At 39.1% G+C, this 144,179-nt stretch overlaps 3 protein-coding genes across 5 annotated transcripts in view; 1 reads left to right on the forward strand and 2 right to left on the reverse strand.

The window, feature by feature from the left end:
• The first annotated feature begins 39,891 nt into the window (after positions 1 to 39,891).
• Positions 39,892 to 114,394, forward strand: LOC144057927 (nuclear factor of activated T-cells, cytoplasmic 1-like). Of its 2 annotated transcripts, XM_077575953.1 has the most exons (11): positions 39,892 to 40,025; positions 40,162 to 40,320; positions 43,035 to 44,136; positions 46,755 to 46,914; positions 58,847 to 59,049; positions 59,176 to 59,348; positions 60,077 to 60,217; positions 67,842 to 67,897; positions 70,676 to 70,808; positions 84,273 to 84,920; positions 113,356 to 114,394. In XM_077575953.1, the coding sequence occupies exons 2-11, from the start codon at positions 40,302 to 40,304 to the stop codon at positions 113,409 to 113,411; spliced, it is 2,691 nt and encodes an 896-aa protein (XP_077432079.1). In that variant the 5' UTR covers positions 39,892 to 40,025; positions 40,162 to 40,301; the 3' UTR covers positions 113,412 to 114,394. The 2 variants fall into 2 exon arrangements, with proteins under 2 accessions (XP_077432079.1, XP_077432078.1); XM_077575952.1 differs by lacking the exons at positions 39,892 to 40,025; positions 40,162 to 40,320 and adding an exon at positions 41,931 to 42,044.
• A 16,806-nt stretch (positions 114,395 to 131,200) lies between these two features.
• On the reverse strand, positions 131,201 to 141,949 carry slc52a3-2b (solute carrier family 52 member 3-2b). The gene is made up of 4 exons (XM_077576745.1): positions 141,782 to 141,949; positions 134,980 to 136,057; positions 134,623 to 134,746; positions 131,201 to 131,674 (listed from the first exon to the last, which is right to left on the reverse strand). The coding sequence occupies exons 2-4, from the start codon at positions 136,008 to 136,010 to the stop codon at positions 131,462 to 131,464; spliced, it is 1,368 nt and encodes a 455-aa protein (XP_077432871.1). The 5' UTR covers positions 136,011 to 136,057; positions 141,782 to 141,949; the 3' UTR covers positions 131,201 to 131,461.
• A 1,615-nt stretch (positions 141,950 to 143,564) lies between these two features.
• Positions 143,565 to 144,179, reverse strand: part of macf1b (microtubule actin crosslinking factor 1b) — a 43,212-nt gene continuing 42,597 nt past the window's right edge. For both annotated transcript variants that reach the window (XM_077575824.1, XM_077575821.1), the window contains one exon: positions 143,565 to 144,179. This exon is cut by the window's right edge and continues 1,022 nt beyond it. The gene's annotated coding sequence lies outside the window, so the exon portion shown is untranslated.

Consider the following 144,179-nt stretch of genomic DNA (forward strand, 5'->3'; position numbering starts at 1 on the left):
ATAAACTTGTCATCAATTCTGCACCCGAGTCCTTGCCTCCTGATCACACCACAACAGTCTCTCTGACAGATTGCACTAAATGTTGGCAACATCTGTAAAAGAGTTGACTGTCATATATAAAAGAGGATCTTTCACTTTTGGTAGAGCAAAATAGAATAGAATACAATAGAATAGAAAGAGCATTATTGTTGCTGTCACAGGAAGAATGAAAATCAGTTAGGTATCTCGCTGATGGCTTTCACTGTGGAGCATTTAGGGCACTGCTAGCACAAAGAGAAGTTGAAATAATGTACGGTAATTAGAAGGGTTAGTCACAAACATGTGACTTCTGAATTCCATAGCATAGCTGCTCAACCTCTAAGGAAATTAGATTTTTCATTTCTCTCTTTTTTTTTGTTTTACCAATACTGCCACCCCTGTTTTGTAACGTGTGCATAAAATGGTCATGCTTGTTGATGTTTCTATGTTGAAAACGAAGCACAAAAAAAAACATGAGTTACAGCTGAAATTGCAACAAAAAAATATATATATTATTATTGTTATTAATATGTATTTCATTTATTTTTTAAACAATTGTTTATCCCTATCATTGACCAATGCTTTAAGTACACATTAAAATTTTATTTAGTAGAATGTTGTCTTTGGTTTCTTGTGCTGTATGGTTAAAGATGTTGTTATATCAAAGTTGTTGTTCATGCCAGAGTAACAAAGGACGTCTCTGAGGTGCAGATATCTCATCAGGAAGCCTATAGGAACGTACATCCTATTAATTATTTAAAAGGGTGCGTAGGCACGGAAGCTTTACCAATAAGACCAATCAGAGACAAGGGGAGGTATTATTTCTTCCTTGGAAGAAATGTGATAAAGAAGACCCTGCCTTTTATATATAAGCACCAACCAAGACCTTCCTCATGTTCAGGGTGTGGCTGATGGATGGGTCTGCTTTTCCCGAGCTTGGAAATCACCCCCATAAACACACACACCCTCCCTCCTGCCGCACATCTGTAGCTTGGACAGGTGATACAATTGTATATTTATTTATTTCCTTTAATACTCTTCTTTATCTCCTTTGTTGTTATTTGGCCTGGGAGATTGATCAATATTTAATTTTCTGGGAGAAGGAGTGGGGAGGAATCAAGGCTGCGGTGACACTAAGGACATTTTCCTGTGCATATCAGCTTCAGGCCACCCTCTGCTCCGCTCTCCTTCCTCATGTAGCCCTCAACTGCGGTATCACAATTTCACTTGTTCTAGCCAACATCATTTTTAGTTGGTTTCACCATGCTTCACTAAACTGGCTTTGTGTTGTGTTTGCCGCCAAAGAACATAAAAAAATAAAAAGGTAGCGGATAACCTATAATTCAATGAAAGACCTTAAAGGCACCTACTGTGACCTTTTGCATAAAGTCAGATTGAGGAACAGGGCACTCCAGTGACTTCTGACCCCATATTATCATTGCCCAGTACTTGGATATGCTCTGTAATGACTAAGCAGTCAAATCAATGAAGCATTTTTCACTTTGAAGGATGGGCGGTCTTGCCTTTTGCCATAAGCAACAAGGAAGTGCACAGTATACAAGACACAGATATAAAAGTAAGGCAAATCAATAGGGTCATTTTCTCTTTTCATTTGGAAGTTCTTGACATTTTGATGGTGTTCAAGCTCACTTGAGCAAAACCCAGAAGTTGAATCCCTCATAACTAAAGGATGAGGACTCCACAATGTTACAACATTGCTGTAGTTTGGCAGAAACAAGGAGAAGACAAACAATAAAACCTTGAGACCAATGTTTAGTCAGCATCAACTAATTATGTCTTTTGGTCAATAAATTTGAAGCAAGCAAATAATCATTCATGCCACTAGCTATTATTGTTTTGACCCTAGCCTTCTTCAATTAAGCCATTTTTTTTGCCCAATACTTTTTTTTTTAAATATAGCAGTATACCAGTGGTTCTTAACCTTGTTGAAGGTACTGAATCCCACTAGCATACATCACTTTGAAAATTGTTGTCATTGTCATTTCTATTTTCCAAATTCAAGAGATACTGTAGGTCAAAAATTTACTGGTGAACAAAAAGACCACCTTGAATAGGGTTGATCTCAAATGACGTCACATTTGCTCATCAATGTGTATAATGTCCGAACTTTTAGACAAACATTCGGAGGGATGACACCCGCTATACGCATCATTTTGGAAGAGGACGAAGTCCAAGGCATGAAATTTCAACATGGTTCAATCAACAAACACAGCGTGGAACACTTTAAACATTGGTTGACATGTAAAGACCTCAAAGTGGGTGGACAGAAAGCACCTTAAATAGAAAGGTCAGATTTATTGTATGGTCATAGCGCTCACTCTGGTGCGGTCCAGCTAATCTTGAGTTGCTAATTTTTACGAAAATTAAACATTTTGAACTCACATTTTCATTTGAACATTTAAAGCCTACTTTTGGATTGTTTGTTTCTGTCCAGAATGTATTTCCTTTAACCTATGCTTGTCACGTTGCGGGTGGAGGACCCAAATGCAGGGAGGCAAGAGAACCACAGCAGGTATGCATGTAATACTGAAAACAATTTATTTAACAAAAAACACGAACAGGGGAACTGCGTAAAACTCTAAATGAACAAAACCAACAAAGTTATGAAAAGACCAAAAATCTAAGTAACAACAAAACACAAGAGTGGTGACAGTGACAATGAACCAACACAGACTCAACAAAACCAGGAAACTAAATACAAGCCAACTGACGAGACAACGAGAGACACCTGGACAAGACACAAGAGGCTGGGGGAGATGATTGGATGACACAAGGGAACAGGATGATGAGTTCAGGTACAAACAAAACCTAACAAGGAAGACAGGACACAAAGCCAAAACAACAAAACCAAGCATGATATACCCATATAACAATGCTGGGCTATTGTGATGTCCCAGCATAGCTGAGGAGATGTAAAAATATGAACAATAGATTGGCCGTGCACTTCTTCTTCTACTTAATGTTTTATGAAAACTATTTGTATACTTGAACATACATATAATAAACTCGACGCCCTTTAATAAGGTGTTATATATTTGAAGTTTTTATTTTTGATTAATTTTGTATTCACTCAGCCCAAGTTTTGCTGTGAAATGCATATGTTCTTTCTTACAAATTGTAAAAATACACATTAGGCTCCAATATAATACCGAAGCCAAATAAAGATAATACAAATGGAAACAATTATGAACATGTAGTATTTCCGATGTTAAAAAGATGTGACTTTTTTTTCTGGCTAACAAGACTAAGCTAGAAGCTAACCTATTAAGGATAATGACAATGATCATTTTGATAATGACCCAGAAAATTATGATTCTTTGCCATCCATTCTTTTTGCACAGATACCAGCATGCAGTCAACCAAAAGCTACATATTGCTCCATCTATAGATATATATATAATGTTTAAAAAACAACATTTGGCGTAGTTACTTCTGTTTAAAAATGGCTTGGTGGCACAGTAAACACTGCTCACGTCTCAGTGACACTAACAGACTAGCCAGTTAAATGCAAAGCCGATATTCGAAAGCAAAATGGCTGCCACACATGCGCAGTACGCTGTCCTAAAAATAGAAGTTTGAGCGTAATTGTGACAAGCCCTATTCAGAAAGTAGTATGTTCTTCATCTGCAGCCAATGGTGGCCAAGCAGGGTGTTTCATCATGAATCATATGAGTTGGGTGTGTCTCTTGACCTCCGCCAAATACCTGACTCACAGAACCCCTGGGTTTTAATCCAACCCGGGTTAAGAACTGCATGGTTAAGACCTGATCTTATTTTTAATTTTGGCAAAACAACTTTTCCCTCTTCAAATGCCATTTAACAGAGGAATGATAGATGGCCTCTGTGCAGTTCCATAAATGCCCTTGGACTTACTTAAACAAGATAACACATCCTCGTTTTGCTCCTGACACTATCTGTATTGCTTTACAGTAGATGATCATAAAAGGGGAGCTGATAGTTTTGATAGCCCTCAGCATAGAGGGCAGTGCCACCCTGGCTCTCATTATGTCCGCTTTGCCATGCTTGATAATTGCCACCAGAAGGCTTCAGGAATTTCTATGCACATGTTGGTGGTTTCTTGCTCTTTCAACTTCTGCTTCTTATTGAGCAGCGAGGAATTTACATTTTTTATTCATGAGGAGGAGAAATTACCGTGCCCATAAAGTTGTTGCTGACTCGGAGAGTTTGTGTGGCTTAGAATTGTCCATACTTAGACTTTGAAATCAAATGCTAAAACGACATCTGTAAGACAGAAACAAATAAATAGATATGACAGTATGTTTTTTTTTTCCTGTACAGTTCTCGGTTTTAGTTGTTTAGCATTGAGATGCATGTGGTCTCTGAGGCTTTAAGCCAGGTGTTAATGCTAGAATCCTTACAACACCTGGCCAGCTTCAACATCCATAAACACATCTTCACATCTTCTATGGCCACCTGACTTCACCCACTGACTTTTTTTTTTTAAACTGCTTTGCCAAGTGCAACTATTTCTGCTGAATCTGGTTAGATTTTTATATTTTTATATCATTTGACAACATGAAAATAAATGAATGTAAGAATTAATTATTTATCTAATTGCATTGGTGTTGAAAGATTGTCTGTGTATGTATGTGTGAGCAACCACAGTCAAAAATCACTTTGACTGTGTGTAGTTGCAGCAACATAGTGTAGATCACATCATATCTTGGTGTGGAGATGAGGTAAATAATAAGACGAGGACCTTGTTTGCTGTGTGAACATTGGATTATTTTACCAGTTTTTGTATATATATATATATACATAGACATACGCTATTATGATTTCCTTATAACAGTGACCTGATCAGAAGTGGCGTACCACTGGCGGGGAGAAAATGTTTCTCTTACATTTGGGAGAGACGTCGCATCGCATGTCACGTTTTCTCAGCGGAAGACGCAACGCCGGGTCACATGTCCCAACATGTGTGAGCGCTTGAAATCTGGCCAAAACAATAAACACTACGACATAAACAATGGAAGAAGCATGAGGAGCTCCACAAACGAGTGCATTTGCCATTACTTTGCATTTTTGTCCAGTAAAAATGACAAAAACTCTCAGTGCGTTGCAAACTTTGCACTGGTTCCAAAACGCTGTCAACCGCTAAAAAATCCACATCTAATTTGAGAAAACACTTATTATCACAGCACACCACGATACAACTCGAAGCAAAGCCGACAGGTAAGGAGACAGCCAGCGGTTCTACAGTTACTTCAGCCCCCCCGCCACACAAACAGATTAAGCTGGATTTTAGTCAAAGAGCACCAGTAAATTGGAGTGATCAGAAAAAAGTTGGTCGGATGATATGTTACAGAGGAAATGTGTCCATTGAGTACTGTTGACTCGCCCTCTTTCCGTGCAATAATAGTGTAACGTCTTGCAAGAACGCCACCAGAAAACATTGGTTGGGATGTCACCCTTTTATTTAAATTAACAAACGCTACTGTTGGTCGCAGCCGACACCATAAAATAGAAATACAACTTATGAGGGCTAGCAGAAAAGCCAAGAACAAACACATGCAACGAACCCCGCACGTAACGTCCCTCTTCTCCCGCGATTGTAAAACCAGGGAAACAGGAACAAAGAAATATGTTCATGTTTCAGGTTTATGCACTTTAATAAATATTAACCGGTTGTCATTCTTATGTTGAGGCGGCAAAAGGCGAAAATTGGTCAAAAGTTACTGATTAGTTACTTTTAAGTAACTTAGTTACTGTAACAATAAAGTAATCAGTAAAGTAACTAGATTACTTTTTTGAGGAGTAATCAGTTATCACATTACTTTTTCAAGTAATCTGTGACAACACTGTTAACGATGCCAAAACTGTGACATGAATAGGCCATCAAATAAGAATGAAGAACTGCTGATGGCTGCAAGCGGAGGAAGACCGAGGTTACTGCTATTTGAACGTAGGGTGGAAATATCATGTTTAATATTCTTCTAATCAGAGGTGGGCACTCTATCACTGACGGACACCCATTTTTCTGGCAAATGACAAATCATGAGAAAATAAGAAAGAAAAAAAGACAAACTAAGCAATGACGGAAGTGTGTTTTCTTCCATCACTAAACTGGTCAAGTACATCACTGACGGACACATGACATGCCCATATTTGTCTTTCGGCCCTAAAATAGTGGTGACGAAATGAAGATGGAAGTGTGGTTGAAATAAAATTTAATGGCTGACTAACGATAACGGAAATGTACCCAGGGTGTTGACGAATGACGAACCAGCAAATTTTTGTAAATTGCCCACCTCTGCTTATAATATTAAATATTACCTTAGTAATCTTTTTTTATATTATATATTATTGTTTGATTGTGTTCAATAACAAACCAACATTTTTTAATGTGAATTTTTGGTATCTGAACATGCAAAAATATTTAAGAGTTTCAATAAATGAATACTGTGAAATTGGACATGGGTTACTTGAAAATGTAATGTAAATACTAATGGACTGTAAAAACAAATGTATATGGAATTGGTATCTTAGCTGCAATGTAAATCCAACACAGCTGAGTCAATTTCATAGTGAGAAAGAAGTAGGTCCTTACTGGAAAACACAAATGAGCGTAATAAATCATTGGCCTGGTCATTTGTCTTGCATATTAATGCACAACTCCCAGAATGCAGACCATATAAATTTTATAAATGCTGTGTGACCTTAACAATGACTCTTTGTATTTTTCCCTTTCACAGCCATGGAGGTCAAGGTACTTGCCAGGGATGATCAAAGTTAACAGGTTTTTAATGGGTCCACGGAGACTGGTAAGGAACCTTCTAGGTCCAGGCAGAGTTGTGTGTCATGCTGCCCCTCTCTGGCCAAAAATAGTCTCCCTCTTGTCTACCTACAAGAGGGCCCCAAAATGAGATGGGACATTAAAGAGAAGATCCAATTTACAGGTCAAATGTAATGCTACACCACGAGAGTTCAGATTGAAGATGAACCTTTTGCTTATTGGCGAGATTTTTTGTCATAGCAAGAAAGGTCATATTTGTCAGACAGGATGGTGATGATGCAGTCAGATGTAGCAGTCTGGGGGACTTTTGTCACTTTCTTTCCTCTTTCTGTACTACAGTAGGCGAGGGAATTATGAATGACCTAGAAATGATCAGTTTTGTTGTCAAAGCCAGATTTGATTTGAGGTAAGGAACTGCATGAGTGTTTGCAAAACAAAATGCCACTCATTTCTCATAGAATTATGAAATCCCAAAACAAATGAGTCAAGGTCCACTGTATTTTCCCCTTGGATTAATGTAATGTGGCCTCTTTCGCTGTTCCTGGAACATTAATCCATGCTCTAAACCCCGCTGCAAGAAAAGGCTTATGATGCAAACCTTGTCATATTCAGTGCCTGTCAGCAAAATGACCACTGTACTGGGCCACCCTGGTAAAGTGGCCTATTCATTATCCTAATCTCATTAGTTAAGATCTGTTAAGTAGAGATCAGTTTTAATGCATGCTTTTCCGTTTTAATTATTGACCATAAATACATTGGAGTGCATTAGGGGTCGAGGGAGAAGAGCAGAGTAGCTCCTAATAGATTAGGGGGCAAGCACATGATCTAAATGTACATACATATCCAACTGATTATGCATCAGCAATAGCCATGTAAGGATTGTGACATCTATAGCGGTTTGACATTCGACCCTTGGCTTGGCCTCTCAGAGGCTTAGCCCAATAAATGTCTCAACTCATGCGCTCCAAATTTTAGAAAAGAGGCGAGGCAGAATTACGTCAGTGGAACGATGGCTTAAGAAAATAGTGAAGATTAACAATGTTTCTGGATGCTGACACCTTCTTTTCTAAATTGTTCCATTGTTGTAATTATTTTGTGCTGCTGTACTATTTACAAGTCACATTGCAAGACAAACTTGTACAATCTAAATAGATTTAATATCAGATATGTTTAAATTTGTTTACCTTGACAATGACAATTGGGATAACAACTATTATCAATTTTCCAAAATATGTGTCTTTTAAATAATAAGTTAAAGGATGTATTTTGGAAAGCTGACCTATTTAATGTGAAATTATACACCCATTGCAAGATATTTGCAAGCAACCAAATTCACAACGTGGGTGTGAGTGAGCCGTTCTAGATTTTGCCGGATTGTTGTGTTTTTACTAGTGTTAATTTCGTCAACAAAAACTAAAGAAAAATAATTTTATCAACACACATTTTTCACCAGACTAAAACTAGACTAAAATGGACTAAAACCCTCATTAATAAACAATAACTGGGACTACCAGTATGCATTTTCGTCAACGAATGAAGACGAGACGAAAATGTACTTCACTTAACAAAAACTGGACTAAAATCTATAGACATTTTAGTAGATTTCGTAAAATCTTGTCTTTGCTTATTTGTCAGTGTGACACTGTCATGTGACACATTCACTCCATTTCAAATATGCAGCTAGCGAGTGCAACATGCACAAACACATAGGACAGTTAGGAGGTGGATTCAAAAAGAGTAAATTATAGTTATAATGTAACATTAATCCAACGGCTATAACGTTCCAACAATAATGTTAATCCGACCGCTAACTACAGATGGCTAATTTACTAGCTTGTAGCATGGAGCCATAGTAATCACTTGTTGATATACTGGAATTGTGTTTTTCATCAAAAAAGATGAGAGAAAATTTATGAGAAATCATTTTAGATTCAAAATGTTCAACATTATTTGCTGACAAAAATATATATACTGGGGTAAAATGATTGTCCTGTCTAAAACTAGACTAAAACGTTGACAGTTTTTGTTGACGAAAAATAGACGAATAAATGTATGTTTTCTTTGACTAAAATAAAGACTAAAATGCTAGATTTATAGTCGACTAAAAATTGACTAAATAAAAATGGAATAAAGTTGACTAACTATGTTAAAAACTAACAAGCGTGATTGAAACTGGACTAATACTGACACTAAATTTTAAAATGGCGGATAAAATTAACACTAGTTCTTACTAGCAAGGCGACATGTACTTATGCCATTCTTTTTGCTCCCTGCCGAGCATAAGACAGTGACTATCTGCTTCTATCTTCTCTTACCTTGTGCAAAATACTTTATTGTGCCTTGCCCCATTAGGTTTGCTATCTTCAGAGCTGAGCTAACAGTTCCCCACCAAATTGTTTTTGTCTTCCTTGTTTTCCCTTTGCAGGTGGGGTCCATCTCAAGCCTACTATAGGAATGTCATCCTTGTCCATTCTAAAGACATGTCCAAGCCATTCAAGTTGTCAGTGTTTAATTTCTAGCATACCATTGCGAGAGTTTGGGTTTATGCATAGGTCTTTATTGGAATTATCCTCTAAAGTGGCATGATCTATACAGCATCAATAATTTAACATTACTGTTATAGATTTGGACCTCAGATTTTAGGCTGCATGCTTTGATTTCCAGATTGTCTGGAGGCTTGTGAATGTGCTGCGAGCTCTCACGACTCTCTTACTGAGTTCCTTGATATCTTGGCTTGCATAGTGAGCGAACATCCATCTATCCATTTCCTGTACCACTTATCCTATTCTGACTGGCCAGTCATTTTTCACAGAGCCATCGAGTTGATACAGTCAATCACAAGGCACAAATTCACATACCCAACCATTAAACTACACAACATTCATGTTTTGGGGGCTATAGTAGGGATGAAGCCACAGCAATCATCACGGGGAGATTCGATGAGCAGATGTTGTGTTTTGCAATCTGCATTGTATGTTGAATATGGATAACTGTAACATTAATTTAATTGATTGACCTAGATTTACTTACAATGCATTTAAAATATTTAAGTATGTATTTTATATATCATAATGATAACTATTGCCAGGGGCGTAACTACCTACTTTCTGAGGGAGTATGCAGATAAATGACAGCCCCCTCTTAAAAAAATGATGTTCATAAAAAATGAGGTTGTCAGGCAATTACTAAATAATTAATTAAATATTTTTTAATCGTAATAGCGTGACTTCAATAGTAAACTCACGATTAATCGCAAATTTTATATATAAATATACAATCAAATGTACAATAAAATATTTGTTTACGTTGCATACTCTTGCTAACATAAAAGTGGAAAAAATGTTCAACTAATAGAAATATGGCTGCATCTTTTAGTCATTGATACAGTAATTTCATAATCATAAAATTGAGTTAAATTAAAAAGATATACTGTACTGTAAAAAACTAGTGTGATATTGATTTGTGTTGGTCATTTTTCTGCTACTAGATGGGATAATTGCATTTGTAAGACGTTGGTGACAGCTCAGTGCATTTATCTTTTCATATTAAGAGCTATCTAATGCTTAACATGAAGTAACTTGTGAAATTCTGCACATGTTTAAATTTAAATACAACTTGACCCCAGTCCCTACAAATATATGCATTATTATTAAATTAATTACTGCTAAATTTTGACGTGGGTGTGTCTGCTGCGTTGCGACTGGAATTCCCCGAGTACAGGCTTCCCAAGCAAGGGTCACTCATTAATCGTGCGTTAAAATAATTAGTGGCGTTAAAGGAACTCCGCCTTCGGGTGGAGGGACAGGTCCTGACTGCAGTTCAGAGTACCCACCCTTTCTGGAGTCCTTGGAGGGTGTGCTGGAGAGCACTCCCCTGGGGACTCCCTCGTTCTGCTGGGGGACTTCAACACTCACAATGCCATCAAGCTGAATAAGGAGTCCTATTGGGCCTTTTTGGCCTGTGGGACTCCGGAGGTTGCTGACAAGTACCGGCTGGCCAAGCGGAATGCAGCTTCGGCGGTCGCTGAGGCAAAAACTCAGACATGGAAGGAGTTTGGTGAGGCCATGGAAAACGACTTCCAGATGGCTTCGAATAAATTCTGGTCCACCAGCCGGCGTCTCAGGAGAAGAAAGCAGTGCGCCATTAACACTGTGTATAGTGGAGATGGGGTGCTGCTGACCTTGACTTGAGTATGTTGTGAATCGTTAGGGAGAATACTTCAAAGACCTCCTCAATTTCACCGACACGTGTTCCTTGAAGAAGCAGGTTCTGGGGACTCTGAGGTGGGCTCCCCTATCTCTGGGGTCAAAGTCACTGAGGTGGGTTGGAAATCTCCTCGGTGGCAGGTCCCGGGGGTGGATGAGATCCGCCCGGAGTTCCAATGGGTTCTGGATGTTGTGGGGCTGTCGTGGTTGACACGCCTCTACAACATCGCATGGACATCGGAGACAGTGCTTCTGGATTGGCAGACCGGGGTGGTGGTCCCCCTTTGGAGGGTGTGTTCCAACTATAGAGGGATCACACTCCTCAGCCTCCCTGGTAAAGTCTATTCAGGGGTGCTGGAGAGGAGGGTCTGTCGGGAAGTCCAATCTCAGATTCAGGAGGAGCAGTGTGGTTTTCGTCCCGGCCGTGGAACAATGGACCAGTTCTACACCCTCGGCAGGGTACTCGAGGGTGTATGGGAGTTCGCCCAACCAGTCCACACGTGCTTTGTGGCCTTGGAGAAGGCGTTTCCCTCGGGGAGTCCTGTGGGGGGTGCTTCAGGAGTACGGGGTACCGAGCCTCCTGATACGGGCTTTTCAGTCCCTGTACGACCGATTTCAGAGTTTGGTCCGCATTGCCAGCAGTAAGTCAAATTCATTTCCAGTGAGGGTTGGACTCCGCCAAGGTTGCCCTTTGTCACCGATTCTGTTCTTAACTTTTGGACAGAATTTCTAGGTGCAGCCGAGGCATTGAGGGAGTCCGGTTTAGTGGCCTCAACATTGCATCTCTGCTTTTTGCACGCAGGCGAGTGTGAAGCGGTTGCGATGAAAATCAGCACCTCCAAATCCGAGATTATGGTCCTCAGTCAGAAAAAGGTGAAGTGCCCTCTCCGGGTCGGGGATGAGATCCTGCCCCAAGTGGAGTTCAAGTATCTTGGGGTTTTGTTCACGAGTGAGGGTAGGTTGGAGCGGGAGATCGACAGGTGAATCATTGCAGCGTCTGCAGTGATGCAGACTCTGTATCGGTCCGTTGTAGTAAAGAAGGATCTGAGCCGAAAGGCAAAGCTCTCGATTTACCCGTCGATCTACGTTCCTACCCTCACCTATGGTCACGAGCTGTGGGTCGTGAGTTTCCTACGCAGGGTATCTGGGCTCTCCTTTAGAGATAGTGTGAGAAGCCAAAGTCATCCGGGTGGGACTCAGTGTCGAGCCGCTACTCCTCCACATTGAGAGGAACCTGTTGAGGTGGCCCAGGCATGTAGTTCGGATGCCTCCTGGACGCCTCCCTGGAGAGGTGTTCCGGACATGTCCCACTGGCGGGAGGCCCCGGGGACGACCCAGGACACGCTGGAGAGACTATGTCTCTCGGCTGGCATGGGAACACCTTGGGATCCCGTTGGAAGAGCTGGTTGAAGTGGCTGCGAAGAGGGAAGTCTGGGCTTCCCTGCTAAAGCTGCTGCCTCCGTGACCCGACCCCGGATAAGCGGTAGATGATGGATGGATAGATGGATGGATGTATAATTTGGATACCCCTAATACAAACATATTAAACATGTTGCAATATGTTTTTGTGAGGCACATTGATGTTATGTGTCTAGTTTAAGAATTTCAGCGAGATCTTCGATTGAAACAACATCTTTTAGACAGCCATCAATTTTCTATTTGGGTTGTGGGAGAGCTACAGTCTATCCAAAGTGACTTTGGTCAGGAGGCATGGCATGCAGGGTAAACCTTTCTAGCCAATCATAGTCCTTCAGACTTAATACCAAAACAACTTGCTATTTGCTATTTACTATTAAGATGTCAACATGTGGATATGTGCGAAGAACTGAATTTCATCTGTTGCTTCATTATCGACAGGCTGCTCCATACATTGTGCTCTAATTCAACCGAGTCAATCGTTAGCTGCCCGCTAACATGAATGGATGGATGTCTTGGAGCATCAGGTCATAACAGTCATATTGAATCGGCCATATTAGCGAGTCAATAAGGGCTCTAGGCAGGTTTATTTAATTACAGTAGGAGACTGATTAGAATGCGTTCCCTGGAGTAAGTATAGACTATATCTCATAATCATAACAATGGTGCAAATAATGAACAGGTCAAAGTAATATCCCTTTGTGGTTTGTCACTGGTAATCATCCTGTTAAATTATTGCCGCGTGTTGTGGATTTGTGTTGTGCCTGCAGTGCTGATTTGAAAAACTGCAAATAAACCACAACAAATAAATGCACCATCCTAAGAACACGGGTGCAGCAAAAAATTGAATTCTGATGAAACCCTGGAGGTTAAATATTCCTATTACCTGTGAATGAATACTCAGAGACGTGCAAAATGATGTTTTGTATGTTATGTTCTCAGACATGTATTCACACTAAAGCAAACAATATAAATGAGTGACTGTGACCATGCATGCACAAGTTGCCTTTTTGTAAATTACAGCCTAAACCTATTTGCACAATCAATATAATTAATTTGGGAATTTTATTCAAATATAATTTACATATAAATATGTGTTCTATTCAATTAAAAACAACTATAAAACACAAATTTAGATAAATGACACCCTCAAGGCCGCAATTTTCTTTCCAATTGTTTTAAATGGAAAATGATTATTTCCATGAACTTTCTTTATTTTGTTCTAAACTAATTCAAAGTTTTTTGTTTTGTTTTTCTTTATTTATGAGTGCCAGAACTTTGACTGTGCTATGTCGTCATACACCCAACAAAGACTTGCAGTCAGGGCAAGCAGACGAGGCAGAGCCATCCTGTCCACTTTCCTGCATGCTAAGACTAAAAACAAACAAACTAAACTAATAATGATTGCATTACATTGTTTTCCATTTTATCTCTCTGGACCGTGCTTTATATTGATCTTTGTTTTCGATCCAATAATGCCAATGATTTCATCATTAAAATGAATAAAATAGCTGAATTTGCATACTTCCTCTTCAAATTCAAGGGAGAGAAGGGAAGAGCGGCTGCGATGACTCATAGTGTCTTTCATGCCTCATGCGATTACGCGAACACGCACACAGGCAGTTCAGTATTTAGTCTTTCTAATCGTTAGAGCCAAGACAGTACCTTCACGCTGCCAGCAGGTGGAAGTGCTGGGCTCCATTGCCATAATGCATAGAAGAAGTGTGGCACTTTTCCCATAGATACATAACCACTAGGGGTGTTAGAAAAAATCGATTCGGCAATATATTGCGATATTACAGCACGCAATTCTCGAATCGATTCAATATGCGGCCGAATCGATTTTTAAACATCAATTTTTTATGGGAATATTCAACAAAATGTCTTACTTAGGGTTAGGATTCACACATTAAGCATGGAAGAATGCTGTATTAATGGAACATTGAGCCTTAATATTTTATTTCAGTGCTGTTCAAACATGAAACAGAACGCAACCTGTTTGTTAAATGCAGCGGCTCAGTTATAAGCCTGAATTTTCAGATAAACAAATACATTTCCATACAAATCTTACAGTGTACATGTAGAAGTTTACTGATTAGTATTTTCTAAATTTGAGTTTAAAAAATCGCAATAATCAATTTATAGATTCGTATTGGGATTAATCGGTATCAAATTGAATCATGACCTACGAATCGAATTGCCAGGTACTAGGCAATTCACATCCCTAACAACCACGTGATTCTCAAATGGTGGTATATGAAGGTACCTTAGGGGGCATGAGAGATTTTAAAATATATTTAAAAAGTAGCATCCATGCAAAAAAATTAAAAATGCTATATTACAGCAGTTGCCTCCCTGCCAGCAAAGATGACAAAGATCCCTGGTCAAGCACAAGCATCTCAGGATGAAATGTCTCACTAAGTTAGTGCTTCTGAATTATTTTTTGTTACGTTAATTTTTAAAGATGTTATTTTTTAAGATGTTTTTTATTTATTTTCTATTGTTATTTTACAAGTCTCTGCTTTTGTTTAAAAAATGAATTAATGTTTTCTTTTTGAGAAGAGATCTGTACAACTATGATCCCAAAAGAGGACATTTTATGTTGATAGCTATTTTTATATGGACAAATCTTTATTTATGCCTAAGTAAATTTTTTTTCTTCTTTGTTAGGCTACTTGGCTGAAAAAAATGTTTCACAGTAGGTACGTCATTGAAAAAAGGTTGAAAACCACAGCTCCAATAAATTAATGTTTGTTACGCATGTTTTTTCTCTCTCCCTTTTTCTCTTTTTCTTATTTTTTACTGTGTTTGTGAGTCTGTTGATCTAAGCCTTCTCTGAAACAAAAACAAAAAAAAGGAATTACCGGGACCCGGCAACGATCACCACCCCATCTAATTCTGCCAGGGCCCCTATAATTAATATGATGTGACATGGTGGTTCTCTTCCACATGGTGGCAGCAAAGTAATGTCCATGAGTGAATTTGCTGCTGATGCCAGCGCTATGTGTGCCATGATGTGTACGCATGTGCATTCCATCACGTTTGACAGCCCAGATTGGATCCATGCTAATGATACTTGCAGACTTGGCTGACAGGACAAGAAAAAGACCTCCCATTTCTCCTTCGCCTCCATTTACGGTTCTTTAAATAGCCCAAACACAGAGTGCTGCATGTTTATTAGTCGTGTATCAAAGCAGCAGCTGATAGACATGGATGCTCATTATCAGTTAGTGTTGCTTCAGAAGGCACCAATCTGGGTTGTCATGCAAAGCAAACAACTCCAAAAGAAACTGTACTTTATATTTAAAAGCAGACTGCGAGAAGAGGAACAAAAATCACAAAGGAGATTCAGGAAAACATATTGTTTTGATTTTAATAAATTTTCCCACAACTTTTTCAGATGTTGAAGGTGAGTTTATGTTACACCTGCAAGTACAATTTGTGTTCCACATCTAGATTTGTGATATGTAGCTTAAACTTACTAGCCTGAACATTTTGTACGGTGGGTTGAGGGGTAGTCAGTACTAATCTGCATTATTGTAAATGACAACCACAACAACTGGTAAACTAAAACCTCTTTGGTGTCACTCAAATTAAGCATTATTCTTTGTAAAGGAGAATCTTGGAAAATTTCACATTTCACGTGGTCCACATCTGCTTTTTATTAACACCCAATAAATATGAGTACAATATTTACAATTCAGTCACTATAACAGTCCCTTTTCAAGGACTGCTACCGTGAAATGTGACATCATAAGTCTGGAAAGGTGGAGGGAGTGAATTAATTAATATATTGTCTCTGGCAGCAGGTGCTCTATGTAAGGTAGCTTAATAGGAAGGATGTCATTTGAGCTACATGGACACTATTATGCTGGGGGGATGGGCGGGGGGGGGGGGTGAATAAATCATGGAAAATAACTTAATTTAAAACCAATAGGAAAAGTGAACGCCAATTACCACTTTTTTGTTGCTGGACCAAGACTTTATGTCCAAAAATTGGCTCCATCCACCAGATGGTGCCAGATTTCACAAGTCAGACAGAAAATCCTGTGTGACACATCCAACCGACTAACGTCAGACAAATAAATATTCACAATTAGATACATATTTTTTTCTTTCTTTCAATAAACATATCATGCATAATTTTTGAATGTGAGATGACATGTACCTTACGCACAGAAGTGCCTGAGCGGAGATTTAAAACCAGAACATTTCAAGTCAAGTCATCTTAATTTAAGCTGTGAACCCCCACGTTTGCCATCCTGCATAATATAATCAATCATAACATTATAAAAATGGGTAGTATATTTACATCGCAAATGAAAATAGTGATTAACATATTTTGCTGAAAATAGCTACAACTTAACGGATATGGACTTACAGTAGCTACATGTCTTGTAGTCTCAAATGGAAATATAAAATTACATTATAATAATAACAATAAAATCGATTTATAAAGCCCACACAAATCACGTTTTAAATGTATATTTTACATAGATGATTTGACTTCCTTAAACTTTAAACACTATGATGCAATATATCTGTGATACAGCAGATAGCAGCATTACTACATTTACCAGTAGCAACCCGTCAACGTGTACACATTATTTCACCAAAGAGTGAACTGGGTTCTTTGCATGGTCAAACTCTTCTCCCAACTTAAAACTCATTTTGATTTGCAGTACTTAAAAGAATAATATGGAAATGCGCTTTTATATGTATACAGCTCTTTTTTCTGCAGGTTCTCCAGCTCCGTCCTACATTCCTAAAGCAGACGTTACAGTTATTAAGACGTGTGTTAAGTTAACACTGTTAACACTTGTTAGTTTATGTGCTTCTTGAAATTTTGGTGTTTTGAAACACGCACATTATCCTCCAAAATGATTTTAACAATGAGAGGCCAATTCCTTCATTTTTGGGTTCAACATTAAACAATGAATATGAATAAGATTGGGAGATCATTTAATATTCTTCTCGTTTCGGTTTGTCCTGTTAGGTGTTGCCAGAGTGTATCATCTAAGCCCATTTTCTGCATTCTCCTCTCTAATACCATTTGGCCTTATGTCTTCCCTCACTACATCTAACAACTTTCTCTTAGGTCTCATTCTCTTTCCTGGTAGCTCCCTCTTCATCACCCTTTAACCAATATAATTGGAAGTTAATCAAAATAATGACCCAGTCTCCAGCAAAAATAGAGGATTTGGCCTTATGGTTCCAATAATTTTGGAAGGTAGTGTACATCTGTGTATATCTAGTTATATTAAAGCCTTACTTTAGTCATTGAAGCAACCCAAAGGCACTTTATTCCTTTGTTAGTATAGTGATTCATAATATTGTTCGTGGAATATGGGTGACCTACATAAATGACAACAGATTTTTGTTTTTTTGTCAAAAATGTACCTTCATAGCAGACTGTCTTAACACGCGGCTGTACTGAAATGTTTCAATAAATTCAATGTACATTAATGTCACTTTGACTGACTCATTGTTGACTATCTTTTCCAAACATGTCACAATGGGACTGAATCATGATACCGTATCTCTTTTTCCTGATCACTTGTTTGCACAAAATGCTGTGATTAGCACAAAATGTCCCAATTTATAACTATGATTATTTTGATTCATCATGCAATTAAGAAACATTAGTTAGCCTCAAAACAGTAGATTGAAGTTGCCTTTAAAATCAGGCCCCATCCACATTGGACTGAACTCAGAAAATAAAGCCTATTTGATAAGTCCAAGCCTCTGAATGTTTATACAAAGCAGCATGACAGCCAGACAAATTGTGCTGATGTGGAACTTTGACACGTGCACGTAATGTCATATGTATGAATACTTTCAGGACAATTTTCCAGTTTAGCAATCCTGGATCTCTGCAAAAACCCACAAAGGAGACACGGGGAGACACAACAGTAATGTGTTCCGACTGGAGGCAGACCCTGACCAGTGCCAAAGTGGGAAATCTCCTTCATCTGGAGGTCTCCTCAATCCTGGCCTGGCCAGGCTTTCTGGGAAGTGAGGAAAGCCGAGGTATTGAGTCACACTGGTTGTTGGGTCAGGGTGGTTTCAGACTATTGGAAAAGAATGATCTTGGAGGGGCCAGTAAGGAGTGCGTATTCTCATAGGGGCAAACAGGGATTCCCTTTGACAAGACCCACGCTTTATTTTCTTATGGAGAAAAGAGGGGGGGTAGTAGGCAGCGGGAATGTTGCAGGGTGGGGGTGAGGAGGTGACGATGTGTGAAATTATATTGTCCAGATGTATTTACACGCACAACCACAATCGCTTGAGAATAGAGAGCCATTCTATTTGGCAACAGATCTTGGTGCACAGATGTGTGGAGCCAGCATAGCTTTCTGTATGTTCATACATTTATTGGAACATATGTGCATTTCTCGGTGAGCTTGTGTATTTTCTTTATTTTTTTGGCAGTGCCATTGGTACTGATCTCCTTTTACTGGAGAATGATTAGGGGCCCAGACAGTTTCCCAGAAGCCATAGCAGTTATATTTGTGACACATGGGAGCTACTGAGTAACGCTGCCTCCTGCTGCTATAGCTGACGAGCCAACAAGCCACGGAGGCATCTTCCATGGCGGGAGTGTGTCATAATCATAAACCCATCATACATGTAGGTTCAGTAGATAGTAAATCGAGACAATATGCCACACGTGTGATGATGACACAGGCGTCATCTATTTACTCCAAAAGTACCAGGAGCTAAAACGTTCCGTGGCCTAGCCGGGAGAACCTGGAGACACTGCAGAAGAAACTACACTATAGTAAAGGTGGTGGTAGACAGAAACGACCTACCTATCCAAAGGGGGCTTTTATGCAGAGGTGGCAAATCCAGGTCCACAAAGTGAAAACCCTGCCACAGTTTGGCTTTAGCCCCTGATGCTAGCTAGCTAGCTAACTCCCTAGCAGGTAAACGAGCACCAAAGGAGCTAGCTAGGGAGCTAGCTAGGTAGCACCTGGGGCTAAAGCAAAACTGTGGCAGGGTTTTTACTTTCTGGACCTGGATTTGTCACCTCTGTTTTTATGTCATTACAAAAACAAGGCAGATACTATGAAGTTAATTACGTTGAATTAATTACACACATTTTCTTCAGGCATGAAAAAAAAATTTTTTTGGAAGACTACATACAGTTCAATGGTGCAGAAAGGAAAGATAAATCATGCTTGGGCGTTTTCAGTAAATCACCTGCCATTCATTGTATACAGTAGTACTCACATTAAAGTAACAGTGTCTAGAATTGTTTTCCATTTTGTGGTGAACTAATAGAATGCAACAACCTAAGTTCGAACCAATTGCATTTTGAAGCACGCGCCCTATATGGTGCCTGAATGAGACCACACTTTGCAAGCATATCACCTAAGTTCGTCTCCTGTGCGTATCCGTAGCAGAAAGATGGCTATTATGAGATGGATATTATTTATTTATTTATTTTTATTTACGTTGATGTGGTAGAACATATATTTTTGAAGATTATTGAAATTAATAGTGGGCTTTTAAAATGAAAAAAAGACTTACAAATCAAAGTATTTTTTTTAAAATAAAACTTCATACAATATTCAACAACTTATACAGTACTATTAATGATTAATACATGCTATACCATGGTATAGCATGTATTATACCATGGTATAGCATGTATTAATGCTATACCATGCTGTATAAGTTGTTGAATATTGTATGAAGTTTTATTTTAAAAAAAATACTTTGATTTGTAAGTCTTTTTTTCATTTTAAAAGCCCACTATTAATTTCAATAATCTTCAAAAATATATGTTCTACCACATCAACGTAAATAAAAATAAATAAATAAATAAAATATATATATATATATATATATATATATATATATATATATATATATATATATATATATATATATATATATATATATATATTCTAGGAAAAATCTGAGATGCAGCTTCCCTTTTTTTATGTAACTTTTGTTTTGGAAAGAGATCTTTGTATCTATAAAGCCTGACCCTGCTAAGTGGTAGAGAGGGAAGAATCCAGAGAAGGTGAAAATTGCCACAACTGTGTGTTCTATTACACAGAACAATACATAGTCATTAAGATAGCCGTTGTGTTATGTGTGTGTGTTAATATTAAAGCAAAGGTGTTATTGACAAGTTAACTGGCCGATGGCCATGCAGATTAATTCCTATCAGGACACATATAGAGGGAGGAGCAAAGAGAGTATACAGATTAGTATTAGTATTCGCAAAAGTAAATTCCTGTAAATGTGTTTCATGCTGCACACTAGATCTCATGTAAAAGTCGTAAAAAATATGTCCATTGTCCATTTATAATATTTTTGTTTTATTTTGTACTTGTTTATTTATTGTTTAACCAGGTAAGGCAAACGAGAAGCGTTTGTCATTTACAGTGCTGACCTGTTGACAATTTAAGATTCAATATTATGTCCACAGACACTTTGACAGTAGACAATTGGAGTGATCATTCAAACCACAGATGCTTCGTTCCCTGGACAACCTGCTCTACTAAATAAGCCACAAGTATGCAACCCTTTTCAAGCAGGATATTGCATTCATAATTTTTGTATTTCATTTCCTTTAATCATTTTTGAGTCACACTCAAGCCATCGATTCAGACATTAGGATATCACTAATCATTGGCACACAGTACCGCTTGTCCTAATTAACCCAACGTATCATCAATGTACTGAACAAACCACTCCCTAAGAATAAATAATAGTGGTTGCATCGCACCCATTGCTCTTATATAAATAACAATCTCTATGTACACAGCATGAAATGTGCTACAGCCATGCCCAGTTAGAAAACACTGACGTGTATATACTGTATATTGTTACAAGGGATGGCATGTCTGGCAGTAGAAATATGGGTACACACTTCAGTTATACCCATGTCTATCTATCTATCTATCTATCTATCTATCTATTGTGCTTCCTTGTATTGTGAATCATATTTGGAGTAAACCTCAAAACGTAAATTATCATTAAAAAAAATTATCATAAAAAAAAGAAGCTGATTTTTACTGTGGGTAGCCATTATGGTGGTAACATTGGCAGCAACTACTGTGAAACAACAAGGGGAAAAAATCCCAGATCCCAAACGTTGTTGAAAAGAAATGGCAATTTGACAATTGAGACTGCTTACTTACTCCAAATGTGCTTTTATAACAAACCATGTAAGTGATCAGCAAGAGAAGATGCCAGTTTTCCTATGTTTTATGATGAGGGATCCCTTATTACATGATTATGCTATTTGGTTTCAATGCAGAGGGTCCAAACTGCAGCATCAGGGTATTCCTCCTTATTGGGATCACTGTCTGAGGTCAGAAGCACTACTGTAGGATTCAAGTGAAACATATACCACTGGATCAGCTTTCCAGAAACTAGGGATTTGCTTAAGGATGCTCGGTGAACGCAGAGGGCGTCAGAGCCATGCTGCATGGCAGCACAATCTCTCCCTGGGGAGCACCACTTAATTGTGTCAGGTTTCATCTCAGCACACATTCATTGGCATAAAAAGTCAAAGAGAGAAAAAGAAAACCCGCTGGTGTTAATATGTGTGTGAAAATGCGAGGGCATATTTGAATCCAGCAACTTGTGACTCATTTTGACCAGATGTTTTTTGTTTTTTCATGTGGACACTCATTCTGGACTGTGTGCCCTGTCAAGCACATGCCTGGAAATGTGAGTGCTTGTTAAAGACATTAAGAAGCAGAACATAACCTGATGGAAGCCCGACTTCCATCCTATCAGTACACAAGTGATATGAAGGACGTGAAGGTCAAGCCTTGGCCTCACATGTCTTCCAAACCTTGAGCGTCACACTATATGGCGTACTCCTCATGTGATACATTCTCATACCGCTTGTATCAGAGCCAGATGGGGGTGAATCAAAAGATGGGGGCTGACTAACAAAATGGTGTGAATCACATTGCTTTAACAATGCGTTGTTCTGTTGCTGTGAGTGTAATTGAAACAAAGTATATTGCTCATGGAATTTAGTTCTATTTTATTTTGGTTATATTTTAGTCTTGTTCAGGGTTGCAAAGATCTGAAGCCTATGCCAGCTGACTTTGGACAAAACGCGAACAGCACCTGGACTGATTAAACCAGCTCATAGCGGGACAACACCACAAACAACAACAAAAAATTATGTGTAAATGTAGCCTCAGTGATAAAAGTTAGACATATGAATGAGGATGTTCATCAACTTTAGGATTGTTCGACCATTTTGGCAAGAAACATTCTAGGTAACTTTTGTAATCATGGCCTGCGCATCGTGATGTAACAACTTTCAAACCTGTATTGAAATATGTACACAAAATGTGTTTCCTCTATGGGGTCTTGTTTTGTGCCCTTGTGGGAGTGAACACAGTCAACTTGATTCACAGCCAATCGAAGTGGCTCTTCTCATTCCCTGTAAAATTGTTCAGTTCTTGACATCTCCTGACATCTTGGAAACAGAAACAGATTTGCCAGAGTTTATGCATGAGGTCAAAGTGTATTTATAAGGAACTGCAGGCAGACCCCCATGGGTGGACGATATAAATTTGGTCAGGGAGATTAGTTGCACTTATGTCACCCCTGGCAACGCACCCATGTTGGGCCCATGCGAGTTGGATATGGGCTGGTGAATGGGTCCCATCTGGACTGCCCAGCTGGGTCCCAGTCGATTTTGGCCAGGGATTTCATGGTGGCTCTATGTGGGCAAGCCCAGATGGGCTCAAGGCGAGTTTCATATGGGCCCTAGCTAGAAACCCACATGGGCATGGAATGGACTGGTAAATGGGCCCATTTGGGCTGCCCAGCCAGGACCCAGTTAAATGTTGACTCCTAAAAAAATTACTTCCAGGATGACAGGGATTCAAACCAGGGTACTATGGACCCAAAGTCAGACACCCTAACCACTGAGCTATACAGCCAAATGATAAAGTAGCCATTATGAATACATTTAACATAATAATGCATCGGCCTTATATAGCACTTTTCTAGACACTCAAAGATGCTTTACAATGAAATGGATACATTATTTATGCACTCACACATTCTGGTGGCAGTAAACTACTTTAGTAGCCACAACTGCTTCTGTCAGCCTGCCGTACACAAACGGCAGGCTGACAGAAGCGTGGCTGTCAGTGTGCCGCTCCGACCACCACCAAACATTTGGATCATTTATACACCAGTGTGAGTAGCACTGGAGGCAATGTGTGTGAAGTGTCTTGCCCAAGGACACAACACATGACTTGGGCAGAGCGTGGATTGAACAGTCGACCTTCTGGTTACTGAACAACCGTCTCTACACCCTGAGCCACGGCCGCCACAACATCATGACATCAGCCCATCACTAATCTCAAGTTCCAAATTTTAACAGTCCAGTTCTTGCTGGTAAGGTTCTCCTGTAAGTGAAAATGACTTCCAGTGCCCAAATTCCTTTACATGTGACAAGCAAAGAAAAGGGAAATGGCGCCAACTCGTCTCTAAAACTGAGAAGTGCCGGTGCAAAGGTGGAGCTTAATTACATCTCTAATCTGCAACTCCCTAAAATAACACCTAGTTTGGGCACTATTTAACTCTGGAAAATATTAAAATTACTCTTCAGGAGTTAAAATCTGCGTCCAAAAATTTCACCCTGAAATTTTAACTTGCAGGGTAATTCTAAAAGAATACGCCAAAATCATCATGCAATATTTCAAAAATTAAAAACAATAGAAAACTTTTGGACATGTGTTGTACGTACCTTCAAGTTTTTATTTCACGTTTTACAAGTGCCCGATGTGGCTACCACCCGCAGCACGAAGAACATCAAGCTGATATGACAATTCCTCCCAAACGTGACTCAGGACGTCACTCTCCACCACGTTGATTGCATCTGTTATTCGATTATTCATTTTTTAACAAGTTGGAGCACTCGCCCATTGACATCTCGGGGTTCAAATTTATCTGAATAAAAACCTGCCTCAGCGCTGAATTTGTAGGAGAGGTGCTATAGACCTCTTGGCCTGCCAGAGCCCCGGACCTCACTGGTATGTTAAAGACAAAATTGATGTTCCAACAACTTCCAGCAAATATCGATGACATGAAAGATCAAATAACAGCTGCAATCAACAACACGGTGGACTGCGACATCCTGAGGTTTGGGAGGAATTCTCATATCGGCAGGGGTGAAAGTGGCTAGAGTTTTTTGGCGGAACTCCCTGACATAAAGGTCGCCATGCTTCAGAGCCACCTCCGGGATCGTTCTGAAAAGTGGTTCCACTCTGCCCCCCAAAAGTCTAATGAAAAGGCCCCAAAAAATGCAGTTTCAGTGTGGAACTGCTAGTTGATTTTAAAGTAAGTTAAAACCCAAGAATGGAGACATGTTCTTTCAGATTATATATTGAGTTCTAATAGTGACAGTTTTTCACAATTTTTGTTCATTGTTCAGTAAATATTGTTTTACAACATTATTTATAGGCCTACTGTATGTTTGTCTCATGACAAACTCATTTCACACTATTTCAGGCCGCTTGTGTTACCAGTGATAGCCTACCAACTGCTGAAGTCAATCAAGTCATGATAATTTTATTATTGTGAGCAAGTAAAAATTATGGACTTTTCTTACATGTCATTGCATCTTAAACAGGACAGTTTTCTGGACTACTTAAAAGAGTATACAAACTTCTTCAAGGACCACTATACCACTGATTATTTAAAAAAAAAAAATGGTGTGGGGGCACATATAGCAAAATGCAAGCATAAAAAGGATATGCTTCTAAACATGCACAAACCTCATAACTCCCTGACCCTCAACCTCACCAGTAAAACCACCCGCACATAAAAAAAAAAAAAACAGCTGGACAGCTGCCACAGTTTCCAAGCAACTCACACAAACGGCAGGAAACACAAGAGGGGTCCCATCACAGTCTGCATAAAAAAGGAAGGTACTGAATAGAGAAATTATTGAAAAGAGAGGAAGCAGACTTGAGTTGATCCCATCTGACCCCATCCACCCTCACCCCCAGTCCTGCAATAAAGATATTTTTGCTCTACTGTCCCATTAGAAAAACAGCCAGACAATGTCAGGCTTCTGTGTTACTTGGTAGGCTAGATAATAATTGAGTCTCTTGATCCATGTCAATACCAACACAAGAGAAAGGACAATAGGTTGGCTTCAAACTCAGCTGAGAATGGCTTTGTAAATCTTCAGAAGAAATAAACTTCTATGGTGTTTTTCTGCTGCCATTCTCTTGTCATACACTTATGGTGGCCATGTTCAACTTTGAAAGAATGCAGTTTAAAGACCCAATGGCCAGGATCATGTTTCAACATGTCTTGTAAGATATTGAGGTGTTTGAGAGTCACAGTACAATACAAGTAGGTATTGAGTGGCCAAAACCATAACTGCTACTTTGAAATGGTTCAACACATTTGAAAAGCAATATTCCTCTTGTATGTTACAGTTTTGCGTAAATGGTGAAGTCCATCTGTTTATCAGTTAAATGGACCTACTGTTCAGACTCGCAAGTTGTACAATTTGGAATTTGGCCCAAATGTCATCAAAAAGTATGGCTCAAGCCAAAACTTCCTCTAACATGGAATTCAAGCTGATGTCACGAGACATCTAGTCAGCAAGGTTTAATACTAATGGGGTGATTTTTTCCTTTTTTTTTTTAGTTATTTTATTTATCTATTTGGTGGCTCTTTTTTCTCTTCTGTTATAGAGTATTGTGTACAGTAGTACACAGCATAAGTTTTAGGGTAGGGCTGTGCAAAATTCAGAATTCAATTCAATTCAATGGATGAATTTGAATTGACTGACAAGACACAATGTTTAATTGTATTTGAATTTCAATAACATTAAGTTGAATCCAATGCAATTAAAAAAATTAACTAATTCTCATAACATATCAGTCAGCCTGAGTGTATTTACTACACAGGGAACAATTTGAAAATAATAATAATCTGTTAGATTTTTAGGACGCTTACACCTAAAATTGGCATCTTCATTCCAAAATTGCAGTATTTTTTTTCTCCACAACTAAGCCTCCAGATACGAAAAATTCCACTGATTAGCTGTAGTAAGAAGAGCTGATTAGGATTTTACTTTTCTACAGCTACTTGGCAACTTGTTGTGCAACTTGTACAATTGAGGTTAGTACTCTGCAAACAGATCAGAGGATTAGTGTTGGCTTTTCTCTTAAGATTGTAACCATGGGCATAGCATCTTGAGGTGTAGACATTTGGCGATCATTTTCATGTGACAGATGCATTAACACTCCGTTATGCTTCTACACGTCAACCTTTGAAAATATAAAAAAACTGATCGCACCAATAATTTGGTTATTTTTATGGACATTGAATAAATGAACGAATGACGTCGTTGTCCTATCCGCTCACTACAGCTTAATGGCGCTAAATGAGGAAAGCGCTTTTGGACCTCTAACCTCGCTTTGTGATAATGTCACCTTTATTGCAGCTGTTACTAAACTGCCACGTTATTGGCGCAAATCCATTGCCATGTGTGGTAAGTCAGGCGCAAATTTGCTCCCAGCTGTCAGGGAACAAGCTGCGGGTACAGATGTGGCGCAATTTTCAGCGCTCTTAGTGGGCGCAGCGCATTCTTAGTGGATTTGGCCCTTAGTGTTTTATTTGCACACATACACATTTATGTCATTTTTCTTATTAAGAAAATGGGGATCCTCAGCTATAGCTCAAAAATTTGACGTGACAGAGAAAGACTGAAACCAGTTTTGGATTCCACACCCAAAAATGTGTTAAAAACTGTAAAACTTAAGAAAAAATGTCCCCTGTTGTTATCAGTATATTTTATTTTTAGTGCTCTAAAAAAGGACCCAGTCGCAGGGAAGCAGGGCAAGGAGGCGAAGATGAAGCACAAAAAGGGACTTTAATTTCTACAAAACAAAAAGCGAAGTCCAAATTGCAAGGTAAAACCAAACATGGGGCGGACAACAAGGCAGAAACTGGCAGCATGACATGAGGAAAAGACAATGAACCAACACAGACAGAGGGGAGACAGGAGACTAAATACACAGACGCTAATGACACAACAAGACACACCTGGGGCAAGACACAAGTGGCTGAGGGCACTGATTGGTTCACACGAGGAAGGGCAGGATTACACTTAACAAGACCAAGGGAGACACACAAGGAAAAACAGAACCCAAACATGACAGCGGCCATTTCAAAGACTTAAAGAAAGAAAGATGCTGTGCTCAAAGTAAAATTTTTTTATCGGTGTAGGCTTTTAATGTAAATAATAATAATAATAATAATAATAATAATAATAATAATAATAATAATAATAATAAATGTCCACACATTACTACTTGCTATTATTAAGTATTGTGTACAGTAAGCTCTTACAATATTTTTTTGTAAAAAATTCCTGTTTTAAATAGTCCAACAAGTAGGCTACTTAAAGCTTCATTGTTAAATACATTTTAATTTTGCATCGTGAATTTCTTTCAATTTCATAAAATTTCAAAAATGCTTCTTGCAATCTGAATTTCAATTGAAATCCTGTTTCCTTTTTGCTACCTCAATTCAAATTCAAGAAGTGAATTGGAATTTAGGGCTTATTCTCAATTAATGTGTGCATTTGGTACAGCTCTGACTCAAATGCATGTATAAAAGGTCAAGCAAAACCAAAAAAAATGCATACTGTATTTTTTCTTCCAGTGCAAAGGGCTCTCGTACTAAAAATTACCATTCATAGATGGCACAAACCAAAATTAAGTGGAACAATCAATTTTATTTTTTTAAACAAAAAATCAACTCACTCAAAGATTTTAATGTTATACGATAATTGTCCTGCATGTCATTCCCCAAATTAATAGGCGACTTACTTACCTGCATTAAAGTCTGTAAAGAAACAACACTCTGCTTTGCTCTCGCCTTCCATTAATACCATCTGCTAGCCCAGGCCAGCCACCATACGTGGTTTAAACAGTGTGGTATTAATTGGGGCCATGTTTTTGGAAGAGACAAATTTTAGTAACTCCAACAAACTATCAACAGTTCTTGTTTTGTCTTTATTGTATCAACACCCCCCCCCCCACACACACCCCCTCCGCCCTCAATAAATTAATGTATAATATAGAATATATATACAATACTGTATGTATGTAAAGATTATCCAACTTCCTGGTTGGAAAATGCATATTACCATAGTATCAGAATGACAATACAAACCTTTTTAGAGATCTTGCTTGAGTAATCATTTGTGTTGAAGTCGAAAAATTGTCTCACAGGTCAAATATCTTTGACCTATAGAAAGTATTATTGGCCACAGGCTTTGAATTAGCTGCACATGTGGGTAAGATAAGAGCAGTCATGATGGAGCTCTTATCACAACCCACACTGTCAGCAAAACCAGTAGTAAAGGGGGGAAAAAAAACAACACCAAGTGCAGTGATAGGTCATTAGTTAAAAATGCGCAAACATTCCGACCCCACAGAACCATTCTTTGTCTAGACATTAACAAATAATGAGCAGCCTCAATAGACCTTTATAATTTTGTTTTCTTTAATGCTGAGACGATAACACATTAAGATGCACTCATTTACCAGCTTAACTAATCCGTTTTAACTGAAGAGGGCAACATCTTCTAAATTGTTTCAAAATGCCACACAAATGATACAATCTTACAAACACACTTCACCCCAAGTTTTGTTAATCATTTTTATTTTATTTTGTTTTGAGTGAATGCTAAGTGCACTGTAACAAAATTTGAAAATGGAAAGCTTAACTCAAAAATGTTGCATTGCTATAACTACATTAGGTTATATTAATTAGTTAATATTTCTTAAGGATTCCATGTCAAGATGCGTAATATCCTATTTCCTCCCTATTCTCCCATCAACAGCCATGAGATGATGATGATGATGACGGCCCTGCTTCTTTAGTTTACAAGCCAGACACGTATGTTACTTCCTGTTCATAAGAGGAATCTCTGAAAAACCCAGTAGCTAAACATACAGCAGAGTCCAGACATGCCTAAGATAGCTCCTAGCGGTAAATTCTGAGAGGGGCGAAAAAGGGAAGTAAAGTGAACTCACCGAAACTATTCACAACTTGCCTAAAATCCTATTCCAACAATATCGCCATTCATGCTTTAAAAAGAAAAGAAAAAAGAAAAAGATGATGAATAATCATGTCTGTGGTCACAGTTGCCATTGACGCTGAGGATAAACAAATGGGATGGCTGAGTAATAAACTTATATCAACATGATGAACACAATTGAGCATTAAAAGGTATTAAAAGCTGTCTGATTCAGGTTGTGGTTAATAAAAAACAACAACAGATAATAATAGTGCAAGGAACTCAAGATGACATGTCAATGAGCACATTTTTCCACATATGTCAAACAAAGATTATATATGCATGTAAGGGAGCGACTCATCAGGAGAGGTGAAAGATAGGATTTACTGCCTTCATTTTAGAAGGAATTTCCAAACATCATTTTATCATCCATGTCCAAACCCAGTGGTCTCCAACCAGGCCACCTTGGACCGGGCCACACATTTGACAGAATTACAAAAATTACAGTACTTCCGGTTTATCCAAGGCTAAAAATATTTTATTTTGAAAAGCGACCAGGTTCTCTCTGTCTCAACCATTTATGACGGACGCTTGACCAGAGGTGGGTAGTAACGAGTTACATTTATTCCATTACATTTACTTGAGTAACTTTTTGGAAAAAAAATACTTCTAAGAGTAGTTTTACCACACAATACTTTTTACTTTTAGTTGAGTAGAATTGTGAAGAAGTAACGCTACTCTTACTCCGCTATATTGGGCTACACTAGAGTCGTCTCCCGTCGTCTCCCTTCGCCTCCCATCGCCCCATTCATACATTAGATTTACCTTATTTTCACGTAAGCGCTCCCCTTGACCGACTGTGTGGGAGCATTTCCGCAGACACTAGTGATGTGACCTTCACGAACGAATCAAGTCTTTTGAATGGCTCTTCAATGTGACGATCGGAACCGAGTCTTTATAGAGACCCGTTCAATCCCGTTTTTATGATTTGACGATGCCAGCATTTGCACATTATTTTATGTTTTTGTCTGTCTGATGACATTGTTTTTGTTTTGTTTTGTTTTTTGAATCAGACTTCATGTTTAAGCAGTTACTCACAGTACTTGAATATTATTTTCTGCCAATACTTTTTTACTTGTACATGAGTAATTTATTTGATGACTACTTTTTACTTTTACTTGAGTAATATTATTTTGAAGCACTTACTCTTACATAGGCCTAATGTATTTGGAAAGGGGAACTGAAAATACTCCTCATTCATGATAAGCACAGTAACCATATTAAAGATGTTGTTGTGGTTCCTTGTTGGTATTTGGGCTGCTAATGCAGCTACATAAAAATCTACAGTTGATTCACCCACCAAAGAGGGATGGTTAATAATCAGCAATGGATGTGTATGGACCAGTCTGCGGCAGAAACAAACTGGAGGACTACTGACCAAACCAAAAACCAAGAGACAAATTTAGCCTAAATTCTGAATATTAATGCTTCGTGGTCCGTGCGAATGGCGCAAATCTTCCCTGGTGAGGTCAAGTTGTAGTCTGCTTCCTGGGCCAAACCACACGTAGTAAACATTAGAGAGGCTGCCAACTACACTGCTATTAAAGCCAAATCCACTCTTGTCATTTATTATATTGCCAGGGCAACTGATAATGATTCCGAGTCCCTGTACTGCAATGTAGCTAACAGAGACCATTAAGGCCATAAACGGAAATCAAATATTTGATTTCTCACTGCGTGACAGACAATTCATTCATGCAACTAAATAAAGAAGCAAAAGAAAAGAAAAATGCCAGCGCAACATCTCAATTGGCCGCATGTTTCTATTTACACACCAAGAGCAGTGAACACTTTGTGTGAAACAAGAGCAAGGAGCAGGCTGTTCATAAATCTCAACATGTCGCTCATGCTCTCCACAGACATGTTGCGGCTTCTCTCTACGTGTGTTGTCACAAGGCCAGATGCAGCAGCACTGTAAATTAAAATCTTACATTTCTTCACAGTATGTCAAACGCTTCCAGACCAGGCTTGGTAACTCAAAAGCATCCAAAGTAGAGAAAGTAAATAAATAAATAAATAAATAAAAACAACAAGGCAGTTACATCCAGACATATTTGGGTAGAGTTTTTATAATGTTTCCTTTTGTACATCCCCATAATACATCACCATTGTACATCGCCAGCAATAATAACAGAATAACAACAATTAAATGCAGAGGGCCTCAATGTTCAGGGGCTTAAAAATATTTGGATATTTGACGTTAAGCATTATTTTAATACATAAAGTCTTCATAAAATTGAATCTTTAGGCACTCGTTGGCTTCAGAAATCCAAGTAGTCAATTATTTTCCATTTTGACACAAAGTTATACTTGCATTTTAAGTTCAACACTCTGCTGAAAAAAAGAAGAAAAAGTAATTCCATTCATTATTCAAACAGTAAATGTCCAATTTTCGCCAAAACTCTTAAATTCAGTTATGACTCTGTCATTATTATTATTTTTTTAATAAAGTGAGGAGTCTGGACTTTTGACCTGCTCTATGTTTAAAGTGCCCAGAGACCACTTCTATTGTGATTTGACGCTATACTGTATAAAAAAAAAAGATCTGAATTGAACTCATCTGACGGTCGTCGGTTCCATCCACCAATCCACTATGACAATGGTAGTCCCATTAGCAAGAAATTCACCGCCCATTTGCTCCTAACACTGGTTCATCATCATCAGTAGATGAATGACGGAAATGTGTTAAATTAAATACTGTTGTTTACAGTTGTTTACCTTGAAGGTAGAAGAGTTATACTGAGCAAATGAAAAGTTTTACAGGCAAATGAAAGGTTTTACACCATAAAAAACAAAACAATAATAAGTATAATTATTATTATTATTTATGTATTTTTTCCTTAACACCACCCCCACCCAAAAAAAAAAAAAAAAAAGGTAATTTGAGGAGGGAAAACCGGTCAATCTAGAAACAGAATAATTCAGAATAATAGCTACAAAATACAAAGTAGTAACTGGAGTTGTATCTGAGTTGGAAATTTTGGAAGCGAGTTCATGACAATCAAAAGTGTCATGTCACTGCTGTTAAAAGCACATTTTATAATCAGTAGACTCAAGTTCTTCCAAAGAGCACGTTGTCCAACGCTTAAAAGTTTGTACTGGCACAATAACAGTCTCAGTATGGATATTTTTTCATTTAAAAGCTTGCCTCATGTAGAATTAAATTTTAGTACGGGATTTGAACATAAAACTGAGTCCAAATTCTACAATGGTACAGCCAAATTTTTGACACAATCCATATAAAAAGCTTTTGAAACAAACTGGTTGAAAAGGGAACAACACCAATGTCATTTGACTCATTTTCAAAATAGTTGAATCAATTAATATTTTCTAAGCCTTTTTGTTATTATTATTATTATTAATCATTAATAATAATTATTATTATTACTATTAATATTATTAATTAATAATTATTAAATACCATGTTTTATTTTTAAATAAATTATTATACATATTTTATTTTTGTTATTATTATTTATTAAAATTATAAAATATTGATTTGATTTGAGAAGTATGAATATTATAAAATATATAAACATACATTTATTTATTTTTTATAATTAACAATTTAGGACTATAAGTGATTTAATGATGTTAATTAAATAATACAATTAAAGGAATTGGTAATATAATACATGTTCACTTAACACACGGCTGTATATGTTATGACAAGCATGATATCAGGTTATGAGAATATTCACATTTTAATGAAATATAGGCTGCTGAATAGTTTGATGAGTTGCTGCTTGAGAGAAGATCTTAAGTGCTCTATTGTTGACGGACAGTGAAGCTAATGATACTTTGCTCGGTAGCACGGAATCCATCAAGATAAGACAAGAGACTGCTACTGAAGCGTGCCACACCACAAGGTTTTAAAACTGCTTGCCAACAAGTGAAAGCCCATCCTGCTGACGGTGCCAATCAGTTGCGCTGCTCCTTGTTTTTTTCCTACCGCAGGTTCGTATCATAATTCACGTCGACTATATGATGCTGCTTTTTCATCTTGGAGCTCACACGTGCACATCGGCCAAGCCACAGCTGACGCCAGAGATGGAGCTACTGCAGGCAAAGAAAACACAACACACTCACTTTCTCCCCATGCTGTCTGCTTGTGCCTACCTCCAAACTTTAGTCTGTTTCTGATTATGTGATCATCCTTTGGGTTTGCCATCAGTCTTTCAGACCCGCAAGAGTTTTTTTTTTTTTTAATCTGGCCCCTAACCAAAATGTATTACATAGGAGCTTGTCTAAACTGTGGTTAATTGTCGTTGTGGCCAGCGATAATCCAACTCATCTTGATGTATGGCTTTTTCTTGAAAGTTATACATATTTCCACACTATTTGTTACCCACATAATGGTGACTGTATTATGCCATATACATTCATAGTGCCAGTCATTACTATGTAGAATCTGCGCTCCAAATATCATTATAATTCACATCATTAAAAATGTGTAATTTGAATTATTTATGTGAGCTGACAGCTATATTTTGCTGAATACTCAACTCTGTTAATCCTTGCAACACTGTATTCCAATGTCCTCAGGGAACTAATAGAATTACGTTTTCAGTAAACAAGTCCTACATGTGGTATTACTTAACTGTATTACCTAGCAATCACAAATGATATCAGTGTTGCCTGATGGAGTATATTATTGTCTTTAGGTGGTTGTAGTTTAGCAATATGTGATATATACAGACACCCATACAGATAGACCTAAAACATTATGTGTTTGTTTCATGTGAATATTTGTTTTATTCTGTGAAACTATGTTTCCAATACAGTAAACATAAGCATAAGAATATCTTTAACTCATTTGCTCCCCCCCTCCAATTTTTATTTTATTTTAACTATTGACATGGTCCCAAAAACGTATTTATATGTTTTTCAATGTTTTTATTTTTATGCCAGAACATACAGAAGGCTTTGATGCAGCCTCTGGCCTGATGAGGACACTTAAAGCAATGGTAGTTATGACAAAAAAAAAAGGCTAGCAGGTGGCAGCAGAGTATAAGAGATTTTTAAACAGATTTGTGATTAATGATGAAACTTAGCTATATTCTAATGCTAATTGCTGCAAAACGGAAACAGATAGAAATGTATATATTTTTTCCTGATGAGAGAAGAGACTCTAATCTTTCTTTTTCTTTTGTGTTTTTATAGCAATAAAACAGAATCTTCTGTGGGCCTTGCAAAACCAGTCAAAATCCAGTAAAACAGCCGTGAGTGAAGGGGGTTGCTTCAGTGAAAATGATTGGGAGTGAATGAGTATTTTTTAACATTATGATTGTTTATTCTTTATAGTGGGGTAGTTGCCCGATTTCGGCACAGACAGTGTGGGTTTAGTGACAGTGCGAATGTCAATATGTCTCAATATGTACCCAGTGACATACTGGTGACACGGCCAAATTGTAGTCCACCTTTTGCTCAAAGACTTCTAAAATGGACTCCAAATCCCCGTGAAGCCGAACAGAATAAGTAGTAAAGGAAATGGACAGATGGATTGGATTATAATTCTTCTGCAGGACTTTTTTTTTTTTTAATACATTTTGTGACATAAAAATTGTGACTGCAACTTAGGGTTAGGGTTGTCACTACATCATTAGATACATTTCAGGCCTCCTACAGCCTCCAATTCTGATCATCAAAATATGCCCACAAGCATGGTCAGTGACCAATAGTTTAGCTAACCCATTGAAGAAATCAGATTGTTTATTATACAATAAACATGAGTTTAAGTTGTCTGGGGCAAGCTGAGAGAAGAGGACAATTTGATCAGAGCTACTGCACAAGCATTGGGCATAGTCAATAATACAACAATTTGGAATGTCCTGAAAAAGAAAAAACTATTGGTGTACTGAGCAACAGACATCGAACGGGTCGGCCAAGAGAATCAACAGTAGTTGATGACAGAAATATTGTGAGAGCTATGAAAAATCACCCCAACACATCAGTCAGGTACATGACTGCCAACCTCCTGAAGGTATCACAATCCACTGTTTGAAGAAGACCTTGAAAGAAAAAATACCGCAAACCACTCATCAGCAAAAAGGATCGGACAGTCTGCACAGAAGTACAGAGATGAGCCACAAACGTTTTGGAACAAAGTTTTATGGATTTAGGAGACCAAGATCAACTTGTATCAAAGTGATGTAAAAGCCAAAGTACAGAGATAGAAAGGAGCTGCTTATGATTAAAAAAAAAAAAGAAGGAAAAAAGACATATCTGTGAAGCATGGTGGAGGTAATGTCATCGCTTGGGCTCGCACAGCTGCTTGTGAAATGGTTTGACTATTGAAGTAAGTCATGATGGTGGAAGCAGAATGAATTCTGAAGTCTACAAAACTATTTTGTCTGGCAATTAAAAGACATACACATCCAAACCAATCAGGAGAAGCTTCATCATACAACAAGATAATGACCTTAAAAAAAAAAAACACTTCAAACACAACAAAGAACTTCATCAGGGGGTAAAGTGGAAGGTCTTAGACTGGCTAACCCACTTGAGTTGTTCACCTACATTCACCACTCAACATGACAGAATTGGACAGGATCTGTAAGGAGGAATGGCTATAAGATCCCATATTGAAAAGGTTGTTCCATCATTCCCAAGAAAGACCCGTGGTTGTCAAAAAACGGGCTTCTTGCTCAATTCTGAGCAAAGGGTCTGAACACTTAATAGCCATCTCATAGTTCAGTTTTTCATTTTAATAGGCTAAATCTGCAAAGAAGTTCTATAATTCAGTTTTTCAACTATCAATAGGGTGCTGTACGTACGTTTATGTGGGAGGAAATAACTTTGCTGATTATTCAAAATGGTTGCAATATAATGGAATGAAGAATTCAATGGGATATGTATACTTTGTGTACCCACTATATCTACTAAATTATAATTAAACATGAGTGCAGCTTGCATGAATAGCACACCAATTTGGTGCAGAATGCAGATGTAGATCCACAGACCGCTTTCCTTGTACATAATTCACTGGGGAAAAAGGGAAGTTATATTTACTTAGTAAAGTTTTTTTCCCCACTCAGAAATTCTAAGAAAACTTTTCAGAGAGAGTTTTTGAGTACATTATGCTTGCATCGTAGTTTATTAAGAAAGAAAGAAAGAAAGAAAGAAAGAAAGAAAGAAAAAAAGAAAGAAAGAAAAAGATGAAAAATGAAAAAAATACTCAAGGGTTTAAGTTTATACCCACAGACTTCAGATTGGGAAACAGCCACTCTAACGCCTGAGCCATGCCACGCTTACCGTCTGTTGTTGCTAGTGTCTCCTAAAGTTGACCAAAAAAAACTCGACTTATTTTGTTTTTATAATAAACTAATAATACACAGCAAACCGGTCAATGTTAAATTCCCAATGTTGGATCAAATATGCAGTAAGCAGTGTTATTTTAACACTGTTAGGATAAAAACTTACACTGTCAGAGAACATTTCCGTGAGTATTGAGGTGGATGTTGGGTGTAACCTGAATAGCACTACCTTGAGTGTTAAATTGACCACATCCTCATTTCCGTTGAATGAGAAACTTTCCAATTTTCCAGTGCTGTGTCGACATTTCAATAGCAATATACATCCAGTTGTTGTTGTTGGAGAGGTGGATCAGTGATAGTCTCGCAACCCTGAGAACGTGGGTTTGATCCCAAGTCAGCGTGACTATGTCAATCAAAAAAACACTTTGAGGGCCTTGTGAAGAGGAAAAATGCCATACAAATATAAAGGTACCATTTACAAGAGTTTTGTGTATTTTGTAGCTAGTGAGTTAAATTTGAACTTTTTAACACTGACACTTGTGCAATACACTCGTGTTTAAACACCAGAGTAAAGTGTAGTTTGGCAGGATTAAATGTTTATAACACTGTCATTCGTGTACAGTACTTTCAACACTACCAAGTGTTTACCAGTGTAGATTTTTAACACTATACAGTGTTGGATTAACACTGGTTAAGTGTGAAAAAATAACAATTTAAAAAGTTTAAGATTTACACTCATTGGTGTGGACACATAAACACTTTTCTAGTGTTATATTTAACACTCTCAGCGTTAATCTAACACTGGTAATTTTTCTGTGTAAACTACTATGCAACTATTTATTCCCAAACTCTCCTTGTAAAATTTACTAAGAATTTCCAAGTGAACAAACTTTACTAGGTTTTTATTTTTCAAGTAAATATCACTTTCATTAATTTATTTTGCTGTAGCTGATTTGTTTTTAAATATGCAGCCAATTGTGTGATTAAAAAGTGGCTTTGTGTCCTGTCTTGCTTAGTTTTGCTCGTTAGGTTTTGTTTGCACCTGTACTCGTCATCTTGTTCCCTTGTGTCATCCAATCATCTCCCCCAGCCACTTGTGTCTTGTCCAGGTATCGTTCGGTGTCTTGTCCGTTGGCTTGCATTTAGGCCTCGTCCACACAAAAGGCAGTTTCAATGTATACTCACAAGTTTCTTACCGCTTAGGCAGTTCGTCCACACGATGGCGCGGTTTCGGAGCTTGAAACCGATCACTTTTGAAACAAGGCTCCAAAGTGGAAAGATTTCAAAACGCGCCCCGTACGCGTCCATCTGGACACCATATGCAGGATGCTCCTCCAGTGATGACGTAATGGTCGCAGCTCGATGACGACGCATTGTCGCAGATTGATGACGTATGTGCCAATTCTCGCATGACTGCGCGCAAACCATCAGTCTGTCAACAACAATGGCGGATAGCCGTGTCGTAGTCGTTTTGCGCAACCTCCTTAGCTTGCTTATGCTTTTGCACCAAAATATTTTGCTTCTTTATGGGGTAGATGCCACGGACTTCCGACTTCCGGATTCTGCACATCAGCGCCATTTCCGGCCACTGCTGGCCGCGTTCCAACACTGGCGCTCCCACCCCTGCGCCCCCAAACCGGCTCATCGGCGGGAGAGCGTCTCGGGTATCTGAAATACTTCGGACACTGAAACAAACACTACACACTCGCAGCCTCGCACCTGTCGATGGGAACGGGCAACCAAGGGGCACAAAGGCGGAAGCGCAAGTACTGGGACGTGGCCCACGCGTCGCAAACCGAAAACGGAAACAAAGTTGATGGGTGAAAACCTGGAAGTCGGAAGTCCCACCTCCTCTGTGGCATATAGTCCATTCCCACATTCAACAAGCGGTGTTGTACTTGAATCACCCGCCTTTGTCACTTCTCCTGTGTTCGTCTTCTTCATGTTGTTTCGATACATGCAAAGCCATGTTTGTTCTGTAGATTGCAATAAAGTTAGAAAAAAACCGTGTTCGTCTTCTTCGCTGATTTTTCTTCTGCGCTTTCCGTTAACTCCCTGTGGCTGCGCTACAGCGCCACTCCAGACTTAGCATATATATTAGAGCTGCTAAACGTCCTCCGCGTCTTCTTTTGGACCATGCAAGTCTTGAAATGCTTCTGTGTGTACGAGATTTGTTTGAGGAACGAAGCTGGCTTTGCTTCCGTCTGGACAGGGCCTTAGTTTCCTGGTTTCGTTCAGTCTTTGTTGGATCATTGTCGTTGTTACCACTCTTGTGTTTTGTTGTTACTTTTTGTTTTTGGTCTTTTCAGAACTTTGTTGGTTTTGTTTATTTAGAGTTTTACCCAGCACCCCTGTTAGTGTTTTTGTTAAATAAATTGTGATCAGTATTCCATGCATCCCTGCCGTGGTTCTCCTGCCTCCCTGCATTTGGATCCTTCCCCACCAACTCTCCGTGACAAATTTACTGACAGTAAATTCCTGTAAATTAGAAAACAAGAAACTAGATTACATATAAAGTGAATTGCTGTTTTCTTAAAAAAACACAATACTAAACACATACTAAACACAATTAGTAACTGTAATTTATTTACAGTAAATACTTGTAAAAATAAAATAAAAATACAGTTACCTACTGTAATCGATTTTCACAGTAATTAAATGGGATTTTACAAGAATTAGCTGGAAACTTTTTTGCCAGTTATTTCTTGTAAATTCTAGAGCCAATTCGTTACAGTGTCCATATACATCAGTATTGTATTGTATTGCCTTTGAAGTTATAACAAAACGTCCGTGGGTTAAAAAAAAAAAGGTGAAAAATATCACTTTCTGCCTTTTTCATTGTGTTGTTGTTGGTGTTTTAACTACAACGTATTTCAATGTGAGGGATATAAATACTACTAACTTCATCTTATCTCTGTATAGGGGGGATAAGGTAAAGCAAAACAGTAAACTGTTTACTGTATGACGCGCTGATGGTTGTACAGAAGTGCGCGAAGGCAAATACTCACACCTTGGGATCTTACGGGGCGAGCCGGGTCGCTGGCGTCATGGATGGGCGGCGCGCTGACGGAGAGCGGAGGGTGTTTTCCAGCTTTAAAAGAACCAGAGACTGCCCCTTTGACAAAGCCGCGCTGCGTCATCGACCTGGGGAGACTCTTGGAGATCTTCAATGGGCACACGGCAGAATAACTCACCTCAGCCGCACTAGTTTCTTGAGCAGCGCTGACAGCCTCATTCACTCGGTGTGCAATACTCATCAAGTTAATAATTCATTCATTGTCGTATAATCCAAATAGCTATTTTACCCGTGACTTTATTATTTATATAGCGTGCACTATTTTATTTTATTTCTGTTTTATTACTTCGTTGCTCATGCAGAATCTTATCCGGAGAAAGTTGCTCACCGCTTGTTGAATGCAGCAGGATACTCAGCCAGAGCGTCTCTTGCAAGTTCAGCTTTGAAGCTCCAGCCAGCGCGGAGTGGGGACTCCACTCGTTCAATCACCTAACTCGCCGCGATGAAATCTGCAGAAGAAGGTACCACCTTCCTCAATATCTCAGCTTGCAATATGTTATTGCAAAGCTTTTCATGCACCGTACGCAAACTTATAGTGAAAAGGATCCCTTCAATATAATTTGTAGAAATTGACACGCAATTGAATAGGCTACTGTGGCATTAAGTACACCAATAATAAGCCTTTATTGTGCAAGGCAGCACTGTATTGTGTAAATGTTAACTCGAACGTGGATTTATTGTGACATGCTAGTCAAACGAATTAAGCAGCATGGGCATCCTCTACCCCATTTGGTCTCTCCAGCAGGTGTTTCACATCTTCCTGTACAGTTTTTAGCAGGCTACATTGCACTTAACCTCAAAGTACCTCAAATAATCATCATATAAAAATACAAAATATTATTGATTATCTGCACAGGGAGGTCTGAGGTCATGCATCAAGCTACAAACTTTGTGCTTTGCTTCTGTTTGTGTATGCTTCAGCCTGGTTTGAAAATGTGAATTACGTTGCCTCTTCTTCATGATTAATGTTGCAAAATTTCATTGGGTACACCAAAAGTCGTTGATAGTCTGCCTTGTGTGGTTTTCAGTGCTGATGTCACTGGCTTTGCGGATTTGGGATTTCATTTCGTCTTTGATATTTCAGATGAACGGGTGCGGGTTTTATTATTATTCATTTTGGCCTAGAGTCTTATAATTGGCAACAGATGTTAGTGTGTGTACGTGTGTGTGTGTACGTGTGAGCGAGAGAGGCATAGAATTGTGATGTGTCCGTTTAGGGATGCCGAGTAGCTTGCTTGGCAGGGAGTCATGCTTAACCACTCACAGCCTCAGCAGTATGCCGAAGTCTGCTTTATTATCACACAACTTCACAATTCTGACACACAGAGCTAAAATCACACATCCTCTTGGGGTCTTGCCATAGACTGCACTCAGTCCGGGTAATGAATGTGGGCCAAGGACCCTTTTGCTCCAGAAGATACAGATGGCTTCTGTGGGCAACCACCTATCTGTCCCTGAGGTCCCGTCAGTCTTACCCCACTGTAGACCACAATCCCTGTGGATAAATATATTCATTCTTTAGGCATGCGTGCTTGGTTGTGCTAAGAGTGCTTTAAGACCAATGGCATAATTGATAACATTTGTGGAGCGAAGATAGATATGAGTAAGGTTACAATGTGTAAGATAGTATTGTTTATTATTATTATTATTTTAACTATTTAATAATAATACACATATTTAATAATTATTATTTATATAGTAATAATAATAATAATAATGATAAATATTATTATTTTTATTTATTTTTTCTTAATGAATCTCAAATGTGTGACTCATATGATTTTAAATGAGCAAATGCTGATTTAGTTTTGTTAATCTAGGAGAGGAAACCTTTCAAATGAGACATAATCAAATAAAATAGGAAGAGCAAAAAACCCCATTAGGTAAAGTACGGTGTGACAAATGCAGCTGATGTGTACATAAACAGAAGGGGGAAAAATGTAACGGCTGCAACTCTTTGCAAAGTAAGTCAGGCTTGAAGTAAGGAGGTGTGTCACACTGGGTGGAGCGGGTATGTCATCTGGTGGGCTCGAGAAGAGCATAAACCAGAAAAGAAAAGCATCAGAGGAGATTAAGCTGGGACACACGTTTAGGGAAGTAGAGATGAGTTTTCAACAAGAAGAGCAAGAATTTGATTTTAGTTATATGTTTGAGCACAGCCAGTGTGTTTATCAGCCTCAGAGAGGTGAGTAATGAAAATATTTTTTTATTTATATATTTTTTTATCATTGTGTAAAATGACCATTCTATATTTTCACGTTTTGAATTCCAAGTTTATGGTTATCATTGCTTATGAGAGAAAGTGCACATTTTCAAATGAACAACTGAAATGATATGTATATATCATCTATATCATGCATGGCATTGCACTTGTGCCATAGTAACCTTGTGCAATACACTGCACATTTTCAACTCGCACAAACAAAAATTTTTGATGACCAACCTATAGAGGATGTGGTTTGTGACAAATCTCATGTACTGCGGTGAGCAAATATAGCAAGGGGAATGCCCTTGATTGGCACTGTATACTCGTTGAGTATTCACCCTCATTGGCTATGTTAATAAAAGGGACATGAAGTTTACAACTGTTGATACAACAGCAGCTGGTTGGCAGAGGAGGCAAACCTACAAGGATTTCGCGTCTTAGTGTGTTGTCTGTTGTTGTTTATCTTGCACGCTCTCTTGTGCTTGCACCGAGTACGAGTGTGTGTTATGCTGCAACGGCCTCGCTTTGACTTAATCACAAGCTCAGAGCGAAGCGAGAGTGCTGTCAGATTTCCACAGGGGAGGGCCTAATTCACTCAGTGAGTGATGCAATCAATCAAATAAAGCATCCATCAGTCTGCTGCTGGATGGATTCCTGTAGTGTACATTTGACGGCAAGGAGTGCCAAAGAGAGTCTTAAATGAACGTATCCAGCAAACAGGCTGGCTGTGCAACTTGGGACCATACGGATGAACCACATATACAGTAAATGCTTTGAAATGATTGCTAAGCTTCTCCAGATGTTCATAGAATAAAGAAAGGAGTCAGTCTGTCGCTGGTAAGATTTGTATAAGGGTATTGTTTGCACATGTAATCACAGTTAATTATTGCTACAGTATAATGACTCGGGGTAGGTTAATCTGTTGGGCACACATGGTTCTATGTTGAAAATGTGCTTGTTTATTTTCAGATGCATTCAGCTACACACCAAATGTCACCCTTTCCCTTCCACTTGGGATGGGCAACCCATGTCTGGCCAATCAGTACCACACCTTACAGTCCAGCCCAGTTATCTCTGTGACGTCATGCCACCAGACAGGCTACAACTTCCAAAATGAGAACCATGTAGCATCAGGTTATTACCTGCCCCATGGCCTGAGACCAAACGGGGCTCCAGCCCTGGAAAGTCCTCGCATTGAAATCACTGCCTACAGCCAGTGTCCTGAGGACCAAGTCGAAGAAAGGAACTGTGACGAACACATCATCAAACGAGGTGTTAACTCCATTGTGACACTAACGCTGCCCAATGCAGACGGCTACCGTGATCCCAGCTGCCTCAGTCCTGCGAGCAGCATTTCTTCACGCAGCTGTAACTCTGAAGCATCATCCTACGAGTCCGGTTTCTACAACTATGACAACTCCCTACAGAATTCCCCCTGGCAGTCTCCCTGCGTATCTCCCAGAGGGTCATCACTTTTGTCCTGCCCGCACGCCAGCGGCCCTGCGGCCTCCCCTCACAATTCGCCTTCCACATCCCCTCAGATCGGAGCAGTGGCTGAGGAAGGCTGGCCGGCTCAGCCGCGTGACTCCAGGCCTAACTCTCCTTCTCTTAGTGGAGGTGGTGGATGCAACAATATCAGCACAGCTGGAGTAGGGAAGAGGAAGTACAGCTTCAACGATACTCCTTACCACCAGACATCCTGTTCACCCCGCCAATCTGCTACCCCTTCCCCGCATGGCTCCCCTCGAGTCAGCGTCACAGATGAGAACTGGCTTGCCAATGCCAACCAGTACACAAACTCCGCAATCGTGGCTGCTATCAACGCTCTGACCACAGATGGAGTGGTGGACATGGTAGAAGGGATCCCGATCAAGACACGCAAGATGGTGGACCATTCGCCTTCCATGAGCCTCAAGGTGGAGCCTAGTGGTGAGGAGCTCAGGCGTGACGGGGAGATTATCCCCGAGGACTATCCTTCTCGCCTCGTTTTAAAGAAGGAGAACTACTGTGGAGGGTTCCTGGAGGTGCCCCAGAATCCCTACTCTTGGTCTAAACCCAAGCATTACCTCAGGTAGGTACCTCATGATTCTCTTATGGTCAGAGTCAAAGTCAGTCAAACTCAAATGGACAATTGATTTTTGGCATTAATAACAAAAGACAGAGAAATGTAAGATGATTATTATTTGTTAATGTATCTTTAGTTTTCTGTTCTAAATTAAATTTGTTTCCCTCTTCCAACACAAGCTGATTCAAATCAACACGATCGTTATCAGGCTTATGCAGAGATTGCTGATGCGCTGATGATATATCAGTTATGTTGGAGAAGGGAAACATCCGAAACCTCCAGGACTCCGGCCCTCGAAGACCGAGTTTGCCAACCACTGTTTTCGATGTTTCTGTACCTGATTCTAAAGAACAGAATCATCATCAGGCTTCTGCTTCTGCAGAGCTTGCTGATCAACTGATTGTAGGAATCAGGTGTGTTGGAGTATGGAAACATCTAATACCTGCAGGACTGATTGGGCAAGCCTGCACTAGAGCCATCATCAAAAAATCTGTTTTGAGATCCAATATTTACAAGGAGATTGCATCTCATAAAAGACAATTTGATACAGTTTTCGATGTACGGGATGCGAACCGATTCAACGACATTTCGATTTGAAATTGATTCAATTTGGTTTGATTGAGTGTGTTTGCAATTTGATTCAATATGGTACGGCTTAGTTCAAGAGGGCATGATGCAATTACTTTTTTGTTATCATTTTACATAAATTTTAATGAACTTGTCAGTACTGTAAAAGTGTAATTTCCTTCTCAGATGTATTTCTTCAATATAAGCCGATTCAAGACATATCTTGATGTATTTCAAAGTGTAACAATACAATTTGGTTCAGTTCATGCACGTGCATTTTTTAAATCAAAAAATGATTTTCTGGTTTAAACATTTTTTGTTACAACCATATTTGCCCTTTTGAAGTTGAATAAATTAAAGTACAGTGTACACAGTAAATTTTGTAGAGTAAATTTTACTCAATTTAGAGTGTGACCAAATATACTCATTTCTAGAGTAATATTTACACTAGAAAGAGAGTGAAATAAAGAATTGGGGGGGTCACTCAATGGTTGAGGAACAAAATCACGACCTTCAGCTTGGAAAACAGCTGATCTACTCCCTGCGCCACGCAGCTCCTGCTGTGTGTTAGTATATCACTCGTGTCAGCTCCAAGAGACCAAAAACATTGTTTTTGGTCGTCTCTTGGAGATTAGCAAACGGTAGGAATAGCATAGCTCATGTGGTAGTGTAACAGTCGCTCAAACTGAAGGTCGGGACTTTGTTCCTCAACCCTTGAGTGACTTTAGTTTATTTTTTCAATTCTTTATTTTACTCTCTTCCATGTGTAAATATTACTCTAAAACGGAGTCTATTTGTTCCCACTCTAAATAGAGTCAAATTTACAGAATTTACTATGTAGTAGAGTACTGTACAGTAAAGCCCCATGCACCAATCATACCTTATTTTACATCCTTTTTTCAGCAAGGTACGAGTTTAAATTTAAATTGTGCCCCTCAAGACATCGTTTTCAATGCCAATAGCACACCTTCCCACCGGAAATAACGTGTTTGATTAAGATAGTGAGCAACAGGAAGTAACAGTGACAGGCCTGGCTGAAGTGGAAACAGTCTGTGGGTTAATCAGTCGTCTTTCTGCTACGGTCTGTCGCGCCATCAGACCATCTCGTTTTGTAGCCACGATGATGTCATGCACCAACCGGACAGATAAAGTCTTGTGGTGGGAAATCAGTTCGTTTTGGGTCAACAAACAGTATGCAAGCTCCACAAGTATGCCAGCGATTGGTTTCAGTTGAGCCACCCTTCAGGTCAGGGATTCTGCATTTACCATTGTCTTCTACATGTTTGTTTTGGTTAAGATATCGCCGCGGTGATCACATGGGAAGCGCTTCACTCTCCATGTTGAGAACAATGATGTTGAGGGAGGTCAGTCATAGCTTCAAGTGGCAGCTATCATGATCCAATGCAGGGTGTGATGCTGTCTTACTCCATAGACTTGATATTTTTCTTGTTATCATATTTAAATCAATCAACAACCGTATCAATGGGGCTGAGTGACTGTGTGTACTGTACGTGTGATATTTCTTTTTGTAGCCCGGAAATGTCGTCCCTCTCACCTTGCAAGCTCACAGTGCTTGCTACCACTTGGGACAATATAGTATTAACACACTGAACTTGTAGCCTAAGTAGATTGGTCTCTTTGTCTTTTTTTTTTTCATAAAAAAGAATCAACACATATCATTATCCAGGCTCGGGGATTACACATGATTATATTACAGACCATGATGAATTGGAGAAGGATTAAGACAGTTTGAATTTTTCAAAGTGTCTACAATTAAGGCCAATTTAAAACAAGGTCAGACGATTCTGACTTATTTGACAGAACTGGGGCCTGTGGAAAAATATCAAACCTCAAACAGTTTCAATGAATATAATGGAGGGTAACGAAAAGACAAATGTAAAGACCTGCAGACATCTGTCACATATGTGTTCAAAGTAGGCTGGTAATGTTAAACAGAGCAGCCTTGTCCCAATGTTGGATTTTCTTCAATACTTTTGCATTAAGACTGTTTCAGAATTCACACCAATATTAATCCATAATGTGAAATGTCGTTGCAGCCCATCCATGCCAGCGCTTGACTGGCAACTTCCATCCTGCTCCGGTCCATACAGTTTACAGATCGAGTTACAGCCAAAGTCCCACCACAGGGCCCACTATGAGACTGAAGGCAGCCGTGGGGCAGTCAAGGCTCTTTCTGGAGGCCACCCAGTTGTCCAGGTATGCTGACTGTACTGAATTCTAACATGTTAACTGGTTCTGATCTGAATGTCATGGCTGCATTAGCAGCGACAAAACCCTTTTTCTGATCAAAAGTATAAGTTTGGAGACATAATGTAATGTGACAATGTTCTTCTTCATGGATAGTATAAATCCATTTTGGGTGGGCACATTTTTGGGTCAAAACCTGTTAAAATTGTCATGTTAATGAATGAGATCAACGCAGTAAACAAAGACAATGCATGTGTCATTACCGCTTTATTCATTCAAATAAGAATATTTCTTTCAAGTCACTGTTAACTGATGACTCCACATTCAACTCCAGCTGACTGGACATCAAAATAACAATCACAATCATTTTTAGTGTTTATTAAGTTGACTACTTTTTTACTTATACAAAACTAACAAAAACTAGAATTATAATAAAAATGTTTAGTTAGCTTTAATTTTCATCTTTGCCAATTACTTTAATACAGTACAATACAACAATTTACAGTATTGCATTGCTTTTTAATTGACTTTCCAAAAGATTCAATCTACTTCTGAAAATGTTAGTCTTAGCGTCGAGCGGCTCATGCTGACTCGATTAGTATAGATCGCGAGCATCAACGATGTGCTTGTCAAACACTTATAGAGCACGTTAATATCGCCAACAGCACAGCACAGAGCTTCTTTCATTCTCATCGCTCTGTGTGGACATCTTGGTTTACACAAGGTGATGATCTAGCGGAGCAACTATGCCATGAAGAAAGAAGAACACTTGGACTCTATCTTCTGTACACAACAGTTTAAAAGAATTATCAGATCCATTCTATCACTTATATGAGTGGTTTCAAATGTTTAAAATTGCTATTTATTATGAAAAAAGGATAAAACAAAACACAAAATTTGTGGGTTACCTTAAACTATATACTGTAAAGATGACTTGACTTGACTAACCCTCCCCCCTCCTTTAAAATAAATAAATAAATACACACTATTTTATACTCAGCAGACACTTTATTGGGTACGCTGGCACAATCCAAAAAGATACTAAAACAAATCTCATTTAAAAAAAGCCACACTCATTTTTTTGTTTTTTACAGTCGTGTATACACTAAAAGGAAAATTTCCACACAATTGCTGATTTTGCTGACACAAGAAGAAAAAGCACAGACTCAGCCTCACACTTTTTGCAAAACATTACACACAGTGATTTGCACATGCATACTACACCCCTCTACACACATTTTCATACTTTAGACACAGATAAGGATTGTGAGGTTACTTCCTAGTCATTACAAAGCACTGGCTCGGCAATGACCACATCAATGAACACGTTGATAATCACATCCAGTAAGTGTGGAAGCACGCATGTGCTTAATTGGAAATACGTGGTGCAGTCATTTTTATTTGTCTACATATTTTAATTTGTCTAACAGTAGTAAGGAACACTATTTTGTTCAGATTTTTATTTTGTGTTATGTTACTGGAGCTGAGTATGGTAAGAAATACATATTTTCAGTCTGCAATTTGTGTAGTTTGCAACAGGTTCCATGTGAAAGGGTCAGAGAAGACAAAAGCTTTTTTTCCCCTCCAAACTCAGTGCGGGCAAATGGAACGGTTAGCTACAAAATGTCATTTGAACGCAAACTGTAAGAACTCTGTGTGATGAAGTTGCAAATGTAAAAAGGCAGTAGTCGCTTGAAGATAAAGATGTACCAGTGAGCTAACCTCTTGGTAGCCAATGGAGGCCATCCCACCCAAGAGTACAGTTCCCAATGATGGGTCAAGGCCCTACATTTACTAATAAATCTCAGAAGCACAGAACAACAAATCAATCTTTATCAAACATTGTGCTGAAATATTCATATAAAACAAGTCTACATAATCTAAGATGGATACAAAAAAAGTTGCTGTGTGACAAGTATTTTTTTTAACCTTACAAGAAAGACAACATTTTTTTCTGAAGAAAATGAAAGTTTGTGGGTTTGTCAATATCTTAATTACCCCTTACATTTAAAAAAAACTGTCACAAATGTCTAGCACATGCTAGTCCCTAAAATAGTTTTTTTTTTACAAATGTGTTTTATGTTGGTCACAGTAGTGTTTAACTGACTGCAATAGTGTCTCATCATTTCAGACTGTGTTCATGAGATGACACTAAAACAGCATTTTTGTAAATATGTGTATGTTTTTAATATAAGTGTGTATGTTGTGACTGAAGTGTGTTATTTTGCAAACAGTGTAGGAGTTCTACAAATTTAGTGTGGTGTTTGGATAATTGTGGCAATATTTTGAAAAAAGGAGCCCTGTTTTCAAAATTGTGGGTAAACAGTTGAGAAAAAAAAACTGTAAACATCATAGTTATTCATTGAATGTGTTTAGCATTGTGCTTGGAGTTTGTTGTGTAGAATTGTTTAGTGGAGTTTTTTACTATTCATCGCCTCTCATGTAACTAAATAAGCATCTGATATATTATAAATATTTACCTTTTTAAATTATGAAAATTATATTTATAGAGTCAGAAGTAACAGCACTTGCGAGTTGCTACCCAAAAATGTTCCACATCCAAAGTTCATACTTTATTTTAACACTCGAGTGAGAGCTGATGTATGCCTCGGATAATGTGTGCACAGTCAATTGGGATGTCACATGGGAATCGTGGCAACGACTACTAGTGTGTCAGTTGCCAGGAACATACAAGGATTCATGAGTACGTGCTAGAACAGACAAAGTATGGCCTGCGGGCCACATTTGGTCCACCAACAGTTTCTGACCAGAACTCACAGTGACCATGAAGTCAAAATTATATGTAAAATATGTTTTATTTTGGAAGTAGTGCTTTTGTTTTAGTGTGCACGCATGTGGACTGTACAAGCTAGCAAGCGCTATAACTACAGTGCTACAGTGTTGCCATCTTTTTATGCAACAATATTTGGTGACCCCTCAGCAACTACTTTTGAAAAAGGCGCAATGGATCTAATGTTAGCAACATTCTTATTTCCTGCACAAATTCTGCTTGATAATATGCCTATCATCAGTTCCATAGATTGAACGTATTGAATGGGCAAGTAACTGTTACCAGGTATCGGTATCAGTCCATTAAACCAGGCCTATTTCAAGGTATCAGTACTTGTGATGACAGCCACCTTTTTTGGGCTGTTTTACAATGAGGAACTATAAATGAGAAGAATAGAAAAATGCTAGAAATGCTATATTTAGATATCCGGGTCTTTCTTTAAAATGCTCTGTCGTCACTTTTTTTTGTGGAAATTATATTTGATCAAAAGTACGAGTGGTATCATTTCTTGGTATTGGTAACTACTCAAGAGTTGAGTATCGTACTGGCATTGCCGTGGAAAAAAAGTGGTATTGAACATCCAGTATGAGTTGAGATTAGCATGTTGGCATGGCACTAGTCAAGCGTTCCAGTTTCTCAATTGGCCCCTTTGGAAAATGTATTGCTCACCCCCGTACTGGAGGCTCTGATATAGAAAGAGTATGCACTTTATATTCAGGGAATACTGTGAGGTACCAAGTCCTATTCTTCATTCTTCCTATTTAATTTAATGTGTCTTCAATTGTGTTGTTGTAATCATGAAGGCTGGGACATGTCATATTCCCCCGTGCCCTGTAGTAATGAGTGGCAGGCGGTGGATGGGTGAGGTGCAGTCAAGGAGAATAAGTCAATAATGACACAGGGGCACGGGTGTAGGAAGCAGCCAAGGAAGTGTGTGTGCAAAATACGGCGTTGAAAGAATGAGAAGGGGCAGAGGGAATCAGCGCAGCTGGGGCTCGCTTGGGCTGCCTCTGGAGATGCTCTGTATCCTGCTGATTAGGGCCTTGGTTGCCCTGAGGTTGGCTGAGCATGGTGCTGGTGGTGGAGGCAGCGGGGATGTTTGCGCTCAACAGTCACAATCGCAGCGCCCTTCGGACTGCCCCTCCCCTCTCCGCACTTGAGTGCCCTCCTCTCAGAGGGAGTTGAGAATGTCACTCCTTTTGAACTGCTCATCCGTCAACCATTTCCCAAGCCGGACGCCCTGCACTGAAGCTCAGTCATGCTCATGGCACACACACTGTGAGTGTCCATGTGTGTTGGAAAGCAATGAAAGATGAAAAAACACCTCGATTAAAAACATCGAGGGATACAGAGTTTGTACGGTGCCCGAGAGACAGCGACACACATTCAAGTGGAAATACTGAACTGCTCATTTATTGTAGTTGTCATGTCACAAAACAAGCAGGTCTGTTTTGCATGACTCTAAAGTGTGGTCATAAGTCCGGACATTCAGCGCAGCATATGCGAGTAATTGCAAAATTTGTATTATTTTTTTTTTAGAACTTCATCATCAGTTTGGTACGACGGCGTACTAGGGCAACGTATAAATATATATATTTTTAGAGGGCGGGGGCAATATTACGAGAAATTTGTCACTTTATAAACTCGCAAATTTACGAGTTTTTTTCTCGCAAATTTGCGACTTCATATAGTGGCAGATTTGTGAGAAAAAAAAATCAAAAACTTACGAGAAATACACGTAGCCATAGTCTACTGTAATCATATGAGGATTCTTTGGTGTTTAATGGGACACAATGAAAAAGTAGGATGGAGACAGATTCATTCTCGCAAAAAGTAGGATGGAGACAGATTCATTCTCGCAAATCTGCCACTTTATAAACTCGCAAATCTGCCACTTTATAAACTCGCAAATTTGCCACTTTATTAACTCGCAAATTTGTGAATCTTTTTTATTTTTATATTGCCCCCGCCCCTAAAAAATATATATTTATACGTGGCACTAATACGCCGTCGTAGTTTGGCACAGTCCAGTTCAGATTTTAAAAAGTCTGGGTATTAAAGTGTTTCGTTGGACTAAACTAAAAAAAAAAAATGCTGTAATTTGTTACAGCTAAATTGTTTAGTTTTTCTTGTAATATTTATGATCTGCTTGAAAGAATAATTTTCAATATATTATAAATAAAATACCTTTATTTTTGCCCAGCCAAATAAAAAAGTTACATCCAAGTAACTTTTTACTTAGGAATAAACTAATTAAAGTCAACTTTATAACTTTACCCCAAATCAAATTTCTGATTCAGTATGAGCAAAATGTGCAGCGTACAACTTGAGCTGGTTGCCAGACAATTGTAGGGCACACATAGATAAACAAACATATACAATCACATTAAGGGTCAATTTATTATTCAATTAATGTATATTCTAGGCACAGGGAGAAGATGCAAGCTCCACGCTGGAGGCTGTATTTGAACCCTGGACTACTGAATTGTGAAGCAGATGTGCTTAGCAGTAGGCCACCAAGCCTCTTAAGTTAATGGTATTAAAACAGAAACATATTTGCAGTCAAATAACAAACTGCCATAAAAAGAAAGCTAGAACTGTCAAAATGTATGAAAGATTTTTTCATAAATTCTCATATGTACTAGTTTAAATTTTTACATTTTACACACATAGGGGAGCTAAATGAAAAAAAAGATTAGTTGTATGTGCCCTCGCAAGTTAGACAAAAAAAAACAAAAAACAAAAACACGGATTGTAAGTTAAGAGTCATGTAATTCTACAAAAGATTGCACAAGTTTGCAAAATACTCTAAAGATCTTTTAGGGACAGTTTTCCTGTTTTTACTGGCTTTTTGTTATTTAATTGCAAATATGTTTTTGCTTTAAACATAAATTTAGCCAACTATGGTGGCCCACTAGTAAGCATGCCTGCCTTACAATTCAGCAATGCAGGGTTCAAATCTAGCCTCCAGCCTTCCGTGTGGAGCTTCCATGTTCTTCAGGTACTGCAGTTTGCTCCCACATCTCAAAAACATGCATGCTTGGTTAGTAGGACACTAAATTGTCCTTTGATATGTAAGTTTGTTCACCTATGTGTGCCATACAACTAACTTAGGTTCAACCCCACAAATTGTGTTCATACTGAATCAGAAATTCAATTTGGGGTAAAGTAATAAAATTGGCTGTAGTTAGTTTATTCCAAAATTAAAAGTTTCTTGGATGTAACTTTTTTTTATTTGGCTTGGGGAAAATACATGTATTTTATTTATAATAAATTGAAAATTATGCATTTGACCAAATCATGAATATAACAAGAAAAACTAAAAAATGTAGCTGTAACAAATTACAGCATTTTTATTTTATTTTTTTAGTTTAGTCCAATAAAACACTTTTTTTGAGTGCACGCATGTTTACACACTCATTTATGGGGGCATGGTGGGGTGACTAAACTGATTCTTTCAACTATGCTGTCACAATTTGATTACAATTCCAAAATTTGGAAATGTATTCTGGACTCACACTCTATCCTTCTGACTCCAATTTGACATTCATAGCCTCATGATTGGCACTCTTAGCGACACCCACGGCTGCTTTTTCACTTGATTTACAGCAGCCGACCATTGCCGCATTGAAAGGATCTACGGTAATCTATTGGCTTCTATCATAGTTTTCCAACCAATCTGTTCTTTTACCACAAATATGCCAAAAGTCCACAAAATGATTTTCAAAGCTGTGCTTTGGGAAACCAACAACCTGGTGTACCTATATCGCTCTGACATTGAATGATGTATTTTTGTCCAGACGGAAACAATTGGGGGGAAGTAATGCAATATGTATTGTTTTCATTGTGATAGTTCGGATGAAGATGATGCAACAGCTTTTGTCAGGAAACACACAGACATTCAACAGGCCTTTAGTAACAAAAGACAATAACACCTGTGGAGTATTAACCCGAACATACGGGACAATCCTGCATATGGCTGCTTCATATAGGATAATGACAGGCCTATAGGGGTTTCTGCCTTCCTCAGTCACACATACACAACCTCAGTCACTCTCTCATTAAGTCTAAAGCAGCAACAGACATGGTGTAATTTCAACAGGATGTGACCATCATCCCTATTAACATGTGCGTGACTTAATACCCATCTCCTTTCCTCTGAACGTGTATGTAATACACATCACATTTGCAGTATGTTTTCCACCAATACGACATGAAAGACTTCAGGAAAACATGCTCAGTCCTTTGCACATGCAATTTACTTTCTGTGTCATCTACCAAAGAAATACTCTTCACAATATACAATGTCTCGTTTCTTATTAAATGTAATGCCGCCACTTGTTTGATATTAACAAGGCGTTGGTGCCATACCAGAGCGTTGTTAGAGTGCCAAGTCGTCACGTGATTTAATATCCAAAAAGGTTTTTTATGCAACTGATGGTGTTTCCACTTGGAAAACTCACATCATAATACTGGTTTTTCTTTAGTTGTTCAATAAAATTAATGTTAACTACCCATTTGGGCTTTAAAAGTTGAACATCCCAATATATATATATATATATATATATATATATATATTGGGATGTTCAACTTTTTTTTTCAGACCGATTCCAGCAGTAAGAGTACTCAACTCTTGTGTAGTTACTGATATTGATACCAAGTGCTCATACCAATAGTATGTTTGATGCATAACATGCAGCCATCCATTATCTGTACAGCTTTTCCTCATTTCCCCCCAAAAAACAATGACAGATCATTTCAAAGAAAGACCTATGCATCCCAATATATCATTTTTTTCCTTAAAATTGCATGAAATTATTGGCAATTTTATTTTCTTCTAATCTCTAATTTGTAGTTCCTGATTGTAAAACAGTCACAAGGGGGCCATTGCGAGTATCACCAATACCTTGGAATAAGGTACTACTGGATACTTATACTTGGTAGTGGTATATATATTCAATTTACTAGTTTGGCATGGATGATTAGTTGTGTTTTTTTCTTGTTCTGCATAACCATCAACCATCATTGGTTCTGTTTGTGCATTGCTAGTACTATACTGTATCTGCTTCTTTTTGTTTTAATGTTATTAGACCTCAAAGAAGAAATGAATAAAAACCTGCTATTAGGAAGCCAATTACTATCATTTAAAAAGGACATTTTTGTGCAACGGACGGACAAAGTTTGGTCTTGCTAATCAATTATTAGAATAACAAATCCAATTTGTATAGTACTCTTCTTAATAATCAAATACGCTTAACATGTTCACACAAACTAATAGAAAAACAAAACAAGCCTTTGTCCCCAGTGGATGCAGGTGTGGACAGCGGGAAGTCCACAATTCTCCCTCCGATGGCAAGTCGCTAGTGACAGCTAGTTGGCAGGCTGTGTTGTTTGCATTCACCCTAGAAACCAGTAGCCCACAAAATGCAACGCAACGTTCCCACAATGAAAAGCAAATGTGTTGGAACAGGTGACTGACCTGTATGGCCGGTATGTTTGGTTGCCCAGGTGTCCTATTACTTATTTTTTTTAATTGTCTATTTAGTTACACTGGTGTGAAATCTGTGTGGAGTTTGCATTTTCTCCAGGTATTCTGGCTTCAGTTCCTTGTAAATGTCTAATGAATGGTACTGGCGTCTTATTTTTGCCTCAAGACAGCTTTGATATGATCTAGTGATGTATGATGCACATCCCTTAACAGGAAAATGGTTGCAAATAACTATTGTTATAATATCACAAGCAATGTTCATCATGGCACCATATTTAAGCATATTATGCAAATCAAGTCGTTAATCAGTAGAGCATTGTGATGGTGGCATAATTTGGGATTGAAGTGATAGCTGTGATGAGAGCGAGTTGGACACAGCAAAGGCATGCTGCACGACTGTCAGCATATGGCAGAAAGGCAGATGTGATATTGATGAAGAGGCTCAATCCAGTCTTCTGTTTCTCCTCCCCTTTCCCCTTCCAACTATTTTGCTGTTGCTACTGATTTGCTTTTCTCTTTCCCAAATCTCTGCGCCACGTGTACTTCTTCAAGTCATGACTGTTCTCCAGGCAGTGATGAAATCAGGAAGAAAAGTCCGCCTCTGCAGGCCTGCATAGTGTATTCACACTCAATCAGGCTGGAAATGTTTAAGTCTCTCGAAATTAATTTTAAAACTACACAAATATTGAACAATTGAAACTGAAAATGTGTGGAACTTTTACGAATAATTTGCAGCTTGACACCCCTCCACATCACCACAACTGATCCAGACAATACAGCTGCATCTAGTTACTCAATGAATGCATCACCTGCCATATTCATAATGTTTCTAGTTGACAAATCGCTCAGCCGCACTCACTTGCAGTGGGGGTTGTACTAGCTGACACAAAGGCAGAGGTTGGAAATCTGAAAATCAAGCCTCTGTTCAGAATTATAAAATACATATAAAGTATAAGCGACAGGGGGGGGGGGGGGGTGTGGGGGGAATTGGACCACTCATCTGATCAAACTATGTGGTCCAACCTCCACATTTTTGAGGGAAGCCACTGTGATAGACCACACTCAAAGTTTAAAGCACCATCTTGGAGTCCCCCCTTTGGGAATACTGTAACATGTAGAGGTTGAACTTCACTCCAGTATTTGAATGAGCATCAGTGAGGTGTAGCAAGAAGGGGCAGCTTGGTGGCATGGGGAGAAGGTCAGAGGAGCACATATGTTAAAGAAATAGTTGGAAGTCGGATTGAGGGGGCTGCTGAGAAATCACAAGAAGGACTACCTGACCTCATGAACCATTTCCTACACTCCATGAGCTCACAAGGATTCAAGTGGGGACGCCACCATCATTGTGTGCTACCACAAGATGAGTGAGGGGATAAAGAACCACCCTCCAATCTAATACCCTGTCCCCCCCTACTGCCTTTCTCCATATAGCCACGTGGCAGCTGAGGTAATAGCTGGAGGTCACCAAACTATTGAAAAACAGCTGTGCTGTGATTGTCTGGGTTATATTAAATCATAAAGTCAATGCTGCCATCTGTCATACTCGTACCATCAGCCATTGTGCTCTCAAGAGTCAATACAAGTAACTAGTAGCATGTGCGGCTATGGCTAATTACTCCTGGTGGCAACGTAAGTAAAGTATAACAAGTGGGGGTGGGGTTCTGGTGGTGAGATCACCACATAAATGAAGTGGTCCCTTGGGATGGCAAGACTTCAAGAAGCTCCTGACCTCGGCCTAACTCACTGATGACTTTCATGTGTGACTTGCTCACAGGTTGAGGCTGTGAGAGACCCTCTGTGAGAGGGGAAAAAGGGGGGACACAAATACAGTAGAAATGGGACTCGTTTGTCAGTCCCTTTGTTTGTCAGTTCCTCTTCTTATCTGAAAAAAAAACAATATCAGGTTTTGTGTAGATGTAGAGCTGCTTTTCAACCTGTTTAATTCTTTCAAAACCTAAAATGTGTAAATACATTTTTTAATACTTTGTCCTGCACTCCCAAAAACTGACTTTTTTTTAATGTTTTTTTTATTTATGCTAAAGCATACAGAAGGCTTTGATACAGCTTCTGATATGAAGAGGTCGCTTAAAGCAATTGTGATTATTACAAAAAAACGGCCAGAATGTGGCAGCAGAGTATAAGAGATCAGCAAGGCCCATGTTGCAACAAGCTCTTTTTGCCATTTTTTTTCAACAGGTTTGTGAACAATGATTAAACTTAGCTATATTCTAATGCTAATTGCTGCAATGGAAACCGATGCAAATATACTTTTTTCCTGATTAAATAAGAGACTCTAATCTTTCTTTTGGTAGGTTCCATGTTTTTACAGCAATAGAACAGAATGTTCTGTGGACCTTGCAAAATCAGTGAAAATCCAGTAAGACAGCCAGGAGCGAAGGGGGTTGCTTCAGTGAAAATGGCTAGGAGTGAATGAGTTAATAATTAATCAACTCTTCAACACATGCAATAAGTCCAAATGTGAACTAAAACAGCTGCCTTGAGATCTGCCTTGTCAAAGTGCCATACCAATTAAGTGTATTATTCTAAATTACAGACTAAATTTAGTCAACCTCTAATTGACTGATATTTATTTTACATAGGTAGAATTTCCTTTTAAACAAGCCAACAATTTAGTCAGGAATACACATTACATATTGGAATCGAATTTTGAAAGTTTGCTACCAAAGTGAATGTGCTGAATACATGCAATATACAGTAGGTTGCCAATGAAGCACCAATTTCCACAAATGTCAAGTGACATACTGTACCTCTTTGGTCCTCTGCCCGCTTTCCTTATCCTCAGACCTTATCCATGCCCTTTCAAAACTAATTATAAACCCATTAATCTGATCATGTCATAGGTTACACGTGGTATTTATTTTGTTAGGTGACTCAGTCTATTAGACAAACAGCCGGGGTCTCTTATTCCTTTCGACAGTACTGCTGTTTTCACTCGGACTGAGCTCAAAGAAAATTGGTCTGAGGTGATGTGCTGGTGTTTGCTGGGGTAATTGACCAATTAGTGTGATTTTGTCAGATGGCCATGGCTTGCTGAGCCTTGGTTTTGACTATGTGATCATTCACAGTAGAAGCCATACAGTCAAGTAGCCAACTTAATAAACACAACACCACTTTGATGTATCAAATAGACTTTTCTGAAATCTTAAGGAAACATATATTGTTTATCTCCCCCAACCCCCAACATCTGCTTATAACGCTGCATAAACACTGAGCTGTAAAGACTGAGCATAGCCTGGGAGGTCTGCAGAAGACAGCTGGATTCCAGCACAAATCCAGATTTTGGTCTGGACAGAAAGCCTTCATAAAGTATCAGTTGTCTTCTAGAATTTGCAGCCCAGCATATCTCCTCAGATTTCTGTGCCATTATACACTTGGCTAAATTATATAATTGTGTTACCGTAGACAGTCAGAAAATGATCCTTGCTGCAGAAATTAAATTGGCGGCCGTTACAGTTATCTGCTATTGACCAGAAAGTCAACAATAAGCTATATTGCGTATATGTGTGTGTGTCTGTGTATATGTCACAAAAATGTCCTCATTCTGTTAGTTAAAAACGTATTTTGTTACTCACGCAATTGCTTATAAGTAGGTCTTAAAATCTGGTGTTGACTCTTACCTGACTCCTTTGTTTTCCCGGCAGCTTTATGGCTACATGGAAAGTGAGCCGCTCACCCTACAGCTGTTTATAGGAACGGCAGACGACCGCCTCCTACGACCACATGCCTTCTACCAGGTCCATCGCATCACTGGCAAAACCGTCTCCACTGCCAGTCATGAAGTCCTGCAATCCAACACCAAAATTCTGGAGATCCCTCTGCTTCCTGAAAACAACATGAGGGCTATGTAAGTTAACTTAAAATCCTTTTACATTGAACCGGTTCCACACCTTGCTTGGCGCCGACCCATTGACTGCCAGTCAGCTTTAAATGGTACTAGATTATTCTATTTTGTATTTTTTATTTGCCCCAGAATCGATTGTGCAGGCATCCTAAAGCTGCGCAACTCAGACATTGAGCTTCGCAAAGGGGAAACAGACATTGGACGTAAAAACACCCGAGTGAGGTTGGTGTTCCGAGTACACATCAACCAGCCCAATGGCAGGACCGTGTCGTTACAAGCTTCCTCTAACCCCATCGAGTGTTGTAAGTATTACAATCCAAGTCCCTCCCACACATGCAATGACAAGCTTTCCTCCTGGCTTTGTGGCATCAAATGGTTACAATAAACTAAGCGTCTAATTCCTAGAGCAGTGGTTCTTAACCCCGGTCCTCGAGTAACCATATCCAGCCTGTTTTCTATGTCTTCAACAGCCAACACAAGTGTTTCAAACGATCAGCTAATCAGCAAGTTCTGCATGAAGCCTGATAACGATCCTCAGCTTTGTTGGCTGAGAGAGACATGTAAAACAGGCTGGTACAGGTACTAGAGGATCAGAGTTGAGAACCACTGTCTTTCACAAAGAACCAGTTCTGGCAGGGCTGAATATGAGTACAATGAAGCACATTTCCTTTCCTCGGTCAGCCATGTTCCACATAAGCTATTTTATTAGCATACAGGGAGGACAGTTAAATTTAGACAGTGAAAATAGAAATGAAATGTAGGATTATTGTTCCCAGATACTGTATATTACTATTTAGTCTTGATGATTAATGTCCTGCAAACAATTAAGGTTGGGATTAAGCCGGATATCGATTCATAAAACCATGAATCTATATATCTCTTTTTCCCCCAAATTCTTAAGAAAATCTTTTTTGTATCTCTAGATTTGCACTGGACATGAAGATAGTACACCAAATGTTCGGCTTTATTTTCTGGTTAAATCTGATTTTTTTACATTTTAATACTGTATGTGGCTGTTTTCCACCTACAGCCCAGCGCTCAGCGCAGGAGCTTCCCTTGGTGGAGAAGCAGAGTATGGACAGCTACCCTGCAACTGGCGGCAAAATGATGGTCCTGAGTGGTCTCAACTTCCTTCCTGACTCAAAGGTGGTGTTTGTGGAGAAGGCCCAGGGTGAGTCACAGTGACCAGTACATATTTACCAAATCTCCAGTAAATATCCAATCTCACTCTTGTACAAGTAGTATCTCTTTCAGAGGTGACAAATCCAGGTCCAGAAAGTAAAAACCCTGCCACAGTTTGGCTTTAGCCGCTGATGCTAGCTATACAGTATGGCTAGCTCCCTAGCAGGTTAACGAGCACCATGGGAGCTTAGCTAGCACCTGAAGGTAAAAACCCTGCCACAGTTAACCCTTGATGGTATCTAGCTAGCTAGCTTCCTAGCAGGTAAACGAGCACCATGGGAGCTAGCTAGGGCCCTAGCTAGCTAGCACCTGGGGTTAAAGCCAAACTGTGGCAGGGTTTTTACTTTCTGGACTTGGATTTGCCACCACTGATCTCTTTTAAATGTGCTCCAGCTTCTCCTCTCCCTTCACAATTCTTCCTCATTCAAGTCCCTTCATCAAAATACAGCAGGACTTGCCATCAAGCCACATGTGGTGTGCATTAGACCACTATATTTTTAACCAAAGCATATTTACATTTGCTGAAGTTTCCATACCCAGTCACTGACGCTTGCTACAAGTTTAGGGAATGAATCACAACCATGGCATCTTAGACGACTTTCTTTGTCTCTGTACGTCTGATGCCACAATTTGTGACAGACACTGTTCACTTGTTTTCACCTACGGCTTCCTCAACCTAGTCAACTTACCCCAATCTGTGTAGCAGTACTCATGCAGAATATGCAATTTTTAGTTAATTTTGATCACAAATATTTTTCTCTTAATGTGGGAGGCAGAAATATTAAACAATACTGACCGTGAATGTCCTTGATTGGGCACTCATCTAAAGCAATTTTCTATTTTGTTAATTTTCTCAACTACGTAGCTTACTGCATCCAGTTTAAAATACTGTCAAAGTTTTTCAGCAACTGAAAAGCTGAGACAAAGGTGGAGGAAGAGGAAGTGGATGAACTTGGTCAAATGGGGCTGTTCCTTTTTCTGCCTTTAACTTAGTCACAGAGGGGGTTCCCCCAGACCACCTTTGTCTAACCCCTCATGCCATATGAGATGTATGACCTCGTGTAGGATGTATTTTCCTTCCTTCAACCACAATTTCTCTTCCTCTCTCGCTGCACTGTTTCCTTTCTGTCTCTCTTTTCACAAACAACCCTGCACTTTATCCTCATATTTTTCTTCCCCCTGTCCTTAATATCGGGTAAAGGCATTAACAATTTTGGAGCTCGGCACGGCTGGGATCTAAGCACCCTAGCTTGCCATCAAGGTTTGACTTGCATGGTTTCAATGGTTGTGGTGACCTGCAGTAAGATGAGTGAGGGTGCCTGACTAGCACTTAGTCTGCGTTTATGTAAACTTTTATGACCCACCACTTCCAGGGTCCCCCAAGTCAAAAGCCCATTACAAACACATTTTCACACATGGGCAAAGTTTTTGGAATCCTGCCTTTACAGAAAGAAAAACTTTGAACTGTAAAAAGTAATAATAATAATAATAATAATAATAATAATAATAATAATAATAATAATAATAATAATGAAAACCTGCTAATTGTTGAAAATGTGCTAATGAAAACCAAGGATTGCTTTTTTTGTGCTCCCATATTATTTTACATTTTGTTATTCAACACACACTAATGAAACTAACCTTGACAAAAATGATGCGCTATCATATATTGATATAATGCGACTTCTTCACCTCTTGTAATTGTACAGTATGAGTGGCCCCACTTAAGTAAACAATACCCTTTCATCATCCAAGTTCAGTCAGAAGTGTCGCACATTGCATGCACAGTCCATTAAGCCTGTCCCTGGTCATGCTCACACACTTGTTCTTTTTGTTTGTCTTCTTTCCTGTAATGTAATGATAATATAACCAAACACATTCCATTAAAAGAAAGCCAACAGTGATTCCTAGACCATGGCAGGTCATCCATAAAAGTTATAACTGTATTTTAGATTTGATTTAATAATCAGAGGCAACTGAGGAGACAGGAAAAACTGTTCATTGGGAAAGCTTCAAGTAGCTTCTAAGGCAGAGGTGGGCAATCTCGGTCCTCGAGGGCCGGAGTCCTGCAGGTTTTGGAGGTTTCTCACTTCCAACACAAGCTGATTCCAATCAGCAGGATCGTTATCAGGCTTATGCAGAGCTTGCTGATGAGCTGATCATATATCAGCTGTGTTGGAGAAGGGCAACATGCAAAACCTGCAGGACTCCGGCCCTCGATGCTCACCTCTGTTCTAAGGGGTGTCTCTTTGACATGTAAATGTATATTCAGATTGCCTTCATGACAAATGCCAGCTGTGGTATTTCAACATGTGAATAAAAATTTAACTTGAAACCATTAGAAATTTAATACATTTTCTGAGATAAAATAAATTAATTAAGTAAATAAATAAATAACCCTTCTTATGCAATTGTATTACCAAGGTCAATGCTCAAAAGAATGAGGCACAATTTGCTGTATTATTACATAATGGTACTCAACTGTTCTTCTTTTCACATAATTTTGATTTATTTCTGTCAGCTCGGGAGACATATTCAATATCCACTTAGCATAGTATATATACTAGATCTCTCTCTATTAAGTGAAACCTTAATGTGTCTAGAAAAATAATGACATTTACTTTTCAATCACTTGACCAACAGGATAACTGATGCAAACTCCACTAATACTACAAGTTAATTTTGTGTGCTCACTTTTGTTAGAAGTGTTCATCATCTCCAAAGGATTCCCTAGCTTGGCAAAACAGAAAGAACAAAAATATTGGAGGGAAGAGTGAGGAAGAAGAAAAGCAGACAATGACAAGGCTTCCTTAGAAGTTGTGCACTTGACTGTTGCACTGAAACAAGTCAGTGAGGAGATTATCTGGTTTGTGTGTTGACTTCAGTTTTTAACCTGGATTTGATGAACTCACTTCTGTTTATAGCTTATTCCATTTGCTTGCAGCATAACAGCTAAATTCAGTTTCACTATGTTTGCTTTGAAATCTGGGCTCCACTAATTGACCCATGTCTGCAGCCCTCCTGGGTTTATAGTATATTTGATCAGCATTTAGTTAATGTATTCAGGACCCATATCAGTGATTTGTAGACGTCTTAATTAGCTGCAGCTTAATATTCATATTTAAATTTCCTATTTCTTTCAGGTTCAAATGAAATTGATACAAAATTGTTGTAGTTTGATTTTTACTCTTCAGCAGTTTTGTGTTTCACATAGAGTAGCTTACATCCATGTAGCATTGGATCAATTCTTATTCAGTGCTGCATTTGCAGTACCCTGCGATTGACTGACGTCCGGGGCCCGCCTGCTCCCTAAATGGTAAATGCCAGCCCTTTTGACTAAATGGCCTGCACAAGGTTTCTTCCTTACAGAGACTTTTTTTTTCATCTGTCCATTGCCGAGTGTTTGCTCATGTGGGGTTTAGTTGGTCTTTTATAAGACCTCCTCCATATGTAAAGTGCCCCGAGACAACATCTGTTGTAATTTGATGCTAAACAGTACTGTATAGACAAACATTTCAATTGAACTGAATTAAATCAGCAGGGATAGCCATGATCCCAGGGTAGGCAATGTAGAAAATAGATTTTTGATTTTCCTTTTTTTTGTTTTGCCATAAAATTTAATGTAAAATTATATTTTAAATAACAATACAAAGCAATTCCTCCTCAATACTGTGCACTATGCATGCACATGAAAAGTTGAACACTGAGATTTATTTTAAATGCTGATATATGAAGGTATACAGTACCTGTCACACCTCATTCAGTGTGTGTTGTGGCTTGCCCTGCTTTTCCTGGATGGAATGATTGTTAGCAGCAGGTAAAACAGACAGACAGACAAACAGGCATGATAGAGGGATTGGATAATCCTACACTCTGACTTGGAGGGGTGTGGGGGAGTAGTAAGGGAATTCCCTCGTGAGTTGGATAGTTTTTACATCTGGTTAGACTGGAGCATTGCCCGGAGTTCAGCAGCCTCACACAGGCTGGGCCGCAGCAGACAAAAGTCTGCGCCTATCCACGTCTGGGACAGGCTGAATTCTGAGATGCAGCAACATATTATAGTACACAACAAAACCTGTACAAAACAGAAATTAATTGTGTCCCACATCTTTTAATAGAACTTAGACGATGACTGGCACAGTCAGGTTTCATTCAAACTCAGCTTAGTTGAGTCTGGCTATCTGGGGCAAGTCTGAACATCAGACAGATTGCTCCACATATTGTACTTTTAGCAGTGTCTAGACTGCCATTTGTCTCAAGCTTGCCTTGAATACTGCTGGCACCCATTTTTGGCACTGTATCACAATAAGGTCAGCCACCACCCTTGCTTCAGGATAAAGATGAAAAGAAGTGAAAGCAATTGTTCATGACTCAAACCCTGTCACGTTTCTTCTGTCAAGTCAGAATTTAGAACTTATCATCTGAAATAGATGCAACTTTTCCATGTTCACCGGTTATCTGAGTGTCAGACACCAGGTGTTTCAGAGTAAATAGCAGATGTATTGCCATGTATGATGTACAGATCGATCGATCGATCGATCTATCTATCTATCTATCTATCTATCCATCATCCATCTATCTATCTATCTATCTATCTATCTATCTATCTATCTATCTATCTATCTATCTATCTATCTATCTATCTATCTATCTATCTATCTATCTATCTATCCATATCAGCTGTCTCCCAAGCTGAAGGTCATAAGTTCGTTCCTCAGCCCTTGAGTGACTTTTATTTATTTATTTTACTCTCTTCCAAGAGTAAATGTTACGCTAAAACTGAGTCTGTTTGGTCACACTCTAAATAGAGTCAAACTTACTCGACAGAATTTAAGGTGTAGTGAAAGTGTTACAGTAGTTTGTTCTTCATTTACGCTGTGCACTAGATATAATTTTAGTCATTGTTTTTTAGTTTTTTATGAATATACACAATTCAGCTTACACTTTCTTTAGTTGCACTCTAATGTGTAAGTAACTTTGCTTGAATAAAAACTGTTGCAATTTCCTTGACTGTGAGTGGAGTATGTCAAACCGCAAACTTTGAAAACTGCTCTTGTAAAAATCCTTTTATTCCCTCAGTTTTATGTTTAATTGTATATTTTTTTCCGTGGTGCCTCTGCTGTTGTGACAAAACATCTAATGATTTTGACTTGCAGTGCTCACACAATGCCAAGGGACCATGCTTTGTGGGGGCACTAACTACTTGTAAGACATAGAAATTGGATTTTGACACATAAGTGAGCTGTTTTGAGAGAGATATGAGCTTTTGCAGATGATCCATGGTGTTGTGCAAAATCATCCAAGTTAATTTGGGCAAAAGCACTAAGTGAATGCAAATAAGCGAAAGCAATTGAGAAAGATCTTTGCAGTTGTGACAGTACCGACTCTTTGTTTGGGAAAGGAACTTGGAGTGGAGCATGTGTGACCAGTTTTGGGATAGATATGTCAGGTCAGGTCAGGCCCGCAAGTTTCATACCCATAAAGTTTGCGTACCACTGATGTTTCAAGGCACTCCCCTTGTGCCACTGAACTTCTGTTGAGATTTTGCCCTGGCGATGGACCAGTTTTCCATTTTCAAACCTTTAATCAACTGTCTATTCAGGGACATGAAGTAAGATGATGATATTGAAATCTTATTGAACAAGACTGAGTAAGTGGCAGCACAAAGAAGCCAATCCCTGCATGTGGTCTAATTATATGACTGTCTGTCTATGTTGCCTTTGTCAAGCTCTTATACACCTTTAAGTGACTCATGGGAAAGTTTCTAAGTTTACATTGAAGGATGTGTTCATCCATTTCTCATCTTAATCGGGACCGGATTTTAGTCAAAACTTCCTAGATCTGACTCTAACAAGGGTTGCTCCTACAATGTGTGCTCATGTCTCATACACAGTTAAAAGATGGAGCAAAAGCTGATGATGCTGTGGCTGCATCATGCATGGGTGGGTGAAGGCAGCATAAAGGAGAAGTAACAGAAGTATTTTGCAAATGTGGTAGGGGAAAAAAGGTGAACGGAAATGTCTGTGGTTATCAGTCGAATGACACTCTTGGTTTGCAAAGCAATGCCATTTCTGGTCTCAGCCAAGGTCAGTATTCAACTAATTATCAAAGGATGATTGTGACTTGGGAAATATAGGAGTAAAGGCAGTTACAGAGGAATACATTTTTTTTTTTTTTTTTTTTTTTTTTTTTTATGAGAGTATGTGGACGTTGGAGGTAATGTAATCTAAGATTGCCCTCTCATAGCTGAGTCTGGCCGGATACGTTTTAAGTCCCCCCTGATGTAGCCTAATGAAAGTCTCCTTCCCTTTCTTTGACTAACATTGACTAATCCTGATGGCCCAGAACATCTCCCAAAATCCTATTCTTTAGCCATTGTGGAGGCACTTCTGACACTTTCTACAGCTCACTATATTTCAACCAATCATGATGCCTCATTCTTTCACTTCCCATGTAATGTGAAAAACACATTTAACAATATGTTTTGACATTTTCCAGAGGTGCTCAAATATCGCAAATGGGACACACCTCAGCACAGCAGCAGCAGCTACTATATTGCTTTTTAAGCCTGGAAGTCACACCTACCACGTAGTCTAATAAAGTATAATAGTGGCGCAGTACCACATTACACATCCTGCCGCTTTGTATGACGTCGCGAAAATGCTGCTCTGTGATCCTTGGAATTCTAGCTGCCCTAATGAGTCATTGCTCATGTAAAAAATGGATACAAATGACACTATGGTCAGTGCTAATTGCCTATACAGTCTTTACCGATTGTTGTTTAAGGTGTGGCATGAAATAACAGCTGAAATTCTACGAAATGTGTGCAGCGCTTCAGTAGACACACGCATTTGTTTGAGTGCATGCCTTTTATTGCATACAGTATCAGATCCCAAAAAAAAAACTAGGGCACACTCGATGGAAAAAGTTAATAACTGAAATGTTTAATGAAGTATATAGCTATAAAAATAAACTAAGGGAGCTGAGACAGGCTCCAGGTCACCCATGACCCTATTGAGGACAAGCGGTACAAAAAATTGACTTTATCATATAGAGCGTTATTCTGTCATATAGAATTGTGAGTTGCCCTAGCAAGAGTTACTGAATGACACTTTTGACAGTATGTCGAGGTTTATTAGCGAATTTTCTCTCAGCACATTGAGGTTTCTAATCCCGATCATGCCATGCAAGCTTTCTTCCATGCAAACTGTTCTTCTGAGTTCGAGGTTGCTTGCATGCATCCAGCCCTGCAAATCGACGTTTCTCAGTCAAGGTTTCTCCGTCAAGTTTTTTCTTCGAAGCACTCTGAATCCAGCCCTGTGTTGTAAAGACTTTCCCAACTCCTGTGTCTTCTTGTCTGTGTTTGGGTCTTAAACCTGCACCTTACATAACAGTTTGTCCCTTCCCCTAACCTTTCAAGAGATTTCCATTGAACAAATTGATGAATTAATTACAGTTAATTCTATTGAGTCATAACACAATCACACTTATTTTAAAACAATCTACTATTCTGGGAATGTCTGTTATCTAATTGCAAATATGTGCATACATTATTGACAAAGTCCACAGTGATTTTAATGATATCCTAATGATGTCATTTTGTTGTTGCGTAGATGGTCATCATTTGTGGGAGACGGAAGCCAAAGTTGACAAGGACTCTGTCAAAGCTGTAAGTACTCTCATGATTTCACTGTTCAAGCTCTCCATATCCTCCACGGACACTCGCTACTTATCTAACTGTCTCCTTCTCATCTGTCCCCCCTTTATGATGTAACTTTTGCTAAGGCATTGCTGCATAGACACTGATGATTAGCACATGCAATCTTGAATGGAATTTTCAATCTCTGCAACACATGGTAAACACAAGCAAGCATATTGCTTGCGCATGAATGATTCACAAACATTCACATTGATAACAAACAAGCACACGCACGAACACACTCACACTATGACACTCCCAACATAGCCAGATGTTTAGTTCAAAGTGAAAGGTTCCTTTCAAAGGTTCCTTAGATGCTAAATTCATCTTTGCTGGGGCTGTGGAGCTTTTTATGAGATATAAGTTCAATATTCAATATAAGTGAAGTACAAAATACCCATCTCTGAGACAATCGTAATAACCTGTTTTCATGCGTGAGTGAACTGAGTTACTACTGCATAGATCTTAACCACATGGTTCTGTCCTGCGTCATCATGTTTCACCATTTTAATTCACCTGTGCTTGTGTACTTCTGGTGGGGCAGATGCACAGACTTGTACAGTATACATCAGAGATGTCCAAACTTTTTCCTCTGAGGGCCACATCCAGAAAATCTAAGGATGCAAGGGCCACTAATTTTCAAGTTTAATTTATTAATTAAATGCGCCAAAATCAGTCAAGCAATTTTATATGGTATATATTACAGTTACTTTGAAAAAATATATCGTAAAATGAGATGAGGCAAATAGATTTTTTATATTAGGGTGGCCCGGCCCTTTATTCTATTAGATTAGAGTCACACCTCTACTAAACAGCAGTTGAATCCCATCTTCAACAAGAGCAATTTGTAATAATCTGACCATTTTTAAAGCAGTTCATTAATTAATTTAATAGGTTCACAATTCGGAGGAACAATATTTGCTTCTAAAAATGAAATACCAATTACTTTTGAACATATAAACTCTTTTCTTTCTTCCTATTCTTGTTTTTCATTTTACTTCAACTTATATTTTATACTTGTTATGTGTTTTGTGTTTTCTTTATGTTTAATAAAACCAAAAACCAAAACATATACACCACAGCGTTAGGAAGATAAATGTTCCCATTTTACTTGTAAATAGTTAAATTGTATCTTCATATCTAGAAAAGTTCTACAGAATATGAAATGAATTAAATACTAGTAGGGGTAGACTCCATCAACTGTAGGCTAAAAATATAGTTTTTAGTATGTGCCACGGGCCGCTGAAAAATGGTTGACGGGCCAAGAATGGCCCCCGGGCCATAGTTTGGACACCTCTAGTGTACATACACACGCAAATATTTGTGTAGCTTTATACACTGTGGCATTTCCGCCGTAGAGACAGAATATAATGAAAATATGCCATAGAGATATCAATGTATCTAAGTTAGGCTCATTAGTGAGTGGCAACACAAGATGGCCACCGCACATACAAATAGTTCAGACTAAGATTCCTTGCGAATAGAGCATGCACAGAACACAAATGCTGTCCTCCCATACGTGTGTATTCGATCAAATATTGGGGTTAGACAAGGCGTCACCAGTCTTATTCGGGTCTATAAAAAACTTTTGGGGGGAGGGTTTGTAATAACCTGAATAAGAGCATATTGGGGGGGTTTCGCATCATGGCCTTTTAGGGTTATTGGCCGCATGTAAACGTAGTCACTTTCACACACTGTTTCATCAAATAATAAAAAAGACAATCACCAAAGGGAAGGAAAGGCTACAATTATTATGTTGTTTTTGTTTTGTTTGTTTTCCAAGCTGCTTCAGTCAATAAACCACAAAGTGGTGGCAGTGTGCTTTGAACCGGTAATGCCTATCTCCATCAGTGTGTCAATTTGTCAAACTGCACAGGGTCTGAGATCAAGAATGGACACCTAAATACAGCAAATTAACCCTGTTTTTCAATTAAATTAGTTGCATCATGAGCTATGGACTCTGAAAATTGGCCATCATGCCCTTGACCTGATTTAGTATTTGGCTGAAGTCTAGTTTATAGACCTGAGGTTGATGAAATGCAAATACCACAGTAGGAAGAGAAAACAGGAGAGCACTGGAATTCTTTTCTTATGTCACTAGACTGCCTTAACTCACTCCAGACTGCCGACCTGCATTTACTTTTATTGGCGTTGGAAGTGTGCTAAATTTCACTGCAAGGGAAGGTGAGGGAAAGCCTAGCAAACACACACACACACACACACACACACACACACACACACACTTTTACACTCACTCAACCACCTGCATATTTTTCTTGTAATCATCTGGACGGCAGACCCCTGTCCCACCCACCGTTTTTGTTCAGAGCTATGACCAATGTAAACCTGCTCTCTGTCACCGTGGATTTTTTTGGTCCTGTTTAGAGCTCAACCAGATCGGCAGCCAAGAAATTAGAAACAATTAGACACAAATACTTGAACAAATTAGCTCCTTGTTCCGGTGTCAAAATGAAAGTTAAAAAATATTCACATTTGTCCAGACTTGCAGAGTTGGGGGTAAAGCAAAAAAAAAAAAAAAGAACCCCGGCAACAAATAAGCCAGCTACTTCTCTTTGCTGATGCTGTACAGGGATAAAGCTAAAGCCCTGGGGTTTCCTTAGACAAAAACATGGGCACTGGTCCAACCTCATGGGTTCTACCGTCCAGATGGGCTCATTTAAACCATTTATACTGTATGTTTGTCTGGCTATGCGTCTCAGAAGGTTGAAAATATTATTTCTGTTTCAGAATGCACTTTTTATTGAGATCCCACCATACCGAAACCAGAGAATATCGAGCCCGCTGCAGGTCAACTTCTACGTGTGCAATGGCAAGAGGAAGAGGAGCCAGTACCAGAATTTTACCTATCTTCCTCCCAGTGGTAATCATCATCATTATTATATTCACACCAGACAAAGTGCAATTTCTGCAGAAATTGCAAGGGAATGCTGAAAGCTGAATGCTAATAGCTGAATGCTAAGCTGAATAATTATAAAGTAAATTGAAAGATAAATTAAGTGAAAATTAGAGGTGTCAGTCGATTAATTTTTTTTAAGCGTAGTTAATCGCATGACTTCAATAATTAACTCACGATTAATCACAAATTAATTGGAGATCTGATATCTCAATTTATATCTAAATTTATAAAAAAGTGTACACTCTTGGTAACATAAAAGTGGGAAGAAATGTTAACCTAATAGAAATTTGGTTGCATTTTTTTGTCATTGATTCAGTAATTTCATAACAATTCAAAAACAATAATAAATAATTGAAATAGGTACTGCACTGTAAAAAAAAAAAAACATCGTGTGACTGTCACAACATGGCATAATTGCATTTGTAAGACAATGGTTATTTTTCTTTTCATATTAAGAGCTAACAAATTTTTAACAAGAAGTAACTGGAATTCTGCACATTTGAAAAACTGTAAGCATAACTTGACCCCAGTCCCGCAAATATATGCATTTAATTTATTACTGCTAAATTGTGTTACAGTGACTCCTTTGCACAACGTTGAATGCTTTTATTTTTGTTAAGTTCAATACGGATGCGCATTGTAAAATGACGTAACTTTACTGGAAATGAACCCTAATCGTGTTCTTTTCATACAAGCTATCTAATTTTTAACATGAAGTAACTTGCGAACTTCTGCACATTTTTAAAAACTTGATGGCAGTCCCCACAAATATATGCATAATTATTTAATTTATTACTGCTAAATTGTGTTACAGTGACTCCTTTTCACGATGTTGATTGCATTTTTTTTGTTACGTTCTCGGATGCGCATTGATATTAAGTGACGCCGCTTTACTGCAAGCCACAGACGCTGGCGCTCTGCTGCAAGCGAGACAAGAGCACAGTAAGAGCTATTTTCTGGAGTTGCTGAATAAAATACCCCTCACATCTAAAGATCAAGTGGCTTGGAGTCACCCCAATTGACAAGACAACGTCCATTCAGCTCTCACAGGAGTTTGAGAGTGCTAATGCCATGGACACCTTATGGAGAGCTGGAGCAACCTAGCTTGTTGCTAACGGCTAATCGAGTGCTTTCTTTCAAAGCAGAGAACCGGCGGCCGTGCTACACAGTCCAAATGGCTCCACCACTCAAACATTCTGCCCCTTAAACATTGCGTATTGTAGTTGCAGTGCAGTACAGTGCATTTTTAATGGGTAGTTTTGCCGTGGACGTTTCTGCTGCGTCGCAACTGGAATTCACTTCAGTAGAGGCTTTCCAAATAAGGGGCGGTCATTAATCGAGCAATAAAAAAAATTGTGCCATGAAAGGCACTCCAAGTTAATGAGATATTAATGCAATAATTCTGACACCTTTAGTGAAAATATAAAAGTATTAATTGTAGTGGAAAGATAAATTAATAAAATGAAAACTTGAACTGCGATCTGGTGAAGGGGGGATTCAAACCCTCACCTCCTGTTTACCGGTCAAAGCTCCGCTGAACTAGCCACTGGGCCATTGCTGCCATAGAATAATCTGTGACATTTTATGTAATTGTAGTGAATATTGAGGTATGAAGCTGAAAACCTTGCGTTGAATTTGCATGACAATGATTGGTATTCAATATTGCATTTGTACTTAAGAGTTGCCTAAGCAGGATATGAACCCAGGTCCTCCTTGGTTGCAGGCAATTACTCTAACCACTGTCCTAACTTGTCTTGTTCAAAATCATGGCTTATGGCGTATTTATATTGAAACGTGTCATCTGATGCTGAAAGCTATCAATGCTGAATGGGGACACATGCGTAGTGATATGAATGCGCTCAGCATTCCCACAATTATAGCGTTTTGTCAACACCATTTCTGTGTGCATTTTTTACACTAATGCCAAGCAGTGCACTGTAGCCTGTGAGTGTGTGAGGTGTGTTTATTCTACAGTGAGCGTTCCCCAGCGATGAGGTGTACTTGCTGATTGACAGGGCCTTGGAGCAGTGTTGATGTAGACGAGTCAATCCCCATGCGACCTCATTCTCGCACCCCGGCATCACACAATACCTGCCTGGTTCACCGACACACCCACCAATGCGCAGGGTTGTGGATGTGTGCACGTATGCACTCACGTGTGCAGTGCTTTACTCTGTCGTTCGTGTAGCAACCTGAAAACTCAGGTTTACATCTCTCGGTGTTCATAGATGGCTCTCACATTGGAATTTAAAAAATGGATTGGTGAGAGTGTAGAACGGTGTCATGCTGTTATAATCAAGATGGGACAAAAAAAAAACACAGCTTATTACATACATAATACTGTGTTATTACATTGCTGACAAGCGTTGTTGCTCTTTTATTTAGAAAAGTACAGTTTCCCACTCTATTCCATCAAAATATAAATTGTCCACTCATTTTTGCATAAGAATTGTTCAAAATGGATTTGTGACATTATGACATCTATGCAGTTTGTCGATTGTTTAGAAAAGGAGATCAAAAGTGTAAGGCTTTCAAGGCTTTTTTGTGTCATTATTGGAAAGACATTATTCAAGTACCAGCCCACTTTGTGATTGCTGCATACCCTCGCTACTCAGGAAAAATGGTTGATTGACAATGTACCTGTGTCTTGCACTAAGGTAAAATGTTGCATCACCTGCCCACTTCAGAGGAGTTGAGGAAAAAACGGATTCAGTTTATTTTTAAAGACACTCCTAGGTATTCCGTAACCCAAATTGTGCTGTGTTACGGCATGTTTAGTGCACTCTAAAAACAGTTGGGTCAAAAGTAACCCATTTATGGATAGAAAACTTTATGGGTCAATTTGACCTGGTTTTTGGGGTTGTTTTATACAAAATGGCCCCAATTTTTGGGTCAAATTAACCCAAGTAGAGGATCTGACCCAACTTCATGGGTTGTTTTAATGACCTAATTTTAGACCCAAAGTTGGGTCAAATAGACCCAATAGATGATCTGACCCAACTTTCGGGGCTGTTTTATACAAAATTATTTTATTTTATTCATTTTTTCAAAACAACTCAGAAAGTTGGTCGAATTGACCCAAGTAGATGATCTGACCCAACTTTCTCAAATGTTTCATACAAATTGACCCAATTTTTGACCAAAAATCGCGCCAAATTAACCCAAATAGAGGATCTGATCCAACTTTCTGGGTTGTTGAATACAATATAACCCAATTTTTGACCCACATTTGGGTAAAAATGATCCAAGTAGATAATTTGACCCAGTTTTGTTTTATTCAAAATGACCTCTTTTTTTTGCAAAACAACCCGGAAAGGTGAGTCAAATTGACCAAATGTATGATCCAACCCAATTTTCTGGGTTGTTTTATACAAAATTATTATTATTATTTTTGCAAAACAACCCAGAAAGTTAGGTCACATTGACCCAAGTAGAAGATCGGTTCATTTTTTACCCATACTTGGGTTATTTTTGACCCAACTGTTTTTAGAGTGTGAAAGATATCTTAAGCTTGCACACACCCAAAGAATAAAATTCCGGGTTTAAGCGACAGCCACACATAAACACACATTGGTCATTCCGCCTTGCAGTGTTCGTTGACGTCGCCGGCCGCCACCATGGAAGTGAACTTGGGGGGAGGAAATGTTTTCCCCCGGGGTGAGATGGCCGTTGTACTACCGTGGCCACCTGAGAGGCCACAAGACACTGACATACTGTAACTACCAATCAGAGGAAGCTGTTTTCCATATCATATTAAGGAAAACAGCAACCTAATCAAAGCAAAGCGTATTTGCATATTGACAATTAATCAGAAACTCTTACTGTACTGCACTTGTACTTGGAGCTCTGTCTTAGACATCAGTATGTTTTCATTGATCAGCATCTAATGGGTCTACTGTACTGTTGCCGGGGTATCATGCACTGTGTTATAAGTATACAGCTCTTAATAAGATGTGTTGTCTGGAATTATCAGCAGATGTATTTATGTCCACAAGAGATAAGACACATTTTGGAAAAGGCTCTGAGAGAAATGCAGAGGAGAGCCCTATTTGGAGATCACTGATTGCTTTGATTTATAAGTGCATAGTGGGTAATTTGGCCAGTTCAAGACAGACTAACTGTGGCCATATTTAGTATATTAATTTTATATACTGTACTGCCGCAAAGAAAGCAAGTCTTATCGCTCGCCATTACGCATCCTCAATCTTTTCGCTGAGCATAAATACAAGTCTAATTAAAAGGTTTTGAATTTGCTGCCAAGTCAACCACAAGTGCAGGGTAGACCACACAGACAGCATGATTAGCTCTCTGGTGTTAAAGCCAAGGTGCCCGCCAACAACAAGCAATTTGGTGGGACTAGATGAGCTAGTCATTCAAAACCACTTATTAATATATTAGGGGGGACTATCAAATAGTATCACCATGCCCTTGAGAGGTTGCAGTTGAAGAATTCTTGCAAAACCATTCACAATAAAAGCTGCATTAAACTTATCATAACTGTGAGTACACCCACAGTTGTCAGGTTATCTGAAATACAATCATATTTTCAATATAAGCTACAAAGAATGAGGAAATCCTGTCTAAGTCTAAGCTTTTTGCCGTTGCTTATTGCGGGCTGTTCAGCGCTTTGGTGTGTCAGCTATTAAGGAAACAACTAATGCTGTGACCACGTTCTAGGCTGAGCTTCAGAGGACACCCGCAGACTTTCACACACATACACTGTTGTCAACACTTTCTTGCTTTTTCTTTGTAAAAGGGAGTCTTCCGGCCCGCTGTCCCGCTTGAAGCACATTTGTGGTCACTGACGTTATTAACGAAGAACATTTCTTTCACACTCTGGTGTCTGCTCATCTATAAAAAGACAAAAACCCACTCTTAAAATAGACTTGTTTGAAAGAGCGGAAGGACGAAGCAAAACACCTCTGCGCCACAGATGCGAGCGAAACTACCTTTATTTTCCATTCTGGTTGTGCTGTCTTGTTATTCTTCATTGCTTACGCAAATGTAACTGATGATCACCCACATGTAGCTGGCTACATTAGAGAGCTCATAAATTCTCTATTTTTCCATAACACATTTTTATTTAAAGATGAGACTCAAGGACGCTGTACAATTGATTAAATTACATAAAGAAAATGACAATAAAATGTCATGCAATAAAAAAATGAAATATAAACAACGGTAAGTTGTGATTTGAAAGAAATCAAAGAAAAAAAAAGAAAAAGAAAGAAATCAAATAAAAACAGAAGAAGTTGTGAATTGAAGTGGGTGCAAAAAATAGCTGTTTCTGAGTTGGAGCGAAAGTGACTTCCAGAAATGGTGAGCAGAGTGGCTGAATGCCAGAAGAAGAGGAGCTGAGGGTGTAGGAGGGAATGGGGACATGGAGATGTGGATGCGAGGTTTTGGATACCCTTGAATACAAAGATGAGAGTTTTGAAGTGGATGCAGAACTGAATCAGGAGCCGGTGGAGCTGCTGGAGGATTGGCGGCGATGAGGAAAACCTCAGTTTTGCTACTCTTTATGTTCAGGAAGATTTGGGTAGTTTTTTATTTCAGAGATGCAATCGGGAAACAAGATGGGTGTTTAAAGTGGACAAGGGTAGATGAAGAGCAGAGTCCCCAGGACAGATCTCTGTGGCACACCTGAAGTGACAGAGGAGGGAAGGGGATAGATTTGAAGGACTTGAGTTGGATGAACTGAGTGCAACAAGAGAGGTAAGATGAGAACCATCACCAATCTGCGGCTAATTAGGTTATGAAGTCCAGTGGTGTAATGAGAGACCATCATCAGGGTTGGAAAAAGCAAGAAGAGTCGATCCTTCGTGTGAAATTGGCAGGGTTAACATTCTTTATATTCTGAAATGAAATGATGGTGTTTTGGTGATGGAGAGAGTGAGTTTGACTGGCATTGAGAGAAAAATGTGGTCGATTATAGGGGGTTTATCATGTGTAAGGTCAGAGGGTATGAAATCTGAACAGCAGATTAAGTTCAAGATGTGTCATTTAGAGCAGTGGTTCTGAAATGGGGGTATGCGTACCCCTGGCAGTACGTGAAAGCACTTCAGGGGGTTTGTGAGATTTTAAACTATACACACATGCACATGCATCTCACTGAAATGTCTCAATAAATGCAAAAATGTTGATAGTTGTCTTCTTTTTAATTATTTGATAGTGTAAGATAATTTTATAGCATCATATTTTATTTAAAATTAAGTTAATGACTTCGTTTGATAACAGATCTGTACTATGATCCCAAAAAGGACATTTTATGTTAACAATTAATTTATGTGCACAAATATTTATTTATAAGTTAATTAATTATTTCCCCCTAAACACTTCATGAGATACCATTACAAATAGAGTTCCAAAGTTTAATAAACCAGACACCGATTGCAAAGCACTCTGGTTAGTGGGTACTTGACTAAAAAAATATCATTGTAAAAAGGTTGAGAACCACTGCTTTAACGCGTACAGGAGAAGGATTATGTAGGATTATATTAGGAGAGAAAGAGGACATACTGTACGGATAAGAAAGTCAGCTAAAGTTTTGTTTTTTTAAATCACTGTTAAAGGAGGAGTCAAAAAGGAGCAATGATGGTTGGAGTGGGACCCGACAGCGTGTAGACAGCAGATTCAAACGTGCTAGAGAAATCACGGCTACCGGAAAAAACTTTTGCGGTCAATTATTGCGAGTCAGTGTACAGTAGACTCACACAAACTGTAGTGCAGTTTATGAACGTATTCCAGGATCAGAATGTCAGAAAAACCTCAACCCAGAAGTGATTTCAAACTTCATAAGCAGCATTTACCTCTGAAATAGCAGCATGGATGGAAATGTTTACCTTAGAGTTTTAGCCACAACATTTGCTAGACCTACATAATCTAAAGAAACCCATATGCAAGACTTACAAATGCAAAATAAATAAATAAATAAGAAGTTGATAATAATAATAATAATAATAATAATAATAATAATAATAATGCACGGTGGTTGACTGGTTAGCACGTCCGGCTCACAGTGCTGAGGGCGTTAGATCGAGTCCGGGCTTCGGCCTTCCTGGGTGTTGTTTGCATGTTCTCCCCATGCCTAGATGGGACTTCTCCGGGTACTCCAGTCTCCTCCCACATTCCAAAGACATGCACGGCAGGTTAATTGGGTGCTCTAAATTGTCCCTAGGTGTGCTTGTGAGTGTGGATGGTTGTTCATCTCTGTATGCCCTGTGATAAGCTGCCAACCAGTTCAGGGTGTACCCCGCCTACTGCCCGAAGCAGGCTGTGATTTTTCCGAAAGCTTTTCCAATCATTCTTGCGTGACTAGAGACGTGACGTGTTGATCCTCAAATAAGAGCCAGATTTACCAACCACACTGGAAAAAAGATGCCAAAAATGGCTGACAGTGACCAAAGCATGAGCTTCTCGGAACCCCTTTTATTTTTACAGTCGGGTAGGAAGTGCCTTTGTAATATTAAACATTTCTTAACCAAAACTTGTGTCCTTAGTGTAGTGGTTAGGGCTAAAAGGTGGAGAGACAGAAACATGTTTGATACATGAAAATTAATTCATGAAAATAAATCTAAATTATGGCAATTCTCGACTAAATCATTCGCCACTTTTAAAGCACAGTAGACCAGGAAACAAGTCAAAAATGAGCAGTGCCGTGTTACAGCACGCATATTTTCATACGTCATTGGCTTAAACCTTTTTTTAAGGAATTAGATGACATTGATATTTGCACTACTAATGTGTATACACACTTCCTAAAGAAGGAAAATGAATTTTCAGTGGTGTGTTGCTTTAACCCCTTATCGTTCCAAGGAGCTACTGAACCCCGCAAGTTTCATATGTGCATTCACCAAAAACTTTGTAATTGGAAAAATGTAAAAGATTTTTTTTTGTGACGTCACAAATCATACGAGTTAAGTGAACGTAATAGACATCCACAGTGTCTAGAACTCTGCTGAACCACAGCGATTCGGAAGAGGAACCAATGCGTAGCCAATGGTTCACTTTGTATATGGTGGCTGAATCAGCAGATGCTAACTGTTACCACATGCAAAATGTGGGGGAAATAATCAGTTATGTTCACTTGTGCTGTTACAGTTTATTAGAACTTAAACAGTTGAATTTAATAACTGACTTTCTACGTCACAAATGACGGCAGCCGCGGTTGAATTAGCAGCTGCTAAATTGCTAACGTACCTCAACAACACTGCAAGGCTTGCGCGAAACTGTTAACTTCCATTGCATTTTGACTACACATGAAGGGGAAATAAATCCAGATTGTACAAACTTGTAAACCCTTTGTATGATCAGATTTGAAAGCACTCACCGGCAAGGGAGGAGATAATTCGCCGAGTTTAAAAAAAGCTCTCCTGACACTTCATCGGCAATCCAACATGTCCACCTCGCACATGTACATCATGTCCTTTTTATCAAAGTGACTGTCAATGCTCTTCGGCAGAAAGTTGACAGATAAATGCTAGTTTTATCCCTCCTCGCCATTGTAGTTCATTAACGCTGCGCCGCTACTTTCCTGCCGCAGGGGGGCGTGTTCAGAGAAATAGCCACGTGACGACCGGATTGAGACTAACTCACAAACCCTTGTCAAGGCGCGATCTTTGACGCGGATGTGCAGATGATTGGCCATCTTGGATCGCTAACTACGGCAACCACATAGGTCAAAACACGTTCATACACGCAAAATGAAACAGACATTGCGAAAGGTACAGGACAGTTGCATGTTTTTTGTGTGTTTTTTTATTTGTTTTTTATGTAAGCAAAGCAGTTCTGTACCCAAGCATATCTTGTACGAACAGAAAAGATTTTGACACATACTGTAATTATAGTTTGCTGTGAGAGTGGGTACGGTTTATTTTTATTGTCTTTAAAACAATGTGTGGCCATTATCATAGTGTAACACGTTTGCAAATGTATTTTTTTATTTACTTGCAATTGACTTATATTTGTTTTGTGAATTATTACTTTTTGTTTTGTATTTATTTTAGTTTTATATGCTGAAGTGTTTTGTGTACTGCACATGTCATGAGCGCAGAAAGAGGAGATAGAGGTGTAACCGAGCGAGCCTCGTTCGAGAAGAGAGTTAAATAAGAGAGATGTGCTTGAATCCTGTCCTGCCGTGTCTGGTTAATTTAGCAGGAAGACGCCAGAAAACATCAACTCGAAACTATTTGTAGCCCGCTTTTTACCCAGCCTCCGGAAACAACAACAATATCTTAGGGTTACAGTAGCATAAGGGGATGAGACTGGGTGAGGGGTAGGGGTCATTTAAAACGCACACACCGCAGACCTACTGTAAAGTATAACAATGCAGACTCACTGGAAATATAATGGAAGTCAAAAGTAAAATGTTCATCTTTAAACGTATAGGATCAAAAGTTACTTAGTTACTTTAAAATTAATCAAGTATCTAAGATTTTTGTTCATGTATCATTTTACAAACGCGCAATATCGCGCAGGCATATGAAGGTATTTTGTTTTAGTGTTGTTACCGTAGTTAGCGATCCAAGATGGCCGATCTTCCGCGCATGCGCGTCACAGATCGTGCAGGGGTCACAGATAGCGCCTTGACAACCCCTCGAGTTAGATTGAACCATAGTGCATAATTCTTACATAATTGCGATCTTAGTAACCCAACAGTGTGTCCAATCTGTTAGAGTGAACACACAATTTAGCAGCCGCTATTTATTATATTAGTAAATCAGGCCCATAGACACGACTAGAAATGGGGGTGGGGGGTGGTCACATGTGCAAAGCATCAGCTGTCTTTGGGCCATAACCCACAGGTTGGGGGTGGGAATAAAAGCCAGATGAAGTTGGACTTTACTGAGGAATCTGTTTTCTGAAGTCTGATGTGAAGTGAAAAGAGACCTACACAAGGATTAAGCTTTAGAGAGATCTGTTGGATTTACATCGGATGTGACACGTTGCATGAGACAGTCGCATAGGCCTCAGTGATGCCTCATTATTTCATTTATATAAACTTAGAACAATATTGTGTCATTGAGGCAATACCACCTTACTGTTGCATTTGAACAAAACTATTGATTCCATGGACCTTTGCCATCCGTTGAAATGAGAGCGAAGGGAGGCAGAGGAAAAAGGAAAATGACGGTGTAACAGCAGAGTGGACCATGTGAGGTTTGTTATTCCCCAGGCAAGAGAGAGGAGGCCCTCGAATCATGGGACTTGCCTTACGATGCTCTCCAGACAACCTGTTCCCTGGGCTCCAAAAGCAGACAGGACTGACGTAAATGGTCTCCCTGCTTTGTTATCACTGCACCACAGCTCAGGACCCCAGAGGCAGACAGGAGCGCTTACTGTCTTTTAAACTCTCCTCCCACAAAAATACAAAACACATCGAAAAACAGATTGTGTGTCACTTGACTCTTGATATATTGTAATTTCAATTTGTAGACAAAAAACAATGTTATTTTAAATTGGATTTACATTGAAATATTTCTACTTTTAATCAAACATTACTCCTGTTTTAACAGAATATTACTAATAGTTGGCATCAACTGCTCACTGTAACTAAAACCAGAATTTAAAAACGTTTCTTTTACATTTGGGTCTTCATTCTACCATATTCATTTTTGTGAGTGGTGTGTACATGTTAGTAACCCCAGACAGGTTTTTTTTCTAATGAGGAGACTTCTCCATGGTTGGTCAGTTGGGCTTCCCTTCTCTCTTTCTCTTGTTCTCAGCGGAGATGTACAGTTGGAGCCCATATGAGCACCACTTGGTCTAGTTGGGGGCTTTGGCTGGGCATAGGCTTAGAGTGGGTTTCGTTGTTGGGCCCCTTGGGCAGTAGATGGGCAAAACAAAGTATGGGCAATAAGTGTGCTCTGGCTGGGCTTCACTCCAAAATATTTAAATTATGTACGGTAACACCATGCATGATAACGCTTACTACCTGGCCTATATTTCTTTACAATTAAGAAAGATTTTCTTAAAAAATTTAAAAATTCACACAAAAAAATCTATTTCAACGTATTATTGATACCTTCTTAAAATAAACGCCTCTGTCATTTTGTTCAGATGTTTCAGGAAACAAAAAATTTAACCATTTGCATCATAAATAGATGATTTAGAGAAGAAAAAGTATTTTGGGATAAAAATGACTTAGGCAATTGTTTTAAGAGAGTGACGATATATATTATTTGGACTATTAATGGGCCATTTCATACAAGTTTGATAGCACAAGATTAATACTCAAACCTAGAAAAAAAACGCTGCACAACATTCCACAAAGATATGGGAAAACTCCTCCCCCTTCGAGCCAATTAAAGGATGTCTGCCAACTAGCAACATTTTGCCACCTCAACAAGTACTTTAGGCTTGAGGGTTCATTTGAGTTGAAAATTGAATAATTCTGTTTGACAGTGATGGAACATTGACCATTTGTTGTTCTTTGGCGTTAGATAATAATACAAAGGTAATTGATCATATAATTGGTCTCCTGTTATTAAAGCTTGTAAGAAAATAACTGTGGCATGAGTGTGAAAGGAGCCCTTATGGGTACAATCAGTAACACCATAATCAGCCCAGTGGGCCCCAGATGGGAGATGACTAGGTTGCCCATGTGGGTTTTAGCTAGGGCCCATATGAGGCCCAACTTGAGCCCATCTGCACAGCAAAAAATGGTTAAAAGTACAGTGTGATTCAAAAAGAATACACCAAAATCATTACACGATATTTCAAAACCTGAAACACAATAGAAAACTAGCTTGGACACACATGTTGAACATACGGTACCTTCAAGTTTTTATGTCATGTTTTACAAGTGCTCTATAAGTCCAGCACCAGCAGCACAGACAACATCAAGCCGATGTGAGAATTCTTCCCAAACCTCAGGATGTCACAGTCCACCGTATTGTTGATTGCAGCTGATCTGATTTGATCATTCATTTCATCGATATTTGCTGGAAGTGTTGGAACATCAACTTTTCTTTACCATAACCAGCACCCCACCCCCTGGCCGACACCTCCAACAACATGAAATAAAAACTTGAAGGTATATACAACACGTGTCCAAGCTAGAGTTTTATATTGTTTTTAGTATTTGAGATAGAAGTGCGTCAATTTTCATATATTTTTTAAAGTTTATAAAGTTAAAATTTCAGGATGAAATTTTTGGGAGCAGATTTCAACTCCTGAAGTATCATTTTAATATTTTCAGAGTTACATGGTGCACAAACTAGGTGTTAGTTTCAGATTATAGATGTAATTAATTAAGCTCCACCTTCGCACTGGCACTGTTTAGTTTGAGACGAATTGGCACCATTTTCCTTTTCCTCACGTGTCACAGGAAACACTGACATTCGAACAAATGGAATCTGGGCACTAGATTTAATTTTCACTTACAGAAGAGACTTCCCCAAAAACTGGACTGTTAAAATTTGGGTCTAAGATCAGTGATAGGCCGATGTTACATTAAATGTATGGAAAACATCCAATTTGCCTGTGACTGTATACATCAGTGGTTAGGTTAGGTTAGGTCTGAATTAGGTTTCGTGGTACCCAGGTTCAAATCCCTGTTAAGACAACCATTTTTAGGAGCCAACTTTTTGCTTTATTGATTGTTTGTTATAATGTATTGCTATGTTTGGCTTTTTGGAACATGTCATGGTTGTTTGATCTGCTAAAAAACAAATCAAATCACTTTTTAACTGGGACCCAGTTGGGCAGCCCAGATGGGACCCATTCACCAGACCATATCCAACCCACATGGGTCTCACATGGGTGTGTTGAGAAGCATGTGATACCTGTCAGTCAGAAAACATCAGGAAACTTTTCAGACGGCCTGTGCTGGAATGGAAGTTCCAGAGACAGGATGACCAAGTGGGGGTCACTGCACTCTCTTGCATTAGTCGAGGCTGAAGCTCCTGAAACGTGAGGCACAACTCATTGACCACTTAAGAAACCCAAGCAGCCAAATCAAAATCCAGTCATCTACTTATTTGTCCAATCATTCGGTCCTAAGAGAAACAATTGATTGTAGAGTGCAAGGGACCTGCGGTTCGTTTTCATGCAGCAGCAGCAACAGCAGCAACCTTCTGCCTTAAAGTAGTGTTTTATTGGATATCAGAGCTGGAGAAGAGTCCAAAGAAAATAGGTCTATTCATTATTAGAAACAGCTGTGGTTTTCCACTCTGATGACTCATCCATTTTTCTTTTCCCCCTATTCTTTGGCTTTTTTTTTCATGATCGAGGACTGAGGGTTTCTTGGTCAAACACTGAGCCATATTCACTGGTTATTTGTTTGGATTATCAGAGGCATAGCCGTCACAAGTGTGCATGTTCATTGATTTACTCATTCTCCCTCATGCAAACATTGTGCCACATGGATGCCTCTGCACATTTTTGTAATATGTCCATCTTTTTTTTTTTCTACTTTCCACCCTTCAGTGCCGATGATAAAGACAGAACCCAGTGATGAATATGATTCTTTGGGAACTTCAGTGCTGCCAATGCATTCAAAACCCTACTTCAGTCATCCCAGACTTAATCCCATCATGCCCATTGCCGATCATGACGCTTGTCTGGCTGGTGGCTACCCTCCCTGCCCTTCTCTTAATGCTGCCATACCGTCATCGTCCCCCAATTCCAGCCCGACTCTGCATGATCTCTCCCCTGTGGCATTCAGCAAGTGCCTCCCAAATAGTCCCACCCATGCATCACCTTCAGGTCAGATGGTGACGACCTTCCAGGAGAATGGCAGGCCAATCATGACCCATCCGGCATCTCCTGACCATGGCTCTTCCCTAGGTATGCTCCAAACTCAGGGAAGTCCCAGTCACCTCAACAGCCCAGGAACCCATGGATTCCACCCTGTCTATGCCAACAGTAGCCCTTCATCTTCCCCAGCCTCCCATGCTTCTACTCCCAGTGGGCCCGCAGAGAGTCCATTTATCCAGGCCTACAGTCCCAGCCAGACTCAGGCAGGAGCCCAGGCTGGAGGGAACTCACCCAGCCTGCTTCATGAGGAATCAAGTCCACCTGCCATCACCGTCAAACAGGAACCCCAAGAACTGGACCAGATGTACCTAGATGATGGTGAGTTTCAATACCATAATAGTAAAAATTAAATGTCAAACTGCATACAGAGCAAAAAGCCAAGTGATAAATTGACTCTCACAGAGTAGATTTCAGCACTTTTTCAGAGTTTAAATAGCTCTACACTTCAAACCAACACTTTTAAAATCGTGAAAATATTTAATACTTGGAGCGAGTACATTTTAACTCACTAAGCAGAGTTATGTAACACTACAGGAGTAGACAATTAACTCTTCTGAGAGACTCCTTCTAAAATATCTACCACGACAGGGATCAAACCGGTGCACTCTGATACCATGTAGCCACATAGTGTTTAGGGCATAACCTGTAACTTTGGCCCGTCACTTTTTTTGTTTAGTTTTTTTAACGCATTCAATACCAAAACGTATTAAAAAAAAAGTTTTTTATTAATTTGTCCTTCACTCCCAAAAACGTATTCATACGTTTTACATGTTTGTTTTTGCTAGAGCATACAGAAGGCTTTGATGCAGCCTCTGACCTGAAGAGTACGCTTAAAGCAATGGTAGTTATTACAAAAAAACGGCCAGCAGGTGGCAACAGAGTATAAGAGATCAACCAGGGCCATGTTGCAACAAGCTCTTTTTCCCAGTGTTTTTAAAAGGTTTGTGAATAATGGTGAAACTTAGCTATATTCTAATGCTAATTGCTGCAAAACAGAAACAGATACAAAGACTCTAATCTTTCTTTTGGTAGGTTCCATGTTTTTATAGCAATAGAACAGAATATTTTGTGGGCCTTGCAAAATCAGTCAAAATCCAGTAAAACAGCGGGGAGCGAAGGGGGTTGCTTCACTGAAAATGGCTGGGAGTGAATGAGTAGCAAACCCTCGGAAAAAATACACTGACATTTTTTTAGGCTTCGTCTCATGAAGTACTCGCTATATGGTTTTGTCAACATTGGCCCGTCACGAGCGAAAGCTTCTGCGTTGTGAGGCTTTTTATTTTTTAGCGAAGCCTCGGGAAATGTATACAGACAGATTTTTTTATAGGCTTCAGCTCATAAAGTATTCGCCGAAAATAAGGATCCACACTCGCCGAAAGTTATGTGTCAATGAGGCCACTGTAACGACGGTTTTCAACTTTAACCCAACACCTCTTTTGAAGAGACTATGTTAATGTTGACCACAATCAGACTGAAAATGAATTAATGGCCCTAATCTCCTTTTGTCTGTCAAGACTTCAGTATTTCACACTGATAAGCAAGGAAGAAAAACGGTCGAGGAAAATGGCGCTGACAAATTTAACTCTGCAATTTTAATTCTCCAATTTTTGCTGTGTATGAGAGTGATTGGTTGTCTTTATTATATGAACAATATAGATTCATTACTCAAAAAAGTTATCCAATTTAACATTAACACTCAGCCTACTTTACCTCTCTCTAGAATTTCATTACATAATACAGGTTGCAGATTTACGTCACATGTTTTTTTTTAAAGCAGAAATCTAAATAAACAGAAACAAATTCAATTGTTAAATTTTAGTCCCAGAAAATTGATTTGCTTTTCTTATAGCATGTGGTCCTATTTGTATTGTCCAAGTAGCTGCTTTAGATTGTAGCACAACATTGCCTTGATGGGATTTTGAAACAATCTGTCAAAACATCACAGAGAGTCTGGGGTCAGCCAGGTTCCAGCAGAACAAAAACAGTGGCACACGCGAAGCAACCCAAACTGTTGACATATCGACTAATGAAGGAAGCAAAACAATAGGTAGGGGTTTCCTAATCCCCGCCTGACTTTTTGGGAGGGATTCCAGCGGCATTCTTTTCCCGTCTTTTCCCTCCGGAGTACAGGCCATGCAGCTGTCGTCATCAAGGGAGACGAAAGGGTCATGGGTCTACCCTGGCAATGAGATCAGACACACCCAAGGGAGCATATGGACGAGTTTATTGCCTCCTGTGTCCATTCCACAGCTTGTCTCTAGGGTCACCAACCTGTTATCTGTGTTAGCAGAGCCACCGCTTGTTGTTATGATATGTATTCATAGCATAGCAGTTTGAAATTGTAACAACCCCCTGCATCGTAATACAGGTGGGGAACCACTGACCCCCATTGAACTCCTGCCTCGTCACCCATCCTGTTCACATTAGTGCGTGCGTGTGTGTGCTTGCGTCTACAACACACAGAGTTAGGCATGGGGGGAACAGGGGAGTAGGGAGTTGCTGCTGCTCAACTGTAATTGTGTTGTCAGCATATCTGCCAGTTTTGATGAGTCCCATTTGTCGTCATAAATAGGCAATGCAGACAAAGAAGGATGTTGTTATCAGCTATATTAAGTTAATACACACTTTACACACACGTTTGTGAACGTGTAAAGCATGGTAGTGCTGCAAAATTATATTAGAAAGATAAATTATATATAAAATATATATAAAATATATATAAAATATATATAAAATATATATTTAAAAATATATAAAAATATATGAAAATATAAAATATAAAATATAAAAATATATATAAAATGTACCATCGGCCGTTCAACCAAAACATATGCCAATGTCTTGTAGGTTAAACAATCATGCATTACGTAAGATGTAAGCACATTGCACACTTCAATTCATCAGTCCATCAATCCATTTTCGGTACTGTCTCCTTATTAGGGTTAACAGCAGCATTAAAGAATTAACATCTATAAGCTAAAGTTTTGAGCTTTTGTGGCATCACTGTGGCACTGTTACAGTAAAAGACTCAACAATAAGTGTACTCCTTTTCAAAGCAGCATTCCAATTGAGTGTCTATCCATGCCAACCTGAGACATATGACGTTAATTCATGAATTGATCGCCATTAGCCACAGGGATTAGTGAGTGAAAATTATAGGCTGAGCTGTCCAGATAGTGGGTTCAACTGCTGCGTTAGATGCTAATGCTAGCTGGCAATTGGATTCTTGCTATGATATGAATTGGTCCTCAGTCCTTATCAGAGATAGTGTTTTGTTGATTTTATTTCATTTAACATTTTTTCATTTGTGTATCAAAAGTGCAAGTGTTATCTGTACTTGGTATCGGTGACTATTCAAAGTTGAGCACTCGTACTGGTACTGGTCTGAAAAAAAGTGGTATTGAACATTCCTAATTGTACTGATTATCGTAGGACCTATGATCAATTCCAAATTACTTTTCACAAGTGCGACTCTTCAGTAAAGCTATTTGTCTGTTACTTGTCTGGAGTTTACCATGGATCGTTTAGTGTTGCTCTGCGTAGCAAAGAGAGTGACACTGAGACAGGTCTCAAAGACTTTTCCAATCACTGTGATGGCTTTCTATCAATTGTAATAATGAGGGAAAGGTTGTTGTTCTTCTACCAGGTAGCCTTAAAGTAGTGCATTAGTACTTAATTGCTGTGTTGCAAAAATGATCTCCGGACAGAGATCGTTTACATAAATTATATTTCACAAACAAGCAATATTAAACAAGCATCTACACAACAAAGTTTGCAAGATGGATTTGAAATGCCATTCACTGACATCACTCAACAATTCAGCGAGGGTTGTCATTATTACATATTTTCCCATCAAGTAATCAAATAATTGCATTAAAAATGCTTTAATTGCAGCATCTTCTTTCAGATGACAGTTTATTAACCCATTGTTTTTATTTAGTATTGTTTAATGATTAATTAAACATAGGCAAATAAGCAACAATTAAAAAATATCACAGGGGAGGGAGTGGCGTACTCACCAACCTTGTGGAAAGTGAGAATTACTTTTTGGGTACTGATTAATGCCATGGGCTACTAATTTGATATGCACTTCTGAGGCTGATTAATTCGTACTCTGGCTGAAAGTAATTATTTTTTTAATAAAGTCAAGTGACTTGTTTTTTTCCATAAATTGATTCTGATTCAGGAACATGTCAGAAACTAGGGACAAATGTCAATAATTGTTTTCCAAAGTAAAAGCAGATGTTTGCAAATTTAAACACAAAATACAATCAGTCTGCTTTAATGAAGAACTACTGAAATGAAAGAATAATTATTGTTGATAGGCTGAAATTAGAGGATTTGGACAATTTTAAGTTACACAATAACTCAAAATTGTTGTTGATTACCTTGATAATTGATTAGTTGTCGATTAATCAAATAATTGTTGCACCTATAAATTCAGCCAGACCAGACTGTTGCAAAGCGGAGACAGATTTTAGACAAAGCTGCGTCCATAGTGGTTTTCTTTTCCTTTTTTATATTTGCATTCATGCAACACACCCAAAGCCATGTAAAACGAATTTTGTTCTTACTGTTACCAACATGACAGACTGAAGCTCTCATTTCATCTTGAATGATCAAATTAAGGTGAAATTGCAGCTTTATTTTTTATTTGGCTTTGGTGTCCTTTTACACAGATGTCCAGTAATTAAGGCGTGCCAGAAGTCTATTGAAATGCCAGGTTAAAATCATGTAACCTAGTTTCCCTTCCCCACTACTCTATCCATTGTCACTTAGTGGGCGCAATCCTTCTTCACCCAACGGCCAAATGTATTCTATCCGTGATTACAGTTGCATTAAGGACGCACAGGAATGCGTATTGATTGACTCAGGACAGTGTAGAAGCGCCATGAAAAACCTCAGTATACTACCGTTTTGCATCACCTGTCATCTGCTCATGCATTCTGCGGTGAGCTCCTGGAGTCCTGGTAAGTATGCGGTGGTAACAGCATACTCCAAAGGCATCTGCCACTCCCACTTCTCTCTCAAACTCCTCAAATGAGTCCTAAGTTAAAATAAATAAGATTGGAAGGTAGCTCACAGTGCCTCCTGCTTCCCTTCTCCATGCATTACCGCTGTGCGTTAGTGAGCTGAGCTCTCCATTAGAGACCAAGACAAGCGGATGACCTCACCTCAGCAGCAGTGATTTAACGCCAGGGATGCAGCATTGTGTTGCTCCTCAGCAATCGGGGGCTGGTGATTTGGAATCCATGGGCGCACACTTGATCTTCCCCAAGAGTGCAGCGCCTCCCACGCTCCAATGCTTAGGCCTCTAGCTCTCATCAGGCAAAGGAAATGTGCCTCTCTGGCCAGGACTAGATTTTATATAGCCCTTGAGAAATCATTCAACTTATCAACAGTGAGCTACTGTACCACAAGGAACACTGTTAGCATGGTGGGAGTCTGAGCTTTAAACCCCTTGACTGCAATACACAATCTCCAAAGTAGATTTTGTTTACCTCTTGTACTTGTTGCGAGAACGGCAGAATGCAATACTCCCGCTGCCGGTTTCCGTATCACTGCTCCTACCTAAGAATGGCCTTCAAGACAACAGCATGTCAAATGTGGCTTGAAGACTACATGCATCAGGTGCAATGTGAATCTCATACAACTGAACATACAAGTTATCCATTGTGGAACGTTTAAGGTCACGTACATTCTGTTTCAAGGATGATGGTAGAACTTTTTCATGTAATTTAAAATAGGGATGTTCTATACCACTTTTTTTCAGATGGACAACAGCACGAGTACTCAACACTTGAGTAGTTAAAGATACGGATGACAAGTACCGATACCATTAGTAATTTTGATCCATAAAACTTCCAAAAAAAACAATGACAGCAATATTATTTTTTCATTAATATTGCAGGTAATTAGTGGAAATTTTCTGTGATCTTTTTTCCATCTGTACATAAAATACATATTTTTATAAAACACACAATAAAATTAATTTAAATAAATAAATACATTATTAACCGACTTCAAATGAGGTAAGAAAAACTCCGCTCCTCCCCTCCCCAAAGAAACTGTGGAGTATGCAGGGTCCGCACACTCAGGCTTCTTCGTACTTATCTGGGCATTGGTGGAGCATGCATGATGTAGAAAAAGCTTTATTATCACCTTTTTAAATGGCACGATGTACCTTTAAATATCCACAAGAAAGTGGTATCGAAAGTGGCACCGTCGCGAGTACTGATAAGGTGATAGTGCTACCTAGTATCGGTACTTGTGCATCCCAAATTTAAAATAACTTTTTCCCATATAGAGCAATGGATGTTAGATGAACAGATTCACTATTAGCAGCGTAGAGACTTGATTGATGGAAAACACAGGTGGAGATGTAACAGCAAGGATGCCATTTGTGGCCCACCAGCCATCTTTGAGCGGTCCTCAGCATATCCAAAAAAATAATAATTTTTGACAATTGGTACTGTTCTTTTGTGTATGTCACTCTGATGCGCTGGACTGCTGCAACTAATAAATATGACTTATAGAGATAATTATTTACAAGTAAAAGTCACAATATTTCTCGCCACGCAAAAATGTTATCCTCCACTTTCTGCTGTCTGCATCACGATCTGACAAAGATCTTCATATAAACACTCCTTGAAAAATTGTCATCTTATTACTGATGAGTATTATCGGTTCTGAATGTGGAAATATGCTCATGGCAGGGGCGGAGCTATTCTAGTGGGATATAGGGTTGCAGGCCACCCCAAATTATGGAAAATCCCAAACTGTTTGCCTTCACCTATAACAACGTCCTTCAAGTTTTATGCATGTGGCCCACGAAGGAAAAAGTTTGGACACTCCTGCTTTATATGCTCACTGAGCTGAAGTCTCACAAAATAAGATGTGGTCTAGTGTGATATCAAGCACAGTGGTGGTTTGCCCTCTTAACATCTCAAAAAATTCTCAAAATGTTTTTGGTAAAAATCTCAATTGTGTGGAGACCAGGGTTATAATAGTTTTGGAATTTTCATTTTAGTTTGTTTTTATTTTGTTTAGAGTTTTGTTAGTTTGAATTAGTTTTCAGGGTGGTTCTGTTAGTTTTTAATGGTTAGATTTATTTTTTTAAATGCTTAATTTTAGTTTAGTTTTAGTTAGTTTCAATATTAGTTTTCATTTTGTTTTGTTTTTAAGTTTATTACTTGTGCACAATATTTAATAAACACTATGGTAAAAGAATAATGCATTTAATAGTGTTGCATTTCGGGTGAGTTAAATGAAGAAGCAGGCGAGCCGAAGCTTTTGGAGCCAAAAGTAAAAAATTGTTGCCTAGGAGTGACGTCATCTGAAGGTGCTTTTCTATTGGCTACTGCTAGATGACGTCACTTCAGTGTGACACACTTTTCAAACGTCCTTATTCCGAATAATATTGAAATAAATATATTTAAAATCACATATACAATCATCCCCAAAGGCTCATGCATTAAATTAATTACCAACAACTAAAACAAAGGACATTATCGCTGTAATTATTGTTAGTTTTAGTTAGTTTTGTAAACGTTAAATGTAGTTTCAGTTAGTTTTCGTTTTTTTAAAAAGCATTTTTTTAAAAATTTTATTTCATTAAGGAAATTGTTTTTTGAATTTTAGTTTGAGTGTTTTTGTTAGTTTTTGTTAACTAAAAAAAACCTTGGTGGAGACCAAAGTTAAATGACATCAGCAGCTATAGCAATATAATTTTCCAAAATACATTTTTCATTAATTTGAGCAAAATGGGAACAATTGTTTTATTATTATTATTATTATTATTATTATTATTATTATTATTATTATAACACTCTTAAAACTGCTAGTTTAAAAATAAGGGATGGATAGATATTTTTAAAACCATATTGGGCTATTTTCACCTTGTAATTCACCATGAATTGTATATATTTCAAGAAATATTTCTATTTGACATAATTTTGCAACATATGCACAGTATGCATATATGTGTTTTGAGATGCGTGTGTGTGAGCAAGAGAAAAATGCTGACTGGGCCAGGCATTTGGTCCTGTGAGGCTCCTTGCAGTGTGTCCTGTCTTATTAGCTGCTGTAGTGATTGGTGATATCATGAAATGCAGCTGAATGCAGCACAGTAGTGCTAATCAGGGGGTCCGATTTGTACCAGCTGCCTCTCTGGGACACAGAGGACCCTTATTCTCCAAAACAAAACAACACATAGCAGCCTCAGTCAATTTCTGACAGTTAACATATGTGCTCTGATTGCTTTGCATTTCAGGCTGGTTTTACTTGTGATTGTTTCCTCTTCCATTCATGGTTCCTGCATTTGCAACTCCACTAGGCTTGTTTTCTCTACGAGAAAATCAAAATGTTGTCAAATCCCCTGCCCTTTGGGAACAAAAAGGGGCATTCTATTCTTGTTGAGGATCTCCGTCTACCGCTGATGATTCTGAAAGCAACTGAGGTTTCCTCATGGAAACTTTTACACATTCTGGAACGTTTCCCAGACCCCAGGACTCTCCAAAACCCTTAATGATGATTGAGAGTGCGTCCACACCACGCTGAAAACATGCTGAGTCGATAACATTGGAGTGTGCCGCAAGGCTGGCTTTAGGATCAGAGGGGACGACTGAAAAGATGGAGTTAGGAGGAAGGGTGTATATTAAATTCAAAGTTGGAAGTGTCTAATGGGACTAACTAAAGCGGAGTTGCTTAAATACTGCATGATTTTTATACTTCCTGTCTGTCTTTAAGTAGTAGTGTCAGCAAGATATCTAAGTATTCACCGGGCAAGTGACCCCCAACCTTTTAACCTATGTCTGCTTTTATGAAGGTCAAGACTGGATAAATGTCTGTCGAAAAAAAAAAAGGGAAAAAAGGCTGTGGTTAAGTGCAATGCCAAGAACACAGCCCTCTAGACAAAGTGATATTGACAGGTACCAGAGAAATGGTGATGGTTTATTTATTATTAATGACCGCAAACAGGATGTAGGTATTTTACTATTGTTGTTATTGATGCCTTCTCATTAGAATACTGTTTTCCTGGCAGACTTAAACATGACAAGCCATAAGTAGAAGACTTGGGAGAAACTCTAACCCCCAAAATAATGGTATTTTTTGTTTCCAACAAACTTGTAGCTTTTTTAATGCTACATAACAGCAATGTATACAGACTGTATTTCTTCATACACCGTATTTTACGTGCACTGCACCATATTACAGCCAGTGTTAGTTCAGTTCCAACTCAGTGACAGTCTCTGTATGTGCCCTGTGATAGACTGTCCAACTGACTGACCAGTCCAAGGTGTAGTCTGCTTTTTACCTGAACTAAGAAGTAGGCCAAATTGGGTGTCAATATTGTGTGTAGCATGACATACAGTAGAGGGACACAGATAACATTGTGGAGCAAACGCATGAGGGCGGACTGGCGGTTTAACTTGTGATTCTGTTTACAATCAAATAGTTGTGTCCTTTGCTACTTTTAAAAGGAAAATGAAGAAATTATGTGCTGGAGAGTTGAGCCACCATGTCACTTCAGTTTAGTAGAAGACCTTTGGATTACCCTCTGTCTCCCCTTACATCATTTATCACCATTGGCCGAACATAAGAGCCTTTAGATTCCTGGTAGTGATCAGCTTGCTTTTTTGTAAGACATATTTGACACTACTGTCAGGATTGTGTGCACGTTGAACAAATAACTGAATCTAAGTGGTTACATATGAAAGCGGCAATGGGGTCACGTCGTGCGTATTACATATTTTTCAAACTATCTGGAACATAATTAGTCCTGATCAGATGCATAAAGATTAATGTGTAAAATCAATCCATTCATTGCCCAAATGTGCTGGCTTGCTTTTGCCTGCGTGCGCACCACAGCCCTGGCAGAAGAGGCAAAGGATCTGGTCTGGTTTCAATTGCTCTGTCATAATATCCACAGTCACGAACAAAGAATGTGTCTGCTAAAAAAAACTACACCTAAATTATCCAAATAAATTGATTTTCCCATTAATCTGGGATGTGACACTCATAAATTGTCGATGTGATTCTTAGGTTCGGATTTTCAATTACTAGTGTTTATTCTGTGAAAACACCATCAATTTGTCAGATTTGCTACTGGAGGAAGGTGTAACTTATTTTCTATAATTCACCCAAGCTGTGTAGAAAAGGAACAACACACTTTGCATAGAGTATGAAATACTGCTTGAAAAGTACAATTGGAATTGACTCAAGAACGCTGTTGATTCAAGCAGCACGAGATATTTGAAGCTCTGTTTCTTAAGTTAATCACGCATGACGTATCTCATACACTTTCTCCTGACACAGCCGTTTAGAGGGTCGGTTTACGTGGCTCACATTCTGAGGTTTGGGGAACACAAGTCGAAAAGCCGCAGAGACACACAGATCGTAACGGGTCACGACTCAGACAGGGCCTGCGGCTTGGCTGGGATATGAATCTGTGTACACAGTATCTGTGATCATGCAGCTACCACCTCGGAATATGACAAATGTCAGTGTGGTTGATTGCAACGGCAGGATGATCATGGAGGGAGTCTATTTTCCCAAGAAAGCTTTATCTTCCTTATCTGCGCTCAAGTTGAGATTTTGTGGGGTTTTTTTTGTAGTTAGGTCCACTGCTGCTAGTGGTGTGCGGTACTGCAAATTTTGGTATCAATCTGATACCAAGTAAGTACGGGACCAGTATCGTCGATACCAATATCAATGCTTTTTGAAAATGATGGTATATCTTTTTATTTCATTTTTACTTAAGGTAGCTCATGTATCATCGAATTGCTTATTCACAATCAATTTTCAGCCTTTAAGTGTTTTTGTGTTGGTTCCTTTTTTAAACAAAGAACAACATTAGGACAAAGTTTATTGATAAATAGAAAAATAATAAAACCTATTTTTATTACTTTAACAATGGTTTTTCCCTCTGCCCCAAAGACATTACAACCATAACAACATATTTGTTTTTTTCTATCTTGATGTGCACAAAGTGATCATAGGAAAATAAATTTAAACAAATACTTTATCATACAAAAAATAACAAAAAATTCTGCCTTCATCACTTCTTTTTTAACCTAAATAAACAAGATGTTAAAAGATTATCACACACCAACAAACATAAAACAACATACCCCAAAAAATATTTTTCAAGTACAATACTGTATGTGTTCACTGCAAAGATGAGATGCTAAGTCACGTGACGGCACACGATCGAAACACAGGAGTAAAGGAGAGAGTGCGGGAGCAAGTCTGCCTGTGGCTACTGTGATATGCCTGTTATATAGTGCATAAAAGAGCCAAACTGAAACTAAACTACAGGATTAATATTATAGTGACAGTATCAATCCGATATCAATACTGACTTGGTATCGATAGTATCTATATTTGGATCGATCCGCCCACCACTAACTGCTACCATTAGTCTGAATGGACTGAATGGCCGTGACTAAGATGCTTTATATGTTGTTCTAGCACTACTGTTCAACCACTGTTTATCTTTGATCTTGTTGAAAATGCCACAAATGCTGCAGACACAGAAACCATACATTAGCCTTTAATGGAGGATATTTCCAGTTGGCAATGAGAGTGGAAAAATCATAGCAAATCTTAACACATTTGGGTGGATCCACAGATCCGCAAGAAAGTCACCCTTATAGTAGTGAAAGTGCAAATTGCCCACTTTTAAATCAATTGAATTCAAGTGGAACTTCTCTAAAGCTGGAATTAACATTCACATTTTGCCACGGGAAAAACAGAAGAAAGTGAATTGCTGAATGAATTGGATTGTTTTTAATGTTAAGTTATAGCATCAGTAAACAGAAACAGGTCTCCATTCCAGACCACTTAATAACAGCTCTTCTCTGTCTGAAATTTGTTCGCTCAGTGAAAAAGCATCCTGCTGCGCAGATGCCAGGACAAAGTTGGGATCCAGTTGTGGGAGATAGGGAAAGCCCTTGGGTTTGCAACACTTGGCACAATTAGTAGCGCCCTGAAAGAAACAGGTGGAAATCTGGAAGATGTAGTCGTAACCCTGAAGCAAAAAATATACACGTGGGGAGGTAGTCTTGATGACTTTGAATTTTAAAAAGTACAGGTACTATCTGCAATACTTTGCAGAAGTGTGAAACAAATTTACGGGCGCACTATCAATGTTACAGTGCATTAAGGAACCCACTACATTCATGTTGACAGGTAAACACAAAGTGCAACTGTCAAAATATTGAAGCTGTCAGATCATGCAAACTTGCCAAAAAGTCTTCAAATGTTGAAACTCAGTGTGCTGATAGGCCTAAATTAGAGATAGGAATCTGGAAAATTTGGGGTCAGAGGAATTTCATCATATCCTCCCATCCAGGAATATTCAAAGAGCATGAGAAGAAGCAGGTCAGCCATATGAAGACTTGAGACGTAGACACAGACAGGCAGACTGAGAAGAAGAGAGGAAAAAGTGAGGTGGAAGAAAGTTGCTTGAGATCGTGGTGATTTTTCCCTGGCAGCGTCTCCCATTGCCTGACACATGCACATGTGCGCACACCCAAAAACACACACACACACACACACACAAACTCAATGTGCCCCCTTTGTGCTTGAAGAAATATAATAGCGATAAACAGCAGCAAAGTTAAAGATCGCAACTAATTTCTTTGCACCGTAGGGACCTACAAAGCAGTGGGTGAACATATTTATTTTTGAGGAGGGAATGATCATAACAACTGAAATGCAATTGTCTTAATGTTGGCATGTGACCCACTGCAGCTATTAATTGCAACAGGCCCCCGGACTCTACTGATTGTATTTGACCAAGCTCAACTGCTTTCAAAGCAACATTCTAACAAAGAGGGAAATCATTTTATGCTCACGAACCTTTTTTAGTCAGGAAAAGGGATTCATTTTTAAAGTGCACAAACTGTATTTAACACTGAAGTACAAGAATGTTTTCCCAGTTACTGAGTGTAAACTGCACCCACACTGCCCGCATCAAAGTCAGGTGAATGAAACATGACAACATTAGTAACTGGGAATGAATTTAACTCACTGAAAAATGGAATCATTGTCTTCTGGCTTCATGTATCCAGTATTAGGCGAGTTAGGCAAATGCTAAGGGCGCCGTGGACTCTAGGGGGCGCTGAACTCAATATAAACAAATAAGTGAAGAAGAGCAAGATGAATTAATTTTAAATCAGTATTCTTGCCCAGGCAGAACGGCAGCTTATGCACTGTGCGTCACATGCATTGAATTAACTCTTAATTGCTCATCTTAGTTGCTTCTAAATTGCTTTAAATTTATTATAGCGGCGATTGCACTTTGAATTGTATATGAAAGTAAAAGGATTATAAAGCAAAATTGAAATACTTCAAAGTAAAGGGCAATAAGAAAATGTATATAAATTAACTTAGTACCTACGCTTATTTACAATAACACATTTATCTTGTTATTTTTGAAAGTGTTTTCTCAAAGTCCTAAATCTAATTGCCAGTGACTAATATCAGAAATGAAGCTTCTTGATGAACTGTTAAAGTACTAAATAGTGAAATAAATAGAAACTAAAGAAAAAAACATTGCTTTATCATTGAATTCAATCCAAATCAAAACCTGTGGATGAATAAATCTCTTTCAAGTGGGGAAGCTGCACATACTTACAATAACCTGACAACCAGGGCTGGACTGGCACAAAAAAATTGGCCCTGGCATTTTAACTCAGGCTGGCCCGGCCAGATGGCCAGTCCAGCCCTGTTGACAACTAACCCAAAACAATGCATACGTAATATTACTGCAAATGGATAATAATACTGTTTACTGTATAATTGTTTATCTTTATTTTTGCTTTTCCCTCCCATGATGATGCACCCCTGATAGCTTTAAACAAAATAATGTCACCATATCCTCAACTTACATTCAAAAACAAAACTGTTTTGATGAGAAAATGGCTAGAATATTTGAACATAAAACAAAAAAAGTCTGAGTCTTGAACAAGTTCCGATTGTACACCAAGTAAACACCCCACTCTGTGTCTTGTGCAATTTAGGCTTCAAGGTCAGAGGGCAGCTTGCACAGAGCATTAATCAGACAACAGTTCAGCACATCCAACCGCATCCCAAGAGCTGTTTAAAAATTGAAGCCATGTTCGCACGCCCAGCAGGAGCTTTGTAAGATTTAAGTACCCTCAGAGTAATAATGAGTGTCTTTTCTGTGACTTTTGACTGCTTGCGTGTGGAGGAGAATGTTCTAGTTTTGCCAGAATCGTTTGAAATCCTTGTGAAAGGTGGTGTTACAAATCAGAACAAACTTGACCTAAAACCAACCAATGCAAGTAGGAGGAAAAAAATGCTCTTGTCACAGAGGGGCTTTATATATTTAAGAAATGTTAACCAAAGGTCACACTTTTGTTACACACACACACACAAAAAAAGTTACAGGAGGGAGTCAGTCTAAGCCATCTGTCTATGATGGATAGTAAACAATAAAGCGTGCACTGAGGTTAACCTTGTTGGACAGGGAGAACACTGTTTCTCTGTGTATAAATAAAAGAAAACAACTTGAAAATCCCACCTTACAACTAACATGCGACAGGTGATTTAAAGAAGCTCAAGCAAATGTACAAATGCAGTTATAAATCATCATCTTTTCCGTCGCACAGCCAACTTCTCACTCAGTTGAGGGAAACTGGCTGAAGTATGATTGTTTCAGTATGCTCATATTCGGCGTCAGCCTCCACAGGAGCATACGTTTCTAATTCTGAATCCGGCATTGTGAGTTTATAAAATGGTTGAGTGATTTTGATCATAAACCTGTTCATAATCTGCCCTACAAAAACCGTCTCTTTTCATTCCCCAATCTTGCAGTTATGTGCATCTCTCTGCATAGTGGATATAACAAGCATTCACACACACACACACACACACACACACACACACACACACACACACACACACATATATACATATATATATATATATATATATATATATATATATATGTATATATATATATATATATATATATATATATATATATATATATACAGAGCTGAGCATATATCAGTACACCTATTTTGAAAAATATAAAGATTTTATTCAAAATCTCAATGAACATAAGAACAATTCCCAAAATTTGGACAAAATGTTTTCTGTAGAATATGCACTTAACTCACAACATGAAAGTAAAGTTGTAATAGAATGCATAGATTACAAAATCTTCAGTTTAATCAAATTAACTAATGCTAAAAATAATGTAACCCACAACAACGACTACTTATAGTACTTTCTATGACCTCCATGACTGTTATAGATAGCAACATGACTCCTAGACCTGGAATTAACAAGTTGTCAGTCTTTTTCTCGGGGTCTACTTATTTGTGCAAAGTGTACTTTAATATATTTAATTTAAAAAATACTTTTTTGTAAGTACTAATAAACAAATCTTGTTTGCAATCAATGGCACACATTTGTGGGAGTGTTTTGTAATATAGTATCCCATAGTCTGCAATTGGCTGGCAACCAGTCCAGGGTGTACCCCGCCTACTGCCCGAAGCCAGTTGGGACCCTTGTGAGGACAAGCGGTTACGAAGATGGATGGATGGATGGTATCTCATAGTAAATTTTAAATCTGAATGGAAACTAAAGGTGTTCTTACAAACCTGTTGGGGTGTATATATATATATATGTTAGGGGTGTGAATCACGATTCGATTAGGTGCCGATTAATCCCGATACGAATCTATAAATTGATTATTGCTATTTTTTTCTTTTACTCTAATTTAGAAAATACTAATGAGTAAACTTGTAAATGTACAATGTAAGATTTGTATGAAAATTATTTATAATATATAATATTATTTATAATTTATTTATCTGAAACTTCAGGCTTATAAGTGAGCCACTGTATTTAACAAACTGGTTGCAGTCTGTTTCATGTTTGAACAGCACTGAAATAAAATATTAAGGCTTAATGTTCCATTAATATAACAAATTTATTCCATGCTTAAAGTAAGACATTATTGTTGAATATTTCCATCGAAAAGTGATAAAAATCGATTCGGCCGCACTGTAACATCGCAATATATTGCCAAATCGATTTTTTCTAACACCTTACAATATATACGTATATATATGATAATGTTTAGGCTGTTCCTCTGAATAAACCCTTAATAAAGAGCCGCGCTGGTCAGTGGGTTGATAGCCTTAGATTTTTGTAAAAATAACACCATTTGGTTCTCGCTTTACAATGCATCATATACAGACATAAGGGTCGGCTACTGCCATGCAAGGTGCTACCAGCTCTCACTGGGAGCAAGTGAGGATTCAGAGTCTTGCTTACATGATCACCAGTGGTGAGGATCGATCCCACAACATTTGTGTTGTGAGACAGCCACTCTACCATTCAGCCATGCCATTTTAGCTTACTTGGCTAGCACGCTCAAATTAATCATTGGGAGTGTGTGTGTGTGCGTGTGCGTGTCTATGTGCGGTATCATTACATTTGACCAGTTAGGCTGATACATATCCATTACAGAACCAAACAATAAAAACAAACCATGAAAAGTGTTGTTATCCAGCCTCACATTCCGTAATATTGATATTGGTCAATTTTATGACATGATTTATACATTTTTATTGAGGCATCTTTCCATGCCCAAACTATATTTTGCCGAGAAGCCTAACACTAACTGCTCTGTGATTTCATGGTGAGCATAGAAAGCAGCCTCCATGTATTGTAAACACCTCCTCCTCATCCTCCTTGGGGACCACCCTCTCACGGGGCACACCCGCAGCCTCCTGGGGCTTGGAGGAAATGAGAAGTTGAGGAAAAGGAGGAGAGGGAAGTGATGCTATGAGACACAGAGGGAGGCGAGATAGGGAGAGGCACAGCAATTGAGTGCATGATCAAAGACAAAAGGTTACGCACCACTGCAGCCAAAACAAGCACACCAGAGGTGGAAATTTCACTGAAGCTCTTTAGATAATCTAATTTGGGATATTGCTCAGCTCAGATCACATTATTATTATTATTTTTTAAATTATTATTTTTAAAATTTTAAGTGAACAACTATGCACATTTTCCAAGGTCAGATTTTATTAGGCTTGGCTCCACCCTGAATTTGTGGCCAATCAATCACAGGGCACATTACACAAACAACCATTTGGACTCACATTCAACCCTCTGCACAATTTAGGCTACGTCCGCAATGGAATGCATAAGAGTGCACCCACAAAGGCTTTTTACTGTAAACTTTAGAATTTTCATCGTTTTAGTAGCCTGAAAAATATATATATTTTCAATTGGGACCCGTGTTTCAGTGTACAACACATACAAATCTTTCCTGAAATGATGAGCTGGTTGTCTCAGTTCTCATGTCACCATGCGCGAACACTGCCAGCATTTAAAACACAAATGCATGATTATCGTGTCGGATGTTCTCTGGTTGGCGTTGATTTGGCTTCAGTTCCAAAGCACGAGTTCTAGCCCGTCGTCAGTCCACACTCATTTCACGCTCACGTCTCTTTCCCCGCCAATGATGCGAGAATGGCTGTGTCCGAATGTACACACTACTCCCTTTACAGGGCACCACTCAGGGCTCACGCCATTTTGTAGGAGTGTCCGAATGTCCAAAGAGCGAAAATGTAGTGCACTCAAAATTACCCACACTACACTTTGAAAAGTAGTGAACATGGATGCTCACTCAAACCGTCGATATAGAACACAATAGGACAAAAACATGGCAGCGCAAGCATGAGAATCAAAGTGCTACATTAACTATCCATCCATCCATTTTCTTAAGCTCTTGTCCTCACAAGGGTCACGGGGAGTGCTGGAGCCTATCCCAGCTAGCCTCGGGCAGTAGGCAGGGTACACCCTGAACTGGTTGCCAATCAATCGCAGTACATTAACTATATACTATGGAAATAATTAATTTGTTTTACTTGAAAATATGTCCAACAAAAGAAATAAAATACAATTTTAAAACATTTAATTCACAATAAATAGTTGAAGAGTTATGTGCCGGTGCGTCATGACATGTACGGTGGTCACACGAGAAGAAAGTAGTGGGCCGGCTGTCCGAATCACCAAACCAAATGGGGGCCCTATATATTAGGCCACTATATAGTGTGGGACTATATAGTGCTGGGGTCCCCAACTAAATTGGCAAGAGGTCCACTAACCCGATCAGCCCAATTGACCGTGGTCCAGACATGAAAAACACCCAACCGCAATAATTTCATTTTCTGCTCTTTTATTCAATTGTAAACATGTCAATAACAAAAACTAAATCTTTGAAGGAAGGGTCCCCTTCATTAGTTATGGATACAACAATTGTCACATTATTTCTTTTCTCTTTCAGCATTTCCTTTATGGCCAAATATATGTCCTTTCCTCTCGTATGTGTTTTCTAAGCTGATACCCAAAATGTCCTCTAGAAATGTTTTGGTCTCCTCGTGATAGAACCGGACATACACTCAAAGCTGAGTATTGTTACTTACATCAGTTTATTTCATTCATCAGCAGCTAGCGAAAAACACCGGGCACTTTGGATGGCGCTGTCCATCTGGGGCTGTGCATCCTCCGATAGCTGCTTTGTTCAGTGTTGTTGTAGATGACAAGGGAATTTGATGTTTGAGTCGCTCTCCTTCCTTCCTTCTCTTCAAACATTCCTCGACCATTCCGGAGTCAGTAAAATGATTTTTTTTGTGTTGTGCCCAAAATCCCCTGCACGCGCAATGAGCACTCGAAGGCAGATTCACGGGGCTTGTAGCCCTCGATGCCGGTAAAATTAAAGCGTATGCCTCAGTCCGTTCACTTTTCAGGGTTTACTTTTCAGATTTTTGACAACGCCATACTTCATCACGTTTGTCGTGAGAAAGCGTGTACCCCAAGAAACAAACAAAAGTTTGCGAGCTTACCGGACCCCGGCTCAGGCATAGCTGCCCTCGCGCCCCAGCACGCTCCTATTCAAAAATTTTACATATTCTTGGAGGTCCAAATGAAAGGGTCTCGGGGTCCAGAGCTGGACCGCGGTTCGCCAGTTGGACACCCCTGATATAGTGAATGAGGGGTTATAGATTAATTAAGGGTGGACATTCGGACACAGCCTTCGTCTACATCACACAGGCTTTTTATTCTCAGTTTTGAGTGACTTCCTGTTAGGCGTGACAGCGCCACTTCAGGCCTGGCATATGTACTACAAGGCTCTGTTTCTGTGTAGCCAAATTAAGAGTCTGCAATTAACCAACCATGCACATTTTTGCAATGTAAGAGAAAACCAGAATACCCAGAACAAACAAAAAGACCCAGGTTAAGGTTAAAACCCAAACCTCCGACTAAGTCTGAGGCTGATGTGCTTGCCATGTTCTGTACTTTTATTTTTTTATCTATTTGTTTATGTATTTATTTTTGCTTGTCATTAGCTATTTTGTTTCTGATTGGTTGAATTTGGCCCCACAATTAGGAGTCATAGCATATATTGGTGCGTAAAGGGACATATAAATGTAATGACAGGTTTACTTTAAAAAACAAAATACACAATTGATTTTCGGGGAGGGGGGGTGATTCTGATCTGAAGACATGCTTGTCCCCAAAGTGTCACATGGCTTGAGATTTAGGACTTTTTTTTTTTTAATGCCTCCGTCTTCTGTGCCAGTAGTCAACGGTTTTCTCAAGAAAGTCCAGAATTTAACACTTAAACTTGGTTGTGGAAATGAACTTCCTCTATATTAGACCCGAAGGGATTACAGTGATAGATTAGAGGTCTACTGGCAAAACCTCAATTGATTTTTATTGACAAAAGTGTTTGTCTCTTTCAATGAGTCTTTTTATATCTACTCATCATATATATGCCTGTCTGAGGTCATTTAAAAAAATTTTTTATCTTTTTAATTTCTACTTTATTTTCATTTTTTTTTAACTTAACCCCTTTTCGTTTTTCATGCTGCTCTTATCGGCATAGGATAAGTGACGTTTTCAGAGGCTCTCCGCCCAGCCATTTGAGTCGTGTGTGTGTGTTTGTGCGTGTGCGTGCGTGCGTGTGTGTGGGAGGCAGCAAATTGTCCATTAAGTTTTTCTGCTGAGGCCAAGAGAAGATTTGATATAGTGGGGAAACAAAAGTAATATGTAGCAGGAAATTCAATTGTCTCTCTCCAGCAAGTTGGATCTTTAGTTTGGCTTCCCCACCAAATCAATTCCACATGAAGTTCAAATGAGGTTTAACTTGCTCTTACCAGTCTCTTTCGAGTCTTGTGAGTAGTGTTTATACTGTATTACCCATATTGTATGACAGACACACTTCCTCACATGCAGCGAGAGCTGGATGCCACAATAGAAGGAAGCGAGCTCCTCTTTCTCACAAGGCTGATGTGCTAATACGCGAGTGTTGAGAAAGCAGAGGAAACATCAGCCTTCACGATACAGCATGAAGGTCCGTGACCCCAGCAGCTGAAACTTTATTCGTGCAGTGAAAGTGATTAAAGTTCAGGAAGGTGCCCCGCTCTCCTTTGCTATCCTGAGACTAAATGTGAGAACAGAAGTCCCTGGCAGGAAACCTCTGTTACAGCCTTTAGGTCAGAGGTCCCGCTTTCTTAAGTCAGTTCAGAAGCTGCTGGAGGGTGGCGTCACTCTCCGCCAGCTCATTGCCAGTCACAACTGATTTAGCTGAAGATCGGGTTTCACCTGCTGAAACTCAGAGCGGCTATGGGGCCTCCAGACCACAAGGTTTCCAATGATTTCTACCTACGTTATTGAACCCAAGTGCACAACACTCTTCACTAACAGTTTTGATAAAGACGCTGTAACAGGTCAACTTTAAGAAAAGTATTTTATTGTACATTTTATTTTACATTTAGAACAGATACAAAAAATTGCAATTAATCGTGAGTTAACTATTGAAGCCATGCAAGTGATTACGATAAACAAAAAATTTATCGCCTCGCACCCCTAATTTTAATTAGTAGAGATGCGCCAGTACCGATTACAGATATTGGTATCGGGCCAATGCCTTATTTCAAGGTTTCGGTACTTGCGACAGCGTCCAATACCAATATCGGCTGACCTCTTGTGGCCATTTTACGATCAGGAAATAGTCATTAGAAATGGGAAGAATAGAAAATTTCCATTAATTGCATGCAATTTTAAGGAAAAATGCTATAGTTGTGCTTGAAAGATTACTTAACTTAGGGGTATGTAGATGGTGAGAAAAATGTTTAATGCCCATAAAATCCAAAATACTGTGGCAATTATTTTGATATTTTTCAAGGTTTACGTTGACATGCGTAGACGTGCACGTGAATTTTGGTGACGATTCATAGCCTTTATGTGTCATTAAGCGGCATTTAGCTTTTGTACATTTGCAGTTATGCTAATAAACATGTAGACTTTCAAGCGCAACTGTATATCAGGGGTGCCCAAGTCTGGTCCTCAAAAGCCCCTATCCTGCCTGGTTTTCATGTTGCCCTTCTCCAACACACCTGGATCAAATAATCAGCTAATCGGCAGGATCTGCAGAAGCCTGATAACGATCCTGATTATTTAATTCAGATGTGTTGAAGGAGGGAGAAATTGAAAACAGGCTGGATAGGGGCTCTTGAGGACCGGACTTGGACACCCCTGTGCAGTATTGTAATAAATTGGTCTTTCTTAAAATTATCTCTAAAAATTATCTGTCATAGTTTTTTTTTTTTTGTCAAGTGTTATGTATGAAAAGTACTAGGAGTACATATGTTGCATTCGAGGACGGTGGGAAGTCGATATTCTACTAGGATTGTCACAGTTCTGACCTCAAAGCATTCGAGATGATGACTGATTCCGATAAATTGTTTGTTGTTCTGGTTAACACAGTCAGTCAAAATCACATTTGGTTACATAAAGTAACTAAATTAATGTTATAAAAAATAAATAGCTAAATGTGTTTATAATTATGTTTTGCCATTCAGGGTCTTTGTCTCTGTGAGGTTCGCCATTGTCGAGATTTAAACTAGTCGGTGAATTTGAATCCTTTTTTTCCCGACTTTGCAACTCGGATATCTGAGTTCAAAGGGGCGTTCTTGTGCGTACTTCCTAGTATGAAGTCAGAAAAGTGCGACTTCCCACCTTCCTCGAAGGCAGCATTAGTATCTGTATCGCTGACTACTTCAGAGTTAAGTACTCGTACTAGTATCGGTCTGAAAAAAAAGTGGCATTGAACATCCCCAAAAAATTCGGATCACTGCTTTGGATCCATCTATTAGCTAAGTGCCGTGGTATCTGGCACTAAATTGGGCAAAACTAAAATGATCATTCTGACAGAAGCATCGGCCATCTTTCTATTTCATTGGATTTTAGGCTGAATTACAGAAGAGCAGTCAGATCACACTTGAACCTCACATTCGAGTGCTTTTGTGTTTGGATCTTGGCTGATCTGGGATGGATGAACTTTCAGAAGTAACAACTCAGTCAATCAACATAAGACATTTATGAAAATCACAGCTATTATAGCTGTGCTCAATGAAAATGACAAATTGGATGAACGTGTCAGGGATTGCATCAGTCTGGACACCATTTTGACACAAATGTGGTTCAGTGATAAATAAAACCTGTAGCCAGTGTCCATTCTGTTTCTATTCAATTTCAACTTGCTCAACTTTTGTTTTTCTGGGCAGTGGCATAAAATAAAATGTCTATTGCCGCAATTGTCAAGTTGAGGTGTCTGATAGATGTTCTAATTTATTGACCCTTCTAGATTATATTATCCTATTAGAACCTGAACCAACAAGCTGCCACCTACGCAGTCTCATGTAGTCTACACTCTAAAAACAGTTCGGTCAAAAGTAATCCAATTATGGATCAAAAAAGAGTTGTTTTATACAATTTTTTGACCCAAGTAAAGGATCTGACCAGTATTTATGAGTTGTTTTACACTAAAAGACTAATTTCTTGACCCAAAGTTGGGTCAAATTGACCCAAGTAGAGGATCGGTCCATTTTTGACACATAATTGAGTTATTTTCGACCCAACTGTTTTTAGAGTGTACTCTTTTTTTGTCTTTTGGGAAGACCGATTTTTGTTCAGCATGCCTAAATCTACATATTGGTTCACATACTGGGTTAGGGTTAGGGTGCCAAGCTACAATGTGTTTTACATGTATTTGAATATGTGCCAAGTTCATTTATCCATTCAATCATTCAGTCGATTTGACATGTCTGTAAAGAGCATTCATATTTTGGTGTCTCACATATTATTAAATAGATCTCCCAGCTGCCCAAGCAGTGTCAATTTCAGTCATGCCAGGTTGTCCTTACGCTCCACCGATTGCAAAAGCGCTGCACCTAATGAACAATGTCACTAATAATTGAGTCAGTTTAATGCGACATGTTTTTCTTTTTTCACCAGGGGAATAACGCCGTTCATTTTTCCACTGTTTTTGTTTATTCATGAGAGTGTATCCTCTCAGTTACAGCTTTCCATGATTAGACTGAGCTACTGAACTAAGTCAGAAAAAACAACCAAGCCAAATATGTTTGTCCAGCTGTCCACTGAGATGACAAGATTAATTAGTTCAAACATAAAATAGTGTAATGGTGTAAAATAGCCCTCATTTTAAAGCGGTCCACCTGTCCTTGCTCATTATGAAACAGAATGAGATTTTGCAGGCAGACTCCATGTTGAACAAAATGTTCCCAAGCATGTCTGCGTTCCTTAATGCTGCATATTTGAGGTTATCAAGTCACTTCAGAGAAAGTGAGATTGATTCCAAAATGAAATTCTCTCATGTCTGCCGTGACACATACCGGACTTTTTCGTGTTTTGTTTGACTGATGCCAATTTTTTTTAAGCTTTTTTTGGTTTTTGTTCAAGGCTTTACAAGATCTTTGTCATAAAAAAATAGGAAGAGGCTACCACATACATGCAATCAACCACATTAAAGCGCAAACGATTTTTGTGTTTTTGTGACCACATCCTGCTTCTGCGGGCCTCACTGACGCTGTGTACGTAAAACCAAAACAAATTGGAAAACTTGTACGTTTTGTGTCACTTTAGCACCCGTTTTCTCAGAATGGAACATGATCAACGATGCCGGTGGAAAGTATGACTTGATAAAGGAAGATACATCACTGCTGTTATAGTATGGAACAAAGAAAGGATGTGACGGTATTGTTTTTTAAAATCAACAGCAATATAAAAGCTATTTGTGGCTTTGATGTTTTTGTTACCAAACTTTTGTATTTTCCCGTCACTCTTCAGGAGAGCTCCAGACACCTGGAGCTGTTACTCACCTTGGCTCCAGAGATGAGCAGTAATATAAAAATTAGATGTTTTCATTGTTAAACGTGTGCGCACATCCTTCATGCCCTGCAATGGCAGAGCTAAAAATAACCTTGAGCGTGTAAATGCCTGTTGAGCCAAATAGAGTTCAAAACAGCCTGCAGTGTTGGCACAGGTTGTGTTTTTCCAGTGGGAGTTCCTCCTGTATCAGGAGGTGAGTCCCGTACAACACGTGTGTGTGTGTGTGTGTGTGTGTGTGTGTGTGTGTGTGTGCGTGTGCGTGTGTGTGTGTGTGTGTGTGTGTGTGTGTGTGCGTGTGTGTGCGTGTGTGTGTGTGTATGTGCGTGTTCATGTGTGTTTATGTGTGTGTTTGGCCTGTTTTATTATTATTATTATTATTATTATTATTATTATTATTATTATTATACAGTATACTGTATATTAAACCCAGTTATACTCTCTCAATACTAGGGATGGGTACCTTTCACGTTTGAACCGGTACTGTTCCAATTCTCGGTACCTGAGAATCGATACCGGTACTCAACAGTACCAATTTTCTTTTGCAATTTTCACACACACACACACACACTTTTAGTTTTTTAAATTTAATTTATTCATTTATTTGGCTGGTAAAAATGTTCATCATTGTTTATTTAACAGTACAATCTTTTAAAAAATCAATATAACAATTACTTTTCAAAATATAAAATTTGACAAATAATGACAAATAACGATGATTTAAATTTTAAAACAAATGAGACAGAGTGGAATAGTAAAAATAAAGGTATAACATTTTACTATTACTGAAATAGGCTATAATTAATACACATAATTAATTTTAATTAAAAATATTTTTTTATTGTGTAGTTGTTTTTCAGGAATGTAAAGCCTGCCACACGCTGAGTTCGAAGTTCAAAACCACAATAGACTTATATAGCCCCCCAAAAAAAGATTTGACCTCTTAGTTTCGGCGACGTGCGTGGGTGCAGCGAGGGAGGACGCCGCCGACATCTCCCTCTCGGTCTCAGTCATGCACTCATTTTGCGGAACCAGGCATTGCCAGCCTACCCCCAGTGCGTAGGCTGTCATACTTTATAAACTGTTTGGCTTGGTGCCCAAAAATCTCGCTCGTTTGAAAACCCGTAAATGTAATTTTAGCGTGTAAAATCACGCGCGAATGCGTGACGTTAGTACGCTGGTGTAAACATGTTGTGTTCAAGTGCGCTTTGGAATATCGTCAACTGTTTTACTCCCGCACAATCACCATTTAGAAAGACGTGCTTCAGAACCGAAACATGGTACCGTTTGTTTTTACGTCAATCGGTGCTCATCAGTACCGACCCAAATCAGTTCATACCACAAAAAGTACCGTCTTTGGTACCCATCCCTACTCAATATGATATTATCAAATTCACCTGATTTATTGATCTCCCTAGATCAGAGGTGGGCATCGAGGGCTGGAGTCCTGCAGGTTTTGCATGTTGCCCTTCTCCAACACAGCTGATACTGTATATGATCAGCTCATCAGCAAGCTCTGCATAAGCCTGATAACGATACTGTTGATTGGAATCAGCTTGTGTTGAAAGTGAGAAACCTCCAAAACCTGCAGGACTCCGGCCCTCGAGGACCGAGATTGCCCACCTCTGCCCTAGATGAATTGGTCTTAACCTGGGTTTGATCAGTCTTAGTCAGTCTCAGGGGTTTGGCGGAGGTCAAGGCACACCTGTCTCAAATGATTCATGATGATACGCCCCACTTGGCTATCATTGGCTGCAGGTGATCATGCCATAATCCTAGGGTAGGCCCATCTGTGCTGCAAAGAATTTACTGTGTTCAGTAGTCGACTTGTGGCCGTTGTGATGGTACGTCGTGAATTTCTTTATTACTGTAATCCCTTCATACTGATTATGTAGAGCAAAAAGAAAGTGGTCGGACAAATATGCGCAATATGTATAACATAACTTTTGATGTTCCACAGGGTTTAATTCTGGGGCTTCTGCTGTTTTCCTTGTATCTGTTGCTTAAGAAAACAGTGTTGTTGTTGTTTTTTTGTTGAGTTGAGTGATGGGAGTCAGCATCCTAACTGCATGATTTGCAATGCCAAGTTGAGCATTTCCAGTTCAGCACAAAAAGCTATTTAGCAAAACTAACGGAACGCTATGTCTTGAATTTGGTTTGGTTGGGAACCTATTTTATTTTCCAGTAACGAATGGTTCAGTGAACGCAGATAGGAAACTGGTGGGGTTCAATACCTCCAACAAGTTTCAGAACCACTGCACTAAATCATGCACTTGTGCCTCTTGAATTGTCCAGTGAGTGTTACTTGCATTTCTTATTCAGGAGATGCCTTGAGTGAATCAGCATGTCACCAAACAGTATCTTGTAATAACACACTGCCTTAAGGTGGGTAGACTTCCTGTCTTGACTCCTCACCGTTAGACTCCGTCTGCCTCTGTCTACATCAGTTGGCTTTATCACAAACAGCTTTATAGGTGGGGAGCTTCTTGTTTGCATTGAGCTGTAGGACTCGAGGTCCTCGCCATCTTCTCGGTCACTTCCCTCTGTTTTGCCAAAGAATACAAAGCAGATAAAAGCAGCAGGCTGATCTGCGCCTGCCTGACTGTGGGAAAGGCGCGGGCACAGGAAAGACATGAGGATGACTTGTGTAAAGAGATGTGTGTATGGGGCCGATATGACTTTTCAAGGACAATAGATTGTTTGGATTCCTGGTCAACGGTATTTCCGAATAGCACTAATTTGATGTCATTTTTGCCCAAAGTGATCTCAGGCTTCGTGCATGTACAGCACAGCAACAGCCTGTTGCGTGAGTTGTGTTCTACAACTTGGTCTTTTAATGAGGTGTCATCTTGTTTCAATGAAATGGTTTGGCCATGACTGTAGTTGAATAGTATCTATCTGTTTAATATGTAGTGCAGTCAGTTGTCAGCTTTGCATAGACATACTTGTGTCAATCAATTAGAAAGTTTTAACTTGACAGCATGAGCTCATTTAAATGCATTAAATGCATTAATGCCCTACCCAGCCATCAATTTTCTGAACCTCTTATCCTCACAAGAGCCACTTTCACAGTCTTTTGGTGGTAGGAGGGGTATAATCAATGCACTAATGCAATTTTTTTATTATAGTTTTGGAATTTTCATTTTAGTTTGCTTTTTACATTTAGTTAATTTTAATTAGTTTTCAGAGTGGTTCTGTAAGTTTTTATTAGTTTGTTATTTAAAAATGTTTAATTGTAGTTTAGTTTTAGTTAGTTCCAGTATTAGTTTTAGTTGTTGTTTTTTTTAAAGTGTATTATTTGTGCTCAATATTTATAAAACACCATGTTAAAATTAAAAAAGTAACACATTCTCTTACCTGCCGTTGCCAACAGTTGTTAATTTGCTTTAAACAGTGATACAATACAATAATTGAACTGCTGTCGTTTCAGGAAATTGATAACTATAGCTGTGCGTCATCTACATAGCCATGATAGCCAATATTGGCGTTCTGAAGCAATTGACTCTAATATTTACAGACCGAACAAAAAGGTCTCCAATCACTGACCCTTGAGGGACCCCAAGTCATGACTGTTCGATCAGATTTAAAATTTTGCAATCATCACAAAATTTTAGGACTATACTGTTTAATCCTGCAACTTGTTTAATAGCCTGTAAATTCTGATCAACTGCATCAAATGCTGCACTGAGATCCAGCAAGACTAATGCTGACACCTTACCTGCATTAGTGTTCAATCTTATATAATTTAGTACTTTTACTCATTCAAACACAAAAACATATAAATACGTTTTTCGGTTTGAATGTATAAATATGTTTTTAACACTTTGTCCTGCACTCCCCAAAACGTATTTATATGTTTTTGTGTTTTGAAGGAGTATACAGAAGGCTTTTATACAGCTTCTGACCTGAAGAGGTCAATTAAAGCAATAGTAGTAATTACAAAAATGGCCAGCAGTTGGCAGCAGAGTATAAGAGATCAATCAGGGCCATGTTGCAACAAGCTCTATTTCCCAGTGTTTTCAGTGTTTAGGTTTGTGAATAATGATGAAACTTAGTTATATTCTAATGTTGATTGGAAAACAGATAAAAATATACTTTTTTTCCTGATGAAAGAAGAGACTAATCTTTCTTTTGGTAAGTTTCATGTTTTTATAGCAATAGAACAAAATATTCTGTGAACCTTGCAAAATCAGTCAAAATCCAGTTTTAAAAAGCAGGGAGCGGAGGGGGTTGCTTCAGTGAAAATGGCTGCGAGTGAATAAGTTAATAAGAGATGTTTACGTACTGTGAGGTCAAAAACCTAATTGAAATTTAAACGAGTCCATTTGCATAAAAAAATACAGTGAATAATTCACTTTTTTTTAAGAAGATTAATCTGATTTTTTTTTTATGTAAATGTACAATAGTTACGTGACGTCGCAACCTCCAGCAAAGACGCACTACACTATATTGTATTCACTCAGGTGTGATTTTAGAAAAATGACCTGGTACCTTTTTCTTTCCACAGTTAACGAGATCATCAGGAATGACCTTTCCAGCATTTCCGTTCACACTCATGCATAGATCATCGATCAAGGGTTGTGCAGCAGCAAACACAACTATCAAGTAAAAACAGTACAAATGAGAGGAGATGAAGAAGAGCCACCACGATCAGGATATCCCATCCGTCCACTCTTGCTAACTTCAGTTCCTTCCTCATCAAAGACTCAAATCGACTGCCTGGCAAAGTTTGAATATCTATTATAATTATGTAAGTATTTTTTTTGTAATATTATTTGTACAAACGGGAAGTGATATCGAGGGCAACACTGGCCTTAATTGACAAATGACAATCTTCATTTGGAGTGTGATGTTGACGTTATGTTCATGCATGGACAAACGTATGCGACAATAATAACTGTCATGCGTCATCACTTTGTTTCGTGTGCTGTCAGACCACAGAAAATGAATTGGTGCCTTACTTGTAGTGAAGATGACAAACAGCAGCAGACAGAGAAATGCAAATTATGGTCAATTATAACCCAAAGTGCAACGTTTTTTATATGACAACTTTTCTATCATTTTGATGATTTGTTTATGGGGAAAAGTAACAAAAGTTGGAAATGACAAAGGGAGTATGTGAACATATAGATTTTTTTTTCTTGTTCTTTGTTCTCATTGTTAGTTTATAGTGAATGTTGTGTATCATGTTCTTTTGTATAAACACAAATTTGACAATATGCCTTATGCTTATTCTACGCATTTTGCTACGTCTTTGAAATTGTCTCCTCCAATATACTGTTCTTTTTTTGGTGTTCTGCTATTTGTACTACGCTTCATTCCAGTTGTCACCCTAGTGCCTGTTTTGTCATGCCCAGACCATGACATAATAATGCACAGACAATCGTTCAACAACACGCAACGTGGGACCGAGGTTTCTTCTTGACCATACAAAGCCACATTCCGAAAATAGAACTTTTTGTTTGTTTGTCGTTGCTCACATTTATAGTTAAACAATGGTATGCTTACCTGCTGAATTTCAACTAAAATACAGTACTCCTAAGCGATTTAGTCTTTAACTTCTTTCACTGCAGATTTGATGTGTAAATGAGCAGAAGGATAATTTAAGTATGCTACCGCTTCAGTTTTACTCATTTTTGTCATTTAAATGAGGAGCTGGCAGGACTGTTACTTATAACTGGCAATAATTGATCTGTGTAAACCAAAGGGTTTTATCTTTGGTGATATTATTGTCCAGACTTTAACTTCCAGTGATTCCGCCCAATACAAAAAATATGATGCACTTTACCATAGATATAGAGGCAGGTGGTAGTGCTCCCACACCAAATGTTATGCTCTTTCCTGCTCTCATATTAACCTTTCTTTCCTATGTTATCTGTCTTACAGAGCATGCACATTGGCCTAATGTTTCTTATTTAGCTGATAATGGATTTCAATGTAGCTCTTGCATACATTTTGGGAACTATAGTATAAAAGCATGACTAAACTATATGAGCAAAGTTTCTATTATGTGCCTTATGCCCTTCTGGGATCCAAGATCATTATTGACTATTGCTTTTCTGTGTAGGCACAAGGTGAACCATATGTATCATTAGTATGATATATTTATGAACAATGAAATGTGTTTTGAGTGCATTCAAGTGTGAATTAATAAGTGGTGTAGTGACCATGCATAACTTAAGTCCCCAATTATTTTTGTTGAGCTGTTAAGATAAAGTAACACGTTTGTTGTGTGTTGACGTTTTCTCTAAAGTTTGAATAATTGAAAGTTTTGTTTCTCTTTTTATTATTGTGGTTATATTAAAATATTCTTGGTTGTTTCATGTTTTGTTTAAATAAAATACTACAACAATTTAGTATTGTATGACTTTATTAGTTGAATTGCTTATACTGTATGTTGTTGTAGGGCAGTATCGGTTACATAAGCTATTAACAATAAAGCTGAACTGTAAAAAAAACAAACAAAAAAAAAACATAGATTAACAGAATTTCGATGTTGATTTTATTTATATATAAAATATACATTTTTTAAATATCATTTAATTTTCAACAATAGACTATGATCTTGTTCACTGAATGTAAAATAACATGAAATCACTGTAACTGTGTAAACACACAATACTTCTGTTCCACACCCCCAAAAAAACGCATTCATATTGAAATACATATATTTATTGTTAAAATATGTTCATAAATGAAACATAATTTCCCAAATATTTGTCTGTTATTTAAGGAAATAAACTTTAAAATAAAACTGAAAATAAGGCAGAATCTTGTTGAAATTAAAACTGCAAACTGTATTTTAATGATGGAAACAAACCTATTTTTATTAGAAGTAAGTTAGAATAAATTTTTGTTATTTCGATGTATTTTTTTGGCACCCCAACTCCCAGAAAATTACGATGTATTTTTTTTTAAACATGTTTTATTTATTTATTAATTTATTCTACAATGTGGTAGGACTAATTTAATTTGGAAGGGATTGATTCAATTGCACAAGCGCATAAAAAATAACATTAAAAATAACAGCAGTAAAAAAATATAGATTTTTATTGTTTGGTTATTGTTTTTTTTACAATATAAAAAATGCTGAAGCAGCAAAGTCAGTGAGACACCAAATTTGAATCACTGCCGAAACTTTTGGCCATGACTTTCCTGTTGTATCAAGCTATCAAATGCAACAAGCTGCTTATCATGGAGCTGCAAGCAGAGGCCTGCGTGTTTTCCGGGGAGAGTCGTTAGTGGCGGGTCGTTGTGTGAAACGCTCCTCGTCGTGGGAGCTGTGCCACACTCCTGTGTACCACCTGCCACTCCTCCCTTCTTTTTCCATCCATCAAAGTTATGAAGCGCCCATCCCCATAGAGATGGAGGGCAGGCCTGGGCGGTGCTCCCCTGGATGACCGTGGCAATCCCAAAATAGCCACACAATATATGTACATTGGCAAACACCCCCCCTTTTTCCTGGCACCCTTTCTTTACCTTGGTCTTCTTCCACTGGCATTGTGATTCCCTGGAAGACAGTGAGAGAAAAAAATGACGCAGTCAGGCCATGCTTTCCACTCATTTATGCATACTTCGGCAATTTTCAACTTGAACCCAGTTGGATTTGGCTTATTTTAACTTTCATAGCCTTGCACTGCTTGAAAAAAAATAGTTTCATGTCTGAAATGAGACATCTCACATAATAATAAATTGTTACTAGATAATAAAACGAGCATGCACAATTAAAGATACCTTAAGGTTAAAGGCTAAATAATTGAAATTCCTCCCTACTCCCCACTCCTCTTCCTCTGTTGCAGTCATTGCTATTTTCATGTTTCTCGGACGGGTCGTAACTGTGGAGACAAATTCCAAATTACTTGGCCAATAAATCTGATTCTGAAATCTCCAGTATTGGTAATAATAATGCCACATCAATATCATATATAATATCAATTTATTGTGCACCGTGCAAATACACCATCAGTATCAAAGCCATTCCATTCCAGTTCCAGCGCTTTCACCTTTGAAATAAGCTGTCAATGACCATTTTAGGCAATGGAACTAATGTAACTGTAAATTGAAAATGAAAGTGTCTTGTAAATTTGACACACCATGGAGAAGAGCATCGTTAACAACCCTGACAAATTGAAATGATTAGAAGAATTGCCACGTATATATAATGAGGCTGAGAAACCATGAAAAATCAGTGAGAGGTTTTCGCCCGTTTCCAACACTGCGGGCGTCATGCACCAATCAAATACCACAACACTTTCTTACGCCTACACATATGTAAAAGTTTGAAGATACTGTATATGCGTATACCAACGGGTGGTTCGAAAATATCCCACCGGGTCGTTGTGGGACTTGAGCTGTAAAACAAAAATGCATATAAGATTCCCCAACACTAGTCAGGTTTCCATCCAATTATTTTGAACATTTTAAGCGAATTCACAGAAAATGCGCAAAACGGACATGCGCCTTCTGCCCGTTTCCATCTGTTCTTCTTTTGCGAATATTGAGAGTGGACTCCGCCGCTGTAGGTGTGGTATGCACCATAGAGATCTGATCCACCAGTAATTTAAAAGTAGAAGAAGAAAACCAGGAAGTGACTGCGCCATGCAATGATGTTGTATGAGTTTGCTTTTGTAATTCTTGATAAACCGTAGCGTTTCTTTGCTCTTTTCCATCTAAAATTGCAACAATATCCACTTTTTTAATTAATTCCCAAAAGATTTGTTTCGACGTCCCCCAAAATATATCTTTGTCGTCCGCCATTGACTACAAACGTACGTGTGATGTAATATCCGATCAAAACGTGCGATGTCTATCCGGTCTTGTCAGCAGTTATTCGCAGTTATTCCTGTTGCCATAGCCAAAATTCACATTTTCCTTTTTTCGATACGCTTCAAAATTCACTACCTCTAAGCGTAAAAATCTTTTTGCGAATTTGGGCCCTTTTTGGAATTTCTAGCGTTTCCATTCAGTTTTATTTTCGCATTCTTGAAAATTCAAATAAAAATGGGTGGATGGAAACCCAACTACAGATAGATGCAATAGACCTAGCCCTTACTGATAATATATTGGTGGCATTGGACCAGAAACTTGCACCTTCAAAATAGACAATTCAGGAAACTAACAAAACGACATGTTTGTTCAACCACGAACATTGCATCATCAAAGAGAGAAAGCCATTTTCAACTCTTTAGATTGGTCAATAATTTTTAATAATAACCCCCACACGTGTGTGCGGACTGACCAAAATATAGTTTTTTGAAAAAATGGTCAAATTGTGACTTATGAGGTTTTGTAACGACACCACCAATACTGTATACCAGAGGTGCCCACACTTTTTTGCCCCAAGATGTCATGTCTGGGAAGATCTGGCTTTGGTTGAGGGCCCTGAGTGGGTTCCCGCCCTTCCGCGGGTTGGCCACTTGTGCCTGGTCCCAGGTGTGGCTAGTTACCCCAATTAGTGCGGGTGTATTTAGTTCCCGGGTGATGATCAGTCTGTGTGGGATCATTGCCGCTTGTCACGGTCATCCCCGGAGTTCTGTTTGTCATTTTGATTTTGTACCTTTTCAGTTCCTTTGTTATTTTATGCTAACCAGTTCCTTGGTTAGTGTGTTTTGTAAAATAAAGCATAACAGTCTAAGCCACACTCCTGCCGTGGTTCTCCTGCCTCCCTGCATTTTGGGTCCTCTACTTCACACGCCGACAGACTCAACTCCGCTCTGTGGCCGGACCGTAACACAAGATCTACTTTGCAAGCAGCCAACTTCCTGCGATCTATCTTTTATTTATTTTTTTATTAAAATTAGCACCGCACTGCACGAAAGTCGCGCCAACATTTAACCATATTTATTTACAGTTTCATCTGGACCACCATGGATGAGATATTGCGATCTTGATTTCACGACCGGCTCGCAAAATTCTGAATGGAGAACCCAGCCCCATTCATTTAACTGCAGCGCGAGCATCACATTCAAGTGAATGGGAACACACGACCAGGCGAACGGTGTGCACTCGTGATTTTTTTTTTAAACCACAATCATTCCAAATCTATCCAAGTACCTTTTAAATGGTAAATATAGTTCAGTCTTGTTGTAAAACATTATTATGTTTATTGTATATACTTTATTTTTATGACTTTGGAAAGACCAGCAAGCACCTCTTGCTTCGCTTGCATAAAAATAAGGCAATGGGCGTGTGCCACAGCGATGCTTGCTGCGTTGCTGCCTGTACGCATGCCAGAAGAATTCAGATGCACAATGAAGTGACGGGATTGATGACCTTCGTGGTCGGCTGGTTGATCGCGAACGACGCATTGAGCACTCCTGCTGTATACAGTTGACCCCCACACATACTTGATACTGATACAGATTTTTGTTTTCTTTCTTTTTTTCCAATATTTTTTTTAATATTTGGAGTGTGGGTGGGGGGCTGGCTTCTAAGTATTTTCTTCCCTCATTTTCCCCTCATTAATTGTTGGAAAATGCTAATTGAATGCTTATCAGCTTTTTTGAAGACATTTTTCTTCTTATTTCAGTAGCTGTCAATTAAGCCTGTATCTCACGACAAGCGGCAAAGGCTTGCAAGGGTGTGCACGTGTTGCTTTTTCGGCAGGCTTTGTTCAATGTTGCAAAGCGTTGAAAAGACACTTGAAGGACACACTCAAACCCTCTCAAACCATGTTCAAAATTTGCTGGGATACGAACTTTAGCAGATTTTTGCTATTTTCTGTTATCACGAATGCAGCTCTGCTACTGAGAAGCTATTTGATGCTGAAAACCATAGATACAGTATATACAAACTATACATGGTTCATGTACGCTGTGAGCCAATGTGAAATCTACAGTGTTCCTTCACTTTTCGCAGGTGATATGTTCGGCAACCCGCGATAGATAATTTTCCGCAAAGTAGAGGTCGTTAAAAAAAGCTGCTTCAATAAACGCTTATATTGTTTGCCATCTTAATGAGCTCTTCTTGCAGAGGTGCGTAAACAAGCAGCCTTGTTGAAGTTAATTGCCTTCAAGGAACTTGTTTGTCTACTTCTCCTGCAGTGCATGAAGGGGGCGGCGATGGTCTGTTCTTAAATAGCTCACCAGTGACGGGACACTGACTTGCTAAAAAGAATTAAAAGACAAAAAATGTCAACATTTTACTTGACAACTTATCATGGTACACGTTTCTTAATTTACTAGTATATATTAAATATGTTGTTTATATATATATATTATGTTATATTGTATTAGTTTAAAAATGTTATAGATTGTGTTGATTGAAAGAAAGAGCTGTTTTTATTTACTCAAATATTACAAAAAAAGGACAAAAATAGCAGCAAAAATGGACCCGAATACAAATCTGCGAACTGTGAAGTTGTGAGGGACCAGTGTATTTGTATTTTTTCACAAATCTATACTATTGGACAAGCCAAATGTGGGAGTTATTTATTGACTAATGAAAAGTGTTGAAAATGGCTTGCTCTCTATAATGATGCATTTTTAAAGCTGCTCAATGCATAAAATGCCGTTTCGAATCACTACTGCCACGTGGGGCCAAAAAACGAAACTGCATACTCCCCGCTTCACGTACACCCTGTGCGCATGATGTCACATCCACAGAGGGCGGAAGAACCAGAATCCAGTCTGAAAACTATTAACCAGAGGCATGCAGGAGCACCCATTGTGAACAGCTAAGGTGTTAATTTGCTAAGCAGAAGATGTTTGAGACATAAATTGTCGAATAAAAAGGCTATTGTAAAGATTTCTTTATTTTTCTGTGAAAATTGCTACATTGAGCAGCTTTAATGGGTGTAAACATTTTGCGATCTTAAAAGTGATCATTTTGGAGGTACGAGGATTCTGCCCGACAATAACGATGTGTGCTTTTAAATTGAGTTTTTTTTTTTTTATTCAGGGTAGCGCTTCTCCACACATGTATACAATACCTTCCATATGATATGACACCTGCTGCAGATGACCTGCTGACATGATCACATGAAGACCCCCAGACACATTTTAAAAGACACTTTAAGAGACACCCAGGAAGAAAACCAGATGGGTGGTGGAAACTCTTACGGCATCTTTTGCACTCCACCTGCAAGCATTCAATATTCTCTTTCTCTTGTGATATGTGAATTGATTTGCTTGGTTTTATAAACATGTTGTGACAGATGTTTGAGACAGAGAATGTGACAAGTGAGCATCAGTGGCAACTCAGTTGCCTGACAATGTATTTTTTATTCACACATGCATTTTTTAAATACACAGTAGCCATTCAAATTCCAAATTATTTAAAAACAACAACAAAACCTCCCATTTCCTTACTGTGCTCATTTGACTTCCTTTCTCAATTCTTCCTTTAAAATAATCTTGTAGCTGGTACTATTTTTTCATTGGCCTATGCAGCGGTTCAGTTGTACCCTTTGAATTTTGCCTTGCTCTACGAGTCACTAATTATATAAATAATTTGCCTGCCATTAAAAGAACTTGTAAATTGGAAATAAAAGAGATTATGATTCAAGTTAATGTGCCCAAAAGAAGAATCAGAATCGAATTCATTGGTTAGATGTATTTAAAAACACACACAAGGAATTTGTATCCGTTAAGTTTGAGCCACTACAACAAAATATATACATTTAAGACAAAAAACATGACAATGTAATGCACATAGTTGGTTTTATAGGGTGGTTTACCAAATACATTGCTACCCCTAACTGTTGACAATCAATCAATCAATCCTAAATTCAGAACTTTATTAGAAATGTTCCTGATAATGCCTGAATTTTGTGAATAAATCACCAGTTTAGAACTCCCCCCTCCTTTCAGGAAAAAAATGGTTACATCCTACATCGCAACCAATTATGAAAAACCAAAATGTCAAGTGCATTTTACCTTCACTACCCCAGACTGACCGCAATCGAGTAAGCTATAATTTTCTTGTGGTGGCATTATGTCTAATATGTTCAAATGGTCTGTCAAGTGTCACAACCTATGTGAAATGTAGTTTGCAGCATTTTTTAGCTGTTTGGTGTTTAATGAGGTGTGACAGCAGGGGTGACTTTACCTAGCTTTCAGTAAGGCTTGCTGCTAGGCTATACAAAATGATTTTTTGAAAACAATACAGTACATTGTAACATCTATATTATACTGTAGTTCATAGAAGGCGCTTGTCAGTAAACTCAGGTGTATTTAACAACAAAACATCTACTGTATGGCTGTATAGCTGATGCTCTCTCTGTCTCTCTCTCTCTCTGTCTCTCTCTCATTCTACCTCTCTCCCTTCCTCTCCTCTTCCTCTCAGAATGCCTGGGATTTAGTCCGTGACAAAATTAATGATCGTCGAGGTTATATTATTTAACCCTATAAATCCTGAACCATGAAATGTATGTGAGAAAATTCGGATTCTTTGTAAATAGAGTATTTATTGGTCCGTTTGAACAAGCAAAAACTTCCACATATGACTTTTGTATCATATTTGATACATCCGGTCACCATCCATCCATTTACTACCGCTTATCCGACCCTGGGTCACGGAGGCAGCAACTGCCAAGACTTTCCTGTCTCCAGCCACTTTAACCAGCTCCTCCGACGGGATCCCAAGGCGTTCCCAGGCCAGCCAAGAGACAGAGACTCTCCAGCGTGTCCTGGGTCATCCCCGGAGCCTCCCGCTGGTAGGACATGCCTGGAACACCTCTCCAGAGAGGCATCCAGGAGGCATCCGAACCAGATGCCCGAGTCACCTCAACTGGCTCCTCTCCACGCGGAGGAGCAGCGGCTCGACCTTGAGTCCCTCCCAGATGACCGAGCTTCTCACCCTATCTCTAAGGGAGAGACTTAGGAGCAGTGTGAGGAAACTCACACTGCTCCTCCTGAATCTGAGATTCAACTTCCCAACGGACCCTCCTGTCCAGCACCCCTGAATAGACCTTATCAGGGAGGCTGAGTGTGATCCCTCTATAGTTGGAGCACACCCACCGGTCACTCTTCTTAAAAAGGGGGACACCACTCTGATCTGCTAATCTAGGGGCACTGTCCTAGATGTCCATGCAATGTTGTAGGGGCGTGTCAACCACAACAGCCCCACATCATTCAGAGCCTTTAGGAACTCCGAGTGGATCTCATCCTCTCTGGGGGCTTGCGACGAGGAACTTACCAACCACCTCAGTGACTTCGTCCCCAGAGATAGGAGAGCCTACCTCGGAGTCCCCCGACTCTGCTTCCTCAAAGGAAGACATGTCGGTGGAATTGAGGAGGTCGTCGAAGTATTCTCCCCACCGATTTATAACGTCCCGAGTGGAGGTTAGCAGCACCCCATCTCCACTATACACAGTGTTAATGGTGCACTGCTTTCCTCTCCTGAGACGCCGGATGGTGGACCAGAATTTCCTCAAAGCCGTCCGGAAGTAGTTTTCCATGGCCTCACCGAACTCCTCCCATGTCCGAGATTTTGCCTCAGCGACCTCTGAAGCTGCATTCCGCTTGACCAGCCAGTACCTGTCAGCTGCCTCCGGAGTCCCACAGGCCAAAAAGGCCCGATAGGACTGATTCTTCAGCTTGACGGCATCCCTTAACGCTGGTGTCCACCAGATTTTGCGGATTGCCGCCACAACAGGCACCGACTACCTTACGGCCAGAGCTCCGATCGTCCGCCTCGACAATGGAGTCGCGGAACATGGTCCACTGTCCCCAAAGAGAAGGGAAAAGTTCTGCCGGAGGTGGGCGTTGAAATTCTATTCTGACAGGGCATTCTGCCAGACGTTCCCAGCAAACCCTCACAATACGTTTAGGTTTACCAGGTCTGATCGGTATCTTCTCCCGCCATCGGAGCCAATACACCACCAGGTGGTGATCAGTTGACAGCTCCGGTCCTCTCTTAAACCAATCCGATCCCAATCCGATGACACGACTACAAAGTCGATCATCGAACTGGGGCCAAGGGTGTCTTGGTGCCAAGTGTACATATGGACATCCTTATGTTTGAACATGTTGTTTGTTATGGACAATCCGTGACGAGCACAGAAGTCCAATAACAGAACACCACTTGGGTTCTGATCGGGGGACCTGTTCCTCCCAATCACGCCCCTCCAGGTCTCACTGTCATTGCCCATGTGAGCGTTGAAGTCCCCCAGCAGAACGAGGAAGTCCCCAGGGGGAGCATTCTTCAGCACACCTTCCAAGGACTCCAAAAAGGGTGAGTACTCTGAACTGCTGTTTGGTGCATATGCACAGACGACAGTCAGGACCCGTCCCCCCACCCGAAGGTCGAGGGAAGCTACCCTCTCGTGTACCAGGGTATACCCCAACGTACAGGTGCCAAGCCGGGGGGGCAATAAGTATGCCCACACCTGCTCTGCGCCTCTCACCGTGGGCAACTCCAGAGTGGAAGAGAATCCAACCCCTCTCGAGAGGATTGGTACCAGAGCCCAAGGCGTGTGTGGAGGAGAGTCCGACTACATCTAGTTGTAATTTCTTGGTCTCGCACACCAGCTCGGGCTCCTTCCCTGCCAGAGAGGTGACATTCCATGTCCCAAGAGCTAGCTTCCGTAGCCGGAGATCCGCCGCCCTTAGCTGCCGCCCAGCCCACTATGCACCTGACCCTTTTGGCCCCTCCCACCAGTAGTGCGCCCATGGGAAGGGGGACCCACGTTGCCTTTTTGGGCTGTGCCCGACCGGGCCCCATGGGTGCAGGCCCGGCTACAGTTGCTCACCAACGAGCCCCACCTCCGGGCCTGACTCCAGAGGGGGCCCTGGTGATCCGCGTCCAGGCAAGGGAAACATCTGTCCTTATATTGTGTTCATCATAAGGGGTCTTTGAGCCGTGCTTTGTCTGGCCCCTCACCTAGGACCTGTTTGCCATGGGTGACCCTGCCAGGGGCATAAAGCCCCAGACAGCATAGCTCCTAGGATCATTGGGACACACAAATTCCTCCACCACGGTAAGGTGCCGGCTCACGGAGGGGACACAATGTTTTAACCTGCGTAACCTGCGTGCTGTGTCCAGGCTTGGCATGCCTCCACACCTGTCACCACAGCCTACTTCCATGGCCTGCAGGAGATTTTCCCTGATGTGAAGTTCATTCGTTGATTCACCTTCATTTATAAAAAGGGATGGGCGAGTACCGATACCTGGCCTTGTGTCAAGGTATCGATACTCGAGACGGCGGCTGATACAGTGCCTCCTTGTGGCAGTTTTACAATCAAGAACTAGAAATTAGAGAATAGAAAATTGCAATTAATTTCATGCAATGTTAAGGGAAAATGCTATATTGGGACATATAAGTCTTTCTTTAAAATGATCTGTCATTGTATTTGGGGGAAATTATCTTTATAAAAAGTACAATTGGAATCAATACTTGGTATCGGTAATTATGACTACTAAAGAGTTGCAAACTCATACTGCTTCCAGTCTTAAAGTAACTGCTTCCAGTCTTAATGTAACTGGCATTTAACAAAAAAAAATCACAATCAAGTGAACAAATAGTATTAAAATTAAAACAATCAAGATTCTATTATTATTTCTTTAAGTAATATACTTCCACCAAACTTCTCATAATATATTATTATTATTTTTATTTTATTTTTGTTATTATTTTTTGTCTATTCAACTCAAGTGTCACTTTCAGGGATAGATTCAGCAAGCATTATGCAAATCTTTGCATTTTGCCTTAATTATTTCAGCTATCAGACTGAATTTGTTTTTGTTTTAATTTATTAATTGTAGCAAGCCATTTTTTTACACAGTTTTTTTCTTAGTCAAAGAAAACGCCACTGCTGCTCATTATCTTTAAGTGTGTGTTTATGCAATCACAACTGTTGTCAATTGTCCACATGGAAGTGAATGGAGTCAATATGGCCTTTCTGGTTCACTTTGCGGGCTGCACTTCTTCACTGAGACTTTCCCAAGCAATCAGTCGTCCATTGCTGGCTGTAAATGTTTTAGCACATATGCACAATGTTTACGTTGAAGTATATTGTAGCGCACATTAGAGATATGCTTAATGGACTTCAGTAAAAGCCCTGGCTAGTCAAGAGTTGAGGCAGGTGCAGACTCTTACAGTAGATAAAGCAGACGGGCACTGAAGATGAGTTCATGACAAACACTGTGAGGCTTTTAGACGCCTTCTCCGAGCTCAATCTTCATTTCCCCTGACACTGATTTTGCAATAAGGATCCGGAGAAAAGGGGAATGTCCATCTATTCATTTTAATGATCCTTCATTATTGACTGCTGGCAGGGAGGGGGCGGGTAAAGGTAATGATTCTTTGTCTTTGCTGGCCAATCACTCCTCTTAAAGGGATCAGACTCTAAATAAGGCCACTAATGGGATGCCCGCTGTGACCTCAGACTGACCCTGCTTGCAATCCAGGACTTCCGCACATGCTGGAGATTGTTGTGTTGGTCTTTTGTCTCCGTGTTGGTTACAACTTCTCACATCATCGAGGGTGGAACTGTGAGTGAGAATGATCCTACCCACAAATACAATGCGGTTTGTGATCATTGATTCCAAAGACAAAGCACATTGAAAATATGATTACAATAATATTAATAATATAAGACTATTATACCCCCCTTATTAGAGAAAGACAAAGCATTTGACATTTTGGAAAATATGTCGACTGGCTTTCTTTCAGAGTTACTGTAGATGACAAAATGGATCGCACATGTCTGCTGCACACTCATTTATAAGGCCGCGGACTGAAGTCTGTTAGCTTAGTTTAGCACAAAAACTTGAAACCGGGCCAGACAGACTCTGTCCCAAGGTTACAAAAGCTGCTCGTCATACCTGCCGTGTCCGCAAATATGCAAGAGTCCACCACATGTCTGCGTGCATCAAATAGAGAGCTTGCGTACCTGACAAATTGTTGAGTCTACTTGCAGTTGTCTGCTCACTGACTGCATGCGCATGGAGTGAGCATATGATGAGGTGACTGCAAATCACTTCCATCAACAACTGTAAGCAGGCTGCGGAGTTGGGATTTCTGCCAAATGGCTCTTATTCCAAACTATTTATCCCTGTTTTGTTCTTTTTCACTCATCAGACCTGTTTTTTCCCCTGAATGTGGACAAATGATTTCCATTAGATGCAGTTGTAAAATTTTACAGGTGTGGAATTTAAATCAAGTTAAACACCAGGGTTCCATTTCACAAAGCAGGTTCAACAAATTGTGAAACTAACCCTGAACTGTGAGTTGATCTACCCTGAGAGTTAGTTACGCAGTTACGAGTTAAGCCTACGCACCACCACCCTAAAGACCGCACCAGTGATCACCATGGTAAACTTAATATATTCACTTTGGATTCATTGAATTAAATATAATATATTGTTTAATGAACTTAATATGTTCACTTTGTATTAATTTTGGATTATCTTAATTCAAGTGAATATATTATTTAATTAAACATTAATTAATTTAATTCAATCCTGTGTTACCAATTGAAGCAATTTTATTAAGTTGGTCAACAATTCAATTCATCAATCCTCTTTTTAGATCGCACCCTAATTAACAGGATCATTGTCAAAAGGACAAGCCATGTTCGAGAAAAAGAGGACTTTAAACTCATTCACTCCCAGCCATTTTCAGTGAAACAACCCCCTTTGCTCCCTGCTGTTTTACTGGATTTTGACTGATTTTGCAAGGTCCACAGAATATTGTGTTCTATTGCTATAAAAACATGGAACCTACCAAATGAAAGATTAGAGTCCCTTCTTTGTATCTGTTTCCATTTTGCTGCAATTAGCATTCGAATATAGCTAAGTTTCATCATTATTCACAAACCTGTTGAAAACAGTGGGGGAAAGAGCTTGTTACAACATGGCCCTGGCTTATCTCTTATACTCTGCTGCCACGTGCTGGCCCTTTTTTGTAATAACTACCATTGCTTTAAGTGACCTCTTCATGTCAGAAGCTTTATCAAAGTCTTCTGTATGCTCTAGCATAAATTGTAAAAAATAAATAAAAATAATAATAATAATAATAATAATAATAATAAAAAAAGTAAAAAATCTAAATATGTTTTGGGGAGTGCAGAACAAAGTATTACAAAATTTATTTAAAAATTTTGGGGGTTTAAATCAGTTAATATAGGCCTATTGACTGTTGTTTTTTTTTATATAACAGATGGCAGAACTATATATTACGCCAAAACTCGCCAGCTGACTGAATGAATGAAGAAATCAAATGTCGTATGTGGCTGAAAGGAGACGGCGACAGAGAGAAACTCGAGGTTAACGGTAACTGACCAAGTGCTTAAGTTACTTCTTTTTATGAAACAGGCTAGAGTTGCCTCTCTTTCTCTGGTTTCAGTTACTTCGCTTTCTGAAATGGAAAACGCAGAGTTTCCCGCATGTCAGGGTTAACAGACTCAGGGTTCTCACTAAACCTGATTTGAGAAATGGACCCCACGTATTATACTGTGTTTTCAATGTTTTCCCAACTTTGTGCTGTTAGGAGAATTTACTCCAAAAACATCACCATAAGGATTAGAAGCTGGTTCTATAGACAAGGAATGTCACGTCGCCTCGCTGGCTGAAAAGGAGCCCAGGCTGATTTGCGATGCGAGGTCGAGAGGTTCCAACTAGGTACAGTCAGGCTAACCTCGACACATGGCTTGGGCTCTGGTACCAGTCCTCTTGAGAACGCCTCGATCCGCCTTCAGGTGAGAGGACGGGTTTGTCTAGGGGTCCGAGGAACGACTGACTTTGGCCCATATCACTGTTGAGAATCCTCTCCATAGGGCCCCCTAGCAGAACGCTTGGTGGAATACACAAGAAGTACAAAAAGTGAAGCAAAGTCATTCCTCAGGCAACATAAAAAACAAGAGGATAAAGAGAAAAAATGTGAAGTAAAACTAGCCTCACCATTCATTTAAAAGGTTTACTGCATATTATTAGCTAACATTAGTTAAACAGCAGGTCATTATTAAGCAATTGAAACATAACATGATATACGTTTGAATTGTTTACACTGAACATATTTACATCCCCAGCCATCTTGCATTTTTTTTTAGTAGAATAATATGCAGCGTTTTTTAACAACCAGTGGAGGTTTTTTTTATATGAGTGATCTCCCAATCTCCCATGAGCAATTGGTTGAAACCCCCTTTTACATGATTAGTATTATTTAATTTTGAGTAAATTTGTTTTTGGTTTATATAAAATGAATCTTGATGCCAATACTATGAGCATTGACTTCATTTGTTGTGTGTGTCAGCTGTCATCAGTCTGTCAAGGTAATGAACCGTACTTTGGGCCAGCCTCCAACAGCTCTTTAAGGCATCATTCACGCCGCTGAGGAGACACGCTCAGGTATTAGTGGTCCTGCCTGGATGGTCCAGTGGATGATGGGTGGGCGGGGATGTTATTAGCAGCATTCATCTCCAAGGCTCCCCAAGCTATACTATAGTGAAACTGACCACAAGACAACCCTATCATCTTCAAAGATTACCTGTCTCCTGCACGCTATATGAATGTTTTATCATAAAAGCTTTTCTTTTTTCTTTTTGCTAAGTGCCTCCTTGAGTGTTTGCTTTCAACTTTTGATTACTTTATGTCTTGTTGCGAAGAAGAAAAAAGGCCCAGCCCATTTGAATATAATGGACCTAACGGGAAAGGTAATCTCCCATGCACTGGAATGATAAATGTGGAGGTGAAACTCTGTGAAAATGTTTGGACAAATGGAAGATTTGGCTATTCAAAACATGCTTTTCAACTTGAATCTCATTGCGGAAAGGACAGCGAACAGTTGGGACATATATACAATAAAATAACAGCGAGTTCTGTATAAAGTCCACTTTTCCATGTGAGAAAAAATGTAGGATGTGGTGCATGTGCGTGTAAAACGCCTCATTTAAAACCTTAAAGAGCAATCACATTTGAAAAACTCCTCGTCTGATGTGGCCATTCGCTCTCACTTTTACCAGTTTTACATACACAATGGTTTAGTTTCACTTTTATCTATAGTCTTGAGTCATTTACAAGATTTTTCTTCTTTTTAACAGTCCTTTGGTCCAGACACAGAGGTTTCCAGCCCCACGACACCAACACCCTCCCCTCCCCCCCTTGTTGAGGTTTGAGCAGACACTGCGTTGCGAGTGGGGAATGGACGATTGCATAACAGCAGGCAAGACGTGATCGTCCCTGGCCGTTTTGCAAAATTCAATCATTCCCTGCATACTGCAGTCCCAGGCCACAACTACACATTAAAATGAGGATATTTACTCATGTGTTTTAGATTGAAATTATGGACACACAAAAGTGCATAAAGCAGAGGGAGAATGTCAGGGAATACAATTTTTGCTTTTAATTTTATGCCACCCGCATTTATTCTGACAATTATCACCAGCAAATTTTGAAATGTATGGACTCAGTCACCCCGCTCGCAAATCCTTCCGAACTGGCCTGCTGTATTTACACAAAGCACACCATAAATCATAGAAACTACTGGACGAGATAAGAGCCAGCAGGTGATGTATGAGCCACACAGAGATGAGCCCAGATGTTCCCAAGGAACCTCTGGGATCTGAATCAGGCACTGACTAGTTGACTTCTCATTCTTACCTGTCCCTGTGGATTAAAGGAAAGAAAAATGAACACACTCCTTACACACATACTCTCAGATTTAGGGTGACAGGGATATGATGCAGACACTATAATATGGACAGACCCCCTCCAGAGGGATGGATCACCAGGCCACCCTGCATGTATGTACATTTTTGGAAAATATAATGAAGTCCTTAGATTAGCAAAAGTTAATGTTTTGGTTTAAGTTGAAGGAAATGAAGGCGCTTCAATTCTTTGTTTTCCCTTTCAAACAGAGACATCTAGTGGTCATTTACAGCATGTGCAAGGTAGGGCTCCTAAATACCTAAATACTGTACACTCACCAGCCCAAAGCATCGGAAAAAGTTACACAATTTAAAAAGATAAGTGCTATTGGCATACTATAAAAAAAAAAAAAATATATATATATATATATATTATTATTCCTTTGCAAGTATGATGCGCACTGTCAGAAAGATATTTGATTGACGCATTTTTTTCCTGAAAATACAAAATGATAAATGTAGCACTGTAATTTAGATTGTAATTGATTATCTTCTAAAAAATAAAGTGTTATGTTTAATTAAGCAATGGCAACAACCCATGGGTGGAATGCAACAAATTTTAAGTACTCGAACCCCATTATTAAACAGAAAGAAAAGACCAGCCTCACCTTGTTTTTATGTTTGTTTGCACATAGACGACCCCGGTCTCTCAGTCTAAAGATGCTTTTAGAGACTCCAATTAAGGTGACATTTATAATAATGCAATGCTTCCTATTGTGCTTTTACTTTTCAGTGTTGTGACATCATACATAAATAAAAAGAAGAGATTTTTCACTTTGGTTTTATTTTTGCTTTCTGCTCCCCAGTAACATTTATACAAGTCTGTAAAGTAATGCAACAAATTACTCTGAAATCAACATTTTAATAAAATAAAAAAACACCTGAGGCTACTCAGCTCTGTTGAAAAGTTGCAAAATGTCAGGCTTATTACTTAACACTCCCACTACAGTAACATGCTCATATTACAGTACAAATACATGTTGAATTTCTGGTTTGTTATAGTAGTGTTTTAAACATAATTCTTTGTCACATGGGACATTTAGTGTTGCAGGCATCGCCTGACTTAAAAAGGCCATGCACGCTTACCAGCGGAAACATGGAAAGAGCACCAACCATTGAGCCCAACTGGACTACTGCCCCACACCACACGAGGGCGCTGTGGCCCTCGTCCCGCAGAATGATTCCAATTATGACCTTCACATAGGACAGCGAGAGAACAAATAGGATCCAAACCAGCACCTGAAGGACGCAAGATGCAAAATAAAAGCATAAGGATTAATAATTGAGGCTAATACTAGCACAAGGCAAAATAATAAAACAATTAAACATGGTCATTGTGTACTCGGCTAGAGCAAAATACAGATTTCTGGTGGAAAGGGCAGATGGCATAAGTTACAATTGCCGCTGTCAATGTGCTTGGTACAAGTTAAATGTGGGATAATTAAAGTTTGTGCAACAGGTATATGAAATAGTTCATTGATGGTACTTTGAGGTTGAAACGTTATCAGTTTTTACTTTTCAAAGATGACGCCATGGGCAAAAGTATGAGTTAATGCTATTGCGAGTCTTAATTATTACCTTTAATTTTATTTAATTATTACCACTAGTATGCATAAAGCTCAATTAATGAGAGTAAGAGTGTATAAACTGAAAAAAGTTTATTATTTCGGCTGCATTTGGCTGTTGTACAGTATAGAATTACAGTACATGCAGTCATGTCATACTTAAATGTAATAGTGGGACAAAAGATTAGACACCTTTCATTGGACCTCATTCAGAATGTGCCTTCTAAACATGTGTGCATACATTGCATTAAACACATATCTGTCTTTTAACACAACATGCATGCATTGAAACTATTTTTAAAAAATGTAATAACTGCAATGACAATAATTGAAACTGGGAACTGACTCAATATCCTAAATAACTTGGAAATAGACACTATCACCTTCACCCTTGTTCTGTTCACATTTGCCACATACGCATGAAATGCCGAGAAAACTAAATGTTTATTTAGAAATATTCATAATAAAAAGAATATTATTGGTATGGATGTTCGATACCCCCATTTTTTTCTAATCAATACCAGTAGGACTATTAAACCTTGAGTAAGTGCCGATAACACTAGTACTTTTGATATATACAATTTCCAAAAAAGACCAATGACAGATACATTTAATGAACGAACGTCCGCCTCGCATTTCTGAGGTGCAGGGTTCGATTCCGGCTCCGGCCTTCCGAGGTGGTGTTTGCATGTTCTCCCTGTACCTGTGTTTTTTTTTTCCCCAGCTACTCCAATTTCCTCCCACATTCCAAAAGTATGCATGGTAGGCCAACTGACCACTCCAGATTGTCCGTAGGTGTGATTGTGAGTGTGGATGGTTGTTCGTCTATGCGTGCCCTGCGATTGGCTGGCAACCAGTTCAGGAGGTATACCGCCTCCCGCCTATTGACACCTGGGATAGGCTCCAGCATGCTCGTGACCCTCATGAGGATAAGCGATTAGGAAAATGGATGGATAGTTCCTGACCTTCAAACGGCCACAAGGAGGTAGCCAATATTGGTATCAGCTGCTGTCACGAGTACCGATACCTTGAAATAGTGTGTGAGAATAAGAGAATAATGTAGTACTGTATATCTTATGCCCTACATCTTGATAGATTTGTTTTTCTTCCCCATATCACCCAGCACTAATGGTAAAAATGCAATAGGGGAAAATTATATCTATGTAAGTGTGGGGAACTTATAGTCACAGTCTTGCACCACATCATATGAATATAATAATTAAATTAATAAAATAAGTGAACATAAAAAAAACAGCCTTCTTTAAAAAAATCCAAATAACTGAAAAGCGTGTGGTCAATTAACTTTGTTTCAGGATCAAGAAAAGAACTCACACACATTGAAATGTTAGCACACATACTTACGCAATTTTGCGCTCCGCGACAGTGAAAATGTACAATTATTGTAAAGCAACAGTTCATAACATACATTCCAGGTTGTCAGCATTTGATTTATTAAAATTAACGAACCATAAAACAAGTTATCATTGGTCGTTTAGATACGCACGGTCAAAGGAATATGACGAATAGACAGATACATTTTTATATGTCGCTTGTGCATAAACAGCTAATGTATCTCCATCTGATGTTGTACTGTTTGGTACCATGACAGATGATGATGCGATAAAGCGCAAAGTCGATATAGTATATATATATAGTGTATGAGTTAGGTGATTAATTTTTTTTATATTGTAATTATACGCATGACTTCAATAGTTAACTCACGATTAATCGAAAAATTTTCATCTGTTCTAAATGTACAATAAAATATTTTTAATAGTAATAATAATAGTTTTCATACTCTTGTTAACATAAAAGTGGAAAAATGTTTAATAGAAATACGGCTCGGAATTTATGAAACTGCGATGTACTGTAAAAAAACAAACGAGCGTGATATTGATTTGTGTTGAGGTCATTTTGTGCCACGAGATGGCATAATTGCATTTGTAAGGCAGTGACAGCTCAGTGCTTTTTTTTTTCATATTAAGAGCTATCTAATGTTTAACATCAAGTAGTTTGTGAAATTCTGCACATTTTTAAAATTGTAAAATACAACTTGACCCCAGTCTCCAAAAATATATGCATTATTATTAAATTTTTGCGTTGCGACTAGAATTCCCCCAGTAAAAGCTTTCCAAGTAAGGGGCGGTCATTAATCGCACTTTTAACAAATTAGTGGAACTTTAAATCCATCCATCCATTTTCTTAACCGCTTGTCCTCACAAGGGTCGCGGGGGTGCTGGAGCCTATCCCAGCTGGCTTCGGGCAATAGGCGGGGTACACCCTGAACTGGTTGCCAGCCAATCGCAGGGCACACGGAGACAAACAACCATCCACACTCACAATCACACCTATGGACAACTTGGGAGAGTTCAATTAACCTGCCATGCATGTCTTTGGAATGTGGGGGGAAACCGGAGTACCCGGAGAAAACCCACGCAAGCACGGGGAGGACATGTAAACTCCACCCAGGAAGGCCCAAGCCCGGACTCGATCTCACGATCTGCACTGGGAGGCGGGCGTGCTAACTTTAAATTAATGCACTAATTCTAACACCTCCTATATGTGTAATGTTCGTCGTGGTAAATATTACAATGAAAAACTGGAGTGTTGACAGAATCTTACTATAACAACAGTTCCAGAGGCACTGTGGACCAGCAAAGGACACGGACTAAGAGCAGCCATTGCCATGATGTAGGCTCCAAATCCCGTGCCAAACACAGTCAGAAGACATAAGAAGATGAGTGACCTGGAAGAAAAGAACTACAAATTAAACAGAATCCTTTATTTACAGTCTTCATTTAATCTTTAAACATTTAGCTAAATAAGACTATTCAATTAGAAATACGGTATACATGCTACTAATATGCTTCTTGATCCGTAGCTATGGTACAGTAGGTGTTGTTACAGAAATATTTAGCCTTTGACCAGCTTATATTTGGACATGAGGATTTTTCAGAATGCTCCATTAGTCACGCGTACCTGATTGGCATAAACATGGCAATAAAACAGGCCAGTGGGTTGGCGACAGCTGCCATTGTGGCAGCCAGATGGTAGGCCTGGTTCCCATAAGGCAGAGAGGAGTAAGATTGCACTGATGGCAGCACCGCATTGGTCAGAGCATTCACCCAGGCAAGTACAACAAAGATGAACGCCACCTCGGAGTTGCTGTACGTGCCCCTGCCAAAGGAGCTGCGAGGTTCCCTCTTTGCAGACTGGAAGGGATTTAACATCGGCTTCTGCTCTGGTGTTTGGCTGTTTAAAGAGAAAACTTGGTCTTTTCCCGGCGTCAGTTCTTCCCTGAAATACCGCTCGTTCTTCTTCTCCCGAGCCACAGCTGGGTGATGGTTGAGTAGGGCGAAGGCTATTAAGCAAACAACCATCATAACGCTGAGGAACAGGAAGAAGACCTGAGTGGAGAATTTTGCTGTTTGGTAGACCGCTTGGAGCTCCCCAGTGTTAACTGTGGAATTCTCAAAAGTGTTGTTCAAGGAAACTGTCAAAGTGGCATTATGACATCGGACTACCCCGACACCCTGAATAAGAGCCACCAGTGCAGGCACCAGGCCACTGAGGCCTTCACCTGCAAAGTAGCTGGTGAGGTACTGGGGGCACAGACGCATCATGAAAGGCAGAAAGGTGACAGAGGAGGTGCAGTCCACCACAGAGAGCAGTAAACATAATATAAAGAGAGGCACACTGTGCTGGCTGCTCCCTATTGCCACTCTGTGATTCCAGAAGAAAGCCAGAAAGAACGTTGCGATGATCCCCAACACAACGATGCAGTACACAACCGCACCCTCATCCAGCACTCCTGGGCGAAAACGATGCATCAAGGTGATGATGAGGGGGCCGATGTTGGCCATCTGGATGAGGATGGTGAGGAAGGATGGCAGGGACCAACCCTCGGGGATCTGTGGTACAATTAGTGGGAGTTCCACCCACATTCCGTTGATTGCCACCCAGGAGCCCATGCCAAACAAACATGCCAGCACGTGAGTCAGCATTGACATGATGGCGGCGTTGAGGAAGTCAATGACCAAACGAAGATCTACACAATCTGAAAAACATCAAGAAAGGCAAGTTTGATCAGATGATTTGGTGGGGGGAGGGTTAGGTTAGAGTTACCTTGTTTTTTTAGACAATCCTATGTACAATGTAGCAATGTTTGACATCTAGTTTACAATCCACAATCACACATTTTATATGCATTAAAAAAATCTGTGTAAAATTTCAATTAAATAACTTTTTTAGTTGGCTAATTTAATACAGTCTATGGTATACGATAACGGCAATATCGTGGTATTGCAATATTAAAATTGCCACAATATTGTCATATTAAAAGTAGCACATCTGTAAAAAAAAAAAAAAAAAAAGGAAAAAAAGCGAGGTAGTATTCCATTGTGCCACTCTGGCACCCTCTGGTGGTTAGTTTATTAGTGCAGTTTGATTTTAATTAGGAATGTTTTGGCCACTGCGGAAGTTATCACACCAATGAATCAATCATAACAGCAAGTATTTTTCAACATCTGAGTAAAAAACAACAACATTACTTTTGGCCCACTGCAGCCAAACAATATTGTGAACTACATAGACCATGATGCTTTGCGCCGCTGATAATGAGATGGCCAAGCTTATTTCAACGTCAGTGCTGTTAACACAATTAAAAACACAACATTGTGTTTTTTTCCCAATATTAGCTTCTTTAAATAAAAATTGTATCAATCTATTGTACACAGTACACAGTATCATGACTATTCTTTAATTTTGCCAACCTTCCCACAATATAGTGATTAGGGGTGGGAATCTTTGAATGTCTCGCGATTCGATTCCGATTTTTGGGCCTGCGATTAGATTCAGAATCGATTAAGAATGATTTTTTTATTCAAAATGATTTGATTGACAATGATTTTTACTTCAATCTATAGATGTGCAAGGAATTGTAATGATGACGAGTTTGACCCCCTCGCTAGACTCATGAATATTAATTAAGTGTGGTGGCGTATATCTTGCGGTACCCCATTGCGGCACACATGATTTGATGTAAAATAATTATTTCTTAAAGGGAAAGTGTGTAATATTTAGTGCTATCTAGTGGTGAACTAATAGAATGCAACTATTTTGAAGCGCACACACTACGGTGCCTCAGAGAGACCACACTTCGCAAGCCTACCACCTATTACTACTGTAAAAAGATTTATTTTTACACCGATGTATGTATTTGTGTGGACCTAGATTGTTTCTTATTTGGGGAACTACTGTGATTTGAGTTGCATTGGCGGAAGGATATCTGTGGTGATGAGGCAAATGATGAGATGGATTGAGAGAGTTATGTTGTAGTCACTCAAGAGTGAGGACACTGAATAAAGTTGACTGTGGAGCTATTCCCGCTCTCGTGTGCTGTTCTTTCCCCATGGCCTTCACTTGGAACTATACTACCTCATAAAATTACCAGCGTTACATTGGTGACAGTAGTTTGTGGACTTTCAGCAGTTGGTTGAACATTTGCTCCAACCAAGAAGCTAATGCTAAGCTAGTGGCATCCGAGGCAAACTAAGAGTGGCCAATATTTTCTTCACAACGAAAGGAGGACAACGGGTTGCTGTTTTTGTTTTGGTGGACCACACTTATCTGCCGAGGGATACGCTTTACAGACTGTATTTTCACTACGAACTTTCAGCTATGGCAAGTTTTGGCATTTTTGGAAGGAGCAGCCCATTCAGTCAAATAGTCAGGTGCAGTAGTCTGTTAAAAGCGGAGGTGGGTAGAGTAGCCAAAAATTGTAGTCAAGTAAGAGTAGCGTGACTTCAAATTAATGTTACTCAAGTAAAAGTAAAAAAGTAGTCATCCCCCAAAAAAATCACTCAACACACATTAGCCTAAGCAGGCACAATCCATTCACAAATTGTTGCGTAACTCGCTCTACGCTGCCTCCCAGTATAATCACCATAGGTGGCAGTCTCTTAAAGCGGAAGCACCAAGACGTAATCTTTCAGTTGACTCTTTCGGGTTCTCATCATGCCTGGCAGTTCTCAACCAGGGCCGCATTTCCTGTATATAAGCAATGTGTCAGCGGAAATGCTCCCACACAGTCGGTCAAGCGAACAACATTTACAGATTTTGGAACTCGGTGCATGCAAAAGGCGCATTTCATTATTAGGCCCGCCGTTGATTATTGAGAAAATTGAAGACTTTTAAGTGCACTTTACCGCCGTAAAAATATTGTAAATCTAAAACGACTCTAGTGTAGCCCAATATAGCAGAGTAAGAGTAGCGTTTCTTCTTCACATATATCAAGTAAAAGTAAAAAGTATTGTGTGGTGAAACTACTCTTTGTTAGAAGTACATTTTCTTCAAAAAGTTACGTAATGGAGTAAATGTAACTTGTTACTATCCACCTTTGGTCGAGAGTGATGGACTGTCCGTCGCCAACGGACCCCCACAGAAGCACGTGCTGAGTGTCCCGCATTTGTTTGTTCGTGTGTGTTGCTTAAGAGGATTACATTGAATATATGTGTGAGAGTGACTACTCCTGTGTTCAATAAATGATCTCTGCTGAGACCTGTTGGCTATGATAGGCAGAACCAACCGAATTAGTAAAGATTAGGTTACTACTTTTTGCCATTGACAAAAATCAATATTTGTTTTAGTCTAATATTTTATTTATGTGTACAGACGCTCCCCTACTTACGAACATTCGAGTTACGAGCAACGGTACATACGAACATTTCTGCGCGTACAGTATGTCGAAAAATGTTCGGAAAGAAATGCTGTAAGTTAGATTTTGTATTGCACGTAGTGCTTCTTTCCGCCGCTAATACCGACGATTGGCGCTGTGAGAGCTCATTGGAGGCTGAGCAACGTGGCGAGGAGGAGGAGGAGGAGGAGGAAGAAACGCCGGTCCCCATGAAGCAGGAAATAACTTTTGAAGCCGATTCCAGCGACGACGAAGAATCTCTCATGATATAAAATCCTCCTCTTCCTCCTCCTCCATCATCTCCTTAAGCATCGAGTACATCTTCCAAAAGTAAGTTAAACTTCATTTTATTTATCTTATTACGTACATGTACATACTGTGTGTGTCTCTCTCGCTCTCTCTCTCTAACATACGTAGTACAGTACAGTACTGTACGTATTCTCTCCATTTTATTAAAAGTTTTTTTCAGTACAAACCAATGCAGGTTACTTGTACAAGCCTTAAACACTTATATAAACCTTCAATATACTTATATAGGCTTTAAACATAAATTATAATACAAAATATAGCACTGAAGCAACTTCCGAACAAATTCACCTTACGAACGATCGTCCGGAACGTTAAGTCGTTCGTAAGGTGGGGAGCGTCTGTACTTATTTGCATATACAACTTTATGGCTGTGGGATTCTGTTAAATCTGGGTGAAATGATTTATTTCAAGGATATTTTCTTAACAAATACTGTCACGGTGTGGTCACGGAGCGGCGTGGTGTCTGTCGGCGTGTGGAGTAGAGGACCCAAAGTGCAGGGAGGCAGGAGAACCACGGCAGGAGTGCGGGTTAGACTGTTGTATTTTATTGTACAACTCAAAACCAAAATGACAGAACAAACTCCGGGGGTGACCGTGACAATCGGCAATGATCCCACAAGTGACTGATCACCACCCGGGAATTAAATGCACCCACACAAATTAGGGAATTAGTCACACCTGGGGCCAGGCACAAGTGGCTGAGGGCCCGGATTGGTCAGCCTGCGGAAGGGCAGGCATCCACTCAGGACCAATCGGGACCCTCAACCAAAGCCAGCTCTACCCAGACATGACAAGTACTAGTAGAGAGAGAGAGAGAGAGAGAGAGAGAGAGAGAGAGAGAGAGAGAGAGAGAGAGAGAGAGAGAGAGAGAGAGAGAGAGAATTATTTTCATGATTTATACTAAAAAAAGCTTTAAAACATATCTAGATACAGTGTAGCATTATTTTTTGTTGAAAATGGCACTTTCCTTACAAAAACTAAAAAATAAAGACATTTTATTTCCGCCATTTGTCATTCTGTCTTGCAAAGCCAACTGGGGTAGACGATGTTGAGTATTTGCCAATCCGCAGAGTGAAGCAGAAATCATTGTCAATTAAATTATTTTGAATCAAAAATAGTTTTGAATCGATTCTGAATTGAATCACAGACCAAAATATCGGAAACAAATCATGAGACATCAAAGATTCACACCCCTAATAGCCACATACATATCTAAGAAATTAGCTACAATTATCTATTTTGTATGCATGTTACGTGCATGCGTGACATATGTTTACATAATCCTTGTTCTTAACTCTTTCACTGCCATGGACGTTAAAAGACGTCAAGTAAAAACCTACGGAGGGCCGCCAATGACGTTAAAAGACGTCATCCAATTTTTTTTTTTAAACGGGTGGAGGAAAGCCTTGGCCAGCTGTGGTGAAAGTTTCAAGCAGATCTAGTTAGCCTAATGACTATTTTTGGTCCCTAGATGGCAGCAATGACTCTCTTTTGACAAGATTGGGTAGGCGTCAGTAGAAGACGTGAGGCGGAGCTAGAGGGGACAATGGCTGGGGAAGGGAAGAGAACATGGCGACCGGTTGCAAGCAGCTTCACGCTCGAGCAATTTTTTTCCAAGACGAAAAGCATCGACCAACGCTAAAGAGCACATTGATGACGACGATGATCATCATCGATGATGATGATGGTGACTCCGAGGTTGGAAGCATTGACGTGGCAGTAGAAGACGTGAGGCGGAGCTAGATGGCTGAAGAAGCGAACAATGGCGACCGGTTGTAAGTAGCTCACACTTGGGAATTTTTTTCAAAGACGAAAGGCATCGACCAACGCTAAAGAGCACATTGATGACGACGATGATCATCATCGATGATGATGATGGTGACTCCGAGGTTGACGCCGAAGTTGGAACCGTAGGTAGGGTTGGGTGTCACTGTCTATGGGGAGAGATGTGTTTGTATTAATGTCTTATTGGATTTTTATTTTGAAAACCCTCGAAATTCGAAAATGACTCATCTCAAGGCGTAACTCCACAAAAAAAGTACATTTCATCTTTCAGTCTTAGTAGAATTAATCATCATTTTGGCCCTTTTTTAAATTTGTCTAGGGTTATTTTATTAAAATGTAGTAATAATTTATTAATGTCAAAACAATTTTGAATGTGTTTACAGTAAATTCATTTCCCACAGTAGTCAGACGGTGCTCTAGGTTTCCCCCTGAGTTGTGAAATCAGCAAATAAAACTATTTTCTTTTTACTTGGATTTTCTTTGTGCAATAATACAAGTGGACCGATGATCTGAAACATTCCATTGTCATCAATAAGCAAAAAAACTAAACTAAACTAAATTCATAAAGAGGGGCAATACTTTTTCAACATCATTTACTTTTTTGTTACAGCCCTGGCCTTGAACTAGATCTCATTTATGAGGGTAAACAATTATGCTCCAATTTCAAAATACTTTTATGTTTTTGGTGTGCATGTTTCGTACATCAAATGCTTAAGATATTCAAAATACTAGCCAAAGTCCAAACTCAACGAAAATGGCGTAGTTGCCTGCTCAATGCTGTACTTGACCTTCTCTCCTCCTCTGGTGAAGGATGCCATGAACTTTCACACACACTGCTCACACACAAGGCACGTGGATGTACTCAATAAGCTAAATACATAATGACTGTTAACCTTTACTTTATAAAGTTCTACACACATTGTGGACATCATGAAGCCATACATTTGTCTAAAAATAATGTATTATAATTCAAAGGCGTGAAGCTACGCTTACCGTGTTCCGGTCAAATGAAATTCTTCTCTCCGCGAACATCAAACAACTATTATGACTTTATTGCATCACAGCCGTACACGCGCTTATATGAGCGCGCAGACAGGTGCCTTCATCCATTACGCCATATTACTGTACTTTGTGTTTCTGAAACAGTTGACCAAGAGCCAGGACTGCGCGTGCGTGCATACATGTCGGTGTATCCACAAGGGCAGTGAGCAGAGCAAAGACCAACATAGAACACCCTCTTGAGCGGGTTGAGCGTTGCTGCGGTACGTGAGTGTGCCCGCCATATTGGACGTGGCAGGTCAGAGTAAACTAAATAAGTATACAGTATTATGTTCTATGCAGCCCCACTCGTCTAAAGACTGAATTATGATTAATATTTGTGTTTGTAGAATGGAAATAAAGCAGTACATCAAAAACAAAAAGAGCAAATGGACTGAAATGCCTTTAAAAACACACACTTTTTACATTACGCACACATTTAATGTGTATTTGGAAGCAAAAACATATATGCATATTTGTATTACAGTACTATTCATTAGTATACAGATTTACTTCCATAAAATATATGGAGACATTCCAGAATTGTAGTGCATTTTCCATCCAATAATAATAATTATATGTTTTAATAATAATAATAATAACACATGGTTCTTTCTCTTTGACATTCACACATACAAAGCGCTTCACAATTATTATTTTTCAATGACTTTGTAATCAATGCCAATGACATCAAATACTACCTACCTGCCTGTGGAAATGAAAATGCTGAGTCAGCTGTAGTGAAAGGTTTCACACCCGTAGAAAAAAGTATGCAGCGATACAGACACTGTGCAGCAAATCAGTGATGGCCTTTTGATGCTCCAGTGGAGTATGCATTATTCACTTTGACTCCAGTGTTTTGCTAATCTAGATCTCTGGGATGTTGTCATGTGACTACTGAGGGCTGAGCCAGGGGTCCAGCCTGGGAACCACAGCCCGAGGAAACATGTCTGGGTAGAGGAGTAAGGTTAGAGGGAGGTAACAAAGAAGAGAGGAAGGATGGAGCAAAAATAAAATACAGTATCAGAGAGAATGTAATAAAAATACATTTTTGGAGCAACAAAAACAACTATTGAGTCGCACCCTCAAAGCTACAGTTATGTTTGGGTCTTGTTCAGTGTGCAATTTTTCCTGCAAGTGGTTGTATGTAAATACTGTAAAGAACAGGTTAAGAATTTTCTTTTGAAGGACGTTTTAGGGTTGTTCTAGTACAATTTTCCAATTCAATGTCCCATATAATGTGTATGAGCCAAAGAGATCACATTGGCTAGCTAGCATAGACTTGTTTTGATAAAACATAACAGCAGGGTGTTGTTGTGATCTAGAGTCATGGTCGGTATTTTCATAGAACAATACACTGGTTTCTTTTTCAAAACTCCTGGCCTCTGTGTTTAAAAGCAGCAGGACTTTGTTTGCAGCTCTGCGTGATTGTGGAAAGATTGGGATTTTTTTTTTTTTTTGACAGCAGGAACGCAAACTGCGCTGAGGATCCACAGATAAAATGTCTGCCAAGTTGATCATTATATAATATACACAACAGAGGTCTATGCATGCATGTATGACCTACATTTACTACTCTACTACAACGTAATGGCAAAACATGGCAACTAATGGAAACACCCCTAACAAAAAATATTTGCGCAAAAAATCCACCAAAATCAATACATTTCTTGCTATGTGCTTGTTTGATAGAATCTTACAGGTACCCTACAATAATCACAACCAATATTCAAAAATGTTTAACAAATGATGCATTTATTGGATACATATAAACAGAAGTTTGATTAAAGACCTTAATCGAGAGGTCGCCAAAATTGGACATTAAAATGAGTGCTGCTGGATACAGTAACATGTACAGTAGATTAAAGTTAAGGGTGCATAGTAATCTAATTGAAATGTAGCCCCCACCCCCACAGTATACACCATAATACAACCAAATTGAGGCCAAAAAGGACTTTAGGATATAAAGAAGTATTTTATGGTGTAAAAATATTCAACAATTCACAACTGCATAGACCAAATGCAATCTTCTACAGTATTTCAACTTCTGTCTGTAAAGAAGAACAAATAATGGTGCATTTATGCTACGTATTTTCAAATGTTGCAAAGAGGTATGGCGTTACCTCTGACCAGTTTAGTGACAGTTCCTAAAGGGAAATTTCATTTCATGTCACCCCAGGGTAAAGTTGTGCGGCATCTCTCATATTCCCCATACTGAAATGAGCAATAAAACTCTGGGTACAATGTTGTTTTTGCGTATGTGCGTATGTAAAAACAAGCAACAAGATGCACTTTTGGTACAAGTTGCTGGCTAGACAAGCAGAAACAAATACTGCAAATTCTAAAGTCCGTA

This window comes from Vanacampus margaritifer, chromosome 9, assembly GCF_051991255.1.
Source record: "Vanacampus margaritifer isolate UIUO_Vmar chromosome 9, RoL_Vmar_1.0, whole genome shotgun sequence".
Lineage (NCBI taxonomy): Eukaryota > Metazoa > Chordata > Actinopteri > Syngnathiformes > Syngnathidae > Vanacampus > Vanacampus margaritifer.

Excerpts from the sequence above, each read along its gene's own strand:
- LOC144057927 (XM_077575952.1), top strand. The coding sequence starts at position 41,963 with ATGAGTTTTCAACAAGAAGAGCAAGAATTTGATTTTAGTTATATGTTT. Across the intron at positions 46,915-58,846 it reads GAGGCCACCCAGTTGTCCAG|CTTTATGGCTACATGGAAAG; the intron begins GTATGCTGACTG and ends TTTTCCCGGCAG. Across the intron at positions 59,349-60,076 it reads CTCTAACCCCATCGAGTGTT|CCCAGCGCTCAGCGCAGGAG; the intron begins GTAAGTATTACA and ends TTCCACCTACAG.
- slc52a3-2b (XM_077576745.1), bottom strand. The coding sequence starts at position 136,010 with ATGTCAATGCTGACTCACGTGCTGGCATGTTTGTTTGGCATGGGCTCC. Across the intron at positions 134,747-134,979 it reads GCCATGTTTATGCCAATCAG|GTCACTCATCTTCTTATGTC; the intron begins GTACGCGTGACT and ends CTTTTCTTCCAG. Across the intron at positions 131,675-134,622 it reads CCTCTGGAACTGTTGTTATA|GTGCTGGTTTGGATCCTATT; the intron begins GTAAGATTCTGT and ends TGCGTCCTTCAG.